The 136,066-nt window shown below is 38.8% G+C and overlaps 4 protein-coding genes across 7 annotated transcripts; 2 read left to right on the top strand and 2 right to left on the bottom strand.

The window, feature by feature from the left end:
- Positions 1-3,387: 3,387 nt before the first annotated feature.
- epsti1 (epithelial stromal interaction 1) lies at positions 3,388-17,541 on the bottom strand. Of its 3 annotated transcripts, none has more exons than XM_053626900.1 (11): positions 16,924-17,541; positions 11,565-11,623; positions 10,739-10,822; positions 10,582-10,655; positions 10,399-10,482; positions 9,807-9,880; positions 9,274-9,358; positions 7,350-7,433; positions 6,402-6,475; positions 6,048-6,250; positions 3,388-4,228 (listed from the first exon to the last, which is right to left on the bottom strand). In XM_053626900.1, exons 1-11 carry the CDS (start codon positions 17,064-17,066, stop codon positions 4,098-4,100), a joined length of 1,095 nt encoding a protein of 364 aa, XP_053482875.1. In that variant the 5' UTR covers positions 17,067-17,541; the 3' UTR covers positions 3,388-4,097. The 3 variants fall into 3 exon arrangements, with proteins under 3 accessions (XP_053482875.1, XP_053482876.1, XP_053482877.1); XM_053626901.1 differs by having other exon boundaries at positions 6,075-6,250; positions 16,924-17,533; XM_053626902.1 differs by lacking the exon at positions 6,048-6,250 and having other exon boundaries at positions 4,126-4,228; positions 16,924-17,540.
- A 3,661-nt stretch (positions 17,542-21,202) lies between these two features.
- On the top strand, positions 21,203-34,599 carry dnajc15 (DnaJ (Hsp40) homolog, subfamily C, member 15). Its single transcript, XM_053626903.1, has 6 exons — positions 21,203-21,325; positions 22,406-22,457; positions 27,829-27,902; positions 28,685-28,761; positions 30,300-30,370; positions 34,105-34,599. The coding sequence occupies exons 1-6, from the start codon at positions 21,218-21,220 to the stop codon at positions 34,173-34,175; spliced, it is 453 nt and encodes a 150-aa protein (XP_053482878.1). The 5' UTR covers positions 21,203-21,217; the 3' UTR covers positions 34,176-34,599.
- A 4,082-nt stretch (positions 34,600-38,681) lies between these two features.
- Positions 38,682-98,816, bottom strand: enox1 (ecto-NOX disulfide-thiol exchanger 1). Of its 2 annotated transcripts, XM_053626905.1 has the most exons (15): positions 98,530-98,816; positions 63,080-63,211; positions 62,421-62,558; positions 59,669-59,836; positions 59,325-59,531; positions 58,582-58,815; positions 53,665-53,877; positions 51,826-51,932; positions 50,115-50,232; positions 48,936-49,120; positions 47,693-47,800; positions 46,031-46,090; positions 43,720-43,819; positions 42,519-42,604; positions 38,682-40,816 (listed from the first exon to the last, which is right to left on the bottom strand). In XM_053626905.1, exons 2-15 carry the CDS (start codon positions 63,087-63,089, stop codon positions 40,685-40,687), a joined length of 1,866 nt encoding a protein of 621 aa, XP_053482880.1. In that variant the 5' UTR covers positions 63,090-63,211; positions 98,530-98,816; the 3' UTR covers positions 38,682-40,684. The 2 variants fall into 2 exon arrangements, with proteins under 2 accessions (XP_053482880.1, XP_053482879.1); XM_053626904.1 differs by lacking the exons at positions 63,080-63,211; positions 98,530-98,816 and having other exon boundaries at positions 62,421-62,806.
- A 3,732-nt stretch (positions 98,817-102,548) lies between these two features.
- lacc1 (laccase (multicopper oxidoreductase) domain containing 1) lies at positions 102,549-109,354 on the top strand. Its single transcript, XM_053626906.1, has 5 exons — positions 102,549-103,734; positions 104,270-104,448; positions 104,923-105,088; positions 107,985-108,210; positions 108,574-109,354. Exons 1-5 carry the CDS (start codon positions 103,206-103,208, stop codon positions 108,770-108,772), a joined length of 1,299 nt encoding a protein of 432 aa, XP_053482881.1. The 5' UTR covers positions 102,549-103,205; the 3' UTR covers positions 108,773-109,354.
- The last annotated feature ends 26,712 nt before the right edge of the window (positions 109,355-136,066 follow it).

Raw genomic sequence — 136,066 nt, forward strand, 5'->3', positions numbered from 1 at the left:
ATCATTTCCCCAACTCTTCAGCCAGAACAAGATATAACTAATGATAGCGTCACTCTGCAGATCACTGGCAAACTGTTGATGCTTGGTCTCCAGCGCTGTCTAGCCTTTAATTTGGAAACTAGCAGCACGCTGGGTCCATGACAAAGTGGCCACATAGCCATGCGTTAGTGGTTTTCAGCATGAGGTGCTCCTCTCTGCTCCATGGGAGGAAGGTTAGTGTGATGCCTCAAACATGCTGGCAAGGGAAGTCAGTCAATTTTCAGTGATGAAGAGACTTAGGGCAGAGGAAGTTCAACAGGTCACGGTGTAGCTGTGTCTGCTATTACCCATGAGATTCCAGAGCAAGCGAATAATCAGAGGAGGCACTTTTTTCCTGAAAAGACTGTTGGAGCACCAAAGTGTGGGCATCAGAGGCAGTTTTATTGCTTTTGCTATGGCCTTGGATTTTGTGCCAGTGCCAGACCAGAGAAAGCAAATATTTTGCTTGTCTCGCAGCTGTGCAGGTCCTATGTAGACTTCAGGCTGGAAAGAGGCCAGCCCTTGGTAGGGAAACAGTTGAGATAAATAACTTTCCCAGCAAAATAAAATTGTCTGTAATTATAATGTTAAATCACACTGTGAAGGACTGTGAGTGGCGTCAGCACCCTGGGCTAAGCCTGATTTCATGCAATGGGGAGATCCTTTAAACACCAGGGACATCACTGAACTAATGTAGAGGAATCTCATAACCTCTTTTTTCCCCTCACACATTCTCATTGCAGGCAGGCCAAACTGATGACAGATTTTTATGCAGTATAATGAGTTTGCCTTCACACCACCATGGCAGTATAAACACATCATAAAATCTTTCATAAAATCACTCTAAAGCAACTTTCCAGTTTTCTCCCAATAATGCCAAGTAGTCAACATTACATGATCAGCAACACAGCTTGTCTTACTACATACAAAAGTCATTGGGTATATTTTCAATTTTTAATGAGGTCCAGGTTGAGCAGAGTGTATTGTCTAACATCTAGTTGATCAGTTTCCTGTGTGTTGCATAATGTCTCAAATTAGAAGGCTATTAGCTGTAAACAGGCATGTCATGTGTCAATGCTGCCAGCAATCTTAGAGTAAAATCAGTCTGCTGTGTCTATGCTGCAACGTTTCAGCAGAGCAGATAAATGACCAGTTAAGATATTGACCCTCTCCTGACCATAGCCCCAAAGAGCACCCATAGAAAGCCCTAGATGTCATCATCAAGAGACCAGCTAACTTTCTGACTGACTGTTTACTGACTTAATATTTACCATTATTGTTATTATTATTATTATTATTATTATTATTATTATTCATGAAATTAATGTTAGAATGAGTGTTGAGTTTAACAAATGCTACATGATTTAGTTTCAGCAGTATATAATGGGTATATATATATCTTTTGGATGTGAGCCAAGTACAAAAACATGTCTTCCCTCTGAAGCCCATCTGCAGTCTATTTGACCATACAGACCATTTGTGCTGTATATGTAGTGAAGTTGATAAGTAATTGTGAGGAAATGACTGAGTCTTACTTTGATCATTGTAAAAATGCCTTTGCTATGATTTACGACAACATACCCATGCCTTATGTTGCATATGTGATTTAGATTACTGTAAAGGTAGAAAGCGTGAGTACCTATAGAGGAATAATATACTAGCGAATGGATTTGCTCCATTCTTGGTTAATTTCTTTGCTGGTGTGGGTGTTTGTGTGAGAGACTGTGTGTGAGTGCAAAAAAAGTCAGCAAACTGTCAGCACTGTTCATCAGCAGCCAAGGCGTGCCTGCATGGTCTCTCTTTCATGGAGCCGATTTTTCCCCAGGAAGCAGAGTGACTCAGTTGTGGTTGTTGTGGAGATTTCTGCATGTTACAGCCCTGCAAAAGGCATGCTGTTCCAGTTCACATTAAGGTCCTTCACCGACCTTAAATATCCTTCCCTTCCAATATATCTACAATTTATTTATGTTTGAGAGAGGTAAAATGGTATGACCTTTTGTAATAAAGCCATATCCTTTAGGGTTTAAAAAGCTCAGGCAATCTTTTCAATCATGTTTTTGTTCTAAAGGGCTAGGCTGTGTTTCATTACCCTATTTTTTTTCCCCCACTTCAGTTGATTTTGGGAAAAACTGCAACAAGTGTTACTCATAGTTTAGAATGTGACCTTTCCTTTTCATGGCGTTTGGATAGCAGTCAAAAACAAAATCCAATGAAGTAATTTTTTTTGTGTTTTTTTCTGTTTTGTTTAGAAAATCAGTATATTTTGTCTTTGACTAAAGAATAATAGCCTCCAGATCTTCAGGGTCTATTCACAGTGGTTTAAAGCTAGACCTCTGTCTATAGTTGTTATTATATTTCCCCAGAATTCTTTTGTGATATGGGTAATGCTGTGACCTAATTCAGGGGAGGAACCGCAGGAAATCCCCCTTACTGCATCTGAGGTAATCAGGGTCCTATAGGTTTCTACAGAATAGAGAACGTGAGCTATTGGGCTTGTGTACCCTCAGGATAGAGCCAGTGGTTCTCTCACTATTTCTCACTAATCACAGGTCCAGTTTTATCATGTGTCAAATGTGCTTGTAGATTCAGTCCTTAGTGATAACAGATTAATTTCATGTGTGTAGGTTTAGACATTGGAAACCCCCTAATAAACATTCACTCATCTCGACTCTTGTCTAGCGTACACACACACACACACACACACACACACACACACACAGATCAAAAGGCAAGCTGGCTATAACAGGAAATAGCCTATTTAATAGGGGGATAGATTAACATAATAAGTGCAAAATTCAGCCCTTCCTGCACTTGAATATGATTAATAGTGATTCAATGTCAACATGTGGTAACAAAATTATTGGTGATTGCAAAGTGTAGTATATGTTCCTTTGAGCCGGGTGAAAAGGCCTCTGCGCTCCTATTCCATTAACTTTGATACTGTTGGAAAGCCTGATCCTACAGGATGTAATAGTTGGATCAGGATCCCGACCACACACATTGACACACACCTGCACTCTTCCCCTCTTGGTGTGAGATGAAACATCAATTTCCAGTTTTTCATTACTGCATGTGCTGGATTGAACAATAGCTGAAGCGGTAAGTTCATGCACAGTACAGGATACAACAAAACAGTCATGTCGCCAGTGATCTGTGTGCTGCTTCGGTCTTATTCTTTTTCTCTCTATTACATTAATGTGAATTACAAATCAGTGTTTAGACTTGAGTACAAACCAGGAAATGCCCTCTGAAACTGTTTTGATCTTAGATTGAATCAGATACATCAGACTTTTTTTTTTTTTTTTTTACAATCTATTAAGTGATCTTTCATATCCGGGAGGGCAGAATGATAAGTCTGGCATGCTCAGCTAATTTATGAGGAAACTTTATTTATTATGATCAAAGTACAGAACATGGAAGTCTTAACAGAGAATCTTTCTCGAACACCTTTACTGAATTGAATGTCTTTGTGTATATGTTTTGCAGTGTTGGGAACTTTACTTTGCAATTGTAACTTTCCCAGCTACAAGTAACCCATGATTTAAAATAGCTATGCTATAGCCAAACTACTTATTTCTTAAAGTAGCTAGCTACTAAGAAAACCTACTACAAGCTACTATACATGCATGCGTTGCGATGTGAATCTTTCACGCTCATAAGCATTGATGAACATGTTTTGTTTTCTTCACTAGTGCAAACTGCATCCCGTGTAGCCGTATAGCCTGATCCTGTTATTCTCCACACAGGTCAGTGAAAGCTGAGGCCTGTGCCCCGACATACATTTACAGGTACATATATAAAACTTAGTTCCTGAAAGATGCAATAATTTGCACAGTTTGCGATTTGCTTAATTCAAAACTAACATTGAACTAGTAGAGAAAAGGGAAAAAGTAGCAAGAAGGTGTTGTATGACAAACCGCTACACTGTTTCATAATGAAAAAGTATTTAGCTTGTTACTGGAAAAAACAATTTTAAAAAATAGCTCAGTTACTATCATGCTAAAAAAAAATTGAGAACAAAAAGTAGTTAAGCTCATAGTGTCCCCAACAGTAAAGATTTGAGCCAATAGCATTCTCATTCATGCATTGAGTAGATCATAAGCTTGCTGATAATTGCCGTTACACTGAGAGGCGATGTCTTCCAGATATTTTCGCTCACAGAAAGAAAACTTAGTCTGAAGCTTCATTACAACCCATTCTATGTCAGTATCTATAAGGGAAACACAGAAAATGTACAGTTTAGGAACATTCAATCTAACTGAAAAGTAGAACAAATCAGTTTAATGACTGTTTTCATGTAATGGCACTGAAAATGAAACACAGTGAAAAAGTAGAGCAACATGGGAGCGTGGGAAGACGTTACATCCCATCCGACAAGCCATCCTATTCCATCCTAATCCATCCCATTCCAGATTGAGCCTGAGGCTGAACAGTTTGACTGAATCTTCCTGCTGGTTCATCTAGTTCATGCAGCAGGACAGACAGGGTGGGAGTGCTCCACCGCAGTGCTCCTGCCAGCCCATTCCACACACAGTGTCATCCCAGTCCTCTAACCACATGCTAATGGGCCAAACAAGCCTTGTTGCACACATGTCCTGTCCATGCATCCCCAGTCCCAGCGTCACAGACTCTTGCTGCCTTTGCAGCCTCTGCTTGGATAGAGCCGCAGACGAAATTGAGTAAGGCAAGTGGTGACATTCTGCAAGCTTAATCATTGTGCTAATTAAGATGGATAGAATGAGTGTCACGCAGTGAAGGATTACAACAGAAGATGCCAGGGACCCATAGACACGCTATGGACTATGTATGAGCCATATTGTATAAACACCAGATGTCCGGAGGCCTCAGGAAAAGTCCAGTGAGTGCAACATTACACTGACAAGGACCACAGACAGCTGAGAGGCAGCCCAGGACAATTACAGCTCTAAGTGACATCGAATGTTGTTAGCAGTCAGAGGCAGATCCCTGAGTTTTTGGATTGGTCCTGGCTCACCCCAAACCTTGGCTAAAGGTCAGGTCCCCGCCAGTGATTCAAACGTATTTCATTGATTCAAATGAGGCAGAATGTACACACGTAATGTATCATTAAGTAACCTAGAATACATGCAGACAGACAGAAGGTGAACAGCACATTAATCCTGCAGTGTCATGCGGCATGTGCTCCATAAACAGTGCTAGCTCACGGAAAAGTCAGCTCCAGCCACCCCTCTTGGCAAAAAAGTGAGGAATTTTCAAATGTGGAGATGGTTTAAGGCTGTGGCCAGACAATGAATCAAACTACAAATCATCTAAATCTGAATGTTTTTATGAAGCAACGTTGAGGATTTCCCAGTGATCTTTCACCTAGATAAACAACACGTGTAAATAAAATTCAATACATTAAACACTTTATTTACAACTACACAATCGTATATGAGAGTATTTCATACGTCTCCTTTATGACGAAGTTTTGGATACTGAAGACAGAATTGATTGTTTATGTTTGAATCACGAGCTGATTGCCTTAAACCCGAATGAACCTTGAATGTAGCTTGTCTGAAGATTGAAGCATGTGTACAAGTAAGGACAGAACAGAAAAGCGAGATATAGAGTGCTTAGCCGGTTTTTCTAGTGTTGACTCTCAGACATCATACTAATCAGACTGCTGTCAAACAATTTTTCCAGCAGTCATTTTGGATGTGAGTCAAACCAACGTCAAAAATGACTATTTCTTTCAGTGAATTGGCCTCTCTCAGTGGGTGCACCTAATTAGCTGTAGCCTTTACTGCTACCTCATGCATTCTACAGCACTAAATCGGCGTCTCAGCGCCACATTTCTGTCTCACAAGGAGGATTTAGAGGCTTATTTTTTATTTACATAATATGGTACATTCCCTAACGGTGCTTGACAAAAAATAATATTGGGAATGGGAGGCAGAGCTCTGCACAACATCAATCACGTGAGACAAATTGCGTTTTGATACGAGGTGACATTGCAATGGAAAGAATCACAAAAAAAAGCTTTGAAACGCCTAAGACTAAACACGCACAATGTCTGGCGCATAAATCTGAGTTACCCTCCTCTGCTGCGCTGTCAGTGTGGAGCTCTGATGGGAAGGACACAGGGGATGAGGCAGGGTCCTGCGGTTCTTCCATCTGCCAGACATTACCAAGCTCCGGCGTGCAGGAGAGCAACTCAGACGTACTACCTGATCCTCTCGCCTCCAGTCTGTCTAGGAAGGCCAAGTTCACCCTGGTGGAAATATATCACCACTCCATAACAACCTTTTAGACTGACCCATACATCAGAGAGTTATTATGAAGCTATTCATATTTCCCTGGCTAGCTGATTAACCATGACATTCATGGGTTCGTAAAGTTCTTTTAGACTTAGGTATCCTTACCGCAGATGTTCATTTTCCATTCGTCTTTTCCTGTCCTCCTCTTCTTGTTTATGTTTTTCTTCCAAAATTTGACTCTGGAAATGATAAATTAATGGAATCTTAATCCATGATAGTACTGACTCATCTATTTTTCGGAGTAAGTTGCACGAGAGGGCAGTTGTTTTTCAGTCACTTATAGTTGTCACAACAACTTAATCACACACTAGCAATATCAACCATGTAATGGTCATTCAGTCAAAATTCAGGTTATTTTGACTGATTATAAAAATTCTAGTCTGGTAGTCAACTGCCCTAATACACTTCACTACATACATCTTCAACAAACACCAGTGCAGTGGATCCTCAATGTCGAACTAAGATGCTTTTCACGGGTGCAAATATTACTACATTAGTAAAAGTTAGTGAATTAGCTGACATGAACTCATGTATGAGATAAATATATATGACCATGGCATGGTTGTCTGGTTTGTACTAAACAGGCTGGTTTGAATATTTCAGAACCTGCTGCCCCCCTGGGCTTTTCACAGTCTCGAGAATATTGTGGAAAAACAAAAAACATCCAGTGAGCGGCAGTTCTGCAGACAGAAATTCCTTGTTGGCAAGAGAGATCAGAAATTGTATATATGTATATGTCAGGAGAACACAATGTCGGTATGTTTCTGCCAGTTTAATGGAATCAGCACTTTAGGGGAAAGCATATTGGGATTAGCATTTTTGTCAAAGTACCATTTATCTTTCACCTCTAGTTTCATTTACTTGCAATGAAGCCAGTACCAAATATGGTGAAACATCATGGTGAAAAATCATGACAGAAATGCTAGGATAAGTTAATCAAGGGCATGTGCTGGTGCTTTTTTCTTGCATATCGCCCATGTTTGCTACAAACTGAAACAGCCATGAAACACTTGTGTAAATAATGTTTTTTTTAAAGTTATTTGACTCTGTTACCTTTCTCCTTTGCTCATCTTTGTTCTGCTGTAGGGTCACCTGATCCTCGGCCTTCCTGGCCTCCCTGTATTCGTGCGCTCGAGTCTGTGAAGAAAGGCCTCAATATGAATCAGTCCACTGAAGGGGATACAATCACACAGATGGACAGAACCCTGAACAGCGAGTATTAGATGGTCTTTTCTGATATAATCGTGGGATTCTTAACACAATGAGCTGCTATGAGGAGGGGTGAGGCAAGAGTACTTAAAAGATGAAGAGAACCTTTGTGCTTTTGGTCAGATAGCTTAGGGACACCAGGGAACGGCTGCTCTGTTTGGAATGGCTCAAGAGCAAGAGGAATAGGTGGGACGACCTGGGCCTGGCACCCTGGGAAGTCAACGCACATGATCATATCCACAAACAGAGGATATGGAGGAGATTAATCTGTCTTGTCTTCTCAGTGGCCACGAAACCACATCAAGGCGGTGTCTTTCCACACACACTTTGATCAGCTGGCTTACGACATTTAGATTGGAGCATTCCATTACTTTTCTTGGAGGGCTTCCAGAGACTTGAATCAATACCCTGTGAAGCACACTCAAAAAAGCCTCTTCTTCTAGAAAACTGATGGGACCAGACCATTGTGACTTATGCAGTATGCCTGTACAGATCTGACATTTTTTATGTGTTAGCAGGATGTTCCTCCATAGAGAAAGAACTAGATGTCCAGAGAAGAAATGCTTGCACAAAAATACAGTAAGCCACACAAAAACTTTTTTTCCTCACCACAGGACCTGCAAAAGCAATGTCGTCAGATGCCACATTCAAGTGGTTCATACAGTAAAACAGGCCCCACTCTTCTCAATCTCCTGTCTGCAGAATCATCCCTGGCCTGCTGAGGCACAGACTGAGATAGAATACTATTTTACTATAAAAAAATATTATTTTTAGAGCACATTTAAAAATACACCATCCCATAGCAGCTGTGCCTTGTCTGCTTAGCTAAGTGAGCAAACCAAGGATGACAGTGGCTAGGAAAATTCTCTAGGCTGGAGGTAGGAAGAAGCGAGATAGCAGGAGAGCTCAATTTGCTCTTCCAATCACTAGAAATCGCGAGTTACTTTGAATCTCTGTACAAATGCCAATATTCTATTTTATAGAATATAAGTTGTTAGTGAATATGCAAAATAGATATACACAATAGCTATCACTGGAATCATTATACAGCAGTTACAGAAGACAGATCAAAACAAACAACCAACATAAATTCTTGTCTCACAGATATTACAGACAATCGGTGCCCTGTCAGTTCCGTATAAGAGCCCATTACAATATACAGTATGTATTTGGAAATACATATCTCAGCAGATTAAATGACACTGAGACAGGGACAATGACGCTGTCCCAACTACATACTCCTAGACTGCTTATGTCATTGGCTGAGACACTGGCTGCAGTCCAGGTACTTTCACTAGAACAATGCAGGTTATACCACACCAGTCTGCCCCTTTCCTGCACTCTCACACATCCTTCTGCATTCTGTGAACTCTGGGAAGTCCCTTCAACTCTGTTCATATCATTGTGCAGAAGCAGCACTTGTATCATAACATTGGCTGGCCAGGAAGAGAAAGTCTGTGTATTTATATTTGGAGGAAATTCAATGACGGACTCAGATAGCCCTTTCCAATGTGTGGGTATAGAGGAGATAATTCAGAGAGGAAGTTGAGCCCATTGGCAGACTGACTCTTGTCTGCAGATGAATGCACCATGTTGATGAAAGCCCTCAAGAGGGGCCTGTTTATTCTGAAAACATGCATCAAAGTCAGATCAAATGGTGTGAATTACCCCGGTGTCTTGGGCTGTAACCTCAGTGCCACAGCTATGCAGCAAAGATTTGAACCCAGGCCTATGGAACACACAGTGCATTCTTTGGCTGTCATCTTACCCAAGATGACGCGGGTGTGGAGCTGCTTGCTGCCATAGGAACTGAGCGGGACTTCTCGAGCCTTTGAAGATGCGCTTCTCTTTTCCTACAGAGCAGAAAGACACAGGATTAAAAATGAATAGGTCTACCACTAGAATATAGATTTTTTTTTGTAAATTAATGGCTGTACATTTAAATCAAATTTGATATCAGTGTGTCCAACATAACCAAAATAACTAGATTTAAGTGAACACATTGTCAGCTGATTTTGCCAGTTTGTGGCATTCTCATGCACCTCTTTTTTTGTTGTTTTAATCGACTCAAAAAGACTTGAACTCCTGCTGCTTCTGCTTTAGTGCTACTGTGTCACTGTGTCTACTGGAGTAGACGGTAATGGAAAAAGGCTGTACTTCTTTGAAACTGTGTTCTCAGATTTGTTATTTTTGGATTTGAGCCAGCAGAGCAACAGCAACCAGCTTCCTTCTAATGTCTGAACATTGCATTCTTAACTCCATGGGGATGTGACAACAGCTAATGAAAATATGTGAACATACATTAGAAGTTCTTGTTGGTACAGCTCCCTTCTCCGTTCCTCCTCCTGCTTTTTCCTCATTTCGAGAATGTTGGCCTGCAAAGCAATTTCTACATGTAATATTGTGTAACCTTATTGTCTCTATAATGCTGAACTCTGAAGATGTTTCAAATATATATAAATGATTTGGATAAGAAAAGTATTGGATTCAACCTGAACATAAAACAGAAATAGGCTGTAATTATATACACACAAACTATTTAATGGGCACTTAATTGGTAATAATGATTAGTAAATGGGTGACTGGAGCATGTCTAACCAAATTCTCATTCAAACTGTTGTAGTTTGTAGCTATTAATAGATTGAACTCATTAATAAGCACGTCCTAGTTTCTGTATACATGTCTGTAGATTAGTTCTATTGAATTGCATTGCATTTGATGGCCATATGACAGGTCTCAGCAATGACCTCTAGGGTTTTAAAGCAGCACTACAACAATATAATAATACCTCAGCACTAAATAAGAACACTTATTTCAATGATTTCAGTTTAGCAAATCTACAATAAACACATAATCATGTCATAGAAAATGTCAATTTATCATCCTGTCATACCTTCTCTCTCTGAATGGCCTTCTTCTTCTGATTCTCTTCTTCCTCTGCTTGCCTTTTTTGTCTGTCCATGTCCTGTTGTTTGAGCTAGAGAAAAGGCCAAAAACATAATTATTAAATACAATGCAACTTAAAATTCATTTTCATGGGCGAATTTATTTAAAATTGTAAACAGAAAGTCAGCACCTTTTTCTGGAGTTTAGACTGGGGGTTCATCACCTGCTGTCGCTGCCGTACCTCTGACAATGATACATCCCCACCTATGACAGAGAAAACATTACCAGTACTTGTATATGTCTATAGTAAGTGCCCTAAGCTTATTTTTCACACACATCCCTATTACCTAGCTTCTCTGGGGCCAATTGAATGGGGCCAGGCCGATGTTCCTCCTTCCATCTCTGGTGATCCTCCAGTTCTTTCTGTGACACTGCAAGAGGAAAGATAAAATACAGATACTTCCCAGTGTGTTCCCTTCACCTCCTTAAATCTTGAATATATGTTTGCAAAACAGCGTTTGAACTATTTAAACGAATGGAAAAGTATTTAAATGCAGTATCATACAATTGATCATTAAATCATTCAATAAGATGTAATGTAAGATTTTGTTAAATGTATAAGGTTTCCTTTAAAATATTTAACATTTGCCATTTTTGTTTGATGTAAACGATTTGAAGATATCTTTGAAATATGCCATCTTTATAGTTAAAGCGGTAGTTAATATACCCAATACATTTTCAAAACAAAAAATGTGTTATTCAGATACATTTTTGAAAATTGAGCAAGATATTTTTATTGCTTTGATAAAGCAAAGGGAATCATTAACTGTTGACATTACACAACTCAAAATGTTTCAGAGTAACACCTAGACATGATTTAATATTTCATTATTTAACACAGAAGCATAAATATTCAGTAGACCCAGCTCATTTTTGGTTAGCCATGAGCACTAAACAAATCAACAAATAACTTTTATATTACTGGTGAATTAATGTGTTGCTCAGTACTCGTCACTTCAAGACATGAACAAAATGTAACGGAGGGTAAAATTACATTTAACACAGACACGTATGTTTAGCCAAACAGAATGTATGTTGAACTCGCACCTGTGAGAAACAAATAAGGAGAGGAAATGTGTGGAGAACAAGGGGATGGAAAAAACAGTAACTTACTCCTCAGCAGTTTGTCCCGTCTTGATTCATTCGGTGGAATCATGGTGTATCCATCAGAGCTGAGTGAGCATAAACATAATTAGTTACAGCAGGTACCATTTACTCACCAGCTCCATTCATGCCTTGAACTTAACAAACTCCATTGGCTCATTTGCAAAGAATGTCCCAAACAAAGGTGGGGCATGAGTAATTTTATGGTAAACAAAGTCCAAATACATTCCCACAAATTATCATCTGGAACTTCCCTTCAAAACTCACCATAAGAGCTATGACCCAAATGTGTCTGTCCAGAAAGACACAGACGGCTAAATAAAATCACAATATTAAGCACCCTAAAGAACAAATCAGCATCAATGATGATTTACAGCCATAATCTTACTAATTCAAAATGCATGATCATTGCTTTACTTCTATACAGTGTCTAATATAGAATTTAGTGTTTAGTTACCATGAACAACTGTCACACATGGACAAATAACATGTTGAGGATATTTCAAACATAATCCCTACAGGAGACTTATCATGATGGGTCAATTATATTAATTTGTTTCAATTTTGTCACCCTCTGGAAGGGAATTCATGGCACCACAACCAGGTAGGTGAGGTTTCACAGTGTGCTGCATTTATTTTTCTGCACATTATAATATGTTAAAGATTATGAGACTAACCAAAATCATCTCTTCTAAATGTATTTAAAAATGTTTGCACAGCTCAATATATATCTTATGATGTCTCAATACTTTTCTGATGGCTACATATAAAGAGAACTACTTCAATATAATTACCATCATGTCCATCACTTTTATATACAGTAAACACAATTTTTACATTTTGCCTCTGTACACCACCACAATGGATTTGAAATGAAGTAATCGAAGTGTAGACTTTCAGCTTTAATTCAAGGGGTTTAACAAAAATATTACATTAAACGTTGAAGAATTACAGCCATTTTTTCATAGTCCTTCTATTTTCACAGGCTCAAAAGTAATTGGACAAACTAACATAATTATAAATATAAGGATCATTTTTAATACTTGGATGCAGTCAGTTACTCCCTGATGTCTATGGAGCCCATGGACATCTCTAAATGCTGTTTCCTCCACTGAGATGCTTTGCCAGGACTTTACTGCCGCCTTCAGTTGCTGCTTGTTTGTGGGTCTTTCTGCCGTTTTGTCTTCATTAAGTGAAAAGCACGCTAAATTGGGTTGAGGTCAGGTGACTGACTCGGCCATTTAAGAACATTTCATTTCTTTTCCTTAAGAAGCTCTTGGCTTTCTTTTTGAAGTATGTTTTGGGTCATTATCCATCTGTACTATGAAGCGCCATCCTATCAGTTTTGCAGCATTTGACTGAATCTGAGCAGAAATGATAGCTCTATACACTTCATCCTCCTACTTCTATCAGCAGTCACATCATCAATAAACACCAGTGACCCAGTTCCACTGGCAGCCATACATGCCCATGACATAACACTTCCTCCACCATGTTTGACAGATGATGTGTTATGCTTTGGATCATGAGCCCTTCCTTTCCTTCTATATACTCTTCTCTTCCCATCATCCTGTTACAGTCTTGGTTTGATCTGTCTTCCAGATGAATCTTGTTCCAGAACTGGGCAGACTTTTTTTCAAATCTGGCCTTTCTGACCTTGAGTGTTACCAGTGGTTTGCATCTTGAGGTAAACCCTCTATATTTACAGTCATGAAGGCATCTCGAAGGCATCTTAACGGCACACATCATTACATCACTGCACCACGCCGTCCGACGTCCCTCCAGAATTTCACGTATCAACATACAGTTCGTCTTCGTTATGGTACCGTATACAGTTTTGGGTGTTTTTATTAAATTTTTTTACAAATGCTTTAAGTGCAGATAATTATTTGTCATGCTGTTCGTGCTAATAGACAACTGCTTGAAGCCGTGGGCTGCGTCCCAAACCGCGTACTTACTGTCTATATAGTAGCTGAGATACATGTATTTTTCCCCACTACAGGCCTATAGTAGGCAAGTATGCGGTTTGGGACGCAGCCGAACTCTCTTGTTCGCCGTAAAATGTTGAGCACTGCCGTGTGTGATCGTGTCCTGTCGCAAAATGCAGTGAAAACTCTCACACAACGTTAATAATGTGATTAAGGTGTTTATATGTCTGTAATACACATCGATAATGCGACTAAAACAGGAATACTCCACATGTCTTAATTCGATTAGTGTTTACTTCGAGTATGACCTTAATCAGATTAAGGTAATTAAAAATTGCTGTTTACATGATAGTTTCTTAATCACAGTATTGTCTTAATCGGATTAATAGTGGATTATTGCTGTCCATGTAAACGCACTGAATGATACAATTATCACTACTTGACTTGGCTAGATGTTGTTAAGGAGGTTTTCTTCACCAAGGAAAGAATCATCCACTTTAGTTATATTCCGTGGTCTTTTGGTGTTGCTGAGCTCACCAGTATATTGCTTCTTTTTAAGAATGTACCAAGTTATTGATTTGACCACTCCTAAAGTTTTTGCTATTTTTCTGATAGGTCTGTTTTGTTTTTATCAGCCTAATGATGGCCTCCTTCATTTTCATCGACACCTCTTTGGACCGCATATTGAGAGTTCCCATGAACAGCTTCCAAAAGCAAATTCTGCACTTGGAATGCCAGATCTTTTATCTCCTTAATTTGTCATGAAATAATGAGGAAACAGGCCCCAACTGGCCATGAAACTGCTTATCCAATTATTTCAATTAAATTCAGTTTTATTTGTATAGTGCTTTTAACAATGGACATTGTCCCAAAGCAGCTTTACAGAAATATATAAATTCAGGATATAGATTTTAAATGTATGAATTCATCCCTAATGAGCAAGCCAGAGGCGACGGCGGCAAGGAAAATCTCCTTGAGACGGTATGAAGAAGAAACCTTGAGAGGAACCAGACTCAAAAGGTTCATCCTCATCTGGGTGACAACGGCTAGTGCAATTATAAATAAATAATTACTTTTGAGCCAGTGAAAATGAAGAGTAAATGGCTGTAATTCATAAATGGTTAATGCAGTATTTTTGTTAAGCAGTCTTTATAAGAAACAATCACATGAACGGTCCATTCTTATGGTGTTAAGACACCACTTCAGAATCAAGAGTCAAGATTTTCTAATAGCTCTGTGTTCACGAGTTGGGGCACAATGGTGATACACTAGGTGTGTTCACAATGCATTTTTATCTGTACTTACATTTTCTTTAGGATTTACTCACACATCTGATGAATATACAGTATATGATAAATAACTGAAATATTAATTGAACTTGACAGTGTAATCCATATATAGAAATGCAGTAACGTATCTCAAATTATAAGATTCAAAGACAAGTCAGTTGAGGTTTACATTAGTTAGTCTTTACCAGTGCAAATTTACACATACGCAGGAGCAGGAGTAGGACACGAAAGTTTTTCCGAATTTATAGAATTTTCATGAATACCAATTTTTTTGTGCAAATGCTCATGCGAATGATTTACACATAAATCCATTTGTATCCAGCTTGATAAATGAGGTACATTGTTAGGATAAATTTTCTAAATACTAGTTAACTGTTATCCACAACTGTTATCTACTTTATGCTTTAGAACACTTAAACTTTGAGTGTGTCATCTGACATCATCTTATATTGTGGGAGCAGGTTCCGTAGTTAAAGGAAAACTTACATTTACATTTATTCATTTAGCAGACGCTTTTATCCAAAGTGACTTACAAATGAGGAAATACAAGCAAAAACACATTAAATAGGTTTACATTGAAATAATTGAACTGCCTTCAGTGATTCTGATGATAATTTGTTGGTTAAGGACCAACACGAGGACATTGCTAGCACAGTTACAATGTTGTTTTGTAGCTCAAATATTTCAGTGGTCTCATAAGGGATAACGCTCATATTTCTCTGTTAGCGCCTAAGAAATGAGCAACAGTTTCTTTTCTCACTCACCATATTTTAGCCATGTTCAATGTCATATTAATGCAAAACCCAACATAGAAGTAGTGGAGACAGAAATCATTGAACTCAAAGTTCCAGAATGCAATACAGCTATATGACATACTGATAGCGATCTATGAGACGACAAGCACACAATCCAACACAATGATGACAATATTAGCATCAGCGTTAAAGCTTTGGAACACAATTAGTTTGTGCAAAATATACAGGTGAGGAGAGCTGGACAGACTAATCGACTAAAGTACTGCTGCGGCTGTAGAAACTTCCAGCTAAGGTAGAAATCAATCCTCAGGTAGCTGAACGGGATTATGGGCAATAATAAAATAAATAAATAAATAAATCTTGGACTGATTATGCAAGTTGGTCAGAGTAAATTTTTCTTTTAATTTGTGAACTTTCCTTTAAAGGTTTCCCTAAAAATTCCATTACAAACCATCAGCTAACCATTAAAATCATTACAATTACCATTATTGATCCTAACAAATTAGAGTAGAGACCCATAGGGACCATTACAGTTTCTATTAAAACCCAATACAAATCCCATTATAATCATCAAAACCATTACAAATTCCATGAGGGTTTCTATTGTTGTTGTTCTTTTCTTCAGCAGGGAAGATTTTGTGTCTATTGGCCAGATATATAGCATATAGTTTATTTCAGGTTTTTATCAACAAACTAATGGTTGTTATGTCTATAACATTGTATATTGTATCTATATGTTATGTATATTATATGCATTTCTTTCTTTCTTCTTTTTTTTAATTTTTTTAAATCCTGAAGATATAGGCTATGGACAGCTGCAAATACAAGCTACAAAAAGAGAATACAAAAAAAAGCCACCATCTATAATTACAATAATTCATACTCGATCTGAATTTACTGTAACTGTTTCTAATGTCTCTGACTGGCTTTAATGACTAACACATATGATTCGTGTGATATCAGCTAGCATATATAGCTATAGTTCAGTCACCTAAAATAGAGCAGGGAAGTCCTAGGCTGAAGCGCTCCTCTGCTCTGCGCATGCGTGGACTACGTTGACAGTGTTCTGCTTTCACGGGGTTCAGCAGAGGAAACGAAACAGAAACATAAGCGGATAGTAATTCGGAAGAAATGTTTATCTTTCAACACAATATTAAACTTTAAACCCATAATTGTAGTATATTTATAATACCAGTTATATATTTAAGTGTTAGGCTATAGGCAAGAGTTTGTAATCCGTCAAATATCTATTAAGCAAGCCCACTGTAACGTCTCCATTAGAGTGTCCCTGTCATACAGTTAATTATGTGGCGCCACATGTAAAAAAAAACCAAAATATTTCATACTATTAAAGTTTAGAGAGAAAAGTTTTTTTATTGATCTGGTAATAACTTACTGTGTCGGATTCCGAGAACCTTGAGGCTGTGTGTTTTGGTTTGTGTAGTCATTCTCATTTCCACCCATTTGCGTTTGGTTCACTCCGCGGTTCGGTCCAGTGTTTGGCGCCGTCCATATGTCAGCGCTCCTATTCGGATTCATAATTTGGTACTGATTCAAGCTTATGTATAAAGAAGTAAAATGGGCTTCTCAGCGAGTCCTTTGTTAAGTGCTAGGCTACTAAATCAGCAGAGAGAGAAGTGAACCAGTAGCTCGCAGGTCTATCTAAGGCGTGTCTAATTAGAGTGTCATATGTGGTGTGGCAGGTAATTATCCTAAAGTTGTATAATCCAAAGTATATCAACTAAAATGGTTATATAATCAGGGCTAGCTATCATGCCTATATAATTATAGTGAACTCAAGGCAATGTGTGACAGTGAGGGACAACTAAACTGTATTGGGTATACTTATTCCTCCAACTAGAGCACCATTAGTAGAATAATGCACTATAAGTGACACAATATGCGAATATGATGGAGTGCGATCTGAGCTGAGAGTCATTTTAGTAATACTAATACTAATAATAATAATAATAAGAAGAAGAAGATGAAAAATGATGATGATGATGATGATTATATTATTATAAATAGTAATAATAATAATAATAATAATAATAATAATAATAATAATCCTTATACAGCAATCAAAATATTTTCGCCAAGGACAGTCATCCAAAATGTAATAGAAATAAAAGTAATAAAAACCTATGAATAATATAAAGGTTTCATATTTACTGTGTAACCATATTTGCTCTTGTTCTTGACATTTGCTTATTGAATTCTATATATGATATATTTATATTAATATATTACAACAAATATTAAAAGTAAGTGTGTCTCTACATTTGCTGTCAGCTCAGTTACTTTGATGAAAACTCCCCTTTAAAATAATGGATTCTTAATAATGAAATAATGTTTTTACCTATTTAACCTGTGGGAATAAAATAAAACCTATGCATGATTTATACTACGTAAAATGTAAAAAAAAAAAAAAAAAGGATGAGAGTCAAGACCAGGTTTACAATTTACTCATCTTTAGTAATTGCTTTATATCAGTCAGGTGTGTGTGTGTGTGTGTGTGTGTGTGTGTGTGTGTGTGTGTGTGTGTGTGTGTGTGTGTGTGTGTGTGTGTGTGTGTGTGCGCGTGCGTGCGCGTGCGTGCGTGCGTGCGTGCGTGCGTGCGTGCGTGGGCTTAGTGGTTAGCACGTTCGCCTCACACCTCCAGGGTCAGGGGTTTGATTCCCACCGTGGCCCTGTGTGTGCGGAGTTTGCATGTTCTCCCCGTGCTGCGGGGGTTTCCTCCAGGTACTCCGGTTTCCTCCCCCAGTCCAAAGACATGGTAGGCGGATACATTTCCAAAGTGTCCGAAGTGTATGAATGGATGTATGAATCACTGCGCCCATCTTCAGTCGTCTTGACTCAGTCTTGCCACTGGATCATGGTGGTCACCTTGAAGTGAGAGTAAGGCCGATGCTGTGCAAGTCGAGTCCCAGTTTGTGTTTTCCATAATGGAGGCAGAAATGGAAACTTTGTCGAAACCGACGGACGAACTCCTGTCTGTGTGTGTTCATGTTGCCAGCGAAGATCTATTTCAGCTTTGCACCCAGTGTTCCTGGTATAGGCTCTGGATGCACTGCAACCCTTACCAGGATAAAGCATGATCTTGTAATAATCCATCCATCCATCCATCCATCCATCCATCCTCAACCGCTTATCCGTAATCGGGTCGCGGGGGTAGCAGCTCCAGCAAGGGACCCCGAACTTCCCTTTCCCGAGCCACATTAACCAGCTCTGACTGGGGGATCCCGAGGCGTTCCCAGGCCAGTGTGGAAATATAGTCTCTCCACCTAGTCCTGGGTCTTCCCCGAGGTCTCCTCCCAGCTGGATGTGCCTGGGACACCTCCCTAGGGAGGCGCCCAGGGGGCATCCTTACCAGGTGCCCGAACCACCTCAACTCTGCTCTGAGTTCCTCTCGGATAGCCGAGCTTCTCACCCTATCCTTAAGGGAGAAGCCAGCCACCCTCCTGAGAAAACCCATTTCGGCCGCTTGTACCCACGATCTAGTTCTTTCGGTCACTACCCAACCTTCATGACCATAGGTGAGAGTAGGAACGAAAATTGCCTGGTAGATCGAGACTTTTGCCTTCCGGCTCAGCTCTCTTTTCGTCACAACGGTGCGGTAAAGTGATTGCAATACTGCTCCCGCTGTTCCAATTCTCCGGCCAATCTCCTGCTCCGATGTCCCCTCACTCGTGAACAGGACGCCGAGGTACTTGAACTCCTTCACTTGGGTTATGTTCTCATTCCCTACCCGGAGTAGGCACTCCATCGGTTTCCTGCTGAGAACCATGGCCTCAGATTTAGAGGTGCTACTCCTCATCCCAGCCACTTCGCACTCGCCTGCGAACCGATCCAGTGAGTGCTGGAGGTCACGGACCGATGATGCCATCAGGACCACATCATCTGGAAAAAGCAGCGATGAGATCCTCAGGTCACCAAACCGCAACCCCTCCCCACCATGACTACGCCTCGATATCCTGTCCATAAATATCATAAACAGGATTGGTGACAAAGCGCAGCCCTGGCGGAGACCAACCCCCACCTGGAACAAGTCCGACTTTTTGCCGAGCATCTGGACACAGCTCTCGCTTTGGGCGTACAGCGATTGGATAGCCCTAAGAAGGGAACCCCTCACCCCATACTCCCTCAGCATCTCCCACAGTAGACCCCTGGGGACTTGGTCATACGCCTTCTCCAGATCCACAAAACACATGTAGACCGGATGGGCATACTCCCAGGCCCCCTTGTAATAAGTGGCACTTAATTTGCAAGACAGTGTAAGTAATTACATGTAAGCAAGTTGAATTCACTACCAGATACTTGTGAACAGCAGCTCACAAGTAAAAGGGCTGTATAGGTACATTTGAATAAAACTCTTAGGATATAAATGGCTGAGATGGGCCAGTATTGTTTCCACAAGTCATGCATATACTCTTTAAAATAAACATTTCAAAATGGCAATTTATTGTGCCAAAAAGGCACCTATTTTGAATAATGAAACAGGTATCTTCTCAAACAGCAAAGGCAGCTGTTTTGTTTGGAGCACAGCCAACATCAAGCAGGGATATCTGCAGACCAGTGTCATTTATGTCACTTTGCATACTGATGATATATTAGAGCAGGTGACAGGTGATAGAGCTGCCAATAAATAAAGTATCAAATATGTTTGCATTCAGTGATTGTATTCTGCTCTATGTAACAGGAGGGGAGCGGTCAACAGAAGCCATGGCAGGTTCACCACTTCACTGAAAATGCAAATTAGAGGCAAAAGGAAGAACACTTGTCAACAGTAGAAACCCTCATAGAATTTGTAATGGTTTATTGGTTATAATGGGAATTATATTGGTTTTAATGGTAACTGTAATGGTCCCTGTGGGTCTCTACTGGTAATTTATTGGCTTCTATTGGTGGTGCGTTATGTCTAGAGGATACCATTTAAGAACCAACAACGGTAATGGTTTTAATGGATAGCTCATGGTTTGTAATGGTATTTGTAGTGGAAACCATTGAAATTTCTGTGATGGGTTCTACTGTTTTTTTTAAAAGCAGGGATAGGTCTACTTTATGCACTATGATTAAATTATTTCCACTCCAACAATTAGAAAACCTACTCGCTTCCTCTTACAAAAATCACAGTCAGACGAACTTAATCTACAAACTCAAACTGCAAATCTCTTTTTCTGTTTTCATGGGCTAGAAATATGCTATGTGTATGTAAAATCCCTTCTGTCATGATAGCCATCAGGAATAAAACAGTGTTCCATAAGCTAAAGAAATGAAAATAGATTAGATTTGTGAAATTCTATTTTCGGTTTCAGTCTCACTTTATAAAACACTATATTAGGTTTCAACAACAAAACAGGTTCAATTAAAATGGAAAATAAGCTTAAATAAAACAATTAGATTAAATAAATAACATAAAAATACTGAGGTAAAAATGCCTGAAACTCAGAAAACAACATTCCATAATATATTAATCTCTGTAAATATTAAGTAGATTAATAAAGAAGGTTATATAAAACAGGCTAAGTAAAGACAGTGAGTGAAATGTATTTACTGCAATCTACAGTTAAATAATTACAATTGTAATGCATTTACAATCTAGTCTTATTACACTAGTTACACAATTTTCCGGATTCGCGCGTGTCGTTTGTCCTAACTGGCGACCCGTAGATTATCTTAAGCGTCGAAACATGGCGAGTACAGGCGGTCGTATAGCAACGGATAGTGACCTTCTGAGATATGCCGAATATACACCCAGACCTAAGCAGAGGAGTGAAACAGATATTGATAAACGCGTTGTGAGTAAACTTTACTGCGTGGCTTTTAAGACGTGTATTCATAAAAAACCGGTTAGTGGCGCATTAGCTCGTGTAAGCTCTGAAACACACGAGTAGCACGTAGCGGCTAGCCAGGACCCCAGCTGTTATCTATGTGACTTTGATTAGCTAGTTAGCTCCATATGCGCTAGTTTTAGCCTGCTAGATGTCTAGCTGTTCGTTTATGTGTTTAGCATCCATCTTTTTTTGCGAAACCTAACTTTCAGACCATCCACTTTAAGTCAAGTACAGATAAATAACCTTCACTGCGTATCTTGGTTAAAATACACAAGTTACCATGTCAGTAACTAGTAGCCGTTGAAGTGTAAAGTTGAATCGTGAGCACGTTCAGTACGTTTACATGGACAACAATATTCTGATATTAACCCGATTAAGAAACTACCATCTAAACAGAGATCATTGATTACCTTAATCTGGCTAAAGTCATACTCGAAGCAAACACAAATCGTATTAAGTCATGTGGAGTATTCCTATTTTAGTCACATTATCAAAGTGCATTACAGACATGTACACACCTTAACTACACTATTAACATCGTGTGGGAGTTTTCACCACATTTTGCGACAGGACACATACACACACGCGGCAAACAAGAGAGCACGGCTGCGTCCGAAACCACGTACTTACCTACTATATAGTAGGAGAAATGCATGTATTTTGGCTACTATATAGTAGGTAAGTACGCGGTTTCGAACGCAGCTCATGGCTTCAAGCAGTCGTCTATCTGCATGTATAGCATGACAAATAATTACCTGCACTTGAAGCTTTCATAAAATTAAAAATGAAACCCCCAAAACTGTATACGGTACCATAACGTAGAACTGTATGATGATGTGTGAAATTCTGGAGAGAACGTCCGACGGTGTGGCGTGGGGACGTAATGACGTGTGACCTTAATCACAATATTGTCTTATTCAGAATAAGGTCAATAATTAGATTACTGCTGTTCATGTAAATGTATTCACTATGAGCACAAAATATTTGCAGTCCATTAAAATTGGTTAAAAGCAGATTACTCACTTGTATTGTTGTCATTTACAGGGCAGCACACTAATTGCAGTTGGACTTGGTGTTGCTGTAGCAGGATTAGCAGGTAAGCAAAACTGATGTAAAGTTAAATGCTCAGAAATAATTTTAGCGTTATGATACAGTGGATTTTCCTCTGTAATCTGTTACATACACCACAGGGTTGAGCTCTCTCCATCCTCAGTAGTTTCTCACTGACTTAGTGATTCATCTCTCATCTATGCATGAACCAGCGTGTCTTTGATTTCACATGGAAGTTAAAAAGGTCAGAGTTAGATCTGGTGATAAGAAAGGCTGACCTTACATTTTTTTCTTTTACAGAAGTGTATATTCATTTGCTTGTTTTGTATTTGTTTGTTTTATTTATTTATTTTTTTTTCTGTGACTATATTCACATTTCCATAATTGTCTGTAGTGTGTGAAGTCATGTGGAAAAAATAAGTGCATCCTGTGGAAATTGTTTTTTTTGTTTTTTTATGTTATTTGGTCAAGCAAACATTTGATCCTTCTTGAAACAGTGCCTTTTAATAAAGTTGATGCACTCTATTAAATGACACACAAAATTTACATTTTGTAGTAATTTTGACAATTTAAATGAACAAGAACAACAAAAAACAACAGATCAGTCACATGGAAAAAGTAAGTACACCCCTACATTTATCACACCTTCAAATCCACAAGATTAGAATCAGGTTACTGCTTAGGGAGTGCAGGTGGAACCTGTCTTATTTATACCCCTCTCATGTCTAGTGTCTGGTGTTCCCTTTGCCATTGAGGTGTGTGGTGTCCTCATGCCAAGATCTAAAGAGGTCTGTAAGGCCTTCAGACAAAAAGGTTGTGGATGCCTATGAGTCCGGCAGGGGATTTAAAAAGATCTCCAAATTATTTGAAATGCATCATTCCACTGTATGAAAAAAAATCTACAAATGGTGCAAATTTCAATCGACTGCCAGTTTGTCCAGGACTGGCCATCCCAGCAAATTCAGCCCAAGAGCAGACTGTCTGATGTAAAAAGAATTCTCCAAGAACCCCAAAATTTCATCAGAGGATCTGCTGGTAAGTCTTGCAACTGCTGGTGTCAAAGTGCATGCTTCTACAATCAGACAGAGATTGCACAATTTTGACCTGCATGGGAGGCAGACTATAGTTTTACTATAGAGCAAGACTACAGTTTGCCAATGAGCATATAGGCAAGTCCTCCAAAGACCAGGCCTTTTGGAATAATGTGCTCTGGACAGATGAATTAAAGATAGAGTTGTTTGGCCACAGTAACAGCAGACATGTTTAGCGCTGACCAAAGACAACTTTTCAGGAGAAGCGCCTCATACCAACTGTGAAGCACAGTGGAGGAAATGTTATGGTTTGGGGTTGCTTTGTTCCCACAGGGACTGGAGAGCTTGCATTCATTGATTCAACTATGAATTCTGCATCATATCAAAGAGGGCATGAAGATAATGTTAGGCCAACTGTCTGAAAGTTGAATTTGAACTGAAAGTGGAACTTTCAACAGGATAATGATCCTAAGCACACTAGCAAATCCACAGAGGAATGGCTCAAAAAGAATAAATGGAGGGTTATGGAATGGCCTAGTCAAAACCAAGATTTGAATCCCATTGAAATGATGTGGTATCGTGTAATGGAGGAGCAGACGGATACAAGTGCAGTTAAGAGCTTTAATTAAAGATATAGGCAGATAAATCCAAATTGATAGGGCAAAATGATGGTGTTAAAACAGGCGAGGTGTCAGGCGATCAGCAAACGGGCATAGGAGCAAAACAAGGAACGGGATAAAAAAACCATGAGACGAGAGCAAAGATTAAGGCTTGGTACAGGTCTGGGAGTGTACCTTTCAACAGGATAATAATCCTAAGCACACTAGCAAATCCACCAATAAATGGCTCAAAAAGTAGATTTGGAGGGTTATGGAATGGCCTAGTCAAAGCCCAGTTTTGAATCACATTGAAATGTTGTGGGGGGATTTGAAATGGACAGTACATGCAAGAAATCCCTCAAACATCATGCAACTGAAAGAATACTGGATGGAAGAGTGGTCAGAATTTCCAGCAATCCTGGTGGACAATGCGAAACACCTACAAGAAGTTATTTCTGCTAAAGGGTGCAACACTAGGTTCAGAGGCCATATATATATATATATATATATATATATATTTTTTTTTTAAAAAAAGCCAACAATTTCCATGGGGTGTACTTATTTTTTCACATGACTATGTGTATGATTGTGCCCTGTGATGGGCTGGCCCCCAGTCCAGGGTGTCCCCCGCCTTGTGCTTTGAGTTCCCTGGGATAGGCTCCTGGCTCCCCGTGACACTGTGTAGGGTAAGCGGTATGAGAAGTGGATGGATGGACTTATTCACCTGAAAACGCTGTATGGGATCTTGCCAGCTTGTTGTCTGGCCAGTCTCAGTACTAAAAGAAACTGCCTTCAGTCAGTGTATTTATTAAATCAGGAGGCCGTGTGTTTCTGTTTGTTCTGTTCTTGCAGGTGGATGTTAGGCTATGTCTGCAGAAAACATTTTTTATAAAAACTCTGTAAACAGTAGTTGCTTAAGATAGGAGATATGTAATGGCATTTCCATAACAGAGAACACAACTTTTTTTCCTCAAAATATTTTAAGCTTTACACTGTAGAACTTGATGTGAACTGTCTGAGAACTTGATGTGCTCACCAGCAGCCAATTTAGTGCCACTGCTGCCAAAGGCAGCTGACAGCAAAGTTCTGGCAACATCAAAGTGAGCACTGTTATGACAGTTGTAGGAGGGCAGCACTGGATTATGTGCATGGCTTCAAATACTGTAGCCGCAATGGTGAAATGTAACCTAAACATAATCATGAACAGAAAAATAGATCCTTTTCGCCTCAAGCTCACTTTGAAGCATGTTTCTGTTCATATGACTGGTTTCTCTCAAGGCTGGCTGGACCATGCTATGAAACTGAACAATCTTTCCATATTAATAACATTGCCATGAAATACATTTATGATACTGAATAGGATTAAAAGAATGTTATTATCAGGGGAAAATTGCACCTTATATTATGATGCCTGCTCTACTTTTCTTAAAATACAATGTATTGATATTGCCCTGTTCGATTCATCATGAAATAAATGACATAGTTCTTATAATAAAGAAATAACAATAATTAAATAATAATTAAAGTTATAATTAAAACATGAAAAATATATTAATGTTTCATGTCAATATTTTTTATGACAAATGTGTGTCGATATTGTCTTGTTTCAATATCATATGTCTCATCATGGCTTTAGTGTTTCATCTCATGATTAATTGCAGGTCTGTTGTTAGACAGTGTATAATCTGACGCATCACACGTTATCACAGTCTGTTATAGAATTCAGCCAAGTAGTGCGACAAGTAATAATCTTAAGACAACTGTAATTGCTGTCTTTATAAAAATTCTCAGTGTGACTGCAATAATCGAACGATCTATGAATGTTCCAGGTTTTAAACCAATAAAACAATTATACTTAAGCCAGTTATACTTCATTAATGAAATCATAGTAACACATTTCTTATTGATTTATTAGAAAAAGGATTTTATTAAATCAGGTATTTTACTGGACAGGAAAAATATTGACAGCAACTTGAAGAGTCAGGGGCATGGTAGTTTAGAGGTTGGCACATTTGCCTCGCACCTCTGGGGTTGGGGGGTTTGAATCCCACCTCCTCCCTGTATGTTCAGAGTTTGCATGTTCACCCCGTGCTTTGGGGGTTTCCTCCAGGTTCTCTGGTTTCCTCGCCAGTCCAAAGACTTGCGTTGTAGAATGATTGGAATGTCTAAATTGTCCGTAGTATGTGAATGTGTTTGCGATGGGTTGGCACCCTGTCCAGCTTGTGCCCCGAGTTCCCTGGGATAGGCTCCACGCTCCCCTGCCACCCTGTGTTGAATGAGAGGTACAGAAGATTGATGGATGGATGGATCTCAAAGAGTAAAATTGTTTTTGAGAATTTCTCCCTTATTGAGTCTTGGCCAATTCCCACCCACCAGTCACCACTATCATACGACAGCCACCAACCTTGGAGGGTAAAGGCTAACACATGCTTCCTCCGAGACACGTGAATCCAGCCAACCACAATTTTTAATATTGCTGCTCATGCTGCATCATGTGGCGGCATAACACAGTTCAGAAAAGCACTCCCCTTTTGCATCCACGAGCTCACAGATACACATGATTGGCTGTAGCTATGCTGTGAATTCTAGATGGTGGGAAAATGCTAAATAGTAGGTACTATGGACTGTTTCAATATTATTTTTTGCAAGTCTGTGTGGGCTGAATGAAATGTGGCAGTGGGCCACGTATAGTAGAAAATGATGGTTAGTCCCTTGAAAGTTTTTAAAAGTATTACTGTAAGAGATTTTTCAAGTCCTCAGAAAATCCTTACGATGATTAACAAGGCCAAGGCTGCCATTAGCACAAAAAACCCAAAGCCTCTTTACCATAAAATGAATGACTACAACTTTTAAAAGCCTAAACCCGGGTGATTAAATGATCCCAACTCCGGTCATCAGAACGTTTACTTTTTTCTTTCCTGGTAGGTGTATCTGCCTGACTCCCTACCTTCATAGAATAGGTAATGCTTGTTAATAGGCTTGATACCCAACTGTGATTGTATGAGGTCATCATGGAACAACACTTGTGGTTGCTTCGAGGAAGTTACCTAATTCCTCTTCCAGTACAGCTCTCCAGCCAAAAATCTCTTTCCAAGCAGTGTGTGGTCTGCTAAGGGCTCAGAGAGGCGCAAGGGCTTTGGCTCAGAGAGGAGCAAGCCTTTTTTCAGGGTGAAAGTAAAATAACTGTCCAGTTAACAATCTTTCAGCATGTCCTAAAACGTTTCACAATTATCCACACCATATTCTCTTCAGGAACTACAAATAACTCAAAAAGGAGTTTATTTTATTATCATCTTTTAGATTTTTTCAGGTTTTCAAACACTCAGTGCCTTCAGTGTTGGTTATGCGAACACATTTATTACGGAGTATGTATTTTGAAGGAGTTTCTATTAAAGATGTTTTTGTTTTCTGGGATTATATGTAATATGTACATTTAATGTGTGTATATATAATATAGGTAGGTGTTGTATGTTTTTAATTCCCTCTTCATACTACAACTTTTTCTTCATAATCCCAAGCAGAGCCTCTTATGTTGACACTTTTTTTTGGGTGCTGATTTGGTTCAGGAGAGAAACACGGATGATGGCCAACACTGTGGCCACAAAATATAGAGGGAAGCTGAAGGGAGACTTTTCCATTTATTAAACTTGAATAAAAGTGTTTTTGTATTTGGCTTTGCCTTCATGCCAGCTATTCTGATGCCTCAATTTGTTAGATCGATGGAACACATTTAACCCAATAATCTCATTTAACCCAATAATCTCCTTAATCTTTCATTTATTTTTAGGTCGATATGCCTTCCACTTATGGAAACCTCTTGGTCAAGTTATCACAGAAACTGCCAAAAAGTTTCCCTCTTCAGTAAGTAACAAACTTTGTTAACTCGGCAGTCTACAAAATAAAACTGTTTTTCAAATATTTTGTGTAGAACATCTTTTTGAATCCTGCAGTTTCATAATCAGTTTTAGGCAGTCATAAATTGTTAAATGTTCTTCAATTTTTCCAAGTTTTATGCTGCATGTTGTATGGCCAGAAGCATTTTTGGCATGTTAACCTTCCACTTGTGGGGTTTCATTCTCGTGGAGTTGCAGTTTCACCTCGGACTTGAGTTCATATTGATTGATTCCCCCCTCAATGCTTTGAGGTTGTGGCATGCATGTAAACCTCATTTGACCCACAATCCACCACTTTAAGATTAGCTAAACCTCAACTGCAATACTGAATACTTTCTCCTCTCATTATATAGTATTATCTTTGATCTTTAACTCTGTCTACTCTATTGCTCCTCGATTAGCCATTGGCTCTTGCTTGTCACAGTAGTCAGTCTTCTTTACTGCCTAAAGGTGGGTTGATGTTGTTTGGTGATGATGTTTGGATCCCACCATTTTGTTTATCCTAACACATTTAAACCATGCTTTATACATTAATTTGAAAATATGTGCATGTGTTACATTAATCTTAGATACAGGTCATAAACAAACATGGAAAAAAAGGGCTTTGAACAAAAATGTTCAGAAACAAATAAGGCTTGTAATATAAACATCCTTAATGACCGTCGAACCAAGTTTTGTTAGCTGTTTTTTGTATTATTGTGGAGGACCTCCCTCTGTCTGAACGTTATATATTTTAATGTATTTCACCAGGCATTCTCGGCGTATTACAAAGGTGGATTTGAGCAGAAGATGACTAAGCGGGAAGCCAGTCTGGTTCTAGGGATCAGGTAAGAATGTGATTCCTATGTGTTCTTCTCAGCCTTCTCTCACATTAGTTCCATGTTTTAATTGTTCCTTAGTGCGTTGGTCTATATGAACAAAGGCTTTTTCTTTCGCAACATGTGAATGCGCTGAATCACTAGTTTTCCCAGCAGGGCATGTGGTCCTGTTAAAAGACTGTCTTTTTGGTTTCATGTCTTAACTTTGATCCTAGTGGCGGTGACGGCCGTAAACCACAGTCTTGTCTTTAGCTTTGTAATCTGCTCAGTCAAGGACCACCCGAAATTTCTCTAGTGCAGGAGGAATGAAGAAGTGTCGTCAGGGTTTCACACCAGCTGTGACTCACCCTGGCTCTATTACCCTCTCTGTGGTGGACTTTGCATCATATCGTTGCTGCTCATTTTTTCCTTTTCTCTGTTAAGGTGTCATTTGACTGCACCACACAGTGATGAGCATTGCTTGGCTGTGTTCCTTTATTTTACTTACTATCAAATATAGCTTCTCAGCTCGGTTAAATAAGCTTAATTCATGCAGGTTTAAACATACCTTGCATTTAAACGCATAGAAGAGAAGAGAGATGCAGCACTTGCCGCATCACTTGCTACAGTTAAATTTAACATGGAATGTCTTTCTATGGTTGGCTTTCTAACCCCCTCTTAGTGATTACGTCATGGTGTCCAGGGCCAGAGATGCAGACAGGGCGTGACAACAGGACAAATGGCCGCTGGAGTCACTCTTTTAATGTCCCCTGAAAGACACTATTTAATTAGCACTTCCATTCAGTATGGGGAGCATGCTGCTTCTAGTGAATGAGATGAAACATAGTCGTTACAAGACATTACAATTCAATCTGTACCTAGTCTCTGCTGTTCCACAATGAAATGTTTCACAAAAAATCTTTTGATGAAATGTTTCACAAAGAAATTTGCGTTCAAAAGGGTTGCATCAGTTTGTCTTTCGCTTTATCATTTTGAGAAAAAGGGATCTCTTAAAAAATGGTGAGGATAAGCAATTGGACTGATTTACACTCCCATCTGTGCCGCCTTATAAAGCCATCTGGAGTGCTGTAGCCAATATGAGCCCTCAGTTCATGAACTATGATACTGATGAATCAAACCTAGGCAATCTGGCCTGATGGCATGCTTGATGGCATGCTCCCTATGTATGTAAATGACCACAGTTCCTTTTGGGCAGACCATTGTTTTCAGTAGATCCTCTAAGATGGTTTATCAGTTAGGACTTATTCCATATGTTTATCACCAGATTTATTGAGGGTCTAGTTATGGAAGGTGATATTTTTTCACTGTAAGACTCTAGTGTGAAGGTGAGTGGCTAACAGCCTTTACACCTTTTTTCTGGAACCTTTACACAGCTTTTGTCTGTAGAGGCCATTTTGATAATGCTGATGATTTGTTTGAACCAAGTACTGCTCGAGATCTTAATGCTGGGAGAATAATTGGGTTCGTCGTATTTGCTATATGGCCACTAGATGGAGATGTGCTGTCATTTACCAATGATTGTTTCATGCATGTTTCCCTTTGCACAGTCCAACAAGCACCAAGACAAAGGTGCGAGAAGCCCATAGGAGGATCATGGTCCTAAATCATCCAGATAAAGGTAAGTGGCTTTTATTCTGCAAGCCTATGTCACAAACGGTTAAATATATTTTCTTTAAATTTATATTTTTAACTAATCTTTCTTCTGTATTTTGTCCATTGTTTTTATTCAGCAGCAGGTTAATTACATAACCAATCCTGACATTTATGTGGTATAAAAAGATTAAGCATATATGGATACATGTATAATATTCTGTGGTCTTTGACCAATGAATTTACTAGTGCCCTGAATTTTTCTGTGGCCTTTTAGACTTGTCCAATACAGTCAACTACAGATAGGTGCAATTTAAAAAAACAAAACAAAAAACAGCTGCCCTGTGATTTGTTTCCCTGCTCAAGGTTAATGGCTCCCCTCACGTCTAGCTTTTCCTTCCACCACCTGCATTTTTCACAGACCTGAGCTCTGTGTGTGTGTGTGTGTGTGTGTGTGTGTGTGTGTGTGTGTGTGTGTGTGTGTGTGTGTCTACCTGCCTGCCAGCCAGTCCAGCGCTCCTCTGCTCCCCCAGGACACTGTTACAGTGTGCTTTGTGATGCCTATCTGTGGCTGAAAGATAAGGCCTTTAACCATGAGCAAGATGCTCTGCAGAGAGGGAGAGACCTGTTCTGCAGAGAAATATTGCTCATTAAAGCTGCACCACAAATACACATGTAGCAGTAACATCCATTTTATTATGCGGAAGGCGTAGGCGAGTAGAGTGAATATCTAATCCCGTCAGAGGAAAGAACAGATCCCCAGTTATGGGCGTCTACAACATTTCTTGGCATGAGATGTTGACAGAACGAGACACTGTAGGCTTCATAAATCATCATAAAGAGTGATTGCATCCCATGTTTTGTCTTAATCTGCTGATCTGATGTCAAACCCAGTTTCAGTGGGAAATTACTGTTCCATTAATTAGATGAATGGATTCTCTATACTTTGCTGTGCACACATGGAATACAGCTCTTTGTATGACATTTGTCATGATTTTGACTTCAGTCAAGCGATTAGGTCACGATCAATATTCATGTCATTTGTTTGTCCGGTTTTCCAGTAATGGCAGTGTGCTGCAACTATTTCTCGGCTGATGACTATTGATGACTATTTCTCACGGCCTGAGTAATGACATGGAATGACTGTTGAATTAGCCTTCATTAGCTTGCTATCAGTGAATCTGTGTGGATGTTTGAGCATGGTCTCGATGGCTGTCTGTGTTTAGTTTAACTGAAGTCTTTTAAAAGCACATCTCTTCAAATATTAAAGTACCTGGAAAGTCATGTCATCAGCCACAGGCACTGACTTGTTCTGTGTTTTTATGAGGGTGTTAAAGATGAGCTTAAACTTTTAGATTTAAGTTGTGTGTGTGTGTGTGTTTGCACGAGCCATTTGTAATTAAGTCTGTCACTGCAAGCTGTGTTGCTTTTGCTGCTCCCTCTCTGGCATGCAGACAGATTAGCAGCTGCTCCCTGATACCTGGTCACTCTCCAGTTTGTTCTCCAATTTATAACCGCCACTGCTCCCGACACACTCGTTGGTGAGAGCAGGCAGTGTGCGTGTTTGTGAATTTTTTCCATGATGAATAGCCTAAAGGCTGGACGAGGTCACAGCGTCACATTCTGACTCTGAAGATGTCAGTCAAGGCAAATTAAAGCTGCTCATGCAGAAAACACTATTACAAAATGATCAAAAATTTAAAATGTAAAAAAAAAAAATAATAATAGCACACTATTTGAGGTCATAAGTGCCAACTATAAAAGAGCCCGAGTACAAAGGTGATCCTTCCTGGAGTTTGACAAAAATGATGGTGTTTCTCTGCAGCACTACTCACCATTGTTTCCTATTGGCTGTTGTCTAATGTGGTATAAGGACACAAACTACAGAATTGTATAGTTACCCAATTGAAAATGAGATATCTTGATCCTTTTCACCAGAAATCAGACAAATAGCAGTTAGAACTAAAAAATGATGGTGGATAAAAGATTATGGAATCTGTGCAGAGCATCTTTGTCTAGTAGTCTTAGAATGAGGCTCTCACTGTAAGTCGAACAGATGTTCACAAAGCACAACATTTAACATGTATGTTAAATTGGGCCTAAATATCAAATGTGAAATATTGAGGTATTCGAGCTCCAGAGCAGTCATGGAGCTGGTGCCCATGTTTGAAGTAATTTTGGGTTAATGAAACTATTAGCTAAGTAATGTGTAAGCATATTACATATAAGTGGAAAGGAAATTGTTCAACCATGAGTTCCTGTTTCACAGGGGTATAAATATGAGGTAACGCACTCCAAATTCCCTTAGTCATTTATAACAATGGTAAGACCAAGCAATATAGCTGTGATGTGCGGCAAAAGGTTGTTGAGCTTCGCAAAATGGGGAGTGGCTATAAGACCACAAGCATTGCACAAGCATTGAAAATGCCCATTTACAACATCAGGGCAATAATTAAAAAGTTCCAGTCAACTGGAAATGTTATGAATTAACCAGGAATTGGACATGTGTTTATATTGTCTCAACACACTGTGAAGAGGATGGTTCGAGTGGCCAAAAACTCTCCAAGGATCACAGCTAGAGAATTGCAGAAGTCAGAAAGTCTCCAAAACTACAATCCGAAGTCACCTACATCACCACAAGTTATTTGGAAGTGTTTCAAGAAAAAAGCCTCTACTCTCATCCAAAAATAAACTCAAGCATCTTCAGTTTGCCAGACACTACTGGAACTTCAAATGGGATCGGGTTCTGTGGTCAGATGAAACCAAAATAGAGCTTTTTGGCAATAAACACCAGAGGTGGTTTTGGATCACACAGAGAGGTAGCCATATGGAAAAGTACCTCATGCCCACGGTTAAATATGGTGTAGGCTCTTTAATGTTTTGTGGCTGTTTTTCTGCCAGAGGACCTGGACATTTTGTCAGGATACATGGCTTCATTGACTCTATCAAATATCAACAGATATTAAATGAAACCTGACTGCCTCTGGCAGAAAGCTTAAAACGGGCCGTGGTTGTATCTTACAGCAGGACAATGATCCAAAACATACATCAAAATCAACACTAAAATGGTTTACTGACCACAAAATCAAGGTCCTGCCATGGCCACCCCAGTCCCCTGACTTGAAGCCCATAGAAAACCTGTGGGGTTAACATGAAGAGGAGAATCTACCAGTGTGGGCCTCGTAATTTGTAGGACCTGGAGAGATTCTGTGTTGAGGAATGGTCTCAGATCCCTTGCCATATATTCTCCAACCTCATCAGGCATTATAGGAGAAGACTCAGAGCTGTTATCTTGCCAAAGGGAGGTAGCAAAAAGTATTGACTAAAAGGGTGCCAATAATTGTTGCACACGTATATTTAACAAATGTATATCCATGAGATCAGAGTATTTTTGTGAATTTTTTAACAAAAGGTTAAACAATAAAGGCAATTTTTCACAGCCTTCTTTGCTCATATTTACCATGGGTTCCAATATTAGTGGAGGACACTGTATATTTAATCTACAACAGTATTTTGTCTTTTTTTTGTTGTGTTACAAAGCACAGATGTGTTATCAAATCTGTATTATGCACTTGTGATTGATTAGGCACTGTGTTTTCAGTGATATCAGTCACCATTTGGAGCCCACTATTAGCTCCTTCAACATACATATTTTGCATGCTGTGTAAAGCTCCAGCTTTAGCTGCTTTACTATGTGGAGTGTAGGAGGAAAGGGGGAAAAAACACACAAAACATGATGGGTAATTGATGCTTCTTCTGCAGGTGGATCTCCATATTTGGCAGCGAAGATCAATGAAGCAAAAGATCTGCTCGAGTCTGGCCATCGGAGTTAACTGCCTGCGTTCTTCAAAGCACCATTCGCTCAGCCTTTTTTCTGTTCACTTTCAACCTCTGCCTGTTGTTCCTCCTCCGCTTCCTGACCTCACACTGACCGATATCCTCTCACATGTTCTGACCCAGCCAACTCCGAGGCTCTGCATTGCTGTTTTGTCAGCCAAGAACCTCAACCTCTGTGAATCAGGCATCAGATCTGGATCTTATGTGTTAAAGGACCCATGTTGTAGATTGGAAGCATTCATATATATTAACATCATTATTGAAGCTGCATTGTAAATGTTTTTGATATGTCTGCTAAAAACCATCAGTCTGGTTTGCAGAACTGTACAGGTAGAAATGTACGTTCTCAAAGCTAAGCTAGATGGAGTAATGCTTGTAGAATATTATTTATAAGACTGAATAAACTGTTCTGGTTAATAATAGTGAGTGTAAGGGGCTGTTAATTTTATGTGCTCATCATCCTCATTTGTAAGTTGCTTTGGATAAAAGCATCTGCAAAATTAATAAATATAATGTGTGGAAATGTTTACAGGTGCTGAGAAAAACGTTCACCCGAATGCACAAGCAATCAATTAAGTTTCCAAAGTTAGACCAGTGCAGAATAGAATATGTCATGGAAACAATCCAATCAATTTCAGCATGTGTCAATTTGATCTTTACAACTGCCCTGTTTTTATAATGGAGAGCTAGTCTCAATCTCCTAGTAAAATAGGTGCTATGAAAAGCACAGGCAGAAACAATTGTCATCCTTCTTCTGCCTTCCTCACAGTCTGGCAGTGATGTGTGGATTTTGTCTGCTTTTCTCTCCTGGCCCAGCCCTGCTTAGATGCTGTAACTGACATCGATTACTTGCATGTATACAGTAAGTATATCAGAGGTGAGTGTTCTGCTGTTGTCTGACTAAAGCTGTGTTACACTCAGGCTGCCCTGTCGGTCTCTGTTGCCCTGACCCCTCCTGTGACTGCAGCTATTTTCAGCCTGCGCACTTGCTGTGAACTCTGCATGGAGTTTCTGAACAAGCCTGCTCTCTGCATGTCCTTCTCTCCCTATGGTGCATTTCCATTAGGTATTGTAAAATAAAAGAGCCAAGCATTCTTCATGCCTTTACCTATCCGGTGAAGTTGTTTTCTACCTCACCAAGCTTTAGAGACAGATGGGTTAGAATGTTCACTTCATAAAACTTATATTTATATTATAATAGCTTGGACATTTCCCCTAGCATTAGCATGTACTGTATTTTTACATGGGTTCTTAGTTATTGGGTTTCTTATACAGGTTTTTTTCCTCTGTGCCATTTTTACTAAGTAGTTCAATATAGTATAGTTTTTCATCTGGTTTGCTAAAAGCAAGGTCATGTCTTCCCAAGACCCTCTATTAAGGGTCAGTTTGTGTGTGGTTTTTGAGCACATGTGACTTTCCTGACTCTCCACAACTGCTAGTCATGCTGTGTGCTCGCTATCTGAGCCCCACTATTCACTCATCATAGATGAGACTTTGCATTCATCTGTAGAAAGGAATAATGTACGCTTCCATACGGTTTCCTTTATTGATACCGTGCCATAATGTTTGAGCTTCAGTTTTGAATAAATATAAGTATGTGCACAAAGCTAGCTAGATTGTGTAGTGCACTCCACACATCTGCCAGGTTTTTAAATTCCATTTCACATCAAAAACTCTGAGTCATGAGACAAGCAGAGCTTGTGAGTACAAACACAGACTTTGTGACCTACATTTTCAGCTCTGTTTAGTATGGAGCCTTTGAGTCTTTATGAAATGAGATGTGATGTATGTGTTAAACTCTTATGAGAAACAGAATGGTGCCGAAGAGAAAGCCTTGTTAGTTGAGCACCATACTAGAATGGCCTTGGAGAATATTTATATCACATTATCTCGAATAAAACTATGAATATCTTCTTTTAATGAACGTCATACTTCAATAAATGTCTTTTTTGGGTAATTTTTGCCTCATATTGTCGTAAGGAGATGCAAATTTTTGCATTTGTTTTTGCTGTAACAGAAATGGTGTAAATGTGATATACGTGTACATCATACATGATTACTACAACAGAATATCAACAGCATCTTATGGTGAGCATTGAAAATCATTTTCATACTGATTAGCAGTGCCACACAAATAATTTCATAATGCAGTAAAGTCATTGTCATTGGGAAGGATATAAATTGTACTTTAAGGTGTTTTTTTCCCCTCATTTCATAAACAAATCCGGAGATAATTAACTAGCTACTGTCAGTAGGAGAGATTAGTACAGCTCATGCAGCTTGTATTCCCTACCCAGTTTATTTATAGATGACTTCAGGAAACCTCATTCACAAACTCAGCTCTTTCCATAGACGTCCTCAGACAGACCAAAAGCATGTCTCCAACATTTCATCTTTATGCAAAATAGGCTATGCAAGTGACTGAAGATTTTTTTTATTTAAAAAAAAAAGTCTTATTTTTGAGGTTTCTAGAAAAAGTGGCACTGGAACATCTTTCTAGAAAATTCCTAGCTGGTGTTTAGTTGGTCTTTCTTTCAGACAAAGGCTAAGTCTGGAACTCGTTACTACTACTACTACTTCTAATAATACTATTACTACTACTGTACTATTTTGTTGAAATGTAGTACAGTAATGCATGGTGTCAGAAACAGCTGAAACTTTGATGGAGAGTACCTACCTACATCACATTAGTATCCTATTGCTATGGAGACAGGAACACGAGCAACACAAATAACTGTAAGAAAATAACTTTCAGAGAAAAGGTGAGGTACAACTTTAGAAGGCCTTTGGGGGAAAATAGGTGCAGAGTAAAAAGAAAGAAATTGCACACTGAGAGCCTTGTAAACATCCTGCTGTGCTAGCATTTTGATGGCCATCATCATCAGTCAAGCACAGATATTCAGAGCATTAATGGCTTGCATGCATGGCAAACCAAATGAACAGGAAGGGGGAAAAGGAAAATGAATGACTGTGCTTAATGTTCATTTTCCAGCTTCAGGGTTATTTAGAAAGAAGCTAGTGTGTCACAGAGGAAAGAAATAAGAAGCTGAACAGTAAGTGCTATTCTTGCAGTCTGGTTTTGGTGTCCAGCAAACACTATTTTTGTTCACTGGCAGGAAGAATAGCTTATGCAAGCTGTATTTCTGTGCACCATGCTGTCAACAAAATGCATTCATTTTTGCCGTCTTTTGCAGACTCAGGAAGTCTGTAATGACAAATTATTTGTTTAATCCAAAGTAAATGTACGCCTTTTCAAACGAATATTCGAGTTACAAAGTGTTGTCTATAAACAATTTGAACCATATCTAACCATACAATGGATATAGAAAGTCTACACACCCCTGTTAAAATGGCAGGTTAGATATATACGATAAATTATGGCAGAATTTTTTCCACCCTCAATGTGAAAATATAAAACACATAAATAAGTGAAAAGGAACCAGAAACAATTAAGGGATAAATAGGGAAAAAAAACAACTTACAATAACCTAGTTGCGTAAGTGTGTACACCCCTAAACTAATACTTTGTTGAAGCATCTTTTGATTTTATTACACCACTCAGTCTTTTTGGGTAAGAGTATATCAGCGTGGCACATCTTGACTTGGCAATATTTTCCCACTCTTTCTTGAAAAAACATTCTAGATCCGTCAAGTTGTAAGAGAATCTCCTGTGCACAGCCTGCTTCAGGTCACCCCACAGATTTTTAGTTAGATTCAGGTCTGGGCTCTGGCTAGATCATTCAAAAACATTGATCTTTTGGTTAAGCCATTCCTTGGATGGTTTGGATGTATGCTTTGGGTCACTGCCACACTGAAAGGGGAAATTCCTTTTCATCTTCATCTTACTAGCAGACACCTGAATGTTTTGCACAAAAAATCATCTGGTATTTGAAGATATTCATAATTCCCTCCACCTTGATGAAAGCCCCCGTTCTGGCTGAAGAAAAGCAGCCATAAAGCACGATGCTGCCACCACCATGCTTCACCTGGGTATGGTGTTCTTTTGGTGATGTGCTTTTTTTTTTTTTCTTTCTTCAACAAATATACCTTTTGAAATTATGGAATTATTATACCTGTTGGAATTGGTCTTGTCAGACCATAACACATTTTGCCACATGGTTTGGGGTGAATTAGTTGGGCTTGGATTTTTTTTGTGAGCAAGATCTTCTGTCTTGCCACCCTACCCAGACGTGAAGAATATGGGAGATAGTTGTTGCATGCAGAGAGTAAACTGTTCCGTGATATATGTAAAGTTTTGGAAAAAAAATTGTCCCCCTCTCCTGATCGATTGACAGTGAGACCCTGTACAGACTTTGTAAGTTCTTTGCAGACCATAGCTTCAGCAGTCAGATGAAACCAAGATGTGAAGAAATCCCTACAGAAACAGCTGATCTTTATTTGAGGTTAATCAGAATAATTTAAGTGATGACAGCTTTATGATCATTACTTTTGAACATGAGATAGGTGAGACTGGTTCATTCTGAACACACACCCCCAATTATAAAAGGGTGTGCACACTGTGAACACTGTACTTTCACATTGAGGGTGGGAAAAGTTCTGACATGATTTACCTTGGTTTACAAAAAATAGCCTCAGATCTAATTCCTGATAAACAAATTTAAAAAAGAATTGGATTTTTAAACGTTGAGGGCAGTAGAGAGCAGTGCTGGCTTAGTGGTTAAGACTGTGGGCTAATCATCAGAAGGTCATAAATTCACATCACTGAAAAACTGCCACAGTGGGCCCTTCTGCAAGACCCTTAAGCCTCAACTACTTCAGGGGGATCATATCATGGTTGACCCTGTGCACTGAACCCAAATTCCTAATAAGTTGGTATATGTATATTGTCTGAGTCACAATAAAAGCTGCTCATCTCGTCTTGTCAGATCTAGACCACCGCATATCCCATATCAGCAACTTGCAAAATAATAGCACTTGGGGGCATCCCACCTCCAAACTAATAAATATATTGTGTGTGGTTGCACTCAGAAAGCAAAATAAATAAATAAATAAATAAATGGGATGCTACCTCAGATTCATTCTTTTTTTTTTAAATGTATATTTGAACTGATGAACAGGAGTTTAAACAGACCCAAAAGGTCATTCTCTCCTGTGTCTATTTGATTTGCTTTGTAATCCCAATATCAGGTTTCACCCAGAGGTGGTGGATTCTCTTTTGTGACTGGTTCCTTTCATTGTTTCTTCCTTGTCCATCTCAGGAAGTTTGATCTCTGGTTTGCTCATTAGGGATCTAAATATATATGTACATCCGGATCGCTGTAAAGCTGCTTTCTGATGATGATGTCTATTATTAAAAGTGCTATAATAATAATAATAATAATAATAATAATAATAATAACCTGAATTAATTTTATTAATTAATAAAAAATGAACCTGAATCGATTCTGAACCGTCATCATACTTGCGTCAGCTGAATATATTATGATAAACACTATTTCCATTAATAATCAGTTATTGCCAAGTCTTATTCTCAGGGTATTTTCCTAGACATCCTTTAGTCCTGTTTTCATTGCGAGAACCATTTTCTGAAAAAGTTCGAGGAGGAAATATAAAAATGTTCTTATGACAGCAAACTATCTTCTTCTTTCCCATTAAGACAACAGAGTATTTTATTCAGAGTGATTAGGGAGCCTCTGCTTCACATCAAGTCTACTGACTTGTACTGCATGAAATGTTAGTAAAAAAATAAACACGGAAAATGTAACACAACTTTCATCTTGGCTTGTGTAATAATGTTTGCGTTTGAATAAAAAGGGTTTTAATAGAGTTTCTGAGAGTCATAATTAGCATGAGTTGATAACGATGGTGACGCGAGGAGAATGCACATTACATACACTCTGCACACAACAACAAAAGACCCTAAACAGTCAAATATTCTCCATCACTCTGGGGTGGAAATGTTCATGGGTAAGTAATAACTGCAGCATGGCTACTATTCTGTAGTATTTACCACGGCTGAAGTTCCCAAAAAGAACTGTAGCACAGAATGCACAATGACAAGCTGGACGAAAAATTACTTCTCTGAACACTTTCCGTAACGTTGAGGTGAGCTGTAATGCTTTTGGCAAACTGGTGCACAACTCTGAAATAAATGCTCAGTACAGTGAATAGCCTCAGACACTGGATCTGCTGGGTGCACACTTGTGTGTCACAGTACATATCCATAGTCCACATTCTTCATTTATAATTGAGCAGTGCTGTATTCCTAGATTTCTCTCCTCGTTGTTGACAGAAAATTACGCAACAGGATCAGATGTCTGAGTAGAGCTTCTTCAAGTAAGCACATCTATCCCGATTCTGTGCATTTTACTTTTGCCGTCCTCAGTGTCTATAAACCAGAACAGCAGGGGTGACGGCTACAGCAGTGAGGGAGAACCCTGTTCTGAGTTTCTCTGAGGCTTTGGCCAGTCTCATTCTGTCTGTCACCGAGGCCCAGCGCTCGCAGGTCCCATAACCTCAGTGTCAGCAACTGTCTCTCTGTTTGTTATGTTGAGCTGAGGGCCTCAAAACCACAGAACTTCCAGCGTTTTTCCAACGTGGCGCCCACACCACTAAACTCCTGCTTGAACATGTTCGGTAGCCGCACCATCAGCCGCTCTAGATCACTGGCAGAGATCTGAGAAGAGATATTTACTGATATAAGTAAATACATTTATTTATACCTATTGTGAAATCTGATGGGTTTTTTTTTATGTAAGTTTAGTGCATCTTTCACCGTCATAAGCTTGTCTACAGTGCAATGTGCATTTTGATCTTGGCCCTTCGGTCAGCAGTCAAAGCCTACTCAATTAGGCCACTTGGGCTCAAAGAGAGTTCAGTACAAGGTGCTACACTGAACACAGAATAATCTACATGGCAGGAAAATAAACCATGTGCATGGTTTTATTGCATATTTCTACTCATAGAATGTGATTTATCAAGTTTTTCTTGTGCACGACGATGTGCATGCTTATCACTTATTGTCAATCATGTCAGCATAATGACAGAGTAATTATGATTCCTGTGCTCATAAGCTGCAGACAGGTATCATAGATAATGGAAAGTAAAATCATATAAAAGACACATTTAAAGATTGCTAGAGGGTGATTTAATTTGCCCAGTACAGATTTAGTCTCTATTCTACGGTTTTTAGCCTTGGGCTTATTTCGCTGAGAAATTGGAGACCAGTCTGGTACTTTCTAACAAACTCTGAGTCGAATAATGTCGCATTACATGCCTGCATATCACTCATGCTACAATGCATGACATTTCTGAACTAGCATGAGGATGTATTTTTAAAAGAGACTTCAAAGCACTTGGATCATTGTGTCTGCTAAATGCTGTAAAAGTACACGTACATTTCTAAAGACTGCAGTCGAAAAGACATTTTTTCATGCCATCACAGCTTTTCTAAATGTAATTGGGGTGATAGGTTGTCCATGTAATCATACTATCTAAAAATCTAAAAAATATTATTTCTTATTTATTTCATAGACAAACCACTCCAAGCCAAATAAACCAGTTTTGATTTACTTTACTTCATAACACAGTATCTCTACTTTATTCCCTTCATTTTTAAAGGGAAATTACCGTATTTAGCCATTTGGGGGCGTTTCTTTAGGCAAATGAGTATGGCCATGCAAGAGCAGAGCAAAATAAAATATGTGGGATTTATCAGTGTCCACTGCTTTCAGCACATGTGAAAAATGCCAATTTCTTGGCAGTTCTTATGAACAAATTTAGAACTTTTTTCTATGCACACTTTGATGAATGAGACCCCTGGTCTGCAATAGCATAAATATAAAGTTTTTTTCAAATACACAACAGAACACCTCTACTGCTCCATTCACATCATCTTGGAAACTGCAGGTGAATAAACAAATATTGTTATGACTTCAAAGCTGATATAAAATAAACGTAAAACAGAGGTTGTTGCTTTGATCTAACATTTGCTAGTATTAGCATAGAGCATAGTGTTCGTGTTAAACATCAGCAAAGCTCTTCCTAATATTTAATAGAAATAATGCATAGTGTTGATGCATTGAAATATGAAACAAATATTTCAATATGGACGCATAACCTGTTTGTATAGCCAGTTGCCTAATGCTGGGTTTGCTTAGGGAAATCCAAACTTTTTTCCCACTCAGAAGGTAGGTATGGTTATTTCCATATCATCATATCTTATCATCTTCCGTATCATATGGATGATTTTTACATCGCTTATACATCACTCTAGAACAGATCATCTACCAAATACTTAAATGTTATAAATTGTGTGCATTTACAGATGCCAAGAAAATAAATTATTTACTACAAAAGAAAGAAAGAAAGGTATTTACCTTTGCATCAAGCCTTTGAATGTAAGACCAAAGATATTCAATGTTGGCTCCAAATGGGTGGACATGGAGGAAGGTTGATATGACTCCTGCACAAAGAGAGAGCATAGAAGGCTCAGTATTGTTATGGCCACATTTGCAAGTAACTGACAGGCTAGTAATAAAGGCAGCCTGCACAATCATAAAACTCCTTGTCAGAGCAGAACCAGCAGTCACTCCACCTCCCCCACTTTAGTTGATTACCTTGGAGAGGTCCTCCAAAGGTAACGCAGTGAAGCTGAGGCAGAGAATATAGTGCCTTGCCTGGAGGGTCCCAAGCCAATATTTATTTCCTTGATTTATACGGCGTAACACTGCCAATTACAGAGGAACCTAATTCAATTCCCTTCACAAGCCCTACTTTCACAGAGGCTCACTCGTGAGTGTGTAGGAAAGGGATGGGCTCGATCATGATGTCTGCTCAGATTTGACAATGAGAAGCAGAGTAGTTGTGCAGGAGCAACTTTTTCACCTTCATGCTGAGTTGCAGTCTGCTGCTCCAGCATAGATAAAAATGTGTTTCTGTATGAAGAGAAGCAAATCTAATAGCAATCCTCTTATATAAAGGGACGTATATTAGCAGTGCTGCCTATGGGAGCAAATGAAGGCTTCCTCTCCAGAGTTAACACTCCAGTGTTACTGACTGATGGTTTATGCCTGTAAATCTAAGCAATTTTGTGTCTCACTGCTGATCTTTTATGCCCCTTCTGCTGGAATAATCTGAGCTTCTCTGCCGTTCTGGCTCAAGGCCCCTCAGTCATTTTTTCAACCCTAGCTTCCATCTGTATAGTGTGTTTCTTAACTGTTAGCAGGGCAAATATGGTGTGTGTGTGTGTGCGCGTGTGTGTGTAATTAGGGTTGAATGTGTAGGTCAGAGTCAGTGAAGCGTGTATCAGACAAAGGAACAGCTCCCTTGAGCACCTTTGACCTCAGTGCTCCTCAGGATCTACATCCAGAAGCACAGAAGATAGACTAGAAACTGTGACTACATCTCCTAGCAACTAGTATAGCAGCATTTCTTTGTCTCTGTCTCTCTTGCTCTACGTACTGCATGCTTTACAGTAGATGTTAGAGTAAGACTGAGACTGTTCTAGGCCAAACCATTCAGCATTTTTTCCAATCCAACCACTGTTGATCAAACCTACACAGACCAGAGATCGCTTACCAAGTAACACAGCTTCCTTCTCAGATCTTAGAGGACCTCGTGTCACCCCCTCAATGCCCTTCTCTCGATGGTGATAGAGTGCTGCAGTGCCATTTACTCCCTGTCCACACACACACACACACACACACACACCATGCACACATAAAAATAAGATGTAAAGTGAGTAAGAAGCAAAACTCAGTGAAAGATGGAGGAGAAGCCACATCCATGCTGTCCAATCTGTAGTAAACAAGCAATCGGCTCCTCTTACAGAGAAATCAATGTTTATTGACATTTACCCTCATCCTCTTTGCAGAGGCTGCTAAAGATAGCAGGCCATGAGTCAAATAAATGATGAAGTGATTCACACATCAGGGCATCACACACAATTTGCTTTTTAGATGCTCTTTGAGGTGACCTCGCAAATAAAGACATTACATGCACACCTCATTTTAAATCCAAGCAATAAATTTCCAGTCAGTAACAGTAAAAACAACAATGCTGTGTATATGTACGTATATATTTAGACATTAGTGGTATGTTGTTTTGTGAAGGTATTGCCTTTCAATAAAATTAATATTTCTTACATATACCCTGTTGCTATAGGTTGATATACAGGGTGTCCCAGAAGTCTCCATACATAGGGGAAATGAACACTTTAGCAAAATGTAACTTTAAATGTAATGATTGCCATTTCTTTGTAAACACACATGGAGTCGTGGATCCCAACTTTGGCTCCCAGTTTGGCAATAGTGTCGTGTGTGATGTGCTTGCCAAGTTTCCTGTTAAAGTCCATCGCAACCTTGCGACAGCTTCCCGATCCAGCCATGACAATGATTTCAATGTGTTCTTCTTTTGTGAAAGGCATTCTTAAAGGCTATTTGGAAAGAAAAAAAAAAAATATATATATATATATATCAAATATTTTGAAAGACATTTTGCTAAAAAGTGTTTAGGTCTCGAGACTTTCTGGACACCCTGTAATTTTCCAGAGCTTTTGAGTTCTGGAGGGAAGATTAAGCTGCTCTTAAGCTGATCTGTTATGCGAACTGTGGTGGGCAGTCACTTCCTACAGTTGCCCATCTGCTCTATGTGTTCACGGTATTCTATAGATAGAACCACCATAAAAACCAAATGTATAGCTTGATAAGATGTGAGTAATCCAGACAGTTCCTCTGAGTAGAGATGATACTTAAACCCTAAACCTCACTGTTTATACCAGACATGTCCTGATGGAAAAGCTGTCAATCACTACGAGTGCATTAAGAGCTAAAGAAGTGATAGTCTACTTACACACTTTAAATAAGCGGAGCGCTTTGTACAGCTTAGGCATTATAGAAGTATTGTTTCATTTTATTTTATTTTATTTTTTTACCATTACTCCAACCGACATGTGACAAGAGATGCTAAATGCTTAGCCTAAGATTTGGTCATGAATTGTTTTGATATTGCCAATTAAAACTTGAGGCAACTAAGGACCTCATCTACATTCTTACATTTATTTCAGCAAAATATACTCAGCAGAGTAAAAAAAAAGAAACGATCTCTCACATTCAACTGCTTTTATTTCTGGCTAATTTCTTAACATGTGTAAATATGTGTATTAACATAAAAACATTCAAAAACTGAGACATAAACTGAACAAGTTTCACAGACATTTGAGGAACAGAAATGGAATAATGAATCCCTGAACAAAGAGGGGGTCGATATCAAAAGTAACAGTCAGTATGTGGTGTCCTCCAGCTGCTTTAAGTACTACAGTGCATCTCATCCTCATGGACTGCACCAGATTTGTCAGTTCTTGCTGTGAGATGTTACTCCACTCTTCCATCGAGGCATTTACAAGTTCTCCATCATGTCTGAGGGGACACATGGTTACATGTAATTTTCCACTGCAAGGATGATCAGCTGTCCTTCCTGTCTCCCTGTAGGCGTCTTACATTACAGACATTGTAGCTTATTGCTCTGGCCACATCTGCAGTCCTCAGGCCTCCCTGCAGCAGGCCTATGGCATGTTTTTCAGAGTCAGTAGAAAGGTCTCTTTAGTGTCCTAACTTATTCTAACTGTGACCTTAATTGCCTAGCGCCTGTAAATTATTAGTGTCTTAAAGACTGTTCCACAGGTGCATGTGCAATAATTGTTTATGGTTTGTTGAAAAACATTGTTTAAACCCTTTCCAATAAAGATCTGTAAAGTGTATTTGGATTTTATAAAATTATCTTTAAAATACAGTCTCCTGAAAGAGGACGTTTCTTTTTTTGCTGAGTATATTAGCTGCATTATGTAAAATCAGCATGTCCAGTATGCAGTAATTTAGTGACTCTTCTTTACCTTTTTGGGGGTGTCACTGGTGTGGTTTGTCCCTTCCACCAAGTCTGTGCTGTTCAAAAGCTGTCAGGAGAAAAAAGTATATGGAATTGTATAGCTATAAATACCGTACATATACTGCTAAAGGAACAAACGTTTGTTTACGCAACCCTGTATACTCTGACCTGTATGACACCTTGGCTTTATATTTTCATAGCACATACATAGCTGAGTAAATGTTAAATATGTAATCCCTTTTCAGTGAATGAGATCTCTTTTACTGTTATTCATGTACTATACATGTGTGTTTCAATAGACTACTACTGGCAGTGTATCAAACCCCAAGTTACTCCTGAAGGATTGTTATACGTAGAAAACATAGAAAACAGGTCAGTCATAGAGTTCAACTTGTGTCTGTTTGGTTAGGTACAGTGTAAACCACAATCTCCACAGGACCTCTGCTTTATTGATGTTCCCATTATCTCAGTCAAATAACATTCATGCAAACCAATGTCTGCAGTTAGGAAAACTGAGTAAACAAGCATGGATTTTATTCTGTGCTCTAAGGCCAACCACGGTGCTAGCAAAAATGAGAGGAGATCATGTTGCTTTGTTCAGCAGTGAAGAAGCAATAACACTTGGATCGTCTTTCAGCGGCACTTTGTCAGCGATACAAATGCACTAAACGCACTGTAGAGTATGGTGTCTTTATAGGCAGCACATTTCCCCCCCATCTGTAGGTCAGAGAGCATGAAATGGTTAAGCAGAGAATGGGATGTGCAAATGTAATATATAGACAGTAAATGAGTCTGGCTCTGCAGATGTCAAGCAAAGCAGAAAACACAGCCTTCCTAAGTTATATCTAGCCTTCTAGGCATTAATCTTCAAACCTACAATTGTAAGAAAAAGATTGTGTGTTTGTGTGTGTGTCACTATATACACAGAGAAAGCTCATTGAGGCTACAGATTGGCCTTGTGTAGTCGCACCTGAAGAGACAGAGAGGTAAGACTGCCAATTTGGAACATCCCCCAACAGAATTTTGGTCTAAAAATGGGTTATAGCAGGAAAAAAGATTAAGGAGTAAAATAGGGCTCTTTAGTAAATTATACACATCTATAATAGATGTCCAATTAAACAGTTCATATTGTTTACAATAATAGTAGTTACTTAGTAGTTACTAAAAATATGCTTTAAGACAAAGTTTCCCAAACTAGGGGTTAATTTACAAATGGGGCTATGAGAGAAACTCATTGTTTGCTTTATCCATTTATTTTAAAACATTTTTACAAATAGCTATCTAACTACAAAGAGCGATTCTGTGGGCTAATATTTTGTGCATGCTATTGAAAGCTTTTTCATTATACTGACACACAGCACTAGCATAGGAGCTGACCAATAAAAATGGACAATTTTCTCCATATATCTACCTCGGCTAGTTCCTTGACAGCATCGAATGACTCTGACTCAGTGGAACAAAAGAAGTCAAGAAATCAAACATGAAATTATGGTGAAACCGTTACTGAACATGGATTTACAAGCATGATGATAAACAGAAAATTCAAAAATTCCATTTAGGGTCTTTTGACCAAAAACCTTCAAGCAAGGAACCCCTGATTTAAGAGAAATATCTGAATAATAGGCGGAGTCCTTAACGGGTTAATCCGGACTATGTGTGTTAAACTTACCTTCTCCCTGAGGCTGAAGATCTCCCCCTCTAGGTAGCGCTGCTCGTCTCGTGCCTGCTCCAGCTCCAGTTCCTTTCCCTTCAGCTCATCCTGGAGCCTCAGTAGTTGCTGTGGAGACAGACAGCATTAAGAAGAACAAATGATAGCAGTCGCCAACAAAGTACTTGCCGGTGTAGGTGATGAATGCTTATGAAAAGAGATCAACAACAGGGATCTCAATCTGGTGCAGAAAAATGAAGCACAGGACTGCTATCTACAAAAAAAATTCTCTCTAATGCTAGACAAAACTGATGTGTAGCTACTGATATGATATCTTAATTCAGCCACTAACAAACTAATGATAATAATGTATTCTACGTACATCTCAGCTAATGTGTTGTTACCAGTGCCTTATGGTTTTATGATACTGTTTAGTCAAGTCAGAAAACCTGGTTACAGCTCTGCGACTTTGTAGTCAGATCTCATCTTGCTTCACAGTCAGAGTGGATTCGCCAATGAAATTAAGGATGCAATTGGATTTCTGAATTGAATTGAATTTCTGTCTGAAATACCAGACGTTTATTTATTTATTTATTATTTTTATTTAAAGGCAACCAGAAATCAAAACTGATCTTTATACTGTGTTTGTTCATGCACCTGGCCATATTGTACCTGAGTGAAATTGTATTGTGTAATATAAAATACAAATTCTTGGTTTTCCATCAGAATGCAATGATTTTTCACTGGAAATATGCAGGATAAAATTATATTTAACCAATAATATCATGTTATGTTAGCAATTGCTGAGTACAAATACTGAGTCTTAGTCACACGAAAATATGTGATGTTATGAAAGACAAATGCATCATGACTTTTGCTTCATGTTTTTTTAGTGAATGAGAGAGATGAGTGTGTTGCTTCTGTTTTTTTTTTTTTTTTTGTAGAGGCAGTAAAGGACTGCTGAGGCATAGACATGAGCTCGTCGGAGTGTCTGGCAGGCTGCACTGCAAGCTCCCAATGCTCTTGCTACTAGGTAAGCCTTACCATTTTGTGTAAAGAGGTCAAACATGTCCCATGATATCAGAGTGAAATTGAGCTGTATTTGTAGTGTGCATGTGTGCTTATGTCTTATAAAGAATATATAAAATGTAAAAGTGAGAGCTAGTGTTATTCTGGCTACGGTATGCTCTCTAGACCTGTGAGAACTGCTTTGATTATATGCATTATATGTGTGTGTGTATGTTGGGGTGCGAGAATGTCCTACCTGCTGCATACTGTGCATGGTTTGCTGCAGGAAGTTGAGCTGGTGCTCATGATTGTGCTCCTCTTCGGGGTGCTGCATCTTTCCCTGCTCCTTCTTCAACAGCTCTACCTCATTCCTGTAGGCATCAAGCTGCCAGCGCAGACTGTCATTCTCCTCTCGCAGGCCATACGAGTGCACAGCCAGAGCTGCAGGTATGAAAAGTATACAAAAGACTGTTGTTAGAACAGTGTATTCAAAAAGGCAACAAATAAGGTTTGCAATGATTGTAATGCAAGTAATAAGAAATATGAATTAATATTAAAAATCTTTTCTAACTCCTTCTGCTGTAACAATTAACAGTCTCTCTCTCTCTTTAAATATATATATATTATATATACTAAGGAGTTAGAAAAGATTTTTAGTATTAATTCATATTTCTTATTACTTGCATTACAATCATTACAAACCTTACAAAAACAAAATAATTACAAATGTATATATACACACATACACAGTGCCCTCCACTAACATTGGCACCCTTGGTAAATATGAGCAATGAAGGCTGTGAAAAATTGTCTTTATTGATTAACCTTTTGATCTTTTGTTAAAAAATTTCCCCAAAATACTCTGCTCTCATGGATATCAAACAATTGCAAACACAACACAGGTTTATCAAGAATAAAAAAACTTTGTTAAATATAGGACCAAGGAATATGGTTGTGATGTGCGGCAAAAGGTTGTTGAGCAGATCTCTTGCCATGTATTCTCCAACCTCATCAGCCATTACAGGAAAAGACTCAGCTGTTATCTTGGCAAAGGGAGGTAGCACAAAGTATTGACTAAAAGTGCCAGTAATTGTTGCACATGTATATTTAACAAAAATTATTTTTGATAAACCTGTATCTTGTTTGCAATTGTTTGATATCCATGAGAGCAGAGTATTTTTTTTAAACAAAAGATCAAAAGGTTAAACAATAAAGACAATTTTTTACAGCCTTCTTTGCTCATATTTACCAAGGGTTCCAATATTAGTGGAGGGCACTGTATGTACATATATAAAGACGGTTTGAATCACGACAAACCATGTATCATGAATCACACTGAATAATTTCACACTGAATTTTATGACATTTTTTATGATTATATTATGAAAACATTTGACACAATTTTAATTAACAACCAAAAAAAAATAGTTCATACCTGAGTTATCCATTCGAACCTTCTTACAGGGGTTTTCCTCCAAGTCTTCATCTGACATCTCCATTTCCTCTTCCCTTCGGATTCCCATGATCTCCTCACTGTGGGCATTTCTCAGCTCCTAAAACACCAAAATCATAAACACACCCAATCAAACGCACACATGCGCACACACACACACACACACACACACACACACACACACACACACACACACACACACACACAAACAAACAAACGTACACAATAGGAGAGACAGAGGAAGTCAGAGAGAAACATGCACACACATCATTAGTGGCATCTGTCCTGTAACATGTTCTTTGCTAGAACATGAATTTAATATTTCATATTCCATATTTTCTATTTCTTCTAGAGAGAAGCATCCCTTTCATTTACATGGATAATCAATGTCAGAGCACATATTTAAGGTAGTATAATAGTTTCATTTTCTCAATAATATTCTCTGTCTTTCAGCTCTGAAAAGGCTCTTATTGCAGCCCAACTTTGTGATCAAACGACAGACAGTTGCTGACTGATCGAGTCCAACACAGCCTGCTGAGAGAGCTGAGGCTCTGCCATCACACAGCTGTGTGTGATAACAAAAGCTTGGATGCTCCATTTGTCTTGGACTGAAAAGTATAAAAATCACATTATACAAACTTCCAGGCTCACTGATCCCCTGATAGTCATTATAGGGATCAGTAGTGAGGTGGTTTAATGCCAGTAGTGTGAAATCTTGCAGATCAGACACAATAAATAACGTTGGAGCTGTTGCACTGAAGGGAAAGAGAACACATGCAAGTTTGTCTATATGTATGCATTGGTATAGTCCCACACTGCTTGTTCCTTTATCTTGTTTTGTTATGATAAATGGACACTTTCTTGATCTACAGTTATTTTTGTTGCCACTATATTTTATCACAAAATGTTAATGAAAGAAAAATAAACGTTATAGTATGACATACAATTTAGCTTAATCATGTTCTGAACTGCACTGGCCAAGATTTCACATGGGTGACATCAAAACTGATTTTGGCCTATCACTGCACCAAAGTCACCTTCACAAAATCAACATCTTACCTCTGGTTAGACTGAGAAGATAAATATGAAGTTTCCTTTTAATGTCTGGACTTACAGAAGTGTACGAATATAAATTGTGTACTTCCTTTAGAGGGGTACATGTTTTTTGGTCATCACAGATAAAAAAAAACATCCCAATAGCTTAGTGCAAGTTATACATATTAAATATGTCATTTGTACATATATATGTCAGTGTATAACCAGATCAAAAGAATGTGTATCTATAAGGAATAAGGACTTGTATTGTTCTATATCAGTTTGTTAAAATACTGAATTTAGGTTAGCTACAAACGTCAAAGCCTGATCAAAGTCCTAGAATGTAGCACCAACATACTTTTTAAACTTTAATCTAAACCTAATGCAAATTTAATCAGTAATGAATAATTAATCCAAGTGTATCATTAGTGACCACCATTTTAACCCTAGAAGTACCTGTTACCATGGTAACTTAAGAGCTACTTGACTTTCTAGTACACACAGACTGTGCTGCAGAGTGAGAGACCATAATCAGTGATGCAGGATGGTTTATTTGTGAGACCACAAAAGCCATAAAGACCCACAAGCCACATTAGCAGCTGGAGCACCAATGTAGCCTGTGGAGTCAGTATGACAAGAAGATAGGAGACATACCAACCTTACACTGCTTTCGCCAAATGTCTATGTTCTTGCGCTGTGCTTTTGAGAAATGGTCCCATGCCTTTTGCCTGGTGGCAGCGCTGAATACGGCCGTAATCTGCTCAACTTTGGTGGATAAGGAAGTCAGACAAGACAAGCCATTTATGTATAGCCACTGCCAGCTAGAGCCACACACCAGAAACCTTCCCAGTGAGGTTTCTGATAGAGTCTGCTCTATTGTACTTACACCTTATGACCTGCTGATTCAAATCCTTAAGGACTGAGGAAGGCAACAGGATACAATGGTTAGAATACAATTCCGCTTCAAGTCTTATTGCTTGTAATGAATTTGGGGGAAGCTGAGAGGGAGCTTCACTTAAAATTATGTCATATTCTTGTATTAAAATTTGAATATGCAATGTATGGGTTTCAAATTAGTTTTGAAGATCACACGTGCTGAACTTCTACCTGTTGTAAAATGTTGCCTTTTGATCTGACTAAATTTGCAAACTTTATTTGAGATATCTGTATGATTTGTGTATGATTTGTGTGTGTTGTGTGTTTAAACAGGCCCATGCACAGGTTTAAGTTTGAAAGTTGAGGTATAGTAACCCAGTGGTTCCTAACTCTGATCCTAGAGTACCCCGGGTTGCATGTTTTAGTGTGTTTAAATTAGAAATTAGAATGTTGAAACAGGGGGAAGGGATCTGGCCAACTACAAGTCTCATGATAATTTTGGCAAAATATTCATAAACAGTCAGTACTGCAATATAGGGGGTAGTTAAGAGCCATGAAGCTCTTTGAATGCTGAGCCATCCTATATGACTGGGATGGAGCTGGTCCAGATGTGACTTGAGGAAACAGATCTGAAATAAATGGTGCAGCCAGGAGTGAGTCCCCAGTCGCAGGGTTCATGAGCACACTCCAGGTCTGCATTTTTGCTCTGTGAGCCACCAAATTACAGCAAATACACACACACACACACACACACACACACACACACACACACACACACACACACACACACACACACACACACACACACACACACACACACACACACACACACACACACACACACACACACACACACATATTGCAAAAGGGCAGGGGTATAAGATCAATCTGTAGTCTATCTGTGCATGTGCCTGTGTTATAACCATTACAACATTCAATGCCATCTCATACTATTACTACAGTATACTAAGACAATATCAGTTTCATTAACTGTGGCATGCTGCCATGTAGCTACATCTATAGACATAATTAAAATTCAAAGCATCTTGCATTCCATCATTACACACCCAATAAGAATCTCTGTAATAATGATCTCACTGCTAGAATCTGATTTTGGCCTACCTGTAAGATAAGTTGAACAGCTCCATCCCTGAAATGAAGACAGGCTCCTCCCACTGAGACTGTACTTACCCCGGGCCATTTTGTGGGCTACGGCTAGCGTCCCCCTTGGGGGCTAGGTCTGATCTTATTATAATATAAGTATACTGTGTGTGTGTGTGTGTGTGTGTGTGTGTGTGTGTATATATATATATATATATATATATACACATAAAATATAAAATAACCTTGTTCCTCTTCCTGACAGGCTGACATAAATAAAGCTTATATAGCATAATAGTTTAGTTTGTGTGTCATTACATTTTGGCGTAGCTGCCAGATGAAGCCATTTACGATGGTTCATCACGAAAACTGAGTCAGAAAGCCCACTGATCTGATCAAAGACTGAGCCAGCTTAAGAAACACACATAATCTTGGACAGAACAAAGGATGTACTGTTGTCATGGTAACACTACAAGAACATCTCTACGTAAGCAGTGTGTATAAGGCCTGTGAGTCTTACATTGGGTGAGGATGGTAAGCAGTGAGTTCTTGAAGAGCTCTTTGGCTTGCTCCATCTGCTCCTCATGCTGGGCCTTCTCATTCATCAGGCGCCGCACGTGGCTGTTGGCTGACTGGATCATGGAGTAGAACTGATTGGAGGTGCGCCGGTTCACCTCACCCCTTTCTATCCATGTGAACAGTACTGCTATGGCCTCACTGAACTTGCTGTCATCTGTGGGGAAAAGTGGGAGATATTATTTTTGACATGAATTCAGACATAGTAGAGACAGATTTTTTAAAAAAATATATAAAGATATATTAAGTATTACATTAGATATATGAAATATATTTTTTGTGTAAATCACACACACACACACACACACACACACACACATATATCCTATTTTAATGTGTTAATGGAATATTTAATCAGGGTCATTTAATGATTCAGTGATGATTTGATGCAGCAGCAGCTCACAACCATAGATTTTGGTGGGTCAGGATGAATGTAATAATGACACAGTGTCCTCCACTAATATTGGCACCCTTGATAAATATGAGCAAAGAAGCTATGGAAAAATTGTCCTTATTGTTTAAACTTTTGATCTTTTGTTAAAAAATTCAACAAAATACTCTACTATCAAACAATTTCAAACACAACACAGGTTCATCAGAAAATATCGTTGTTAAATTATTATTGCACAACAATTATTGTCACCCCATGAATTCATATCAGAAAAATATATTTGAAGTATATTCTCATTGATATTTTACATTTTTTACTACAGCTGGGTGACTAGGAACAGGAAAATCTCCAAGGATCACAGCTGGAGAGTTGCAGAGGTTAATTGCATCTTGGGGTCAAAAAGTCTCCAAAACTACAATCCGAAGTCACCTACATCACCACAAGTTGTTTGGAAGGGTTTCAAGAAAAAAGCCTCCACTCTCATCCAAAAACAAACTCTTCAAAGTCTTCAGTTTGCCAGACACTACTGGAACTTCAAATGGGATTGGATTCTATAGTCAGATGAAACATATTTCCTCTTGCACATATGAAAAGCAGTGTGTGATCATCTCAGTATATTCTAACAATTTTAATTATACATCCAAGAGACCAATTATTATTCCAGGAGTTGATGTGTGATCTGTGTTTGGTTTAAAAAAAACAAATCCAGGAGACTATAGAGTTCTAAAACATCATGAGTGAGTGAGAGCAGATATGCCTTTTAGTTGCACTCTTATTCATCATTCTAGCTAATTCTGAAAGTAGAATTCTCCTGGTCCCAGGACAAGCATGACATTCGACAGGAGTAAAAATAATTCCCTCAGTCAAATGAGACTGCACAGCCAGTCCGCACCAATCATGATGACCATGCCAGGATTTGTAAATGTGTAAATCTCAACACTCTCCCTTCTAAATCCCCCAGCATACCCATTTTCCCCTGCTGTAGCTTTATGAAAGATATGCTACCAGTTATTCAGAGCCAACACAAATAGAATTACTATTTTATGATATAGTGTTGGTTTACTGGCTTATTTTTGTGAATAACTGTATTTAAATTTATTTATTCCATTCTCCTAAAATAAGAAAACACTTACCAGATGCTCCTTTTTTATGAATAAAAATAACAACATAAAAGAAAATGACATGCCTTCACCTGCACCAGACAGAGCAGGTTAAGAAAGACTTATCGAAGAGCCAAGACCCAAAACAGAGCTGAATAAAAGCCAAATCCAGTGGAAATACTGGATTTACATTGCTACACTGGCTTTTAGTGCTGCCCTCTTACAAAGATGTGGCTTTACTCCATTGAAATACACATACCCTAAATGGTCTACTGCGGGAGTGCAGCCTGATGTTTTACAGCTAACATCTCAGACAGAAAAGCAAAGGCCTGCATGCTGTTCCCATTTAAACAGGCACGATCATATTTATAGCCAATAAATATTAGTGTATTACAAAAGAACAAAGGCTGCCCCAAATTCAGAGTAAAGACTCATTTCACAGTGGTGTCTTTTCTGTGCCAAGCAGAATATTGAGCTGTATCTGGCAAACTTTGCGTGTGTTTTGGGACTCAGTTAAAATGCAAGTGCACATGGTGCAGGAAAGCACCACACTGAGGGAATAGGAAACACTCAACTGTGTGCCAAGATTACTGATAAGGTGTGTGCAGTCAAGTTACCATCATCTAAATGAAAGCAGATTAGGAGATTTGAGAGGCTTGGAAAGGCGCTTTACACCTAATGTCTGTTTTGATTTATCACAAATGTAAAAAAATTAATTAAATAATAATAATAAAATCTGAGGCAGGACAAAAATGATATGTTGCTTATGAAGGTGAAAACATTTGACCTGGAAAGATCTGGAGAATATGTATATGAGAGTCCTTGTTTTGAAGTGAAATTAATTCTTAAAATTAAACACCCTGTTGAGAAACCATAAGCACAAGCTCAGTGGTGTAAATTGTTTATGCAGCATACAGTGAGGGAAAAAAGTATTTGATCCCCTGCTGATTTTGTACATTTGCCCACTGACAAAGAAATGATCAGTCTATAATTTTAATGGTAGATTTATTTGAACAGTGAGAGACAGAATAACAACAAAAAAAATCCAGAAAAACGCATGTCAAAAATGTTATAAATTGATTTGCATTTCAATGAGGGAAATAAGTATTTGACCCCTCTGCAAAACATGACTTGGTACTTGGTGGCAAAACCCTTGTTGGCAATCACAGAGGTCAGATGTTTCTTGTAGTTGGCCACCAGGTTTGCACACATCTCAGGAGGGATTTTGTCCCACTCCTCTTTGTAGATCTTCTCCAAGTCATTAAGGTTTCGAGGCTGACGTTTGGCAACTCGAACCTTCAGCTCCCTCCACAGATTTTCTACGGGATTAAGGTCTGGAGACTGGCTAGGCCACTCCAGGACCTTAATGTGCTTCTTCTTGAGCCACTCCTTTGTTGCCTTGGCCGTGTGTTTTGGGTCATTGTCATGCTGGAATACCCATCCACAACCCATTTTCAATGCCCTGGCTGAGGGAAGGAGGTTCTCCCCCAAGATTTGACGGTACATGGCCCCGTCCATCGTCCCTTTGATGCGGTGAAGTTGTCCTGTCCCCTTAGCAGAAAAACACCCCCAAAGCATAATGTTTCCACCTCCATGTTTGACGGTGGGGATGATGTTCTTGGGGTCATAGGCGGCATTCCTCCTCCTCCAAACACGGCGAGTTGTGTCGATGCCAAAGAGCTCCATTTTGGTCTCATCTGACAACACTTTCACCCAGTTGTCCTCTGAATCATTCAGATATTCATTGGCAAACTTCAGACGGGCATGTATATGTGCTTTCTTGAGCAGGGGGACCTTGCGGGCGCTGCAGGATTTCAGTCCTTCACGGCGTAGTGTGTTACCAATTGTTTTCTTGGTGACTATGGTCCCAGCTGCCTTGAGATCATTAACAAGATTCTCCTGTGTAGTTCTGGGCTGATTCCTCACTGTTCTCATGATCACTGCAACTCCACGAGGTGAGATCTTGCATGGAGCCCCAGGCCGAGGGAGATTGACAGTTCTTTTGTGTTTCTTCCATTTGCGAATAATCGCACCAACTGTTGTCACCTTCTCACCAAGCTGCTTGGCAATGGTCTTGTAGCCCATTCCAGACTTGTGTAGGTCTACAATCTTGTCCCTGATATCCTTGGAGAGCTCTTTGGTCTTGGCCATGGTTCAGAGTTTGGAATCTGATTGATTGATTGCTCCTGTGGACAGGTGTCTTTTATACAGGTAACAAGCTGAGATTAGGAGCACTCCCTTTAAGAGTGTGCTCCTAATCTCAGCTCGTTACCTGTATAAAAGATACCTGGGAGCCAGAAATCTTTCTGATTGAGAGGGGGTCAAATACTTATTTCCCTCATTAAAATGCAAATCAATTTATAACATTTTTGACATGCGTTTTTCTGGATTTTTTTGTTGTTATTCTGTCTCTCACTGTTCAAATAAACTTACCATTAAAATTATAGAATGATCATTTCTTTGTCGGTGGGCAAACGTACAAAATCAGCAGGGGATCAAATACTTTTTTCCCTCACTGTATATAACGGAAAGCATGGAGTTTAGAAATGGAGGTGTTTTAGATTGATCTTGACTGCCTGTATTATTTACAGACTTCAAAGTGAAATGCGTGCGTCTAGTTTGGGAGGGGGAAAAAAAACACAGGTGTAAAACCAGCTGGCTGGGAAATGTTCTTGAGGTGTAGTAATCAACACTCCATTATTTATGCCAAGGTTTCAGTTGTGTCTATTATTACATGCTCATCCTGGCAGAGCATTTTGTGTTAAAGAATTTCATCTTTATTTATTAACATAACTGTCATATAGTAAATGAGCAAACAACACTGTAAACCTACTGTCTGACACCCTAGAAAACATCCTCACAAAAAGGGGGAGAACTCTGAGAACTTTGGCTGGACCTTCTACCTTTGGGCTAGTGCTCTAGTAGAGAAAGTGACTGAGAAGAAGGTGGGGCTTTAGGCATAGTCTTTCAGTTGCTAAAGTTATTTCCTAACACCGTTTACAGAGAACTCCTTAGAGGCATATTCACCAAGGACCACTATAGAAGCTAGTTCAGCACAGAGGCACGCAACAAACAACAGCTGGATTTTTTTTTTGCTTTGCAGCTGTAGAAAGTGGAGGAGACTAAGCTGAGGAGAAGTACTTAGGCTTAGCAGGCAAGCATTTCACTAATAACTTTGACATCATCAGAAAGCAGCAGGAATGAAACAGCATACACAGCTAAGCAGGTCTTCAGACCACACTGAAGTTGGAAAAGCACTGCAGAGCAGCTGCTCAAGATATGTTTTCACCTTAACTGTTTTTCTCTGGTACTGTAATGATGATACATTTCCGGGATGAAAAGCAGCAACATTTTTAGTAGAAAAACACACCTTTCAGTTTTTCGGCAAGTAGGCCTGCCTCGTGCTCTGAGTAGTGCATGATAGGGGGGGGAGAAGGAGGTTGCAAGCGGTCTTCGTGGATTTTGCGCCGATGACGTTCTTCTCGTGCCAGTAACCTCTGTTTGCACTCCCACTCATACAAGTCATCCCTCGCCTGAGCAAAGTCTACATGGATGCGACCCGAATCCTTTTTATCTGTGCTGGAACCAATGCGCATCCGGTAGCCTAAGACATAAAAAACAACCATTACAAATCAATACTGATATAAAATTTTTAAAAAACATGAAAAGAAGAAAGCTTTCATATCATTAATGACAAATTAATGGAAAAACAACAGGTTTTGGGCCAGAGCTGCCAGAACAGCTTCAGTGCACATTCACATAGATTGTACAAGTGTCAACTGGTGTTTTGCTTGTGGTCGTAGAAAGTGCTGACTAACACCTCACTCCAAAATCTCCCATAAGTGTTTAATCGGGTTGATATTAGGTGAGCGTCCATGCCATAGCATATGATTGACATAATTTTCATATTCATCAGTCCATTCAGTGAGATCTTGTACTTTGTGGATGAGGACATTGCTAATTGTATTGATTTGCAGTGACTCTTTCCTCTAAAGGAAGAAATGGACCCAGTCCATGCCACCAAAATGCCCCTACAGTATATTTTGTTTCTTTAATTTGTATATCAAAATATACTCTAAGTCAATCTTGTGCAAACGAAAAACAAAAGCACACCAGAAAGATAAATGGCCTTGTCCACCATGAACTCTTCACTAAAGCGGATGTGGCAGAAGTTTTTCTTGCTCTTGCGGATAGCAACAATTTCACCACACTGGTCAAACACCTCTCGGATAACTTCTTCACTTGCATTCTCAGGGAGTCCACCAACAAACACTGTTTTACAGCCTGGAGGACGCTCTCTGGTAGATGGAGGTGGAAGATCTGCATGATAGAAACAGAGCAAGTCACAATTGACTAATGATTGTATCAGCTCTAATTTTTCTATCAACCCATCTTTTTGCTGGGAAAGATGAGATTAGCTCATGCACTTATCTGCAGGATATACATTAAACTCTTACTTGGGTTCTGGGGGAAAAGTGTACAGCTCTTGCAGTGGATAATCTCTTTGATGACAGGTAGCTCAGGCTGCACAGGTGGAGGAGGCACCAGACTGATCCCTGCCATCAAGGGGTTAATGGGTGCAATAATACCCAAGTTGGGGTCAAAACCTTGGATACAGATGGAATCTGGAAGGGAAGAAAAATCCAACAAAATAAAAGGTTAGGAATGCATCCATTAATTTCAAACAAGTAGAAGAGAATAAACAAAATAATCTAACAGTAATTAAACAAGATAAATAAACAACAGTAACTAAAACTCTAACAAGAGGATAGTAGACCAACATTGCCTTAAAGATAGGACATAGGGCTTAGGTTGAGACTTAAAGTACAATAGAATCCTATTCTCTTCTATCCTCTAGGACAGTGGTTCCCAAACTTTTCCAGGGTAAGGCCCCCCAAATGGCATTAACATTTGACCGAGGCCCCCCTTTTGCAAGATGTCTTTAAAACACATTAAAAATACAGACTTCTGAATATATCTCCCTTTTTTTAAAAATTAATAATTACATCTTGCATCTTTACATTACATTAGATTAGAATTGATTGTGTGTGTGTGGTTGTCTGAGAGTGAGAAACAGAAAATCATGTATTTATTTATTTTTCACACCAAATTGTTGAGGCCCCACGGGCACCCCCTGGCGGCCCCCAAGGGGGCCGCGGCCCCCGCTTTGAAAACCACTGCTCTAGGAGACATAGCAGACGGTAAATCTGTTACTGTAATCATGTGAAATGTGTACTTTAGCAGATCCCTGCCAAACACATGAAAATGTCACACAGAAATACCTCCTATTTTTCATTTCTTAATGTTATTCCTTCCTCCAAGGATTGCAGGACCACTCATTCTTTTGGCCTAAAGATTGTCATTTGCTGCCAGAGACTGAAGGAATGGATTATATGTGATTATCATAACTTTCTTTTTATCATTTCAGAGAAATTAGATCCAGAGCTGAACTTCTTCACAAGAAACAACTGGCTGTGATTAACTTAATGGTGGAATGCCATCAATCAGAAGGCTTCAAAAATACCATTATTGGCCATTTGTGCACCAGGGGAATATTAGTTCCATGAGGAAATCTCTTTAATCTTGTGACTTCTTCAGCCCAGTAGCATCCCATCCATCCCTCATTATATTACATACAGACAATACATAATAATCCAGAGCAGCCATGATCAATATTGTCCAATAGTGACACAAAATCTAACTTTCATCACCTCAGCCTAGAATGGTCATGTGTTCAAACAGCCTTTATTAATATCCACAGACAATATAAGTATTGAATATGTGCCTGCAAATATTTTGTGGCCAGACTAATGCTGCCCAATAAGGCTTCTTTGAAGATGTGAAATGGTAAAGGGAGAACAAATATTAACACTGCAAATATTATAACACAATACTCTAACATATTTTTAAACCTATGATGAAACCAAGTGCTCAAGCATGTTCCAAAGTTTCTTTTGAAATCAGTACATCTATAAAAATTACAATGGCCCTGCCATTGTACAATCAGACTTGTGACTAAATCCATTTATGTTTGTCAGTCCAGGTATGCCATAAATTGTTTTTGTGACTCACATTACCTACAGTACCCAGGCTCTGAAAAGGTCCCATGCAAACTGCTAGTAACTCTTTCCCCATGTTTGATTTTATTAACTGGTCACATCATGCCAGAAGCAAATCATAATAATTTGAATATCCAGTCTTTAATGATTAATCATAGCACCCCAAAACAAAACTCTCAAATATAATTCAAATATGAGCCATTCCAAATGATACCATTTCCATAAATATGCATGATCCATAGAATCTGCTCATGCATTTAAATCTCAGCTTAATTTGCCTCAATCTACCATGGCTCCTTGGGATGATATTAGCTCCAATATGTCGCTAACTCAGCACAGGCTTTATTTTGTATGAGATACTATTGTAAATGCAGTCACAGCACTTAAGTGTATGGAAAGCTAATTATAGAGCCTCTCCATCATTCACTCACTCCTTTTGCTATGCACTTCAGAGACAGTCCCAGGCAAAGCTACATTCCTTTGGGATTTATTGTCACCTCTAGAATTACTGGCACATGGATAAAAATGTCTTTATGGTTAAATATCTTAGATTTCTTTCATATTTTCAGTGTGAGGTTAAGACAATTAACCACAAAGACATTTTTTTCTATTTGCAAAGGGTGCCAATAATTATGAAGCTCACTGTATCTTGATTGCAAGAATTGCTTTACAATTACCAAAGGCTGTAGTGATTGCATGAGCAGTTTACCATTCCTTAATTAATGACTCTTTCATTTCCACAGTAGGTGCCACAGAAAGGGTGCCAACACCTTTCCAAATGATTCTAAGTAGAAGCTGGAAGCAGGAATAACTTATTCAGACCTCGGACAAAGAGGCAGTGTATGCCTCCAGAGCACTCGAGGGTACCAGCCTTTCCAGAGCGGCAACAAATGGGTCCTCACTGAAAAAATAAAGCTCAACAGACTGGAACACAGTTTAACATAAAATCCAATGTCTAGCATTGCTGCTAAAAGGTCACATACTTGGCTTGGGCAGCTGGTGCTAGTGTGGTTTGCTGGGAGGAATATGAGAGATTTGCTTTTGACTCAAGCCATTGCTCGAGTGTGAAAAAAAGAGTATGGGAGAGTGGAGAAAATGTAAGTAAAAGTAAGAATATGTTAGATCATACTACTAAGATGCATGGCTCTACCTGACAACAACTGCTGCCCAGTTAGGCCCAAAGGCACGATGCCTAAGTTATTCATGGCTGTGGCCCAAGCACTGGGGTCTGCCACAGGCACACTGAGGTGGGTCTGCTCTGTACCCAAACCCCCAATGCCATCTGCTGCTGCAGAGAGAAAGCACAGAGGACACATTTGATTATTTAAGTAAATATTGAACAGATCCTTACGCAATCTATCTTGACTGAAGACAAAGACAAAACCAGCTTGACTGAGCAATCCCTCTATAAACCCCTCTGGTGGCTGCAGACTGCTGATTCATTTCTGTATAGATCACCGCTTTTTTTACTGGATCACATTGTAAATGTCCCTTTCATGACGTCTGGTGTCTCTTCGGTTTTTGAAAAAAATACTATAAAAAATATACCTGTCAAATTTTAATTGTAATTTTGTATATATATTTATTACAGCATAATATATGCCTGAGTGTTATCACAATGAACAGTTAGAGATCTTATCTATACGTAAAATACTATTATCGACAGAAGGAAGGATAAAAGGACATAAATCCAAGACTAATGATGAGGCTTAAACAAAAGCCTTGCTATAGAATTAGCAGAGTACTACAGTAAATCAACGTGCATAAAGGCAAGGCTCTGACAGAAGGGAAAATGAGAGAGTTATTTACCACTGCCCATGGCAGCTCTGCTGTATCTCTGGTTCTGTCTGCTACTGCTGTCCCCGAAGCTCCTGCTCCTCCAGGCCAGCTGCCCAGGGCAGAGAGTAAAACTCAAGGGCTCATCACAGCATATGTGCAAACCTACCACAGACAAATACAATCATATCATGTGAACATACACTACAGAAGAGTTCACAAAATAAATCAGAACACATTGGATCTGGTTATTTGCATGACACCGATTAATGTTCAAAATGGACATAAAATGAAGTTGATTAAAGCATGTATACATTCATTAGTATTGTCACACTGTAATTTAAAAAGTAATAGCGTACATTCTGCAATTCCAGTGGTGGCGGGGGCTGTGGACAGATTGTCATATGTATGTGTCTAAAAAATTGAAAAATAAATCTGTATATTTCATTGTTATTCCATTCAGTGAATTATTCAGTCCACATTCGCTGTATTATAAGGAAACAGTGTAGCTCCTGCTTTTTTCATGTTAAAAAAAAGACAAGGCTATTGTGTGACTTGTCTAACATAGCACAAATGGTAACTAACTGAGACTCTAGCATGGGTCAACTTGACTCATTATCCCTCATCAAGATACAAGGAAAACATGCATCAAGTCTCTTCTCTGTACAGGAACCCAGGTTGTGAAATGAACTTCACTTCATCTGTCTGTCTAAACAGCTGTCTCCAAACAAAGACAGAAGACCGACCTCTTCACCAACTATTTAAATGAGTACTGACTAAAAAGGCAATAATAATAATAATAATAATAATAATAATAATAATAATACCATTCTGTGACTTGTGTGTTCTTGTTGCAGTCACTACACACACTAACCCCCCCACTTTTTTTTTTAAATGAAGTCTACAAGGCACTTGTGCAGGATGTTTGGGTAATGCTATAACTGTTAATGTAAATGTAGTTTATCCGACATCAGACATCACCTCAGCCAGGGGTGATTGTAGGTTTCCAGTGACAGGTTAAAAGGATCAGGGGTTTAGGTAGATGGAAATCATAAGATTACTCTTTGTCTAGTTTGTGGGTAATTTAATCAGAATTCCTTTGTTTAAAAGAATAAAATACTATTATTATTTCAGTCTAGGTTTTGTGGCATGGCAAGCAGAATTTACAATGATTCAGCCTATTAGAATGCACAATAAATACTCCTCAAGGACATGTTGCTCTCCAAAGCCAGTCCTCCCTATCAGTGCACCATCCATAAATGACTTCCATCTGGCCCTTGGCCATCAATCTGACACACGTCATCCTGCAATCCATCACATGTCCAGTGTGTGTGTGTGTGTATGTGTGTGTGTGTGTGTGTGTGTGTGTAGCTGGCCAGACCATTTCCAACCCCCCTTGTGTTGTCTCATGTTAGCAGCTGCAGTTTTGTTTTCTTCTTCCACCTTTCTCCAATAGGCTAAGTGCACACTAGCTCCATCTGCATACATTATATCATCTAGGAAATCAATGTCCCCATGAAACAGAATTACGCTGATTAATATGGTAAGGGTGGTAGAACCTGGTCACAGAGAAAGCACTATGCTCTTTCACAACAGAGCTGAGAAAGCAGGGCTGTCATCAGTATGCAAGAGATGTTCCTCTCTGCCACTTTCAAGCTCACTGCAGTAATGATCATTATTCAAATCTGACACACAGAAATCAACTTAGGAGCGAAACACAATTTTCCTTTAATCAAGACAATCATATCACTGCTTTTATATTAAAGGTCCAGACTTAATGAGGAAATGTTTATGCTGCCAAATCTATTTCTGCAGAAGCTAGCTGGAGGTTTAACAAATATCCAAACTTGCATTAAAACAGTTTTGCAAATGAAGGCGTTTATGAATCAATTTACAGTAATGCAAAGACATATGCTAATCTTCTCGATGTAGTAATTAACAAATTAATTAGCATAAGTAAGTAATATAGCTTTCTCTGCTTCTTATCGTACCCCAAGAGCCCAAGACAACATCTTGCCACAGGTCAACACCTCGCTCCTTTACTCCTGCTGCCCTGCCATACGTCTCTCAATTCACACATGCCATGGACAATACCCCCTCCAACCAATCTCCAAACCAATCTCTACTCACTTTCACACGAACCATGAAATATTTACTCCACAAGCTGTTTTGCCTTCATTATTCATAAACTCACTTGACACTTTGAATGATTTAAGTGGTATCCTGCTCACCCCCATAAGGAAGAAGTGAAGGAAGAGATAGGGACAGAAATCATAAATATGGCACACAAATGTAAGTGTCCAGCTTGATCCCAAATGCTTTTCGGGCTGTTCATTATAGATGAGAAGAAAAAAATAATAAATCAAAGTGATCTATGTCAGTAGAGTTTAATCGCATTTGGCTTCTATTCCAGAAAGCCTTCCTTCTCAGAGGAAAAAGTTCAGCATACTGTTAACACTGGTGCTTGCTAAAATGTGTGCCTTTACACTTTTGACCCTTTCCTTTTTTTGAGAAATGATTTAATCTTTACAGACATAGCCACTGATGACTTGTCCTCAAACTCATACGTTCAATTTCAATCAGTTATGCTGTGCTGATATAAGTAATTGCTACTCTAATTACCTTGACAAATGATCGGGTTATAAAGGCTGGATCAGCGTCTCCCAAAGCAACATGGATTTCACAAACCCACAATGCTTTATACACCTTTGTATTATTTACTACTACGATCTTGTTTTTAGTCAATTGTTATTAATAATTGAATATACCAGAATATCATGTATTTTGCTTGGGAGATTCAGGCTTTGACTGGAACTGGCTAGAACACTATTTGGCATGTGTTTGAATAAAAAAACAGAAGCTAGTGTCATTACCTCCTTTAAAACGCTAAGCGCATGGTGCATGTCATGTTATTTGATAATAATGGACTAGGCAGAACTTGTATAGAAAAAAAGCACAATGGCGCAAGCCATTATAGGAAAATAATCATTAAGGGGTTGGTGTTATGGAGGGCCATGACTATTTTTGTATAACAGCACTCCCTGAAGTGTTTATTCTTCTTATACCACAACAATTTGCCAACACTAATGACACATTTCACAATGTATCTGTTTATAGTTATGTTTAATGTTGTGGAACAGCTGCGAAACAAGCAAGTTCCCGTTATTACTTACTTTATAACAGCTATAAAGAGTCATTCCCTCACCAGCCTATCTTTTTCTCTCTCTTGATGTTAATGTGACAAAGAAAAGCAGTTTGTCATATTACTAAGACAGCTCGAAGCCCTCTGCCTGGAATAATTTCTTACCTTGGAAACAGTGACAGAGCCACAGGGGTGTCCAGTGCCACCCCTGACACCCCTCTGGCTCCGTCACTGTTTACAACGTAAGAAAGTCAGAGACAGAGGGGTGTCAGGGGTGGCACTGGACACCCCTGACATCGGATTGGCCACCCCGGATGCCACCCCAACATTTTATACGCTACTGGCAGTTGCTCATGCTGATTGACACATCACCTCTTTCACCTCTTGTCGAAAGAAGAATTTTGGCGCTGGCAGCGCATGCAGTTTTCAAATCAAGGACGAGCCGAGGATGAGAGAATATTGCTGCAAGATACCGAAGAATAAGAAAACATCATATTCGAAGTAAGTTTTTTAGGTTTAGCATCAGGTTTGTTTGCTGAATAACTTTTATGAGATGCTGTGTGAGTTAAAGGCTCCAATAGGCTACCTGTAATGTTAGGACGGCACATATAAATGAGGCAATACAACCGTGGCTCCGTTTACTTCCTGTTATTAAACAACATCCAACAGCCTTTAACAACGTCTGTGCTCCCACAGCTTCATCTCTGTATCTCCACTGATTCACCACTGTCCTTAGATACGCACATCATTAACAGTATATACGGTACTCTCTGTATTACCAAATATAACTATACATATACCTGTGCTACCATTACACTACCAGTTAGTTTGCAATTTAGCATAACAATCCTTACACTTACATCTGTACTAGTAATACACGCATATACCGTGCAGTGTGTAAGTTACAGTATACAGATGTTTGGCTAATGTGAGGAAGTTGGCTACAGCTGTCAGTGTTCAGAGAGTTAACATTTAGCAGTTTGAAATCGATTAGCTAGCTCAGTTATTTCAGTTCAGAGGGCTAGCAATGATCACACTGCTAACTTAGACAGGTAGGTGATTTTAATGTAGTTATGAAAATGAGGATGTGTAATTAAGATAAAAATGTTGGTAATTGGATGATTAGATGTAACCGTAGACTGTCATATTTTTGCACAGGATCAATTAAACATGAAAAGAAAAGGAGAGATATCAGCTCTTTTTAAAGAAGCACAAACCGGCAGAACATGTGCAAACAGCCCTGTCTGCTTCATGCCTGCTATATCTAATTGCAGTGTGTGTGGTGTTTTTTTTTTTTTTTGTAAATAAACTCAGCAGTTCATGTAACAGACACATGCTACTGTATCTTATCTCCTTGGTGCTTAAGCTTTATTTTCTGAAAACACTTATAGACAGAAACAGAGTGACCCAATTCTTTCCACTATGAGTACTGTGTGTGTGTGTGTGTGTGTGTGTGTGTGTGTGTGTGTGTGTGTGTGTGTGTGTGTGTGTTATTACTATCAATACCAGACTTTGTTGGTCCCCATGAGGAAAACAGCTTATAAATCATACATACTACATTTTTAAATGTAAAAATGCATTTTTGTGATGTTTAGGTGATGGATAGGTTTAGGGGATAGAACATACAGTTTGTACAGTATAAACTCATTATGGAAATTTCCCATAAAACATGGAAAGCGAACATTGTGTGTGTGTGTCTGTGTGTGTGTATGTGTGAGGACCCCTGAAAGTAGCAGTGGCCACCCCCTGGCCACCCCATGTATAAAAGTCTAGTTCAGCCACTGGTTGGAAAACATAAAGGAAGAGATTTATCTTTAACTGTTACAGAGTGCTGACATTGGTCACTCTTTCTATAAATGCTAAATACTGGGTGTCCCAAAAGCCTCCATAAATAGTGGAAATTAACAGAGTAAGCCTTTAAAAATGCCTTTGACAAAATTGACAAAAATGCCTTATTAACAAATTCAAGACTGGAAGTGGTACAACCGATAAGTGGATGTCCACAAATATCCACTGACGAACGCACAACCGACGTGGTGCTAGCAAACATAGTCCCCTATGTATGAAGACTTGTGACACCTTGTAAATGTCTTCTCACAAAACAACTTCACTAGATCAACAATTATACATGTTTTTTAATCCATTTATGTGTATCATGCACCATACAAGTCCCTGTTTAAGTTGTTACTATAGAAACAGTAATGTTTCTAAATATAAGAGCAAGCACATTAATATCACCTGTGATTTGCCTGGAAGCCAGCACTATTGTCAGAGATGCTGTTGTAAAAATTTAATCAATAACTTGTGTCCAATCTGAATGGAGAATTCAATGGAAAAAAAAGAACACATCTATAATGCATTACAGCAGCTCAAATTTCAAATATTCATTTTGCATCTCAATATAAGTGTAGGCATGGTGAATTATCTAATGTGGATGTGGATGACTCTTTTAATTGGCAAACTATATATGGAATCATATGTGATCACATAGTTCGCATACTGAACACTGATCCAAGTGCTTGAAATGATCAGTCTTATAATCTCTGGTTTGGCCAGAATGTTTGCTTTTCCCTGCTGTTTCACCATTGTCTCTTATTTCAGGGCAGCCTGGACTCTCTGGCTTGAACAGAGCTTTGAAAAGACCAGCAGGCTAAGAGGAGCATCCCTTTCACTGGAAAAGGGGTCATGACCACAATATCACTCACTGCTGAGAGCAAATTGCACCTAATAATGCCGTTAGAAAGGCACCATTAAACTCATGTCTCCTCATGAAGAGAAACCTCCTACGGTAGAGAATGAGAAGCGCTATGCCAAGATTCATTTAAGTCCTGTTGCCATAAGTCATTAGAAATGCACCAGAACTATCCTTCTTGAAATACTCTGAGAAGGTCTTGTTACTGTAGTTTGGGTGTTTTTAAAAGTAATTGTTAATATGAGCCCAAAGAATGACATTCAAGCCATTTTTTACTTCCATTTTTATAGCCAGGATTTAAGATCCACGGCTCAAATAAGCTTGGCTTATAGCTTCTCGCTGATCGTAAAAATCAGCATCCATGTTCATCCTCTTCGGGAATTCATTGTCGCATATCTGGTGAAATAGAACAAAGAGAGGCAACTCTCCTGCCACTTTCTGTTAACGAAGATATAAGAGTAGGATAACTGCTGAGAGATGCGAATTGTGCTCAATATTCACTAAGGTCTTACAAAACCAGCCAGCTGGGGACAATGCCTGCATCAATAAGCAGAACATGCAGAACAAGCACCAGTGGCCACATGCACTGTCGCAAAACACTATATTACAAAGCTGATGTAATAGTGTTAGATAATAACACAAATATCGCTAAAGCATTTATTAGAGTTATGAGTGAGACACACTTAACTATTCCAGTTCCTGTTTGTAAAGCCTCCTTCACCGAAAATGTCTTTGATGTGAAATACACACCACCTAATCCTATTAGTGAGTTTAATAATCTGTCCAATCCCTTTGTATTACAATAATATTATTCCTGTTGGAGTACATACGGCGTTATTATGTGAAGCTTCTCTCTGGCTGTCATTTTGGATACATTTAGTGCTGTTTTTGACTGTGTGATCAATCAGCAAAACAGGGCCGGCAGTCCTCTTTAAGACACATGAGATCCTCCTCCATGAGAATAAACCACCAATTTAATACAGTTAATACTTGTTAATTGTTCATTTCATCTTAGTTTTTCCCTCTTAGTTTATCAATATGGATAACTGATAATAAAAATGGCTTTTTGCACACAATTTAATTGAATTAATTAAAATGTATTTTACTGTAAACTTACCAAAACCTGATTTTTTTACCTATACTGAATTGTATAAACACATTACTGTTGCACACCGACATTATTTGCAGTAATATACAATGTTGAACAAAGACGTATTATCAGTTTTAACATTATTCAGAGTGACAGCACTGCCTGTACAGAGCTCAAGGGCAGGTTGTTCCAGTGACTGCTTTCTCTACATCAGCATGTCTGAAATATGCTTCTTGTGAATTGAGTAAGGTAAATATTATACACTGTATGAAGATATTTATTCTTCCACACACATGGCAAATTACCATCTTAGCCGCATGTAAATGAGCACTTAGTCCTGCTACAGAGATCAATAATCAAGCCTAGTCAGTCTGAAAATGTGTGTGTGTGTGTGTGTGTGTGTGTGTCGGTGAATCATGACTGGCAGATGCTATAGCAACAGAGAGCAGGAGTCTAGTGCTGCCAGTTATTGCTGATCCTTCCTTTCTGCCCATAGGGTTATACTGCCCTGTGCTCTTACAGCATTGGCATGCATCATGTGCCCTGTCCATGCCTTTCATCTGCCCTGTCTATGTGTATACCCTTTCAGTCTGAACTGCTCCCCTAGAGCCATGAACATGAAAGTGGAAAGACAGAGTGGGCGTACATTTCTTTCACTTCTCTCTCTTTGTTCATCATGTTGATGCGCAGTTAATCACAGCTGATTTTCAGTTCTTGTTTGTTGATGTGTACACTGTCTTGCCACTTCTCCCAGTGCTAATTTCTCCAATTGGGCTGTTAAACATTTGTGATACTGGACTACGGGCATGCATGGCTTCGTCATAAAGTTTCCACATGAGGAATAGGTCGATTACCCTGACTATTACAGGATACAAAGCTAATTAGCATATAGACCCTTTCATGAACAATAAGATTGCCCATTGACTACTAAGCTGCTGCAGCAGGAACTAAATTTCCCTCAGCTGTCAATAAAAAAACAGTTGTAAGCGATTTTGTCTGTAGAAGCCCAGCACAAACAGCATGTAACAGAAGGCATCTCTTCACGTCTTCTCCCCTCTCCCCCAAGGCTTCATCCATCAGTCTCCACTCGCTTCACTCCTCCCGCAGGCACTCTGTCTGTCTCATAGCCTCCATAACTCACTTACCCTCGGGCTCTCTCCATGGAACGGACACTCAGAGATCTCATAACCAGAGCCCCATATAATGGCAATCTTTAGTGATATAAATACAATAAACTCAGTGAAGCATTTTACCTGTGAGGCCTAAGGAGTGCCACCATTATTATGCTCATCTTTCTTAAAAACAAAAAAACAACAAAATTTTTTTTTATACTAGCCCATTTTATTGCTTTCTCTTTAGCATTATCATTGAAAATGGACATGTATAATAATAATAATAATAATAATAATAATAATAATAATAATAATAATAATACATAAAAGTATTTTAGATCATATTGCTTTTCTCTTGACTTTATTTATATATGTGACCTTGAAGTAATCCGAAAATAATCTGATTACATTACTTTCATATTGTGATACGTGGATTATGTTACTGACTACATTTTTCATGAAGTAATTTATAACTGTAATGGAATACATTTTTAAAGTAACCCTCCCAATCCTGCATATACTGACACTGATCGCTCATAAAGTATAAATGAATACTGCAATCTGAAAATGTGCAGGATGAACAGGTTATCTCAGTAAACACATTTATTCATTTAACAGCAACTTACCAAAGCGACTTACAAATGAGGAAATACAAGCAAAGTGATATATGAAGCAGAGAACAATGCAAGTAGTGCTACCATGCAAGATTTATAATTGAGTTCTAGAGAAGCAAAGTGTGCAGAGTAGAGTTGTAAGAGCCAGAGCACGTTTTTATTTATTTATTTTTTTATTAAAAAATATATATATATATATGTGGGGGTTAGCTACGTGCTCACGGAAGAGGTAGGTCATTAGCTGTTTTTTTGAAAATAATGACAGATTCCGTGGTCCGGATTGAGGTTGGAAGTGCATGCCACCACTGAGGTACAGTTAGTTTGAAGGTTCTGGATAAGGACCTTGAGCCACGCTGAAAAGGCATTACTAACTATAGCATATATAAACATAAACACTATAGCGTACAGATTTATGAAACTAGAATTGAAAGCATTAAAATGCGTACAGCTGTTTTGTTATGAAATAACTGCTAATATTCACACAAAAATCAACAGCAGTGTGTTTGATTCCCTTTTTTTTTTTTTTTTTTTTTTAAATGACCAGATCCATAAAGTGCTATTCAGAACATAGATACCTTTCTTGGTGATTTACCAACCAATCTGAGTGAAATGTTTATATTCCTGACAATTTTGTTATATCTCCGGAAATGTATGACTAATGTAAAAGTGCACTTAAACAAATAATCTACTAAAAGTCAAAGCACTTCAGCTGCAACCAAACTTCATGCTTAGATACATGAAAACTGTACATAATTACAGTAAGTAAACGTAAGGAAACTTGCTTTCTACCCACCTTCTTGTGCTAGCTTTTACCTCAGTCATAATCTAGTTTATGATTGCTGTCCATATTTTCCAGTTGCCTAGCAACAGTGTTGATCAGCTTGATCAGTGAGAGAATATTGTGTCTTCCCATTTCAAAAGCATAAATTAACAAGTTCCATTAGAACGTACAATATTAGCTCCACTTTCAGCAAGGAGTCCTTGTAACATGTACTGTCTCCAAAATGAACAGGAAGTAAACAATATCAAGTAGCTGTTTTTACATTGTAATTGAATACCTCCCTTCCCTCTGTCATTTACTGTTTCTCAGGCCCAGGCACCACTTACCATCAGAATAATCTCTGTGGAGGATGGGGATGCATTTTACTCAGCAAGTTGCTTACAATTACATATTTCTTTCATAGAGGTGTACAAAGTATGTGAACATGTGAGTCAGAGCATTCAGTATAAACATCTGAAATTCATTATTGAAAATCCATGCACTAATTTGGGAAATAATCTTGCTACATGTGTATTATGGCATATATATGCTTTCCTGTGTGCATATAAAAGAAGCAGTCTTTCATTACAGAGCATGAAGTCTTGCTAGTGCAATTAAATTACATTTTAAGTGGTGAGGTAGTGGAGCACCTTTCTCTACATTACATTGCAGCTTAAATAATATGAGGAAATTAAGAGGGGAAAATTTGGGTCATTTATTATACTTCACACATGATCATTGCTACTCTTTTAGCAGTTCCTGAAGCGGAAACCATTCAGTTATACCAGCAATTTAGGCAAGGATTAAGCACGCTCCTCTGTTTCTCTTTCAAATTATCAATATACCTGAGTTAGAGGAAGATTCACAACAAACTATTAAACAGTCAAGTCAAACTCAGCTCCAAACCATCACAAATTATCAACGCCCTCAGCATGTGGCTTCCTTCATCACAGCCTCTGCACCAGAACCCAATTTTATCCCTCAGTGGCCACAAAGACTCATTGATGCTATTGTATTGCATCTCAGTGATTTACAAGGCGAACACATCAAAAGTGTACAAACGTACAGCTGTGTATGAGTGTTCTACAGCCTCTTGTGTTATGTGAGGAGGCGATCTCCCTGAGACACACACTAAAAGTGACCAGATGGCAAGAATGAGCTGGAGCATTCCTCCAGCCATGACTGCTCTGCATTTTAAACAGTTTCCCTCTCTACATCTCCTATCTCTCTCCCGCTGTCTCAACTGTCACACAAACACACACACACACACACAAATCGGCAGAAGGCATGCCCAATTAGCATCGCGCTGCATTTCACACAGGCCTGTAAACCTGAGTTATGAATATTTTGAGTTTGGGGGGCCACATTGACTATGTTTACATGGACAGCGCTATACAAAATAAAATAAAATAAAATTGAAAATTGAAATTGACAGCAGTAATGTAATTATTGATCTTATTCTGAATAAGACAATATTCTGATTAAGGTGTTTACATGAGTCGCTTTTAGAAAATTCCTTTTTATGTTCCCGTGTTTCATGTTACAGAACATAGATCCATTAACGTCACGTCATTATGTCCCCACTCCACGTCGTCCGACGTTCCCTCCAGAATTTCACGTATCAACATACAGTTCGTCTTTGTTATGGGACCGTATACAGTTTTGGGTGTTACATTTTTCATTATATGAAAGCTTGAAGTGCAGTTAATTATTTGTCATGCTATACGTGCAAATAGACGACTGCTTGAAGCCGTGGGCTGCGTCCGATACCCATATTTACCTACTATATAGTAGTTGAGATACATGTATTTCACCTACTATATAGCAGGTAAGTACATGGTTTCGGATGCAGCCGTGCTCTCTTGTTTGCTGTCAAACGTTTAAGCACTGCTGTGTGTGTACGTGTCCTGTCGCAAAATGGGGTGAAAACTCCCACACGATGTTAATAGTGTAGTTAAGGTGTGTACATGTCTGTAATGCACTTCGATAATGTGACTAAAATAGGAATACTCCACATGACTTAATACGATTTGTGTTTACTTCAAATATGACTTTATTCGGGTTAAGGTAATCAATAATCGCTGTTTACATGGTAGTTTCTTAATCTGAGTATTGTCTTAATCGGGTAAATATCGGATTATTGTTGTCCATGTAAATGTACTGATTGACAGAGAAGAGGAAATGAGCAGGAGACAAAACGACTAAGCCCACTGAATCAGTCGAATCAGCTTCAATGCATACATGAAGCTATGATTCAGTATGATTCCGTATGATTCAGCTATTTTTTTTTTTTTTTTTTTTACTGTAGCCATTTACATCATTAAGTATGTGTTAAATGCCTTTAGAGTTTCAACAGTAAGTAAACATCATATGAGCAACACATTTAGGAACAAATTCCATAATTTATTTGAAAGAGAACAGAAACCTGCAAATGCCTATGATATAATCCCCATAAAAAAGAGCACCAGAGAACTGCAATGATATCATGCTTGGGTAAAATCCTCTCCAGACATGCTAATGGCTTTTACAGCTGTGCTGATTTAATACTGATGAGGCAGTGCCATGACAAAGTGAGTCTCTCTTCACAATGCAGCTAGAGTATATGAAAACATCAGATATAATATAAATTACTCTGGAAGAGCTCCAGAAGCCTAGCCTGGTCCTGTTTACTGAACAGAGCCAGACCCAATATTTCCCTGGAAAAGGGAACCTCCTGTGTATTCATTAAAATCCCTTTTCCAATGCTTATCCCCACCTCTTTTGCATTGCAGTCAAATGTTCTTTAGCCATTAGAGGCTCATTTCAAACCATTAATCCAGGATATGGAGAAGGCCAGGGTTGACTGAAGTGATCCCCATTCTGTCACTTAGTCATCCTCTGAATGTTACAAATTGAAGGAGAAATGGTATTTCGTAAAGCATTAGGGACAAAGAGAGAGCAGGCTGGCTGTTGAGTATAACTTGTCCCCCTTTAGCTGAGGTCCCTTTCTAACCTGCACACAGTTATTGTGTGTAGGGTTCAGCACCCTAAATAGCAAACTGTTCATAGATCCAGGTAGTGCTGAGCATGATGATAAGAGAAATAATAAAGGAAAAATGAAAAATTATCTGATTCACATGAATATAAAAGTCTTTGGTTTGCCACACTGTCAAAAAATGCCTTGAGGCATGCAGTGACAAAGAAGCATTCTATGCTGGATCTCCTCCTACCTTTTGGAGCCTTGTTCAGCGCATAACAGAACTGCTTTTGACTCCACTGCCGCGCCATTTGCATACTCTACTGCACCGCAAAGACATTTAGCATGGTGGACACATGCATAAAACAAGAATCATGGGACAGTGTAGAATACCATTGGACCATTTGTTACTGTGTGTCTGGTCTTCTGCATGCATGTCACATCCAAGGACAACATGGTTATTTATCAGCTGGCCAGCGCCCAAGAAAAAGCAAAGTGAGCACAATAGAGGACAGTGCTGAATATCACATCTCCATTTAATATGAGTGCTGCACAATTCAATTCTTATCTTGCTACCACTCACAGCCATTATATCGTTCGAGTACTGTACTGCACACATGTGGCCAAGCTGAATACGCAGCACACCTGATTTTAGAGATTAATGATACACTTTCAAGTCTGTTTTGAGCTGAATTCATTAGAGAGTTGGATATCTGCACCAAGCAGTATGAGTGACAGAATCACTGAGCTACGGCAGCACCATATGTTCCCTTCCCTTCCAATTAGTGTCAAGCTTAAGTATAAATTGTTGAGCTTTAGATTGTTGATTCAAGTCGTGCACATCATTGTATAAGAATATATGTCATAAAGCCATTAAACACATGTTTACAGACTGAGTTACATACCACATTCAGCTTAAAACCCACTCTCAGCTAATGACTAGAAAATCCAGCTGATTATGGATAGTTTATGCAGAACTCCAGAGCCAGACCCAGTACATTGCTTTCCCTCACTTTTTCAGGACAGGCGGCTGGGTTTCCTAGTGAACTGGATCTTGAGTTCTCTCTGTCCCTGTGGTCTAATGAGGGATCCAGATGTTTTGGCTCACACTTCACTTTGTCCTGGGCTGATCTGTAGGCCTCACTTCACAAAGTCCTCATTGAGTGACATCAGAGAGATGACCAAATTAAATAGTCTTTATCCACAATTACTTTCAAATACCTCTTTGGACGTCTGGTTTACAAAGACCATTAAGGATTTCTTTTTGACTGCATGATAATCACAGCATAGCATGCTATCACATTCATAAAAAACAGAAGTTACTCTGTGTTACTATCCCTCTTTGTGAAGGGAAAATCCCAATTCTTCTATTCTATTCTTCTACTGAATTCATTCAATTCTTTCACATTATAGACGTAAACATGTAAAATATATTCAGTGAATAATAGGATTAGGTTTTTTTTGTTTTTGTTTTTTTTACTACTGCCATGTGCTAAACTGGATTCAGATGAAGACAAAAAGAACAGCAAGTTGTATACATTTTCCACATTCACTGAGACTACCGTATTTATTCTTTTAGTAATTTGTTTTTTCAATCAAATGTCTACTTTGTCACAATACCATGGATGAAACTGAGTTGAATTCATGTTGCACACTTGGTATATTTTGGTCTGTGACATGGATGTCTGAAGTTAATTTTAATGTTGCTTCTGTTCGGTTTATACATTGCTGTTGATTATTATACTCAATCCATCACATGTGTTGTTTTTGTGAAGTATGTGTGCAAATACTTGTGCAAATTGTGTCTAGGATCCAGCCTTTTAGGTAGCTGAGATGCTAGCAAGATATTGTGAGTAAACAATTTCTACATTCACAGTCTATTATATCATACAATGGCACAGAAGGAGTTCCTTTTTCCTGACAAAATGCCTCACCTAAAACGTGTAGTCTACATTTTTAATGTAAGAGTGTTAACTACCAAAAATAGCTAACTAGCAGGCTAATTCAGGCAGAAGACATAGCGTCTGTATTTTCTCAACTTTTATTAGAATAAAATCATGAGATAAGAAAACTAGCTTTGAAGCAGGTCAAAAACTAGCTAGCTATCATCGTCTTCAGCTATGATTTGTTGCATGAGATGTTGCATAATTTTTCCAGATCAGTACATGGCTGTAATATGTACTGTACATATATGTACTTTGGGAAAAATGGTCACAAATTTCATACATCTTTAAAAAGTGCTGAATGATTTAGTGTCTGAAAGAAAATGTTACACAGACATGGAATTTTACAGCTCATGAAATGAAAACAAAACTGAGCATTAGTATTAAAAAAAAAGTGTCCTAAGGCAATTCATTCAGGGGTTCACTTTAAACACCAGTAATGCCATTCCCATCTCAGCACTGAACTCACAACTTCACAAAATTAATTAGATTAAGGAAATTCTGAGGAAACTGCAGCCAACAAGTATATAGTATACACACGTATGCCATTTTGAACACAGCAATTCTTCTGGGTTCAACAAGACTACTGTGGCATGGAGAAGCCTATTAAATGAGTCAGAAGAACATTTTCAAATGATATACAACAGATTAAAAAAAAGGAAAACCCAAGAGGGCCTGGAAAGGAATCAGATAAGGATGTTCTGAGCCTCTACAATGTTCTCTCTTTTTCTTCACAGCCATTCAGTTTTTTCCCTCAGGCCCATTAGTCTTTTTCAGACTTTTATACACTGCACTGTAAAGAAATGCTATACAAAGAGCTCTCAAGTATTTAAGATGGCCACTGATGACCCAGTTTGTGCTTTTCCTCCTAGCTAACAGATGATTACTGAGTTTTGTTTAGGGGTTCATACTTCTTATTCAGCAGTATTCTTTAGGAGAATAGACATTTAATACAATTTAGGGGCGGCTGTGGCTCAGGTGGTGGAGTGGGTTGTCTACTAATCGTGGGGTTGGCGGTTCGATTCCCAGCCCACATGACTCCATATGCCGAAGTGACTTGGGCAAGACACTGAACCCCAAGTTGCTCCCCATGGCAAGTTAGCTCCTTGCATAGCAGCTCTGCTTCCAGTGGTGTATGGGTGAATGAGACACAGTGTAAAGCGCTTTGGAACCGCTAAGATTAAAAAAGCACTATATAAGTGCAGACCATTTAGTATTATCATTTACAAGTAAACATATTGAACCATTGATAATTGCTTTGATGCATGCTTAATAATTCACAAAGTATTCAACAACATAACACAAGAAATGTGCAGAATTAAAGCATCAAGGCTCAAGACCCAACCATATTCCTAAAAAGATTTATATTAAATTATTAGTTTCTGTTAAACTCTCTGATTTTAAATACAACCATTATTGGTAAAAAGCAAAGCAAACAAAAACATGGCTTAAATGTATCAACTAATTGGATTTTAAAGGAAAGCTGATATTTAGAGACAAAAATCATGTTACAGTGCATCCGGAAAGTATTCACAATGCTTCACTTTTCCCACATTTAATTATGTTACAGCCTTATTCCAAAATGGATTAAATTCATTATTTTCCTCAAAATTCTACAAACTATACCCCATAATGACAACATGAAAGAAGTTTGTTTGAAATCTTTGCAAATTTATTAAAAATAAAAAACAAAAAAAGCACATTTACATAAATATTCACAGCTTTTGCCATGACACTCAAAATTGATCTGAGGTGCATCCTGTTTCCACTGATCATCCTTGAGATGTTTCTACAACTTTATTGGAGTCCACCTGTGGTAAATTCAGTTGATTGGACATGATTTGGAAAGGCACACACCTGTCTATATAAGGTCCCACAGTTAACAATGTATGTCAGAGCACAAACCAAGCCATGAAGTCCAAGGAACTGTCTGGAGACCTCCGAGACAGGATTGTATCGAGGCACAGATCTGGGGAAGGGTACAGAAACATTTCTGCAGCATTGAAGGTCCCAATGAGCACAGTGGCCTCCATCATCCGTAAATGGAGGAAGTCTGGAATCAGCAGGACTCTTCCTAGAGCTGGCCGCCCGGCCAAACTGAGCGATCGGGGGAGAAGGGCCTTAGTCAGGGAGGTGACCAAAAACCCGATGGTCACTCTGACAGAGCTCCACCATGTCTCTGTGGAGAGAGGAGAACCTTCCAGAAGAACAATCATCTCTGCAGAACTCTATCAATCAGGCCTGAATGGTAGAGTGGCCAGATGGAAGCCACTAATCAGTAAAAGGCACCTGACAGCCCGCTTGGAGTTTGCCAAAAGGCACCTGAAGGACTCTCAGACCAAAGATTGAACAAAGATTGAACTCTCTGGCCTGAATGGCAAGCATCATGTCTGGAGGAAACCAGGCACCACTCATCACCTGGCCAATACCATCCCTACAGTGAAGCATGGTGGTGGAAGCATCATGCTGTGGGGATGTTTTTCAGCGGCAGGAACTGGAAGACTAGTCAGGATCAAGGAAAAGATGAATGCAGCAATGTACAGAGACATCCTTGATGAAAACCTGCTCCAGAGCGCTCTGGACCTCAGACTGGGGCTAAGGGTCATCTTCCAACAGGACAACGACCCTAAGCACACAGCCAAGATAACAAAAGTGGCTACAGGACAACTCTGTGAATGTCTCTGAGTGGCCCAGCCAGAGCCCAGACTTGAACCCGATTGAACATCTCTGGAGAGATCTGAAAATGGCTGTGCACCGACACTCCCCATTCAACCTGATGGAGCTTGAGAGGTCCTGCAAAGAAGAATGGGAGAAACTGCCCAAAAATAGGTGTGCCAAGCTTGCAGCATCATTCTCAAAAAGACTTGAGCCTATAATTGGTGCCAAAGGTGCTTCAACAAAGTATTGAGCAAAGGCTGTGAATACTTATGTAAATGTGCTTTTTTTTTGTTTTTTATTTTTAATAAATTTGCAAAGATTTCAAACAAACTTCTTTCATGTTGTCATTATGGGGTATTGTTTGTAGAATTTTGAGGAAAATAATTAATTTAATCCATTTTGGAATAAGGCTGTGCATAACAAAATGTGAGAAAAGTGAAGCGCTGTGAATACTTTCCGGATGCATTGTACATGCAGATGGCTGGCCAGCATATTTAAGGGATTAGAGAGCAGACTTGAGCATGACATGCTTCTTTCCTTCGCTGTTGATATGAAGTATTAACCTGAAATGTTTCTGTGAGGTGCTGCACAGGCCTCAGGAGTAGTAAGCATGTCAAAGGTTCGGTTCTCTGCTTAAGCTTCAGTAGGAGTCCTGTTCTGTTTTCACTGTATTCAGGGTATAATACCATAGAGGAGGGTCAAGTGCAATGCCTACAGCCCTGCATAATTCACATACATTAAACAATCTCTCAGGTGCCTCTTCGTGCTTTCTCCAAAACTCACAGGCACTCTAATCTCCTCAGCATGCAATTTTTCATCAACTCTTTGATACCACTGAAAATTGATACCCAGTATTTTTTGGCCTAGAGTCTTTGACTCTATATGACTGATTCACTATTACTCTCAGCAAATGTAGGATCTTAAACTTTAATTCATAACTAATATTGGAAACATGTATTAAACTGGATATTTTTGTTAAATACATCCATTCATTCTCCATACTGCTGATCCTGCACAGGGTCGTGGCAGAGCCTGGAGCCTGTCCCAGGGAGCTCAGGGCACAAGGCAGGGGACACCCTGGATGGGGTACCAACCCATTGCAGGGTACAGTCACACCCATTCACATGCTCATTCACACACTACAGACAATTTGGAAATGCCAATCAGCCTACAACGCATGTCTTTGGAGTGGGGGAGGAGATCAGAGTACCCAGGGGAGGCCCCAAAGCATGGGGAGAACAGGCAAGCTCTGTGCACACAGGGCAGAGGTGGGGTTCGAACCCCCAACCCTGGAGGTACAAGGCAAGCATACTAACCACTAAGCCAGCGTATTTTAAATATGTATAATTCTATAAACAGATGTGTTTCAACTGATGTGTCTACACACAAGAAAACTGCCAAACTGGCCAGACCCAGCGTTTGTGTGCATCAAGGGAGAATACTTTACGAAACTGCACACTAATCCATCACAGCCCAATCAAATAAATTTCATGCATACATGTTACAGAGTCTTGAAGTCTTGAAGGAGCCTAGCTAGTTTCAGCAGCAGTTGCTCTTGACTGTAAATTGAAGGGGGAAAAAGGTTTCTGACATCTCTTGTGCTTGGAGAAACACAGAGTGAGCAATGATCTCATAGCGTATGTAGAATGTCATACATCTGCAAACCTCATCAATATGGCCCATTTATTTCAGTCAATCAAATTAATATATATTTATTTTGACTTTAAGGCAGTCCTAACCACAAAGAATAGCATATATATATATATATATATATATATATATATATATATATATATATATGTATGGAAATGGAATATATATTCTTTAGAAATGGGACTAAAGAATGTATATATATATATATATATATATATATATATATATATATATATATATATATATATATATATATATATTCACATTCTTTACTGGTCAAGGGGTTTTATTTCAACAATATCTATTTAGAGATCGACTAGTCCAACTCTTACTTACCAAAGATGTCTGATTTCACAAAGCAATGAATTCATATTGAAAAACATATCTCCTTTTGAGACTGTAATTAGAGAAACTATCTGATGTGCTGTTTTTATGGACAAAATGTAGGCAAAGGGTGTTCCTGTCTAGAAATCAAAATCAGAGTGAAAATGAAATGGAACTTTGCCATAGAAGAAAGAAGGATAGAGGAACTTCAGTTTACCTGTCAGCAGTTTTGGAGGTATGTTATAGCTGATCGCTCTTTGTGTGTGTGTGTGTGTGTGTGTGTGTGTGTGTGTGTGTATATAAATACTCAGCAAAAAAAGGAACTCCCTTTTCAGGAGACTGTATTTTAAAGATAATTTTGTAAAATCCAAATAAGCTTTACAGATCTTTATTAGAAAGGGTTTAAACAATGTTTTTCATGCTTGTTCAATAAACCATAAACAATTATTGCATGCACATGCACCTGTGGAACAGTCTTTAAGACATGAACAGTTTACAGGCGCTAGGCAATTAAGGTCACAGCTACAATAAGTTAGGACACTAAAGAGACCTTTCTACTGACTGAAAAACACCAGAAGAAAGATGTCTAGGGTTCCTGCTCACCTGCGTGAACATGCCATAGGCCTGCTGCAGGGAGGCATGAGGACTGCAGATGTGTCCAGAGCAATAAACTGCAATGTCTGTAATGTAAGACGCCTAAGACAGTGCTACAGGGAGACAGGAAGGACAGCTGATCGTCCTTGCAATGGAAAATTACATGTAACCATGTGTCCCCTCAGATATGATGGAGAACTTGTAAATGCCTTGGTGGAAGAGTGGAGGAACATCTCACAGCAAGAACTGACCAATCTGGTACAGTCCATGAGGATGAGATGCGCTGTAGTACTTAAAGCAGCTGGAGAACACTACATACTCTCTGTTACTTTTAATATCGTTTTACAAGGGTGTAAATTTGGTTTGAACATTGGGAGGTTGAAGTGGCGGTATGCTTCCTGATTTTTTTTATAAGAAAAATAATAAATACATTTATTAAAAAATCAGCTTTGTTATATGTGCAGCGTTATTGGATAATTTCTCTCTGCTAATCTATCAATCTATCTATCTATCTATCTTTTACATGCCACTGTAATCCTTTTGAAAGGGAAACACATACAGTAGTCAGCTCTTGCACAACTATCAAGTTAACTTTATATGGTGCTTTTTACAACACAGATTGTAACATCTGTAAATTTGGGATTAGGACACATTTACACACATTCACAGAACAGTGAATGTGACTATACAGTTCAAGTCAATGCACCAAATATCTTCTAACATCATAGCTGTGAATTGTTTTGGGTTTTTTTTTTTTTTTTAAATTTGAAAGAAAAGTTTAGGTTAAATATGAAATTAAAAGCGTCAGTAGGTGGCAGCGAGTCGCTGTGTTAATGATTGAGTCACTTGAAGCATTCATTCAGTTGATTCGTTCAAAAATGCAGATTAATCTAGGAATCAAACACACACCAGAGTTTCACTCTGAGAAACACAACGGTTCTGCCTTGGCTTGGCTTTGTTTGGAGCTACTTCCTTTGGTGAAATAGCAAAGACAGACAATATTGTGCATTGCATGTGACTTAACATTATGTTTGAGAAAAATGACAGTCTTGCTCATGTGATATTGCTATATTACTATATTACTATAACACTTCAATCTTACTGTTGATAATTAGCTACAGGAACTATTAAAAAAGTAACTGTTTCGCTAACTTGTTATATTGATAGTTATTGCTGAACTGTAATGAAGCTAGCTAGCTAGAGTGTCGTTAGCAAGATTACATCTTCATATCATAACCTCTCTGGTTTCTCAGTACATATTTTATTCCTTTTGCTGTTCCTCTTTGACCAGCAATGATAAACATTTCTCTTCGTTATCAGAGCTGCTTCCTGTGCTGTGTTTCCCCGTCAAACAGCAGTCATGCTGGTGCTGGTCAAAGTGGACATTTAGGCGTTACCAATTTGTGCAGTGGAGGGAGACTTAAGTATTTTTGTATGATTTATTATGATAAACTCACATTCAATTCTGAACAGTCAAATCAAATCAATTTCAAGTGATCATGATATAAATATTGGTGGTGGTGGTGGGGGGGTTCTAATTGCTAGATTTGAATGGGTGGGGGGTTACCTCCCCCACAAACTACGCCCCTGTGTGTGTGTGTGTGTGTGTGTCTGTGTGTGCGCGCCTGACAGCTGGTCTAGACATGAGATCATGCACTGCACATTCCTCCATCATAAAGTCAAATGAATCTCTGAAGGCTGAATAGAAAATGCACTACACACATGCAGTTACACACATGCACACAGACATGCATGCAATAAAAGAAGAAAAAGAAGATGTGCTCACAGTATTTGCAGGACCGTCAGAGCTCTGCTTGATGGTCTGTGGGCTGCTGGGAGAACTGAATTATGGAATTTGGATTAATGAACAGACCCAGGTCTATAAATCAGATGCAGGGCCTTGGAATAGATGAGCAAGCTCATTTGTCCAGTCTGTACCCTCAGCCCTGCTGCCTCTCATCACTGCTGTTGTGCCACTTGCTCAAAGCTGAAAAGAACAGCCTGCAGCACCAGCCTTGAAAAACAAGTCAGCTCTTCACCTGGCTATGTAACAACGTCACCATCACTGACTATGGCACTATGGCAATGCTTACCATTGTCAGCCATGCATGCTTCTGTGTTTTTTTACTTTCGGTGCCCCTATCTCTCTCTCTCCTCCTATATATATCAACAAGATGAGTGGCCTTTGAATGACCATCTCTGGCTTTAATAGCCCCCATAAATCTCAGCAGGTTTACCCTGGCTTAATGGAGGAAAAGGCCAATTCATCACCTTCATGCTACTAGAGGCCATAAATATATCAAGATGTAAATTCCAAGCCTGTTATTATCTTAATTTCTACCTTGTACCATGTGATTGTGAATGTGTTTGCGTTTGTGTACACTTCTATGAGATGCTTGACTGTAATGGGTTGACGAAAAATGCAGATTAGTGTGACAGCCAAATAACCCACCGCTAATCTAGTTTTATTACTTCTTCTCTTCAGCAGCCGTTAGCTGCCGCTGGTGTTATATACCTGATGCTCTGTCTCTCTCACTCAGCCTGCAGTGCTTAGCTCAGTATCACTATCATTTCATGCCTCTGCAGAAACAAACATCATATTTATGCAAATAAAACATTTGTTCTTAAGGACACGCAAATATTAAGACACTTCCATGGATTTGTTTGATTCTTTAAAGAAGAAAATACTGCTTGTCAGTACTCCTAAAAATGGTTTACCCAAGTCAAATACGTCTGAATATCACTTAAGTAAATACAATTTACAAGGACCTGTGATGAAGTATTCAGTAGGAATGAGATGTTATTTGTATGATGAATAAAAATGCATCATAAACAGTAATCTAACCCAGATTGTCCTGTTAATAGATCATCCCCCTTTATATCATGTCCATAGATTTATTAAGAGAAAATTAAAGAAAATCATCTGTTACAAAATTTAGCATGAACATTTTCATAGTGAAATAAATGCTTATCACGTGTTATGGAAGTTCGTGAACTATATCAGAAAGCCTGAAAAAAAAAATCTTTATTTCAATCTTAACTAATGACAACAGAAGAAAATGTTTCAAGCCAAGTGGATCAATAGTTCTCCAGTCATGCTGAGTAATATTGATCCATTTAAGGGAAGAGTTCCTGGAGCTTGGAAACAGGGCTCGATAAAGGAGCGACAGGTGGCTACAGTTTGCTCCCATCTGGCCTGAGATCTGAGTATGCACTTTGCTGTTTGGATCAGCATGTGTACACAGAGCACATACATGTGACATTAAAGCTGCACTCTGCAATTCTCACTCTCCACCTGTGAAAATGGACCCCAGTGTTATTTCTAACACTCACTCTTGATGGGTCCATTTTTTAGGCATATATTTATTCTCTTATTACACTAAACGGCCAAAGGTTTGTGGACATCTGACCATCACACCCATATGTGGTTCTTTCCCATACTGTTGCCATAAACTTGGAAGCACACAAGTATATACTGTACAATGTCTTTGTACAGTATGCTGTAGCATTACAATTCAACCTTCACTAGAAGTAAGGAGCCCAAACATGTTCCAGCATGTTCCTGTGCACAAAGCGAGCTCCATGAAGACATGGTTTGCCAAGATTGGAGTGGAAAAACTTGAGTGGCCTGCACAAAGCCCTGACCTCAACACCTCTGAACACCTTTGGGATGAACTGGAATGCTGACTGCACCCCCAGACCACCTCACCTGACATCAGTGCCCAACCTCACTAACATGTGGATAAATGGGCAAATCCCCACAGCCATGTACCAGCCTTCCTAGGAAGAGTGGAGGTTATTATAACAGCATAAGGGACTAAATCTGGAATGGGATGGGTACAAAAAGTACATATGAGCACTATGGTTAGGTGTCCACAAACTTTTGGTCATATAATGTATGTCCTATCTTAAAGCATATTAGTCAGCAAATACAATGAGCTATTCTGTAACTGCATTGAAACTAATGGGGTCTTGGGTGTTTGGGTTAAGTGATAGTTTTTTGTATTTAAGGGATATTTTATTTTAGATGTCTGAATGACAAGACTCCTCTGAATGTTTCTTTCTCGTGTCATACCAGAGTTTTTCCTGTCTAAATTTGGATTTTTATAAAGTTTCTTTGTGATGATGTCGATTGTTAAAAGCACAATACAACTGAATAAAAAAAAAAGTCACTGTCACAATATGAAGGTTGGCCATTTCTTATAGTATGCTCACAGCTCCTGCCCATTGATGCATGTGAAAAGTAAGTTTACAAATCTGCAAGGTCGCTTCTGTATGCTACTGGTTAACACGTCCTTTCTGAACGCCCGTTTATAATTCTTGGTTATTAGCCTTGAACAGTTTTCCTTCTTAAAGCATGTATTCAGAATAAAGAAATAACTCTCAGACTATTTTTTACAACTGTAGTTTAAACACATACATACACACACACACACACTCACACACACACGCGTGCGCAAGGCCCATGTCCCAATGTCCCAGCAGAAGGTGCTATGTTCAGCCAAGCAGCGTGCTGTTTTGGGTGTAGCAGCAAAGTATGAGCCAGGTTGGACTTAAACCTTCCCAGAACTCCAGATTTACGAGGACACATGAGTCATGATGTGGAAGAGTTAACCACTGAAATAGACTGAGGGCTTTAACAGAAAGACGTGAACAGTGACAGCATTCAGTGATTGTATAAGACAAAATGCTAAAACTACATCTAATGTAATCACGTTTACCTATACATGACCTATATGCATTTTTGTAGTGAGGCAATAATCAATCACATGTGAAAAAGGGTTGTAAAATAGAATAGGCTTCACACCATATGTGCTACAATTAATGAAGGCTAGAAAGAATGTGAACTGTGGGTATTTAAAAAAAGCATGTCTTAATATTTTGTGAGAAACGTCACAAAATACTGTGATGAAATCAAAATCAAATGCTGGCTGATTGTGGGGCTATTAGTGCCAGAAATACACATATGGTAGAGCGCAGTTGTGGTCAGGCAACCCACTGTTAGATCAGTGAGAGCTGTGTAGTGTGTCTGCGCACATGGAGGGGAACAGCAGGTACTCCTTCGAACTAGAAGAGAATTCCTCATTATTGAGAGGCAATAGGTGAGACATCTTTCGGACATTAGACTATTGGAACACATTACATATTGGAATAGTTATTCAGAGATCATTTCACAAACACTCATAAAATCTAATCATCCATAAAAACAACCACAAGCAGCATTCCCTTTAAATGGATTATATATACAAATAACCTTATAAAAGAATGGCAACATTCCTAGGATAGACCTGATAGATTCTTCTATAAAAGAGTGCAAGCATGCATGTTTTTCATCCAATGAGGCACAGGGAGCTAATGAAGCTGGTCTGAGGCAACATGTTAACAGACTCGTGAAACAGCAGAGGTGTATTGCAGTGATGGGCTCTGGACACAGAGAAATGTTCAGAGATAAACAGCCACCAGATTGGAGTCCAGCCAGGGTCTGTTCCTCTACTCTCCTCTATTCATCATAATGTCCGTGAGCAAAGCAGCCCCTCTTAATGAGTATTTTCTCTAGCTGGGCTGACTAGAGCTTTGTTGGTAGGCGAGAAGTGGTGTTAGTGCTTTAGTCATGATCAATCACCCTCAGTCAGGCAGGGATATGCATCTCACTGCTCTCATACTAATCAACTTCACACATCGGCATTGCTCCCGCTGACATTATCGATTTTTCACCAGACCCTTACATCAATTATTCTTAATTATACATATACACAGAACTGGCGATTTAATTTGATTTGTACCCCTACCTTTAGGCATATACCCATTGGCTATTTTAGAAGATATACCTACCATATAGGTTAATTTTGTAGATATAAAATTACTAACTACTAAATTTGTCCAGTTGGTCAGTTGTCCATAAAAAAGGACCACCATAAAACCACTACTAACCAGATATTATTTGGGTGGTGGATAAGTATCAGTATAGTAGTGATGCTAACATGATAATAACTTGGCAGTGTGTGTGTGTGTGTGTGTGTGTGTGTGATAAGAGTGAATCTGTGTTTTTAAACACTGTGTAGGATAAATAACTGTACTCTACTCTGTAATCAACTGCACAACATAAGGTACACTATATGGCCATAAGTATGTGGACACCTGACCAAATCGTGCACCTATTCATATCTATTTTACATTTACATTTATTAATTTAGCAGACGCTTTTATCCATAGTGACTTACAAATGAGGAAGTACAAGCAAAGCGATATGTCAAGCGGAGAACAATACAAGTAGTGCTACAATACAAGATTTGTAACTGAGTTCTAGAGAAGCAAAGTGTGCAGAGTAGAGGTATAAGAGCCAGAGTAAGGTTTTTTTTTTGGTGGGGGTTGGCATTTTAGTTAGGTTAGTTAAGTGCTCACGGAAGAGGTGGGTCTTTAGCTGTTTTTTGAAGATAGTGACAGATTCTGTGGTCCGGATTGAGGTTGGAAGTTCATTCCACCACTGAGGGACGGTTAGTTTGAAGGTTCTGGAAAGGGACCTTGAGCCACGCTGAGTAGGCACTACTAAGTATCAGTCGTTAACCGATCGCAGATTGCGTGAGGGAATGTAAACCTCAAGGAGGGTGTTGAGGTAGGGTGGCATCAAGGCCTTGAAATCTATATTTGTTTTTATTTAGAACACATTACCTTTTCAATCCAAATAATGTATCCATATACAGTTACATTTAGTGTAAACTTTCAAACTGGAATATTAACTCGATTAACTGAATTTTAATAATGATTATGTTGTACAGTAAAATTAGGTAAGTATTATATGGTAATCACTATCTATGACAGTATGCTGTACTTAACTCCATACGAAGATCCTTGTAGTCATAAGTACACACACTATCCATATCCAGTTGCATATCTCAACCACACAGCAAAACACAGTGTGAATGGGATTATTTAAAAAGATCTGGGGACTCTGGGAACTGTTGCTATGATAACATTATTCAGTCCACATATAAGCACATAACCTTGAATACTCTTTTCTTCCTCGTCTCTTCTCTGTTTTAACCTTAATGGAGACTGCTACATCTTCCATTGGTCATTACCTGAGTAATTTTGCACGGCTGGTAGGCTGGTAGGCTGGTAGCCTGCTGAGTGTGGTGGTACTCGTCACAACTTCCAAAAAGACAAACATCCAAATACATGGTAAGCATTCAGAAATTTGCCACATTACCCAAGCAGTCAATCATTTCCATCCACCATTAACTTCAAAACAGAACACAGATGGAGCTTTCAGGGTGACTGTAGAAATCCTTGACTATTACTAAATACTAAATACTGTGTATTACAATCTGTGAGAGCTGTATAAGTTATCATTCAAATGTATTCATACAGTCTGTTCATTGTACATCATATCTTGAACCAGTGCAGGAAATGTGATCTGAGCAGTATATGTATCTACTTCTCATTTCAACATATCACTCAAGAGGCCCAATTGATTTTGTGTTCCGTGTTACACCATGAGTAAATAGAGCATAGCCTATATCAAAAGCGCAGATGTGCATTTATGTCTTCTAGCACAGCAAACGTGTATTGTTTGACTGATTTTATCTTCTTGTGCACTAAACTTCCTCTTTAAACCACTGTTATTATTCATACAGCAGAATTGGACCATGTCAAATAATTCAGAGATCTCAGCTTTTTGGCCTTTAAATGTTGACAGCACAGATTATGATCAGTAATAAGAATCCAGACTAGAGGTCTACAAGCTCAGCTTTTGAATCCAAAGAGATACATTTCAAATCATTTATGACTATTAAAAAATCTCAAGAAACAGCCAATTTAGAAATGTCACTGACAAATGATATAAAGAGAGGTCCAGTAGTTATGATTCCTGATCTGATGTTTGTGGTTTACTTGTCATAAATGGTTTTGCCACTCATCTGTTAGCTCTTCCTTCCACTGAAGCTTTCAAATCCCAGTTAAAATGTACCTTACCCACTATAACGTCCCTATAATCTCGGTTTTCCTAAAGCCCTACTACTAATGTGTTCTTATGCCATACTCATCAAACTGAACTGAAGGTGGTATTGGAGAGAAAACTGAAGGAAAGCTCAGCTTGTATTAACAATACAGCCTAATACACCTTGACCCAAGAAGCAAGAAATCTATAACTTCTCTAATCGTAAATTGTATGGCAAAAATGACACTAAATAGTGTTATTGTAATTTGGTATATAGTTTCTAAATAGGCAATAGGAAAAAAAAGCTATCTAAAGTAAAGTTACAAATACATATATTTGTATGTAACACTTTATAACAGCGTTCTTCTCAGATACAGCAGGTCTAAGGAAAGTTTAAAACTAATGAATTCCTCTTGTGTTTCCTCATCATTTATATGTCAGTGACATTTGTATATAGAAGCAGAATTTCCAAAGGAATATATACTCAGCAAAAAAAGAAACATCCCTTTTCAGGAGACTGTATTTTAAAGATAACTTTGTAAAATCCAAATAAGCTTTACAGATCTTTATTAAAAAGGGTTTAAACAATGTTTTTCATGATTGTTCAATGAACCATAAACAATTATTGCACATGCACCTGTGGAACAGTCCTTAAGACACGAACAGTTTACAGGCACTAGGCAATTAAGGTCACAGTTAGAATAACTTAGGACACTAAAGAGACCTTTCTACTGACTCTGAAAAACACCAGAAGAAAGATGTCTAGGGTTCCTGCTCACCTGCGTGAACATGCCATAGGCCTGCTGCAGGGAGGCATGAGGACTGCAGATGTGTCCAGAGCAATAAGCTGCAATGTCTGTAATGTAAGACGCCTAAGACAGTGCTACAGGGAGACAGGAAGGACAGCTGATCGTCCTTGCAGTGGAAAATTACATGTAACCATGTGTGCCCTCAGACATGATGGAAAACTTGTAAATGCCTTGGTGGAAGAGTGGAGTAACATCTCACAGCAAGAACTGACCAATCTGGTACAGTCCATGAGGATCAGATGCGCTGTAGTACTTAAAGCAGCCGCTGGCCAGTAACACCACATACTGACTGTTACTTTTAATACTTGCCCCCCTTTATTCAGGGACTCATTATTCCATATCTGTTCATCAAATGTCTGTGAAACTTGTTCAGTTTATGTCTCAGTTGTTGAATGTATATTTACACATGTTAAGAAATTTGCTGGAAATAAAATCAGTTGAATGTGAGAGGACGTTTCTTTTTTTGTTGAGTATACATGGAGTCTCCTTCTAATAAAGAGGATTACAGATTTTACCGTGTGTGACAAAGTGTTACTAAAAATCCTCCTTCTTCAAAAAGTCATTAAAAGTTAAACCATTATTCCCGTTTGATATCACGGTGCTATTATGGATGCATTACCTTCAGAATGAATGGAAACAATTTTTGCCCTGATATTATACAGCACACTGTTATTAGGCTAAATGTAAAATGTAAAATGTGTGTGTGTGTGTGCCACAGAGAAGGCACAGAAAGAATGTGTGTTACTTTGTAGCTCTCATACTGCCGATTTCCCACACTGCCTAAGAACTATAGCGAAGAAGGAAGGATAATGTTACACTTATTTCTGAGCCCAGCTGCTAAAACATTAATGGAAAAACACCACGGCAACACAAGAAATCTCAATCTGAACACTGGATGCCTTCTATGTCTATGTCTTCTATGTACATATATATGTATGTATGTATGTGTATATATATATGTATATATATACTAAATCTAGATACTAGAGGCCTTCTAGAGTTAATTCAGAGAAATCACAAGTTTCTGTTTCAGCATTATACACTACTGAATCTGGCATGACCAAACATAATCATACAAGCAAATGTGTTTTCATTTACTGACAGAAGCCTTTCGTTCATATTCCATATCCAGAAGCAATTATTTTTGCTGAAATACAATGAAACAGTGAAACTGGCCAATAAATAAAATTTTGTTCCATGCCTCAGTACTGAGTAATTTTTCCAAATGGAAGTTAAATTACAGAGCCAGTAAGCTTTGCACCTTAAGCTTCACTGCTGGACTTTTTTTCCCATCAGAAAGAGAACTCCATTACATCGAGGAACAAAACACTGTATTCTTCAGGTGCTGCTGCTTGTTGGTACTCAGGGGAAAACATAGTGTGTCTGCAAAATTGTTTGAGGTAGATTGAGCATGAACAGGCACCATCACCAGTTTCATTATTTAACCTATCAGCTTGTGTTGCCATACTGGTGCTTCACTTTTTAGACACAACGCAGGCACATACTCAAAAGCTGTCAAAATTGCACCCCAATTATGTTAAAGGAATTTATGGAAGTTTAGTTACTAAGCAACCTGATAATTCCCAGTTGAGAATGTTGCAGATGTGACAGGTACATGTGTAGATCTGGCTGAGCATACTGATCTATTCCTCTTAACGGTGTACTCAGACTGAGCTTGTCTCACACATCATATTTCATTAGTGAATTGTCTTATTTCCAGTTAATGAACTGAGACATGACATTGTTCTTATGCATACAAAATGACTATAGATAGCACAGGAATGAAAAATAAATTCAAAAAGAACAGATCTATCCTTTCATTTTGAAGCTCTTTTTTAAGAATACTGTCATAATTTGTCATATTTGCTCTCTTGACTTTTTTTAATCTAATGTATGAGTTGAAGGGCACAGATTTCTACCATAATGTCAGTGTGTTAATGTCAGTGCATCAGTGAGGTGATGCAGTACTGGGTTATAGTTTTACAATACAATTCACTGTGCATAAAAATGCCATTATCTGAGGCCTTGCCACCTGCCTCCACCCCCAGTACAACAGAGCAAGTGCCACAATCTACAGCTGATTCATGTTTTTTTCACTCTTAGTTATTACTCCAGCACCTTCAGGTCATTTCAATTCCCAGAGTAATCTAGGTGAAAAGAAGCAGTCCAGAGATGAAATTCTGTCAGTGATATGTTTCCTTCTCAAGCACAATCACTGCTGACATAATGCTCAAATAACAGAAAACAAAGCTGAATGTATGAAACAATATTTGATAGTTGAAGTCGAGCCATAGCTTGAACCGGACACAAGGTGGAATATTGTCAAATCGATCTGCTATTTGAGCCAAATGAAAGGCAAAGGCAAACCAGGATATTTCCCTGATTACAGACTATGCTAGAGAAATCTCTTCAACCACAGGAGACTATTTGAGCTGTGGCTTAATCAGGCTCCTCATCAACTCCAGCTGCAGAGGGGAGAAACCTGAGGGGTATTAAGCAGACTGAGAGTCAGTGGTCCAGTGCTGACCATTTAGCCTGCTCTTCTCCAGCAAATTCCATCCCCCATCTTTATCAAGTTTTTTTTTTCCTCATTGGAGCTGACGAGAGAAGAGATCAGGGCTGCTCTTGAAAAGGTTGAGAACAATGCAGTATGTCAGACCTTTACCACAACCTTCACTTAGCTATGTGGATTGATTAAGTCCTTACAGTAATTTTAGAGGATAAATGAGCAAAACAAAACCCATTAGCATCCAAAGGACTAAGTATTATGTCTTTCTTGTGCACATAGGAACATCTCACTTATGCAGGAACTTTTTCTCTCTGCCAAGCAAATGGAATAGCAGACTACAACTCGCCTTTTCTTCCCTTTGTTCCCTCTGAGAAGGAAAAGAACAAATATAATCTGTCTTCTTTCCAGAAGAAAAAAAAACCTCTCTCTTTTCTGTAAGAGTCTATTTCTCTCTGTCGTTCTGCCACAAGCCTTTGGACATGTTGGTTTGTGGGAAGCTCTGGCAGAAAGGAGACCTGTGACCTTCTACCAAGCTCAGTTATAGCTCTCCTCAAAGTGACCTCTAATTACAACACACAGTGCTTGTCAAGGGAACAGCAGGGGCTCTGGTACAGTAATCCCACTCCCCATATACTTCACTGCGCCATTGCACCTGCACACTGCCCCTGATTTGTGTTTACCTTCACAGTGCAAGGACAGAATATAAAACAAGATACACAGATAATCAAGAAATCATTTTGAATAGTCGAAAAAACTCAAAGATAACAACAATGCAGTTTCATTTATTTATCAGCTGTTTGTTGTGTTCCGACTTCTTCAACTGCCCAATAATCCAGACCAGTTTTGGTTTGATTCTATGTGTCATTCATACAGTATTGCAGGCACCACCAATTATAGTTAAGCCCGATGTCTTGCTTTGTAGTTTTGCCATAATAGGATTAAATCGAATTATTTTCATTTAATTTATCCATAGGATATGTCCAGTAATGAATTCTATTCTATTCTATAATAACAATGCAAAGAAAATCTGCACTGTAAAAAAAAAGCTGTAAATAACACTCTGTTTCAGGATGTGATAACAGTAAAAACATGTTTTGTTTCTACAGAACTATACATGAATTCACTACTGAGTTTATAAATGCCTGTTAGGTCTTCTCACATTTGGAGAGTAAAATGTGTAAAAATGAAACAAACGCCACAAACTAACTTGAACCACACCATTATGGTGCTCTGCTGTACTTGTGAAAAAGCAACATGATTCTGTGTGTGGTGTGAAAATTCATCACCAGACTATGTTGTCTGGTAATAGTAAGACAGAGGATCTGCTCATTATCTGCAACACCCCTGTTTATCCCTATAATTCTCTGAACGTCAGTCAACACCCCACAAGACAAATGAAAACATAACTGAGGTAATGTGACACTGTTTCTTGAATGAAAATTCTGAGATTTGTTAACTGATTGATCAAAGATTATAAAACCACCATTTTAACAGACAGCTATAGTTGACATATATATATATATATATATATATATATATATATATATATATATATATATATATATATATATACACTATTATCAAGGGAAAGGGAATTTAAATAGCACATTAAGTTCCAACCATGGCTAATTGACTTCAGTACTTAAAATGAGTAATTATAATAAAAAATGAGCTGAAAGAAAATATGCCCAATGCAATGCCTTTCTAAATTTTAACTATTTCAAGGATGAAAAAATACTGTACTGTTTCAAAATTCAACATACAGTAAATAGTTATTCTGTATTGCTTTGTGCTTATACGTTTGTGAGGAACATTGCAGTTTAATTGGTGCAGTCTTCTGTGACCCACACTGTCTCCTCTCACCCCCACCCCCCTCATGGTTTAGCTTTATCTTTCTTCATCTTCTACTAAACCAGCCGCCTTTATTCCAGCAACTGAGAAGCAGCATAGTGCATTTCCTAACTGCCTTTCCACTGATATTTTATAAATTAAATTAGCCTGATTTGATGCCAACAATTGGTGGAAGGCTTCTCAGCTTCCAGAAAATGGAGCTTATGGTTGTGCAATGGGCATCACAAAAAATATCCTGCACATCAAAGGGTGCTTTCATATCCTCTGTGCCGAAATGCAATAAGACACAGTGACCCCTCAGGACAAACAGCAGCTGTGACCAAAGGCATTTTAATCTACCACGCTGGATGAATCTGGCCCCATCTTTAATGATCTTTGCTGCTGAAAGGAAAAGCAGACACACAAGCCTGACTAACTCATGCAGCAACTCTAATGATGCCAGGTTCCACTAATCAAAGAAGACAACTAGTATGATGGCCAACAGAAATGCAAAAACATGCCATGGAAAATACCACCAGCTTCCCAGTTTCCTACATTTCTGAGTGAAAGCTAGGGATCAATATGACCTCCATTTTCATCTGCATGCAGCTAGGAAGAGAAAGTGTTCCATTGTATTTTAGCATTCGCAGGAGACCTACTGAAAAATAAATAAATCGGTGTACTGCAACACAATGCACCCATAGCACTGTACATTTTCTCCAGCTAATGTTTACACAAGTGCTTTAGTTGGTTGATCGTGCAGGGCCAATGGAATATATTCATGAAAATGCAGGCTGTTAAAAAAAATTCAAGTATCCGCAGAGCTGTAAGTGTACATAATTGGACAGCCTTCAGATCGATGGAAAACACAGCTGGGTTTTTCAAAAAGATAAGGCCAGCAGAAAGACCTTTCAGTACCATAGCTGAATTAACATTTTTAAAAGACCAGAAACAGTCAACTGCAATACACGCTATTAAAATGCCATAGCAATTAATGATCATCTGATTTCAGTGGGTCTAGCAGGGATCAGTGAGGTTTCTCAGTCATAGCATAACTGTAAAAGGACATATATTAGCTTCCAAGAGACCAAGAGACCTTTACTGTATACAACACCTGCCTGGTTTGTCATAACTTTGGCAAAACAGTAATGTTACATTATAACAAAGCAATGAACTGACCCTATGATGCATATGCATTTTCCCTGCATACATAACTGCGTTGTTTCCTTTCATTTTACAAAGAAAGCAAGGGAAGAATAAATCTCAATTAATGTATATTTAGCTGTGTAGCACACCTGTACACAGCTGGTGGAAAACAGTTAACCCTTTACTATATCATTCACTATCTACAGTAAAACTACTAAGAAAGGTATAACTAAGAATCGTTAAAAGAGGGAGGAAGATAAGTCTGGATACCAGAAAGGTCATGCGTCCTAAATGTAGCTAATTGATATTTCTTATAACCATCTTTCTAACTATCTGTAAGGGTGGCAGGGTGGTTGCTGCCTAATAGTGCCAGTGTCACTGGTTCAATCCTGAGCTCAAGTTACTGTCTGTTTCACATGCACTCCACATGTCCATGAGGGTTTCCTCTGGTTCTCCAGTTTCCTCCCACTTTCCAAAATGTAGGTGGATTGGCTATGCTAAATTGCCTATAGGTGTGAAAGTGTGTGTGCATGGTGCCTTGTGACGGACTAGCTCCCCATTCAAGGTCTTTTCCTGCCTCATCTCCTGTGTTCCCAGGATAGTCTCTGGATCCACTATGACCCGGAGTAGTAAGTGAGTAAGTAAGTGATTACTGAAGAGGAATTAAGGAATCTTAGCTGTAAACATAACCATGGTACGAGTTTATAATGTTCATCATTATATTGTTCATGTTCATGGTGAACAAACTGTATAGGTCTCTATCATATAGGGCAGATGGCCGCATCAGCAGGGTCTGTCTGTCTAAGGTTTTATCTAGCACTGTACATTTGTTAGAATCTAAAAACACACCAGGCAAGAGCTGCAGCTCGGACTATTCTCTCTCTCTCTCTCTCTCTCTCTCTCTCTCTCTCGCTCGCTCTCTGTGTGTGTGCGTGTGTGTGTGTGTGTGAACGGAACTCTCTCCATGGTGCTGAATGCGTTTCCCAGGTGATGATGTCATTAAGGGCTTCTGCCATAGAGATAGAACTCAATGGAGTCACGCAACTGCATCCACGACTCTGTTATCTGCTCTACTGTTACTGTTACTCCCCACATCACAGAGCTCTTTAAATACTTTAACACGACCATACTTTATAATAGTACTACAACGCAACTCATATCACCCTAGACAATCTGGGGTGCATTTTGATTAAAATACTGCTCTAAGATTCTTGAAGCCTCTCTATAAACTTGTTTGAAGAAAGCTTTACTCAACATGCTCATTGTTGTTGTTACATGTCAGACTGTTTACTCTAATGCTTGGCATCTAACTCGCATATACATTGTGGATTTCACCGTATCAGCAACGTGCTTGCTTTATCTTCGTCTCTGCAACACTACATTATCCACTAGGCTACAGACTCCTCACCTTTGGTCTGCTAGTGTAATCAACACCGCAGATAACATTCAACACGTTAGAAATAATTTGGATTCTACCTCAACAAGTAAAGCACCCTGTTGGAGACTAGGAAAGACAACACTCTACTACACGTAGCTGTACTCTGATTGCCTGCTTAATGAAGAGCCGTGGTGCGTTCCTGAGCTTTACACGCCGTGTGAAGGAATAGCGCGGACGGGTAAAGTGTGGCAGGAAGAAAAAAGCATCGGGCTGCGAGAAGCAAACACGCAAAAGCATCACACATGGAAAACAGCGCGATCAAATGATGGACGCTTACCGTGAGGAAACCTGAGAGTGCGGATGAACGTCGGTGTGATCTCCGACCGTAATCCGTTAACGTGAACCTTGCTGTATGCTGGTGCTTGTGCTGGTGTGTGTGTGTGTGTGTGTGTACTCCTTCAGCCGTGCTACATCTCAGCGCCACATTCCGCTCCAGTCTCCACTACAGTGAAGCGCGCGACACCGAGCGCCGTGCACGACCCTCTCCACGGAGAAACACGAGACAAGGACGTTTCAAGTTTCACACATATTCACAAATACCTCTCCCTATACGCGTCACAGATACGCCCCGAACAACCTATGGATCTAGCACATGCATATAATTCACTGGCTTATAATCATTTGACGTTTTTTTTTAAACAGGAAGACAGCAAACATCAAATTCCTTTGTGTGGGTAAAGCATTGCTCTTCTTTATAATGGCTCACTCTTTATAAATTGTTTACTAGCATAAATGCTTGCCTAGCTGTAATAGCTGGTTACTGTCTTTTTTATGTTTTGATTACAGAAAGTGTCATCTTTTCTATTTGAGATCGGCTTATAGTTCAGCAAAACGAGTGAAAATAAAATTCACGCAGCTTTTACATTAAAAAAGGACACTGTAAAAATAATATTTCAACATTTGTCAACGTATTCATATATTTCTGTAGTACTAGCTAAATAGCTGTATTATACTGAAGGTCAGTGAACATAGAACAATTGCTTATTCACAAACATCAAACGCCATTATGTAAAGCGTGATGCAGAATAGCCTACCTGAAGGCCAAATTTAATAAGAGCAAAATGACTGGGGACACGGAATGAACACATGCCCATTGGGAAAAATCTAGCCGTTTAAATCATAAATAGATACAGTTTTACGGTATTCCTACTCCCTCTGCTGGTCACTATAATAACAACATAACAGCAAAGGGATTGCTATTTCATGTATCAACACAATATACTGTAAGCTTACTTGAATTCATGAATTGTTGCTGGTATTTGTGATTTCAGTAATATTCAGAGTGTAACCATCCATCTTCTGTACAGATTATCCTACACAGTTAGCGGGAAGCCTGGAGCCAATCCCAGGAGACTCTGGGTACAAGGCAGGGGACACCCTAAATGGGGTGCCAACCCAACACAGGACACAATCACACACCTGTTTACACACTATGGACAATTTAGAGATGCCAATCAGCCTACAACATGTCTTTAGACTGGAGGAGGAAACCGGAGTACCCAGTGGAAACCCCCGAAGCACGGGGAGAACATGCAAACTCTGTGCACACTGGGCGGAGGCAGGAATCAAACACCCGAACAATGAGGAGCGAGGCAAACATGCTAACCACTAAACCACCGTGCCCCCCAACTGTAACCATATACAAATAAATGAATTTGTATATGGTTGTCTATGGTTACTAACTTGCATATTAATATGTAAAGTGGGGCGTTTTGGTTCAAACAGAAAGTTTATAAAACAAGGGCAATCAGTGACTGGATTATATAGAACACAGTGACTAGGTTAATACACAATAACTGAATTTGACGGTATAGAATAAATGGGTTTGAAAGGACTCACTCTGTGAGCTTGAAAGAACACAGTGAGTGAGCATTATAAAAACACAGCAAACAAAGTTGATAGTAGACTCCAAACATTAAGAGGTATATATAGTACATAGTGATTATACACACTGAATGGTGCGGATAGCACACACTTAGTGTGTTTGATATAGAGTGTAGTTAAACAACTTGGGAGGGCCATCAGTTAAATATGTCTGATAAGTTTGGAGGATCCTATTTCTTTGCTGCAAATAATTTCATACTGTTGCCACAACAGTATTTGACATGTAGCACATGATTGGTTGGTTGTTGTAGTGGGCATGGCATTACCTTTTTTGGAAACTGGTAAAGAAAACTACATGATGCATATCCTGACTTGTTAAATTTCACTTTTCAATGTTAAGTTTGATCACAAATTTGTGAAGGTATAACAATTAATATTAATATATGACTACTATACTTGGTGACTAATACAAATGATTAATATATGATTAATACATTTATAGTCTCTATTATTTAAAAAAAGGGATATCTGCTGGTTCTTGCTGGCCCATTTTAGCTTAACTTGGACAAAATATCCTGCCTTTTGAACTGACTTTACTCAGGAATTTGGATACACATTTATTTAAAATACACATACACCTAGTTCTGCACAAATTAACTGACTCACACACAAACCCACAGACAAAAATAACATGTGAAGAATGCATTTTTACTTTGTTCAGAAAGTTGATTTTGCTGTCCGGTGTCACTGTCCTACTTTAACTGAACAATTGGCCCATTCTTTCTGATAATGTTAGGTTTTTAAATAGCTGTAGGGCGTAATCATCTACTTTTTGACTAAGGGTGATACACTCCGGACACGATTTGATTCGATTCACAACAATGGCTTCACGATTCAATTCAATTGGCAGAATATTTAGAACAAAATTTGAATGAAGAAAAATTTTGACTGAAAAGACTCCCTTTTTATTTCTGAATCATAAACAATGCAAAACACTGTGCATTTTTCTCTGCATAAAACTGAACAAATAAGAAATTGCTATGAACCGAGGTTTAATATTGTAAACAGGTTCACCATATCTTAAAAATAAAGAAATTAATTTACAAAATCTCCCAAACTTTTGATTGAACAAAGTCTCTGACATGGGGAAAATGATCGACTGAAACATAATGAGCTCTGTGGCAGCATCTGAAGCATCATTTCAACTGGAAATAGTGCTCCAAAGTCAGCTTAAATGCTCGACGTCCAGCCTTGTTCTCAGAGTCTGTAGATCGCAGTGGCGTGGGGCTGGTGTCATTTGAAAGCTACTGAAGAGCTCTTTGTAACTGTTATAATGTGGCTGTGTAACTATATAACATACTGTGTGTCAGTCGTTGTGATCTGGAGCTATACAACCCAGCACACACACACTATATATTTTATGCGTTGCACAGATTAGGACCTCTGGTGTTCAAACAGTGTAACTGCATTAGATGCATAATAAAAAGAATGCTGACTTACACTATGTGAATCACACGTTCCGTGATGCACATTTGTAAAATTTTTGCATCGTGATGCATAGTCACAATGTATCATTACACCCCCTTCTTTAAAAATATATATGCCTTTTTTTGTCACATAGTCAGGTTACAAATATAACAGCATTCACATTTAACAGTCACTAGGCCTATATCATTTCATTGTGAATATGGTGTACAGGATTTCAAGATCCATGGAGCATTAAACAAAAAAAGGCTATAAGATTTTAAATAAATAATGAATACACAATATCAAATGACAAAAAAAATAATAGAATAAATATATTTTGATTAGTGGACATCAAGGAAGCATTTTCCTTAATATAATACCAAAGAGGAGTCATAGGCCTGCTTTCAACACAGAATGGTAGAAGAGACATGGCTTAAAAACACACACACACACATTTGAAAGTCATGCATATATATTATTATAATTGTTATTATTATTATTAAAAATGTTGATTTAGGATGACTTAGATATTACACAACAAAATGAGCTAGATAGTGGCCTACATAGTGTCTGCATTTACACAGTAAAATGTACTGACCTAATTCACGCAATCATTCAGTGGTACAACATACCAAAACTTAATGTGGATGAATGAGTGTGTAGTTGTAATTATGAGTATTATGATTATATAGGCACAAATATTTATACGTGTATGTATGAATCTTACTTTACTTGCGTGAATCTGTAAGCACACAGGAAAAGCCTGCACAGCAAAATGGTTAGTGTTGGACTCATAAACTGACTCAAAAGAATTGTAAGGCTTAATTCAACACTGGGAATTTAGCCATGTTAACTCTATACTGTATTTACTCCATAATGGGATCTGCTTTGTGGGTTAATGTTGGGTTTTCCTAAGAGGAAGAACGTCTAGTCAGTTGTACCATAGTGTTTCCTCATACCTTTGGAAAAAACACAGTTCCTGGTGCAGGAGAATAGTGTGTGAGAATCTCCTGCTCTCATTTGCTTACCAAAAACATGTGGTTTGTTTTGTGGTTAACTCAGCTTTAAACTTCATGATAAAAAGCTAACTGTGCATGGTTTTTTTTGAGTGTGTGTGTGTCTTTTTGGTTAATGTCATTGATTAAAATGTGTTTCGGGGCATCAGAAAAATACTTATAGTATTATGTAAGGTTACAAAGGTGAATCTTGTTGCATAAGAAAATATCAGAATGACTAACACCACCTGGAGATAAGAACACATCTAGTGACCTGTTTAGATTAGGGTTTATTTATTTATTTATTTATTTTTTTAAACTGTACTTTTAGTAAACTTCACACTTTTATTCTAAAATATAATTAGAGTCAAGACTGTTTTTATTTATGCCTGCAGTTCATAAACTCGTTTCCTGGCCGGTCAGGAATTTCCAGTAAGGCGGTGTGTACAGTCAGCTAACCGGAAGTGTAGCGTTAGTACTTCCACTCACCGCTTAGTACATGAAGTTCCACATTCACAGCGGTTACTAATGAAGATGTGAAAAGAGCTACAGAGTCTACACACACTCATTCTGCTGAATCATTTCAAACACTAAAAGCTAACCCGTGTTCTGAAGCTACTCTGAACCTTAGCAAATTCTACATTTCCGGTAAATACTCCATGCTGTGATGGCTGAGGTCGTTCTGGCAGATCTGGTTCATCCGAACTGTCCTCGGTACACACGGTGTCTGGAGGAGCGCATGAACAAGTTACTCCGCTCTCTCGGAAATGGCACGAGCGAGCCCGTTTACCTCATTCTCCAAAAGCACACGGACTGCTCTGAGGAAATCACCGAGACCTATCTTTTGGAGAAATGCGCTGGTCTGAACAGACGTGTCCACGTGTTAACCGAGAGCTGCTCCGTAGCCGTGCTGTACGCGTTCAAGCGAGCCGCGGACGAGCTGACTGTTAAACACGTGCACGTAATGACGTGCAATGCGCAGCGCGCGGAGCTGCAGGAGTGTGAGGAGCAGCTCTTCACCGAGCTCTACACCTTCACATACAGCACCTTGCTGGACTGCAGCTCCTGTCCTCTCACACAGCTCAACACCACCTACCCCGAGCTCACCCAGCTTAAAGAGCAAATCAGCGGCTTCTTACAGCGCCTCCCAGCGCTCCGAGGAGAAATTACCGTCCTGAAGTCCTCACTCATCTCAGGTACGTTTCGCTGAAAGAACACTGTAGATCAGGGGGTCCAATATTACAATAAAAAAAATTCTGCATAGTTGTTTATCACTGCTTCAAAAGCCATGCGGAAAACACAAAACACTGCAGAAACCCTCATATAATTTGTTATTGTTTTAATGGTTATAATGTTACAGTTACATTTATATAGCGCTTTTCGAGACACTCAAAGTGTTGTACATAGTATGATTTGGCGAGGGGCTCCTCAACCACCACTTGTGTGTAGCATCCACCTGGATGATGCGTGCGACGGCAGCCATAGTGCACCAGAACGCCCACCATATACCAGCTATTGGGGGAGAGGAGAGAAGAGTGATGTAGCCAATTCAGGGATTGAGATTATGAGGGGGCCATGATAGAGAAGGGCCAATGGGGGAATTTTGCCAGAACACCGGGGTTATACGCCTACACTTTACGAGAAGTGTCATGTTCATATTCCACAATAATGGAAATTGTATTGGTTGTAATGGAAACTGTAATGTGTCCTTTCTTCCTTGTTTCTGCAAAGACTGCTTTGCACACGGCTTCACCAAAAGAACAGGAGGAATTTCCTACATCAGCACCCTGAGCTCTCTAAACCTGTTCAGCAGTTCTCGTCGTAGAGACTCACGCGCCGTAGTGGCTGAGAACCTACGCCGTCTTGGCTTGCATGCAGGCTTTCAGCCTCACCAGTTCCACCTTGCCAAGGTGGGACTCTTGACCCTGCCCTGACTTCACCTGAAATAACAAATCCACAAAGCATAGGGAAATAAAACCACTTGAGCCACTCAAGAACTGATTCATGTTTCCATTAAGGTTTCTTTCTTTTTACATGTATAACATTCTGTGTACATGTCCATGTCCATTCACTTCTTAGACAATCTAGGCTAAGTGTCAGTTACTAATTGTATTTTTTTTGTACATGTAAAGGATCTGTGTATTTTACACAGTTTGTTTAAACCCTATCATATGCCTTTACTAATATTACATCATGACTCAGTAGCTTTTTGCAATATGTCATATGCCTTTACAGTTCATCGTGATTCAGTAGTTCAGTTACTAACTGAGAAAGACTTTTCAGCAAACTTGCCTTGGTTCATTATTTTCTCATAACAACTTATAACCCAAAATAACATTATTATTTATCAATGTAAAATTAGAGCTTCTATTTTTGCCTGTTAGGTTAACCATGCCAGTGATGTGTGGGTGATGAACAAGTCGGAACCTGAAAGCTATGATGGCATTGTGACTAATCAGCCAGGTGTTGTAATAGCAGCCCCAGGAGCTGACTGCATGCCTCTGCTTTTTGCTGACCCCGTGGGAAAAGTCATTGGAGTAGCTCATGCAGGTGACTTACCTCATGTTCCATTTTTACTTTCACATCTACATCAAGTAATGAACATCTGTTTGCTTTTCTGAGTGGGGTATTAGTATGGAAATGATCTCCGTTCCTCATGAGTTCCACAGTAATGTTGAATATACTTGCAACAGTATTAAAAATTACACTTACATCTTGATAATTCTTAAAGACTTAAAGCATATATTTATTCCCGGCCTCTGCCGGTGTGCATGGAGTTTGCATGTTCTCCCTGTGCTTCAGGGTTTTCCTCTGGTTACTCTGGTTTCCTCCCCCCATTCAAAGACATGTGTTTTAGGCTGACTGGCATTTCCAAATTGTCTGTACTGTGTGAATGTGTGTGCACGATTGTGCCCTGTGATGGGTTGGCACCCCATCCAGGGTGTCCCCCATCTTGTGCCCTGAGTTCCCTGGGATATGCTCCAGGCTCCTGCAGGACCCTGTGTAGGATAAGTGGTGTGGAAAATGGATGTATGGATATATTTATTCTAGCACAGCTTAGTATGCTGCTACTTTCAAAACATTCCACGAATTCCAAATCTCCAGATGTGCATAAAATTAGCTATTTATTAAAACACAAGTTCATAGTATGTGACCTGGGACAGCTTTATTGTGTGTTTTTACATTTGCCATTGTGGTTGTGGATTTACTGTGTTGCACTGACTTTGTATATGCTTTTTAAAAAATATATTATTTTCATACATTTTTATTACCTGTTTGAGAAACAAATGTGTTGTTTTTTCACACTTCAGGGCTTCCACAGATTTGTAAAGTAGGGGAGACTTATATCATGTATAATGGGTTTATCATCTTTCAAATATGTGGTACAGCAGAAACGCTCCTGTTGGTTGTTCTCTTGAGAAATGTCCTCCACTGAAGGTTTATTTTTATTTTTTATTTTTTTTAATAGGAATAATAAATAGTAGAGTTGGGGTACTCGCAGGGCCAGCGCTACGTATAGGCAGTGTAGGCAATTGCCTAGGGTCTCGGGCTTGGAGGCGGGGCCTCCCTAACCGTCACATCCCTATACACTAGTCCACCAATCAAGACGAGCAGCAAAAGACTAGGCTCTTTATCCATTGGATATAGATGAACTGTCACTCACCTGTAGTGAAACCAATTAATGTCACCGTTTCAAACTGGGTCCCACCCTCTGAATGAATGAAGAGATAGGGTATGATGAACAAAACGCAAAAATGCAACTTTTCTGCAGCTGACTGTAAGTCCGTGACTTATGATGTCGCAGAAACGAACACATCCCTCAGGGGCTGCTGAGTGAAAGGCTAAACACGCACACAAAGAAAGAATGTGAGTTATCGTCATCTATTTTGGAGTGATTGTAGTTATAAAAATAAACTGGGCCTTGTTATGTCCATCAGCATAATTTCGGGATAGATCATTTGCCGGTTTATTCTGAGTTCAAAAGAGCGCGAGCGCCGTCGACGCGTCGAGACTGGCAGACACTTTAAATTCGCGCGTGCAGTGACTGCGTCGGGAGCTGACTAGCAAAATACTAACGTAAAAGTAAAGAAGTTTGTATTCAAAGTGAAAGAGCAAACACACGAACATTTTTCAATGTTGTTGTTGTTGTTGTTGTTGTTGTTGTTTTTTTTTTTAAAGTACCTCAACTGTGTATATATCTTCTAAACCCTGCTGATGTTTACATTAATGCTCTGAAATAATACTTCATTTTAGTTTTCAAATCATAAATACTGTTGTTATATCTATTGAAAAATAAGCCTACAATTTTATGAAGAAATGAACTATTCTTTCTGTTAATTGTAGTTTGTCTCTTTCACTTCAACTAGCAGTTGATTTGTGTATATAGGGAATATTTAAGGTATTGCACTGCAACACATAATATGACTAGATCTATAGTCTAAATTGGTTCAGTAGGAAGGGGAAATCCTGTCCATACCCAGTTAGGAAAAAACGATAAAGGCACTGATGTTCATTTACTGAAGTGGTGTGCAGGAAGTGTTCATCTGTAATTATTTGTTGGCAATGTCATGTTGTCTTGTATTTGTATTCCATTTTACTGTATAGACTAGGCAAATCTGTTCGTTATCCAAAATAGTGGGAGGGTGTGTTACTGTCAATAAATTACTGAACAAATAACTGTAAAAAAAAAAAAAAAAAACCCAAAAACAACCAAAAAAAAAAACTCCTGGCTGCCTTAAAATTGTATTCAGTGTGGCTTTATGAGTAATTTCTAATTAAAGTATAATAAACTGACTTAAAAAAAAAATTAATTAAGTCAACATTTTAAAGTAATTGGAAAAAACATGTTGTCATAGGGGGGGGGGCATCTGCTAAATGTCCAGAACCGGCCCTGGGTACTCGATCCCAGACCCGGACTTGTCACGCACTCAAGTAAATTTGTACTCGAACTTGACACGGACTCTGACATTTTGGACTCAGAATTTTTTCAAAGTACAGTCCAGTCCATGTCACGTGTACTGTGAAAAGAAAGATTAAAAAATAAATAACAACATAAAATTAAGATAACAAGAAATTAATGAATGTCTCCCTGCTTGACCACATCATGGTGCAAGTACCGAATGGACTCTATGCACGATCGCTTCCATGTTTTGTCTCAGCCAGCTCAGTTACATCCGGTGCCGTGCCGGAAGCTGTTTTTGCTATTGGCGATAACTGTGTGAAGGTGACTCGGACTCGATTGGTTAAGGACTTGGTCTCGACTCGAACTCGACAAAGGTGGACTCGGACATAACACTAATAAATAGTTAAATGCTTTTTGTAAATATGCACAATTTTTCAAAAGATCTTTTTTGCTGGCTGTAAAAAAACACACACACACAACAGAATGCTAGTAAGAAGTCCAACTCAAATATGATGCTTATTATGTTTTCCTCACCATTTCTAGGCTGGAAGGGAACCCTCATGGGAATTGCCATGGCAACAGTAAATGCCATGGTGCGGGAGTTTGGCAGCGAGCTTTCTAACGTCGTGGCAGTGATTGGGCCTTCTGTTGGACCCTGCTGTTTCACTCTGGAACAAAATTCAGCAATAAAGTTCCAGGCTATCCATCCAGACTGTGTCAGAGATGTGGAGTCACCCATGCCTTATGTGGATATCAGACTTGCCACTAGGTAAAAAAAAAAAAATACTGTTTGATTTTTGAAAAAGTTTACTCTGGAAACTTCTGATATTAATTATAGTGAAAGGCCATTGCTCATTTCTTTGGGAGATGTCACATGATTAGAAAATCCAATAATTAACACAAGTTAAAGGTGGTTGACGATATATAGAAAATTACTTCACTGGCTAAAAATGGCACAATTTCAATTTGATATTGAAATGAGATAAACACAGTAGTAAGACTGAAAACAAGGTTTTGTCAAGAAAAGTACTGAAATCTTCATTTTGTTACAAGTGATGTCATCCTAGGAGGAATGTCACTTTGTAGCATTCCTGAAACTTGTCCTACTCTCATCTCTAACTCATGTTTTTAGGGTCCTACTGGAGGAAGGTGGTCTCCTCCCAGAGCACATCCAGGACAACACCGTGACAAACAGACCCAACATCACCCTCTGCACCTCCTGCCATCCTGACTCTTTCTTCTCCCATGTTAGAGATGGCCTCAACTTTGGCACTCAGATTGGCTTCCTATGGATCAAGGAGCCCCATGAGTTTAAACAATTAGATCCTTAGAATCAGTGCCAATACTTCATCTCATTTGGCTGCAGAAGCAAAAATTCACAGTACTTAGATTTTAGTAAGATGTGTACATTTAGAGATAGACTGAAATGATAGACATATTGCTGCTATACCGCTTACTTCATCTCATGCTTTCTGAAGACTAAGACAAAGTGACAACCTTTTTAAAGAAAGTTTGCATTCCAAATGACAGATGGCATTTAATAGTAAGAGTAAATGATGCAATTGTTTTATTTTCATGAATGTTTTGATGAATTGTATGGTTGTAGCTAACTTGGTAGAACTAATTCCATACTGCTGTTTAAATTATTTAATGCAAACATTTGTTGGCACCATCTCTTGGCACTCTCCATGTAGAAATACACTGCCTATATAACACTGATAATTCTCTAGCAACCTGCAATATTAGTTTCCTGTGGTAGGCTATTTCCAGTAGCTGATCTATATAGGCAGGTCATTTTGTAAGAGTACACAGTGATGAAGAGTCACTGTAAGGAAACTAACTGATGCATTATAGTAAACATCACCTTACATTGTTTATACAAATATGCATTATTGGCAAAATGTCACTTGAACAATTTTAAAGAAGGAAATTATTTATATATATATATATATATATATATATATATATATATATATATATATATATATATATATATATATATATATATATATATATATAATATGGGGTGGCAATGGTGGTGCAACGTTGTCACCTCACAGCTCCAGGGACCCCAGTTTGATCCTGAGCTTGGCTTACTGTCTGTGCAGATTATTGGCATTTCTATATTGGGCTATATGTAGAACCTTACAACAATGGGCTTCACTTTCAGAGTAGAAACACAATTAGGGAGCAAAAAACCTTTAACTATCCAAAGACCCACAAAGGAAACATTTCTTTTCTGTTCCAAGTGTTAGCTCATCCTGGTAGATTATGTAGGTCACCGGTAGGGGGTACCTGAGTATAAGAGCGGACACTAGGTGGCTCTGTTCTCTTTGCTTTAAAATACTGTAGCGGTGCTTGTTTTGTGTGAGATGTTGTTTTGTGTGAGATGTTAACATGTGGTTGGTTCCCATCCAGCTGCAATTTAGCTCCATCACAAACAGCCTTTATCAGTCATTCTGCCATGTCATTATAAACATCTCAGCTATGTCCTGTCATAATAACCACAACATCACCCATCTATTTATTAGTAGAGGATGACAGAACTGTTAGCGGGTGCTCACATACATGCTGTGGAAGATATTTCTCAGAGATTTGCATTATCTCTTTTATGAGTGGCAGCTGTCCTTTGTGTGGCTGAAAAAGCTGATCTCAATTACAACAATAGTAAACTTCCAAAGTGGTGAAATGAAATGCCTCAGGGCTTTGAAGACAACTGAGGGGTTAATATTTGCTGCTGAAAACCATGAAGTTGCAACCGACCTTAAATTCACAGGCATTGTCTATTGACTAAAGAGATACATTGCTTTTGTTGTTTATAATTTTGTATATTTCACAGAATAATAAATGGGAAATGCATATACACAGAATGGGGTTTATGGTCTGCAAGATTAACCTCATAGAGCAATCAGACCTTGCATTTGCAATTACTATGTTGTTGTTGTTGGTTTTTTCACAAGGCTCTGTGTTGACCTCTAGAAAGGAGCAGTAAAGCTAGATTCAGCCGTTTCAGTGACAGTGGACTTGTAATAATTATGTTTAATTTACAAACATCACTTTTCCACACGATATGAATTGTATCATTAGCATTTAAAATTCTTAAGGTTTTAATAATAATAATAATAATAATAATAATAATAATAATAATACAAGAGAATGAGAACATATTAATGTGTGAGAATTCATTGTTTGCCTTTGTGGTGTAGTGGAGGTTTGGTGAGGACACAGTTCAGAAGTGTAAGCTATGCAGGCACACATAAACTTCCCTTACCTTCCATGGGAGGGACACTCCTTTTAGGCTTGTTTACAGCCTTCTTTGTGTCTACAGTAGGATTAAAAGTGCAGGTACCTGCATTCATGTAAACCCAAGGAGAATGTGAAACTGACACACACACACACACACACACACACACGCAATTTAATGTCACATTCAAATCCCAGGTTATGAACAATTGTACTAGACTGAATCTAGCTGGTTAAATCTGATTACATATGAACATGTTACTTTTAAAACACATTCTAGATGATGGCCCAGCGAAATTCAATTATTTTATTTGGGTTAACATTTCATTACATTATACAGTATAAAAGCATTTATCAGTGCAAGGTGAGTGGAAGAGAAAAGAATAGCATCACATCCATCAATGCTTGTTCATTTTCAGTAGGATTGTAAGCACTCCTCTGTACATAGATAGCTATGAGATACACATTAATCTTTGGTCACATTATCCTAGATGTATTGTTAAAGCTCTCTCTGTGTGTGTGTGTGTGTGTGTGTGTGTGTGTGTGTGTGTGTGTGTGTGGCTCATAATGTAGCTCATAAATGTGGTCTGTTTGACTGGCAAAAATAGGCAAAGGCTCTGTCATGTGATCATCATGACGTCCATGTAGACCTACTTTTCCCCTGCGTTATAAGCCACATGTACACACACATACACATACATAATGTGATCACAATTCATTTGCACTCATAGATAGCAGTTTAGGTGTGCCCACATTAAGCCACACGTTAATGCTGAATGAATTAGCGTCATTGGAGCGCTTTGTAACGTATCACTTCACTTTAGCACATGTGTATGCGCAATATTTACATAAATTAAAACCAAGATCATGAACAATACAGACATGAGCTATGCAACAACACAATACGTAGGTCAGGTAGTTGTGTAATTGGTTGGGGTCAGTGGGGCACAGTGAATAGTCTGACCCAGAGCCGTTGAAAAAGAGAGTTGCAACACTGCCATAGACTTCTGTAGGAATCGGAGAATGCAGAAGCGACGCGTCATGTTAGCATCCTCATCATTTTAGGTGTTTCCCAGCATTGAACCCCTTTCATTTCAACATTTCCCAAACATTATTTTTTGCATTTTTTGGCTTTTATCGCATGAGCTAACCTCTCATGACTCTAGCCACTAGTGGTATTTTATGTAGGTATTTATGTTTATCGTTAGATAATAGCTAGTTAGATTCTAATTGCACTTAGTTAGCCTACATTTACCTCACATTAATTGCAGTTATTGGGGTTTGCTAACATAGAATTATATTTGGTGATTAGATTTGTTGTTAAAGTTAGACTGTATTACTTTTTGCTCGGTGTACCTAATAAACTGGCATTTGGAATTGCAGCCCAACGTTAGACCGATAAAATTTTTTGTTGTTTCGGCCTTTTCTCAAGGCCACAGAAACATGGAAGTGGGTTTGTATTTATTTATTTATTTTTACGCACTTCATTCCACACAAAGCGTTCTTTGTTTCTTCTTATTTATTTAAATCCAGATACTTAACAAAACATTGATTGAAATTTAGATACAAATTATACAAAACGAAAATATTACAAACAAAACTTATGAAGTGGTCAAAAATCGTCCCTGACCCATATCTCCCGACCTCCCCATTCAACGCCCTTTATAACGTATCCAACGGTAATTTATTTCATAATCAACATAAATTAAATTCAACCAAAAGATAAACAAATAATATTAAAATATTTTTTTAAAAATAAATCAGAAACCAAAATAACTTTTCTATAATGGCTTTTCTCACTTGTTGTGCATGCTTATGTGAATGTCTTAATATAAGATAACATTAGGATGTGAGTAATTATGCCCACAGAAGCAAGAGAAAAAATATTAATGCATACATACTGTGAATGTATTCTATGTTATGGGAGCAATTCCCTTTTCCTCCAAAAATGGACACAGAAAACTGATTAATTCTGTCTCTCCATCACGCCCCAGAAAAAAAAAAGTTACTGTAAATGTAGTCAACGTAGTAATCAAAGCACATTGTGTGTTAATATTTGCCGAAAATTGCTGCAAATACAATCACTGCTGCTGTCTGTCCCCTTTAAACACATTCAAACAGGTTGACAGCGTGGATTTTTTGGAACTATTGAGAGCTACATGAACCACGTGACTTTTCAATGGCGCTGGTCTGACCTTTTAAAACATTGATTTAAGACCACTTCCTCTCACAAATTTCTCGTTTGATGGAGCCCCCAACACTCACTCCCCCAACCTCTTTCTCTCTCTCTCTCTCTCTCTCTCTCTCTCAGTTAACAAGCTCCATTTTCCTCTGCCTGTTCTGCAAAGCTTTCTACAGCAGCTGCTACTATACACTAGCAACCATGTGCTAGTTTAACTGTTACAATTACGTATCTACATTTTATATGCTTAAAGTTGGATCAAATACATGTACCTTATAGTTAATGTCACATGAAAATAATTGAAACGAATAACTACTGATTTCTTACAGTATTTACAGTGTAACAGTGTTACAGCAATTTCCTATTACTCTTATTAGTCTATAAGACTGTATAGCTGCTACATGACATATTTGCATCCACAGGTTTCCAGTTTTTTAGTCAGATATTTACACTCAGAGCCCAAGTAGTAACTCTTGGCAAATGATTCAGTTCAGTTGAAAGTCATCCCTCAAAGAACTTCCAAAATGTGCAATATAAACAATACGAAATGCAGGGGTGTTGGTTAAGAAGAAATCCCACACCACCAGCACCTCCAATTACACTCTCCTGTCATGCAACTGTTACTTAACTTCTGTGCTGTACTGCAGACAGACCATGTGGTCTTACTTAGCAGTCAGGCTATTAGTGTAGCTTGAAGGATTAAGCAGGCTAATCATCATGTCTTGTCAGTGGAGGTCCCCTACCCTGTATTGTGTGTGTGTGTGTGTGTGTTTAAGGACAAAAATCAAAACGAATTTTGACTTAAGATGATGATGGTGATAGTTTTACAGTGTTGGTTTGGATTAAGTCTGGTGTGAATATTATTTAACTGAGGTGGACAAAGAACTCAAAAATTATAGTCAGTTAAAAGTGTTATTAATAATAATATGAAGAGATTAATTTATATTCCACCTTTCTCAAAGTCACTTTAGTAAGTATAAAATTCAGCTTATACAGAAAATAAACTTTTTTGTATTTCTTCTTTTTAATCTTTTGCACAAAATTGTCTTTGTTTGGATTGTGTTATATAAGTGCTGATCGCTCTTTCCACCCTCACCAGTGACATCTTCCCTAATACACACTCTAGAAATACACGCGGCTGTGTCAGCCACCCACGGAGCTTGGTCCTGCTGCCATAAATACACATCCTGTCAGTGCTTACATAAAGGAAGTAAGAACATGCTTTGTAAGACAACTTCAAATGCCAGAAGTCCCCACACTCAGATCTATAGCAACAACTCTCTGATCCTTCCATTGTGAACAATTTTTAGCAACTTACTAACAATGTGTATAAATTGGAAGATTTAAATAGTTGTGAGTCAGGAACCTAATATAATAAGAAATGGAGAGTTCCCCTCACCAGGGATGGAAAGAATGCTTTAATACCACCACCCCCCACCCACACACACACACACACACACGCCTTTTTTTCCCAAGCATGGTAGTGTTTTAAATGTGTGTTTATGGGGTTAAACCTACTTGTGGACAATCTGAAAAAAAAAAAAATTAAGGGAATTTTAGTTCAGCAAAACATTAAAATTAGATATTTAAAATAAAACAAATAAATAATTGCTCATAAAATATCCATTGATACAAGAAATATAAAACTAGAGAAAAACTAGAGAAAAGCTATAATAAAAAAAATATATGTTTTAAGCTAGGGGGCATGGTGGCTTAGTGGTTAGCACATTTGCCTCACACCTCCAGAGTTGAGGGTTTGATTCCTGCCATTGCCCCGTGTGTGGAGTTTGCATGTTCTCCCCATGCTTCGTGGCTTTTTTACTCAGTTTCCTCCCCCAGTCCAAAGTCATGTATGGTAAGTTGATTGGCATGTCCATAGAATATGAATGTGTATGTGATTGTGCCCTGTGATGGATTGGCACCCCATTCTGGGTGTCCCCTGCTTTGTGGTCCAAGGCCCCCTGGGATAGGCTCCAGGTTCTTCGTGACCCTGTAGGATAAGCAGTACAGAAAATGGATGAATGGATGGATGTTTTAAGCTGCTTATATTTATAAATGTCTGTCTCGTTTGTTGGCCTTCCCCTATAGCATGCCCTGGTGAACATGTTTGATTTCATATAATGTATACAAAGGAATTGGATTATAAATAGACACAGCAAATAACTTGAAATTTTATAGTACATGGAAGGCAATGGCATCTATTGTCTTTATGACAGTCGATGTAAATCCATAGTACAATCTAATAAATGTGGCTCTGAAGTCTCTGGCATTCTGAAAAAGAATGGACGTGTTATGTAAATAGTAAAAAGTCTAGGATTTTTTTGGATAGAAGGCTAGTCCCAACTGCACCTTAAAAGTAAGATAATGAGACTGAGAAATGAAACCATTACCACCTCAGTGTCTCATTTTCCACTCAGATAGACTGACAAGTTTGATAGTGCTTTGGACAGAGTGAAGGACCAGGTTGACTTTCCATTGCCTGGGAGAATCCTAGCTCATCGATGACCAAGATTATTAGTGTAGGGTCCTAGATCCCCAGTAGAGAGTCAGTACTCAGCACTCGAGTGCCTGAGCTTATCCAGAAGCTGCAGGGCTTCTCTGCAGTACAGACTGGATCACTGGTGCTGCAGAGTGAATCATTTGCACTGAAGCTGATGCAGCAGTTTTCCCTGCAGCTTTCCATCTGCAGAGACTAGCTGATATAAAGAAATTTTATGCAGTGACAGAAAAAAAAAAAAATCTTGGCACACCACTGTTAATCAGCTCCCTTTTATCTGCACTCTTTCCAGCGTAGACTTAAGAGCTGAAATAAGTCAGGTTAGAGTAATGTAGCCACAGAAATCATAGTTCTTTATTTACTACAATTTCTAAGCTTGCAGACAAATTCAAATTTTAAACTTAAATTATGTCATGGTCATTTTTGATACTTTATATAACTGTGTGTGTGTGTGTGTGTGTGTGTGTGTGTGTATATATGTATATATATACACACACATATAACTATGCAGAGGCTAGTTAGTGAGGAAATAAGTACTTCCATGACAGCTCATCTACTATTTGAACAGTCTAAGAGGCAAAATCAAAGCTGACACTGATGTAACTTTTTGTTGTTTCAACAATTTAAAGGTAGATCATCCACAGGTGTTTTATGTCAAATGACAAATGTGAGTATCTTCCTCCATGATTTATACATATTGAAACTGACTTACTTTAGTAGGAATTTAGAAAATGGGATTTGTACAAAACTTTCAACACTATTCCCTATTATATCCACATGGAAATGTTTTTTCTATTATTTTTTTTATTGCTATACACTTTGTCTAAATATATACATAGAATATGTAAATATATATTATATATGTACCTCTTTTTAAAAAAAAAAAAACTTTACAGTATATATATATATATATATATACTGTAAAGTTATTTAAAAAAAAAGAGGTACAGATATAATATATATTTATAATTATATATATTATATATATTTATATATAATATATAGTTATATATATATTATTATTTTATTTTATTTTATTTTAAGGAGTTGTAGTTTTTTTTGTAGCTACATTGTGTAAAACTTAAGCCATTATACCTTAGGCCAAATATATTCAAGAATAAAGGCCATGAACCCTTTGACCATTTGGCTGTGTTCCTGGGGAAAGCAATCATGTAAAGTGTGCTGAGTGTCGGCTTCATCCTGGGAGGCTGAGGCGTGTCAGCAGGTTCTGTCTGGCCGCTCTGTGCTGCCCACAGGCTCATGGAAGAGAGGCAAAATGAATCAGGTGCCACTTTTCTCTTCTGCATGCTCTCCTCCAGAAGAAATGACCTCATTTTACTAGCTTTAATGGTATCAGCTGGTATAGTGATAAATATGTTTATGCTCTCAGTGGAAAACAAACTATCATCAAACTGCCTTTGACTGTTTTTATTGAGCTCTGATCACTTTAATGACGCTGCTAATGGACTTCAGGCTTTTTTTCTAGTCATATAAGACCAGGATTATATGCTTGAGTCAGCCTGCTAGAAGGAAGACTGTGACAGGGATCATTATTCTGAAACTCTTATGAAACTGTCCTAGCCGAAACAGTATGTAGCTCCAACTTTCTGATTGGCACATCTCAGGCCATTTGGCTAATGCTGCATTAAATGTGTCATTCAGACATCTAATGCCATGGAAATAAAAAAAGGATATCCATTTTTTCTTCAGGCTTAGAAAGATTACAAAGTACAGTTAAGTTACAGTTTAACTTTTGTCAGTACATTTACATTTACTTCAGATGAATGTACTACTGTCTATTTCTATATACAGTCAAGGGAAAAAGAAAGTATACCCCCCATCACGGATGTCGACTCCACCATCCGTTTGAGGATGCCCCACAGATGCTCAATAGGGTTTAGGTCTGGAGACATGCTTGGCCAGTCCATCATTTTCACCCTCAGCTTCGTTAGCAAAGCAGTGGTCATCTTGGAAGTGTGTTTGGGGTCGTTGATGCTAGTGCTGAGACAAGCCATGCTCATCAAACGACACTGGCGGAGTGCACCCAGGGCAAGCTTATCAACAAAACAACAACAGAAAAATTAACTAGTGCAATTGCTATATGGATCGCCACAGACTGCAGGCCCATCAACATAGTTCAGGAAGGGGGGTTCAAGACAACATTTAGATCGCTCCAGAGGACCCATCATACAAGCTACCGTCGAGGGGAACTATTGTTATGAGAATACATGAACTGTATGACAATGAAAAAGCTATGAAAGTGAGGCAGTTGGCAGAAGTTACTTTTATTGCACTTACTGGAGACCACTGGACATCAGTAAGTAACCATAACTACCTTGGTGTAACAGCACACATAATCGATGACAATTGGCATCTGCACTCATTCACTTTAGGCATGTTAAAAACAGAAGAAAGGCATTTTGCCAACACATGCGCTAGCCAGTTTCTCAAAGTTGCAAATGAGTGGGAGATAACAGGCAAGGTCACAATTATAGGAACAGACAGACTTGCAATATGATTGCTGCTGCAAGGAGTCTACCATTTGAGCATGTGCCGTGTGTGGCACACATGATTCAAAGGGTGATCACCGTGGCTCTACGGGACAACATATTTGACAGCGTTTTAGCCAAGTGCTGTAAAATAGTCGGACACTTCAGACACAGTCCCACAAACACAGCAGAGCTGAAAGCTCAGCAAGCCTCTCGTGGACTAATAGAGTAGTCCCTCATCCATGATGTACTGATGCACTGGAATTCAACTCCTGAAATGATAAGTCAGATTCAACACAACAAAGATCCACTGAAAGCAATGCTGGCACAGCAGAAGCACAACTTAGCCATGGTAACCTCAGCTGAATATGACAGACTGGCAAAGTTGGAAACGTTGTTGGAGCCCTGCAGGTAATCTAATTTCTCTGTCTTCTCCAATTTTACTGATAAAAATAAGTCATTTGTAAGTCATCTAGACATAATTTAAGGCCTATACCCTAAATAGATGCCATCTGAATGAAAACTGTAGTCATTAAGTCAATTGTCTGGTGCTGTGTTTGCACTGTAGGTACATCACTGAGCTCCTAGGTGGTGGAAAGTATGTATCCTGCTCCATGGTGCTACCTGCACTATGTCATCTCCTGTGTACAGTAGAGGTCTCTGATGTTGACCCTGCCTACATAGCACGCTTCAAGGCAGCATTCACAAAGGACCTCAATGGGTGAAAGGAGAACTCAAACCTGTGGTGGTTAAAGGTAGCAACTGCTCTAGATCCTAGGTTCAAGGACCTTAGGTGCTTGACCAGAGCAGAGAGGGGAAAGGTGTGGCAAAAGCTGAGTGAGATGATGAAGGATAGAGAACTTTTTCAATTTATTTGTATAGCGCTTTTTACAATAGATATTGTCTCAAAGCAATAAACCTGCACCACAGAACTCTGGAGAAAAAGTGGAGCCAGAGCCACCAAAGAAGAAGATGGTCAGAGTCTGATGAAGAGGTACTGTCCACAGATAAATCTCTAGAGAGGTACAAGGCAGAGCCCTGTGTCAGCAGAGAAATATGTCCACTACAGTGGTGGTTGTCACAAGCAGGTTCATATGGTAAAAACTGGCCCATATTGCAAAAAGGTACTTGGCTACACCTGCCTCAACACTGTCAGGTGAGAGACTGTTCTCTTTGGCAGGCCACAGAAGAAGAAGAAGAGGTCAGATTAGAGTAGACTGTATGATTGGTTGACAGGAGGTATGTTGCACAGATGCACACTGACTGAAGTAATTATCTTTAACCAAGAATGTAGAGACTGTTCACTCTGTCTCTTCACAGACATTGTGGCATTCCATTTCTAAAATAGGACTACTTATTATTGCATTCATTTGAGTTGATGTTACTATACAAAAAATTTACAGGTAAGCTATTTGTGACTTTGTAGCAGACATTACTTTGTAACAGTTGTTGGTTTCTGCTAAAAATGTCTGCAGTTCATATGGATGCCTCAACAAATTAAGAGATTGTTATTGAACACTGTTAAATAAATGTTAATGGTTAAGATAATAAAACTGAAGAATCTGTTTCATTTAAACCAGTTTGTCATGCATTTATTTATTTCAACACTGCATCCTACAAGGAAATCTTGGTATTTTAAATTTGCGATTAATCGTGATTAATCACAGCCCATGACTGTGATTAACTGGATAAAATGTTGAATCGATTAAGATTAACAGCACTATATATATATATATATATATATATATATATATATATATATATATGTATATATATATATATATATATATATATATATATATAGTGTGTGTGTGTGTGTGTGTGTGTGTGTGTGTGTGTGTGTATACATATAGACAATTAATGATAAAGTAGACAAGTGTACTGTAACTGGGTGTCTATCTAACCTGTAATAAGGCTTGAAAGTTAAACCTATATATAAGCATTGCATATAAATGCACAAATACATGGTTGATTAAAAAAATATTTTCACTTCAAATGACTCGGTCTCTGAAGACTGTTTTAACAGGTTCTTTGCATTCTAACAGGAAGTAGGCAGGGCAGGCAACAGCAGCCAGCTGTTTTGGATGCAGCTTTCTCCTCCGACTTGGAGCACAGGCAGGAAGTGCCAGTGTGGTGCAGGTGATCCCTGCTACGGAGCTGAATAGGTCGTTTGTTTGTCAAGTCTCAGTGCTGGCTCGCTCTCACTCCTGCCCTAATGCAAGCCTACAGAACTAATGAGTGTTAACAAGTAGAGAGTTTTTCTTCACACTTTGCAGGTTGACTAGTGCTGGGTAAGGCTGCAACCACACCTGGGGGGACCAAACCATTTGGTGGGGGTGGGGTCACAAATGTAGTGGTCCTTTTTAGTTCTGTATGTAATAAAGGCCCAAATATTTATATATACATTATTTATATATACAGTGCAAGCCCTTTATATTTAGGACCACAATAACTACAGTAAGGTCAGTGTGTATTACAATACAAAAATACGTTTTATGTTTGATGAGTTTTATGAATCAGTTTTTTTAGATAAGTGAATTTACTGAAAGGCTACCAGTAAAGCCAGGTAACCATGTTCATTATATTCAGTCACAATATGCACACAATCATTGTACATCTTCTGCCTGATATACTGAAAATCGCTCAGTTAATTTTTCTCGTCTCATCACATTGACTATAACACATTACATTACATGAATCAGGTAAATGTTTGCATCCCTGGATATTACTGTCGGTCGTTTAACTTTTCTGTCGTAAAACAGTTGTCAAATATTAAACTTTAGCTAGTTAGCTTACATAAAGGGCCGGTTCTAGACATTTGGAGGCCCTAGGCAAAATTTATGTTGGAAGCCCCACGCTCCCCTCCTACCCTCCACCTTTCCCTTCCACTATTCGGGATAACGAACAGTTTTGCCTACTCTATACAGTAAAATGAAAAGAAAAAAATACAAGACAACATTACATTGCCAACAAATAATTACAGATGAACACTTCCTGCACACCACTTCAGTAAACAAACATCAGTGCCTTTATCGTTTTTTCGATATCGTTTTTATCAGTATGGACAGGATTTCCCCCTCTTACTGAACCAATTTAGACTATAGATCTAGTCATATTATGTGTTGCAGTGCAATACCTTAATTATTCACTATATACACAAATCAACTGCTAGTTGAAGTGAAAGAGACAAACTACTAAGCAGAAAGAATAGTTAATTTCTTCATAAAATTTTAGGCTTATTTTTAAATAAATATAACAGTATTTATGTTGCCCTGGTGATGGTTATGAGGAGAAGGACTTTTTTTTGTTAGCATGGCAGCCTGACCCATATTCCAGCATGGACTCCCGGAGGGAACGATTAAGATCTGTTTTTTCTCACTGGTTTTCACTCTGCATTCCAAACCAGGCCATTGAAAGCAATGCTGAGAAGTCATCCCTCCCAGCATCACAGTCAGTGGCATATCCACTTCAAATATTTTTGTTCACGTGCAGAATGCACACACATGTAAATACAGGGTGTGTGCTCTGTTTTGTGTGTGTGTGTGTGTGTGTGTGTGTGTGTGTGTGTGTGTGTGTGTGTGTGTGTGTGTGTGTGTGTGTGTGTGTGTGTGTCTGTTTAAACAGCCGATTTGGTTTAGCTGTGCAGGAATTTGTCTCTGTGATAGATTACCCTCAGGACACACTTCTCTTCTCTTCATACCACATTTGAGGATGAGCCCATGTGACAACACCAGATTTTATATATATATATATAAAACAATATAAAAACAAAGGCCTAAAAAGAAACTTGTGATCTTGAGTGAAGTCCAAAATATAGACCTGTGCTCTCAAAGATTTACAATGATATTCTGGTGTGATACAATATCAGAGTATGGTTTACAATTGGCTGCTGAAATTCTTTAAGAAGTCTAATACATGATATAACAACACATTTGTGGGGGGTTTCAGTCATCACCAAACCTTAAAAGTGGTTGGCGATGAAAAAGTGATGAAAAAGGTGATAAAAGTGGTTGGTGATACTTCAAGCTGGTTCAGGTTTCTGTTACCCTGATACACTCCACCACAATTCCTCACAATAGCTTCAACAAAGCTATTTTGTGTCTGTAAACAAAACAGCCGTGTCTGCACAGCTGGGACTTCATTACTAAGCTCAGTAATAAGCCTGGTGTTGTCTCTCCAAATAGAGCAGTCTCAGTTGTAAACAGTGTTGGGAAAGTTACTCAAAAAAAGATTACTTATTACTACTTTAAAATTGTAATCTGATTACATTACTGGTTACTGCATGTAAAAAGTAATCAGATTACTAATTATTTTACTTTCATGTTACTTTCAAACCTACAAAAATACACTATAAAGTGAAACTCATAGTTCCTTCAGTAATTTTAGTGTGCGTTAATGTATGACATGATCAGAAAAAGTTGGATTTATCATAAAACCTCGGGTGTTGTCACTGTTTGTAGGACTACCAGACCAATAAAATATAAAACTTTTCTAACTAGGCTTTCTAACTAGTTTAGTGTCGCTAGCCAAGGGGAGGCACAACTAAGCTATGGGTTTAGCTGCTACAGTGCCATGCAAAGTACATTATCTTTCCTTATGCTCTGCTCATATCCTGTTCATGTAAACTGGAACTCATATAGACATTTACACGCCTTTTTTTCCTGCTCAGTGTCAGAGGATGTTACTGTTTCCGTTTCAACCCCTTTACTGGTTTAAAAAAATATAAATAAATCAGCGTCTATCCATTTTTTCCTCACACTGACTGTGAGCTAGTGTTTGGCAGAATTGAGATGTCAGCCGATAAGACATGAGTGTTTCCATGTATTTTCCTGTAAACCCTGTCTGATTGGTCTCACCTCTGTTCACTGAAGATATAAAAGTACAACACCGCCGTCATCTTTTACTGACGTTCAGTTACGTAGTGACAAACTACAAAAAGGTTACGCCCCTGGCAGCCACACAAAACGTGATTTATTTTAAAAATGCATTTTTACTTAATATTGTTTTCTTAACAATGAATTTGTAATGCAAGTAACAATTTTATTGACATCAGTAACTAATCAAATGATATAAATTTAACATATAATGTGTTACATTACTGTGTTATCAGAAATAGAAATCCTGTCCTCAATGATACTCTCACAGACAGATAGCACTGTGAACCGAACACTACAAAACTATATATTAGCATGTGAAAATATCTTGAATACAATTGAATTTAACTAATATTTCTCATTATAAAATTAGGAGAAAGCAAATATAAGATTACTAATCTAATTTCAAGACATTTCCTTCATATGGCAAGCTTGAAATTGTCTTGTTTTATTGGCAGATGGAGCATTTATTTCTAGAAAGAAGAACAATTATTTGCAAAAAGAAACAATTTCAAGACTGCAAAAAATGTTTAGAAATAGGCTTAGAAATCTTATATTTGTTTTAGAAAGATCAGATAGATAAATAAATAGATAAAAATCAACTGTATTCAAGATATTTTAACTTTCACTCACAAACTGTATTTTAATATGTTTTGAGATACATCTGCAGTAAAATATATTTGCATCTTTGGAAGTGTAGGTACATAAGTCATAACTTAATTTACTGTGTGGTTAATTGTGAACTGTGAGGTAAATGATTGAATATAAAATCCTATTACAGTCCATTATTATGGCTTAAAGACTAGTGATAATGAGCCGTAACTACTGTTTTCGATGTAGTAAACATATTTAGGATTCTCAGAATGTTGTTCCCAGAAGAGGGGTGAGGGAAGCCCTGCATGCTGGAGTATCATGCAGTACCAGGAATATTCACTCTACCTTTATTCATTAGCTAAAAGATCACGGTAACTGATCCAACCTACGGGCTATAGCTTTACATCACCTTCTAGAAAGCTCCTAGGTAGTCCAGCTGTTCCTGGGTTTACCTGTTTTCCCTCATACAGATTGGTTCACTTTTACTGTTACATGGGATTTGTGATATTTGTGCTAGGTCACTGTCAGCAGGAATATTGCAAAGATGAAATTGTGGTGATTGAAACATTGTAACTTCCCACGCCAAAGCATTCATTACTCCATCAGATCAGTAACAGCATCAGATGACACATAGGAGAACAGTAAAGGGTGTGACGGAGCAGGCTAGAAGCAAAACAAACCTAATCTGTTGGCCTTGTATTCTCCTCTTATGCCAGCCTGACTCAGGTGTCACTGCTCTCTGTTTTGCAAATCTCTCAGTTGCATCTCCACATGGATGTCACTACATGGTACATGCTTGCAGGAATATGTGGCTATTTGTGGTTAAACTCTACATATGTCTGAGGTAAATATTATAAAGGAATACAAGCTTGACTGAGAGTTGAAATACAGTTGAAATGTTGTGAATCTCTTCTGCTTGGTATTTCGAATGGAAAGCGTACTTTTGTCAGTCTCTGAGAGCACTGAGGAGAATCTCTCTCCCCCCAGCTCAATGTAAGCCAAGACTCCTTAAAGGAGTGTTGATTGTCTGGAGTGTACTTGCCAGCTATAAAGTAAAATAGACGTTCTCTGCATTCCTGTGCTGAGCCAGAGAGGTTATGAGCTGTAGGTTGCTGTCAGTGTGGATGACAGCTCTCACGTGCTGCTGTGAATCCTACCTGCCACCTTGTCCATATGTGAGTGACATTTCACTCACACCCAGATGGGGAATGTCCTATTCATACATTACATCATCGGGCAGATGTAGAATAGAGACAGAAGGGACACAGATGCAGCATCAAGCAGCATCTAGTAAAGTACATCAAAGTGTGACTTACTGAGACAAGAATTAGTGAGACAAAGATTTATAGATTTATACTGTGGGACACCCAAAGCAGTCTCAGTTCTCAAATGCAAACTCTGCCATCAACCAAGTCGTCCTCAATACACAAAACCCAAAGTAGATAAACAAGAAACTGCATGGGTGTTATCTCACTACCATTGCAGCTTGTATCTGCTGGCACAGCCTGCAGTGTCTATTTATAATGTGTTGTTTATCTTTATAGCTCACCACAATTCTTTCATCCCCACTGGGTCCCATTATTCCCCCTCACCCACCCACAAAGGAGTTTGTTCATGGAGACTATGACTAACTATGTCAGCTATGCACCTGTGGATGAACACAATCCCTGCTCTGCAGATGATGTCACAGGGATCAGATACCTTTTCCTGGAAATACGGCTCATGGTGTTAAACTTTCAGTTGAAGCTTCACGGACTGGTCCTGTACATCATTAAGGTCCTCTTCTCATTAAGGAACATTTCTTTCCCCAGGTAGTATAGGAGACAGGAATACAGAACTGAGTTCAGTGGGATATCCTACTCACTTTTCTCTCTTGCCTTTTTTTTTTGCTGGATTGAAAAGATGTTAGTGCTTCTATATCCAATTGCCTAGAAAAAAAAAAAAGAATAAATGTGGTGCATAAATATGATTCACAGTAGCCGTAGGAGATGGGCTTAGATGGTGTTAAGTTAGATAAGTAGGACGCTGCACTGCTTTTTCCTCTCTTCGTTTTCATGAAGTTGGCAGGGACCTCAGTATGTGTTTGGTATGTCATAAAGTGTACTAGTTTCTGTGGCCTGGTCAACAGTAAGGCACTAAGACTGGCAGCATCAGTAGATGGACATTGGCTCATTCAGACAGGTTAGCGCCCCAGCTCACACATCTGCCATTTTATGTGGCCTAGTTCTGGCCTTCTAACACGTCTTTGGAGTCAGTGGAAACCTGACTTGCATGTTTTGTGTTGATCTTGGCACTGTGAGAAACACCAAGCCTTCCTTTGAAAAGCATTAACGGATGCTGGGACACTGAAAGGAAGCAATTTTCTCAGCTGTTTATCCAAATAAGAGGGACAAATGTCCCTTGATTGTGGTACACCTCCCTGGGGAGAACCCAAGTATGCAAATGTTTATGTTTTGCCATGAAACATACTATTGTAACATCACCTACCACACCCTTTGGTCCAATTGCATGGTCTGGTGAAAAAATATACAGCGTCTGGTGAAAAGCAATGTCAACATATAGAGTCAAAACAACCTGTATTGCTGTGACTGGATCATAGTGCAAAAATAACCTGACATTTTTATGAGGCTTCTGTTACTTGTGCCTTCTTTTTTAAAGGTAAGAGATCTAAATTCAGATCTTCCTATCATGATAAATAATAGCATTTAATTGTAGATAATTTCAATTATCACAATTAATTAATTTCAATTAATTACACCACAGTGTCATATATTTTCTTTGATAATTTTACATTTATAATGACAAATACAATACCTGTTTATTGTCAGCATGGTGGTGAAGTGGATAGCATTGCCACTTCACAACTCCAGGGCTCCTGATTTGATCCTGAGCTCTTGTTACTGCATGTGTGTCTCTGTGCATGTTCTCCTTCTGTTAAGATGGGTTTCCTTTGGGTTCACCAGTTTCCTCCCACCTCTCAAAAGCATGCGTGTGGGTGGAATGGCTATGCTAAATTGCCCCTAGGTAGGAATGAGTGCACACACACATTCAATTCAGGGTGTATTCCCACCTTGTGGCTGGGATAGGATAACCACAGTGAATATGACCAACATAAGCAGTTACTGAAGATGAATGAGTGAATACATGTTTACATAAGTATAAGACAAAAAAAAAAAATTCCATTTTAGAATCTAAATGCACATCGATGCCTCAGTACATAACTGTTCAGAATACATAATTCTCATGAATTCAGTGTGCCCTCTCACTGATTATTATTGCTGTGCTCAGTGGGTTTTGTGGGATGAAGTAGAATGAAGAAAATTGCTAGTCACTAGCTTGCCAAAAACCTAGTAGTGAAGCAACTGCAGCTGAGTAACATGGAAAATCAGTACACTGATGCAGCTCTGCCTCTGTTTCTCTCTGCTACATCCATCCCTGTGATGAGCATACCACAGCCTGGCATATTCTCTCAAAACAAAACCTCCTGTTAGTTCATTTGCTCCCTATACTAATGACACCTATCAAAACAACTTCACTCAATTACTCACGGCGTGACTGTGTCTGGAATCCGAATTTCCATCATTACAAATAACTTCAGTTAAAGGTGAAACTCCTCCACCCAGTGCTCAGGGAAACACTCCTATACAGTACACTGTGTGTTGTGTGGTTGCTATAGGGTTAAGTTCTAACCCAAAAACATCTCTGGACTACATACTGTGAGTGCCTGGATTTTTTTTGCTTTTAAATACTAATTGCAGTTCAGCTTTATGTTCAGACTTGCTTTGCATGCCCAGACCAAATCCACTAACAGACCTTCTCGTTTCTCGTGCTGTAGTATATTAAAGCACATATTTAATAACAAGTACCACAACTTGTTGGTTTTGAAAAAAGTTGGCAGACATCACATTGGATGTCAAAGTTTTTTTTATTATTATTGGTGCAGTTCTATATTATACCGATCCAGCTAGTTCCCAAGAAGGGTGTGACTGCATACTAGCGTGTGAACTCTGCTCTGTTCCTTCAATCCACAAACACAAGAGTCAATCAATAATGCAAAACCTTTGAGTGACATGTGGCTCTTTTTTCATGCCTTCAAGTGTCTCCTGTCATGAATATAGTCGTCTGTGGCAATGACTGAGCACTTGGCTGTGCGTGAAACCACACAATTACACTCTCTAGGTGGAACAGCGAATCAGAGCCGCCTGCCTATGATAGCAAATACACAAGTACCGACAACTATTCTATAATAGACCTATGTATGATTGTGTGAAATAATTGTCCTAATTGAACAGGGTTTGGAATGAAAGACATGTAAGTAACACTTTGGGTGAAAATCCATTTTAAATAAGATATCCAAACTCAAAAGATTAATACAGCCAGGTCTAAGTAAGGCCAAGATTAGTTTAGCCTATCCTGTAAAGTTTGTCAAATGGCACCTACATCCCACTTCCAAGCCACTGATACATGCTGTATGTGGAGATATTATTAGAACATGATCTGATGGTCTATCTCCTGGGTTTTAAGATCAATATCATCACATTTCTGAGATTAAATTACATTTATGGTATTTGGAAGACACCCTTATCCAGAACGACTTACAGTTATCTTATTTATACAACTGAGCAATTGAGGGTTAAAGGCCTTACCAGGCCCAACAGTGGTAGCTTGGCAGTGCTGGGGCTTGAACACCTTCTGATCAGTAACCACTGCCCCACAAAAACAAAAACAAAAAAGCTATTGGTTTATTGAAAGAGAGCTATTTGTCTCTGATAAACCCAAACTCATAAAAGAACAGTGTTTTATCATAAACATTCATTTAAGGAGACTCTTCTAAGAGGTTGTCTTCTGACTCAATACATCAGAGTACTTTGCCAAAGACAGATGTTTATCAGACAATCCAGTAACTCAAGCGGTGTCAAGTCTGGAACTAACTCTACAACTGAAAAGTGGCACTTCCACAAATATAGCACCACATACATGCAAAGGTTCCTGCAGAGATCTCATGCTCAGCTCAAGCTTGGGGACTAATTTATTCCTACCACATGGCTCAAAGGACTATATTCATTTTCTCTTGCTCACACTAGCATATACCCCACAGTCATGCTGTGGAATCCGAGAAACATGTGTCTTCATTCACACGTGCTGTGTTTTCCTCCTCCAGTATACAGTTCTGTCAGCTCTGTCTGGCCTTGTGGGATTAAGGGGACGCAAAATGTCTGGAGGCTGCAAAGCATACCTGAGATAAAACTATACAGCACCATGACTGCTGCAAAACAAGAAGCTAAAAAAACAGACAAGCTTTTATGATGCAATAAGACATACCCTACCCTTTAGTACCCTTTAGTAAACTAGTAAAATATTTTACATTAAATAGATCTGTGTGGCTATCTTACATTACTGAGTCTTAAAGCACAACTACATTTAAAATATCATGCAGCCTGTCTCAGCTGTCTCATTAAAGCAGGCTCTTTAAAACTATAGATATACATATTAGTTCATTTTGCCTTTGTCACCATGTTGTAAAATTAGATGCCTTTGAACAAAATGCAACATTAAAAAGCTGAGCTGAGCTGTAGGAAGACATTTCAGAAGCAAAACATAATTTTTTTTTTTAGTTACTAAAGTAACCCACGCTATCTTGTGCATGCACTGTTCAGTATTATTTAATGTTTAGCTATCTAATTTTCATTATAAACATTAGCTAGCTATGTTAGCTTGATGGATTATACTACATACAAGTCAAGTGTCAAGTCAAGTGGGTTTTTATTGTCATTCCTCTACACAGCTTGTATACATTGGAACGAAATGACGTTTCTTCAGGTCCATGGTGCAATATGGAACAGTATGGAAGACTACATAAAGTGGAAATACACAAACGTGAGATGAGTGCAAAACAATAAATACACAGAACAATAAATACACAGGACAATAGATACACAGAACATGGACTGTAACTGTAGGCTATTGTGTAATGTAGCAGCACAAGTATAACAGCAATACTGGCAGCAAAAACGAGTTCCATAATACAAAGTGACTGATGCAGCTTTGTAAAGTGCAGTGTGCAGTAGTACCTGGGTAAATGGGTTGCTGAGTCTTACTGGGTTAGGTGTTTGACTAGCCCAGGTGAGCGTTCGGAGGTAGCAGGGTGTTGAGTAATCTGACTGGGTCTGAAACTGTTGCAGAAACTGCTCATGTACCTTCTGCCAGATGGCAGGAGGGTGAATAGTCCATGACAAGGGTTTGTGGGGTCATCCGCAACACTGGTGGCTCTGCAGATACAGCGGTTGTTGAAGGAGGTGTCGATGGTGGGTAGAGAGACCCGATGATCTTTTCAGCTGTCTTCACAATTCGCTGTAGGGCCTTGCGGTCAGAGGCTGTGCAGTTCCCGTACCACATAGTGAGACAGCTGGTCAGGATGCTCTCTATCATCCCTCTGTAGAAGGAGGTGAGGATGGGAGGGTGAAGTTTGGCTCTCTTCAGCCTCCACAGGAAGTAGGCATGCTTCTGGGCCTTCTTGAGTAGATAGGTGGTGTTGAGAGTCCAGGAGAGGTCCTCAGTCATATGCACTCCAAGAAACTTGGAGCTTTTGACTCTCTCCACAGTTGTTTCATTGATGTGCAGTGGCGAGTGATCTACTTGGGTTCTCCTGAAGATGACAATCATCTCTTTAGTTTTATCAACATTAAGAGATTGATTGTTGTCTCTACACCATTCTGTGAGCTGGTTCACCTCCTCCCTGTAGGCTGACTCATTACTGTTACTGATTAGGCCCACAACTGTAATATCATCAGCAAAGTTGATGATGTGATTAGAATTAAACTTGGCAGCACAGTCATGAGTCAGCAGGGTAAACAGCAGTGGACTGAGCACACAGCCCTGGGGACACCTGTGTTCAATGTGGAGGTGCTGGAGGTGGAGTTGCGGATCCTGAAGGACTAGGGTCTTCTGGTCAGAAAGTCCAGAATCCTTATGAAATTGTCCTTTTTATCTAGATGGGTCAGAGACAGATGGATGGTAGCAGATATGGCATCCTCTGTTGAGCGCTTGAGATGGTATGCATACTGAAATGGGTCCAGTGTGGTGGGAAGACTGCTCTTTATGTGTTTCATGACTAGCCACTCGAAGCACTTCATGATGATAGGTGTGAGTTCAACAGGCTGGTAGTCAATCAGGCAGGACACAAATGATTTCTTTGGCACAGGGATGATGGTGGTTGTCTTGAAGCACACAGGGACAACTACTTGACTCAGGGAAATGTTGAAGATGTCTGTGAGGACATCTGCAAGCTGATCAGCACATTCCCTGAGGACCCGGCCTGGTATGTTGTCACGACCTGCAGATTTCCGTGGGTGGACTCAGGACAGAGTTTTCCTGATGTCTACTGCAGACAGACGAAGTACATGGTCAGTGGGAGTTGGGGTGATCTTCCTCACTGGCATGTTGTTCTGTGCTTTGGACCATGCATAGAAATTGTTCAGGGCATCTGGGAGCGAGGCATCATCATTACAGACAGGTGGTGCGGCTTTGTAGTCTGTGATGTCCTGAATGCTTTGCCACATATTCCTTGCATCCTTGGTATTTGTGGAGTGACTGTGGAGTCTTTCTGTGTAGTTGCGCTTTGCCTCTCTGATAGCCCGGGACAGACTGGCCCTTGCTGTGCGGAGGGCTGCCTTGTCATCAGACCTGAAGGTAGAATCTTGGGTCAGCAAGTGCACTTCAGCAGTCATCCAAAGTTTTTGGTTTGCATGTGTGGTGATGGTCTTGAAAGATGTTACATCATCTATGCACTTGCTGATGTAGCCATCTACTGATGCTATGTATTCCTCCAAGTCTGTGTTGTTGGGGTATGTAGCAGCCTTTCTGAACATATTCCAGCCTGTGTGCTCAAAACTGTCCTGAAGTGCTGAGATGGCTCCCTCAGACCAGGTTCTCACCTGTTTCAGAACCGGTTTGGAACGTTTCAGAAGTGGTTTGTATGCTGGGATTAACATAACAGAGATGTGGTACGAGCCACCGAGGTGGGGGCGGGATGCAGCCTTGTAAGCACCATAAATGTTGGTGTAAACAAGGTCCAAAGTGTTTGTACCACCTGTTGCAAAATCAACATGCTGGTGGAATTTTGGCAGCAGTGATTTCAGATTCGCGTGGTTAAAATCTCCAGCGACAATGAAAAATCCATCAAGGTGTGCTGTCTGTACCAAAGCAAGTGAGGCAACATAGTCATATAAAAAAATGCATTGTTGTATGCCTAATTTACGAATGAAACTATGGGTCACAGTATATTATAGACTCAGATACCAGCAACAAGTTTCAAACAAATACTTGAGTTATAACACGTGATGCCTTATAGTAAAATCTTATAGTCCTCTCTGCAAGGAAAAAAAAGATTTACAAGTTGATTTTCTCACATATGTATATATATCTCAGCTTTCCAGAAGACCTTCAATTATATCATTTATTGGAAATCAAGCCATACGTAAAATGGTGGTTAATTGAATGTGATCTACTCAACAAGTCCTGAGCTAGCCCAGCCATACATACATAGACACAAGACATAATGGAAAGCCTTATAGGATAATGTTCTTTATGACACTTTAAAACATTAACTGTATTGCTTCTAACCAAATATAACTAAAAACAACAACAACAACAACAACAACAAAAACATATGGCTCTAAGGATTCTTGACCAGGCATTTCCCCCCCTTTTCTCTTACTGGAATCGGGTGATTAAAATTCCATGTGTTGGTATCTTTTGTAGTGCGTCAAATGAAAGTTGACTAAATTCAGTTGACTTTTGGGCCACACTATTCTCCTAACATTCTTACAAAAGGTAGAACTTAATGGAGGAGTGGTTGCACATTTAGTTAACAAAGCATGTGCACAGGCAGACATGCCTATTTACTTCTAACTTTACATCTTATCCACACCAATCAGTATTCCACAAAGAAATCAACTCCTCTCTCAGACTACCCACCTGTTATTCGACTCTCTTAGTCCTCTCAGACCTATAATTTCCCAGACAGCAGGTACACAATAGCCCCCTAGATGGCACAGCTGGTCACAAAGACTCAAATGGTGCTGGGAACAGAGCTGTGACAGACTTCTAAGGTTCAATGTGTTCCAGAGGGACAGGTCTATACTATCCCTCCACAAAGCGTTCAGTGAAACAGTGCCAGGCTTACAAAGCTCCTACACCAGCTACAGAGAGCAAGAAGTGTGGGAGAGATGTGAGAAGTGAAGAGATACTCCAGAGATGAGCAGAAGCACTTTAGCCCACAACCTAATATATGCCTGAGCTTTACATGTCCAAATCCCAGAAGGCTGAGCAGGAAGTAAGTTTGTGCTTAATTTAGCAAGATGAGGGAGGTACATGTCTCACAGTATGCTCTCAACTTCAAAAATGCCCATTGTTGCTGTGATTACTGCTAGTTTAAGAGGATGACAAGCTGTCATATCATGTCCTACAGCAGAACAGAAAACTTCACATTTGTTTGCAATCATAATCCAATCACTGGTTCTCTTATTCTTTATGATCTTTGAATTTTTTATAGTAATATCTTTACCTGTTTTAACAGTTTTAATTTCAATGGCTGGAACATTACTCTTCCCTATTTCTATTGTCACTTGGTAAACTCAGTAAACCTGAATTAATGATGCATTCTGAACAGTTTAGGATATAATAGGATATAATAAAGAATCTTAACAATATGCTTGGTGCACTGATGTTTAAATCTGATTTAGGTCTTCATGCACGTTTACTGTTTAACATGCACTGTTTAGATGTTTATTTTAAATCATGGCATGTTGACCTGCACTCCACACATCCATCTATTCATAATATTTTATCAGTTTTGGCAAGCTGTAAATTTAAAAAGCCTTATTCCTTTTGTTTACCCACTTGAATTAGCAGGTGTCACATATTTCTTGCTGAGGACACAGACTTCCCTCACAGAGACTAAGAGCATAATTAGGGAAGTCATGTAGAAGTAAACAGATTTGAATCTAGGTCTGACCTTTCTGGCCCAAAAGCAATGTTGTTAAAATATCCATGAAAATTTGCCATTAGCTCACAGTGAGCAGAATCTCAGTCAGGTGACTAGTTCATGTTGCAAGATAGTACACTAAATGAAATGAAAATTAACTGCTCTCAGCAGAACTATTATGTTTTGTTGCTCCCTAACAGAGAGTATTGCTGAGAATTACAAAAAGGTAAAATTATCTTATTTTGTTGCTTGTGCTTGGCTCTGAGACAGAGGGCTACTGTGCTGAGTGCAGCTGTGAGGCTGAGAGGAGTGGGAGCAGAGGTGGGAAAGGGATGCCCGTCTGTTTGTGAGCTTTTGAACCCTGTGCGGAGGTCACACTGGCTAAAGGACACTTATGCACTCAAGCTTGTTTGTGTCTGATTGAGTTGTACTTTGCTGAGAACTGTACTTTGCTGACGTGCAACAGTGAGACAACAATATTTATATATATATATATATATATATATATATATATATATATATATATATATATATATATATATATATATATGGTTTGAGTATTTCAGAAACTGATTTCCATATTAGGTTGCACTCTTGTCAGCCAAGAACAGGAATTTGAGGCTATCATGGGCACAGGAGCACCCAAACTGAACAGCTGAAGAATAGGAAAAAAAATCACCTGGTCTTTTTCCAGTCTTATACTGGAAGTATATGCCCATTATAGACTTAGACTCTTATTTTTGTCCATAACATTCCATGTTTTGGATCATGAGCAGATTCATTCTTCATCCACTTTTATCGCTTTAGCAGAGGTTAATCTTGGTTCCAGAACTTTTGTGGCTCATCTCTGTATTTCTTCTTTATTGGAGAATTCCAATCTGACCTTCTGATTCTTACTGCGCATGAGTAGTTTACATCTTGTGGTATGGCCTCTAATTTCTGTACTTGAAGTCTTCTTCGAATTCTGGATTGTGATACCTTCACCCCTGCTCTGTGAAGGTTGGGGATGTCATTAACTGTTATTTTTGGGTTTTTCTTCACAGCTCTCACAATATTTCCATCATCAACTGCTATTGTTTTCCTTGGCTGACCTGTTCCATGTCTGGTTGTTAGTACACCAGTGGTTTCTTTCTTTTTCAGGACATTCTAAATTGATGTATTGGATATGCCCAATGCTTGTGCAACGGCTCTGATGGATTTTCCCTCTTTTCTCAGCTTCAAAATTGCTGGTTTTTCTCCCATACACAGCTCTCTGGTCTTCATGTTGGTTTATCCTTTTTAACAACAAATTCAGTCTTCACTGATGAAACCTAGGGCTCAAACCAAGAGAAGACATTCAGAGCTATTAATTATTTAAACAGTCAATTTAACAGGGCACATCTGGGCAGCAAGAAACACAGATCAGTCGCATCTTCTAATATTTTTGATCACTTAAACGAATGGGTGGGTTCAACAAAAGATGCCATGTGCTAAGTTGTTTAACACATCTATATGTAAATATAAGGAAATGAAAGCTGAGATTCTGATCTATCATCTCATGTTCATCTTATGATCTCAAACCCTAATGTCTTCAATGTATAGCGAAAACAACAGAATTGGTTTTATTGTTCTGGTACTTTCAGAAGGGATTGTATATACCTATAGCCGCAGCTTGAAGCTTAAGGTGAAATACTGCATTTTAAATTGCCTATATTTACATTTCCAAAACTCTACTGCACAATGGAATTGGTTGTGTGTATTTTATATATGTATTTTATATGTATATATATTTTATAGTATGCAGTTTACTTTACCGTATAGTTTATAGTCTATTTTATGTATTTGTTGTATTTATAGTCATTGCACTGTTTGTCATTGTAGTTACTTATCCTCTTACATGTCACTCTTTCATGTTAATTGTAGCACCGTGATTTTGGGGGAACTATATTTTGTTCCTAACATTACATCTGTCTGTGATGAGAGGAATGACAAATAAAATTCACTAAGCAGAATACAAATTTACAATAAACAAACAAACAAACAAATAAATAAATACATTGGTGTGCAGTGCTATCAGATTGGCCTGGTCTATCACATTAAACTGGTACACACTCCCTTACAGCACACCATGAATTGTTTGTTTGTAGGAATGAACTGATCCCACATTTTCCAATTTAAATAAAGCATCAATATTATCTCTGATGAAAAATCCAGATGGATCTGACCATCTACCATCTGCCAAACACAGGCTGAGCTGGTAGATCATCTTTGCCAGCTGCTAAGCACTGATATAAAGGAAACAGTTTCTGAATAATCACAGCTAATGCAACACTGTAGACAAATCGTTTTTAAGAAAATAACACAACAGTAAGGCAATTAGAAATTACAATCATGTATTTATCAATTTAGTCAAGTAATAAGAAAGCTGGAAAATAACTTTCTAGCTGGCAAAGAACATCTTCCAGCTCATGGTTTGGCAGCTGCTAACTGCACAGACCTGGACTATTCAGCAGGGATTGCTCTGGATATTGGTTATTGATCTGATAAGTTGTCTAAGACTCTTCTCTGCAAGCTTCTGTTGCCAATGAGTGCAAAACATCACACATGTTCATGTAATAAAGCATGTTGGAGAATCAGATTAAAAAAAAAAAAAAACATTAAACAGAATCTGATCCGATCCAAATATTAAATACTGTATTCTTACTTAAATACCATACAAAAAAAAAATTCAGTCTACATAATATGGGAAAATTTTCTTTTAAAAGCAGATTATAACTTATTT

Source organism: Ictalurus furcatus, chromosome 6 (genome assembly GCF_023375685.1).
Source record: "Ictalurus furcatus strain D&B chromosome 6, Billie_1.0, whole genome shotgun sequence".
Lineage (NCBI taxonomy): Eukaryota > Metazoa > Chordata > Actinopteri > Siluriformes > Ictaluridae > Ictalurus > Ictalurus furcatus.

Excerpts from the sequence above, each read along its gene's own strand:
- epsti1 (XM_053626900.1), bottom strand. The coding sequence starts at position 17,066 with ATGAATCCGAATAGGAGCGCTGACATATGGACGGCGCCAAACACTGGA. Across the intron at positions 10,483-10,581 it reads AGTCTAAACTCCAGAAAAAG|CTCAAACAACAGGACATGGA; the intron begins GTGCTGACTTTC and ends CCTTTTCTCTAG. Across the intron at positions 9,359-9,806 it reads TACCAACAAGAACTTCTAAT|GAAAAGAGAAGCGCATCTTC; the intron begins GTATGTTCACAT and ends TCTGCTCTGTAG.
- dnajc15 (XM_053626903.1), top strand. The coding sequence starts at position 21,218 with ATGGCGAGTACAGGCGGTCGTATAGCAACGGATAGTGACCTTCTGAGA. Across the intron at positions 21,326-22,405 it reads CAGATATTGATAAACGCGTT|GGCAGCACACTAATTGCAGT; the intron begins GTGAGTAAACTT and ends TGTCATTTACAG. Across the intron at positions 22,458-27,828 it reads TGCTGTAGCAGGATTAGCAG|GTCGATATGCCTTCCACTTA; the intron begins GTAAGCAAAACT and ends ATTTATTTTTAG.
- lacc1 (XM_053626906.1), top strand. The coding sequence starts at position 103,206 with ATGGCTGAGGTCGTTCTGGCAGATCTGGTTCATCCGAACTGTCCTCGG. Across the intron at positions 103,735-104,269 it reads GAAGTCCTCACTCATCTCAG|ACTGCTTTGCACACGGCTTC; the intron begins GTACGTTTCGCT and ends GTTTCTGCAAAG. Across the intron at positions 105,089-107,984 it reads CATTGGAGTAGCTCATGCAG|GCTGGAAGGGAACCCTCATG; the intron begins GTGACTTACCTC and ends CACCATTTCTAG.
- enox1 (XM_053626904.1), bottom strand. The coding sequence starts at position 62,586 with ATGTGTCCTCTGTGCTTTCTCTCTGCAGCAGCAGATGGCATTGGGGGT. Across the intron at positions 59,532-59,668 it reads ACTTTTCCCCCAGAACCCAA|ATCTTCCACCTCCATCTACC; the intron begins GTAAGAGTTTAA and ends TCTATCATGCAG. Across the intron at positions 46,091-47,692 it reads TCTTCAGCCTCAGGGAGAAG|CTTTTGAACAGCACAGACTT; the intron begins GTAAGTTTAACA and ends TTCTCCTGACAG.